This window comes from Artibeus jamaicensis, unplaced genomic scaffold (assembly GCF_021234435.1).
Source record: "Artibeus jamaicensis isolate MK-2021 breed Jamaican fruit bat unplaced genomic scaffold, CSHL_Jam_final contig_851, whole genome shotgun sequence".
Taxonomy (NCBI): domain Eukaryota; kingdom Metazoa; phylum Chordata; class Mammalia; order Chiroptera; family Phyllostomidae; genus Artibeus; species Artibeus jamaicensis.
In genome coordinates this window covers 15,268,219-15,408,231 of record NW_026521986.1, presented here as the reverse complement: position 1 = coordinate 15,408,231, position 140,013 = coordinate 15,268,219, and the positions used below count along the sequence as shown (strand labels likewise).

Here is a 140,013-nt window from a genome sequence, read left to right as displayed (position 1 = left end):
GAATCTTCCTTGAGGGAGAAGTAGCACATCTCCCGGGAAGGAGACAGCGGTGCTTCCTGGGAGCCGTGGTTAGGTTGTGGCCTGAGAATGGTTTGTGTGTGTACATGTGTGCGTGTCTGTGTGTCCACGGGCACGGGACGGCAAGAAATGAGATGAGGCTGCACAAGCAGGTGAGAGTGGTCTTGCCACGAGCCCCCGTGTTCTCTGCTGCAGAGCTTAGCTCAAGTGCAACAGAGCATGTCTGGATAACATGGAGTAACAGGGCGAGGCCTGTGTTTTGAGGACAGATTGGGGTGCTGGAGGCGGGAGCTGAAAAGCAGCTGGTCGGGGGGCCTGTGCAGGAATCTGTGCCTGAAGCGATACTGCACACTTCTCTGGGCTCCTCAGCATCAAGCGCTGTCTTCCTCTCTACAAAGAGGAGCTCGATTAATCATCATGACGTTTCTATCAAGTGGACGCTACTATTATCCCCACTCTGCAGGCCAGACAGCAGACAGCAGAGGCCAGGGGGTAAAGTAACATTTTCAAGTTCTTGTATCTAAGCAGAGAGGCCAGGACTCGGTCTGTGCTGAACGGAAAGGTCCTGGCTGCCAGGATGGTGAAGATGGCCCAGACTTGCAGGATGCCAAGGCGGAAAAATCAGGCCCACCTGGAAACTTCTTGGAGGTGGCAGGGATAAGAGAGAAGGAGAAAAGACAGATGAGGGTGAGGGAGTCCACTGGGTCAGACAGGACCCCCTCGAACTCATGTGCACCGGGAACCTGTAAAGGGACCTTCTTTGGAAATGGGGCCTGTGCAGATGTAATAAATTAAGATGAGGTCATACTAGAGCAGAGTGGGCCCTAAGTCCAAAGACCTTATAAGAAGAAGGAAATTTGGACACAGGCACAGAGAGACACGGGGGGATAGGCCATGTGACCATGGAGGCTGAGATAAATCAGTCTCCAAGGCCAAGGATTTCTGGCAAACATCAGAGGCTGGAAGAGGAAAGGAGGGACCCTTCCCTAGAGCCTCCAGTGGGAGCACGGCCCTGCCGTCACTGTGATCTCAGACTTCCTGGCTCCGAAACTGTGGAAGAATAAATGTCTGTTGTTTTCAGTTACCCGGTTTGTGGCAGTTTGCTCGGGTAGCCTTGGGAAACGATAGTCTCTTCCCATGTCACAGAAATAGACTCAGAGGGAGGATGGGAGTATTTCTAACTTGGTCAGGTGACATTCAAAACATGGGGAAAGGCAGGCCCGGCCCTGGAGGGAGCCTTGAAAGAAGACAGCCCGGGAGGCTCTTGCAAGCGCAATTCCGACTGTGCAGCCATGAAAGGTCTCGATGAGAAGGAGACGGGGAGGAGCCTGAGAGATGAAGCGCGCCGATGAGCTCAGACAGGAGAAGGACACGTTCAAAGCTGGAGGAAGGGCACAGAACCAAGGGCAAGAACACGGGAACCATGGAGACGGCCCTCGGCACCTCATGTGGGGCTGAAGCTTGTAGAAAAGACCAAGAGCAAAACAGTGTTCTGGGAGGTGCGGGGAGGAAAAGCAGGGAGTTTTAAAGTTTTGCTGGGGTGGGGGCTAAGTTAGCCTTCATAGATGGCAGATAATACTCAGATGCTATTTGTCATTGATTGTCTCTATAAAGATAATGGGCTGGGAAGCACCATCCTTTTTTAAAAAAAACAGAAAGGGTAGCATTAATATTGGTAAGAGAGCATTGAAATCCAGGATTGAGGTGATGAAATATCTATAAGGGAATGAGATCCCTGTCACAGGAGGCATTCAAGCAGAGGGTAGGAGAACCTTTCTCACCAGGGATGTTACAGAGGTGGTTCCTCTGAGTCTGTAGAGTGGGCACAACCTACCATTCATTGGTGGGTCTTCTGACCCAGGGTTCTGCTCCATCACAGTGAAGAGAAACCAGCCTCAGAAGTATTCCTGCTTTGCTTTGGTGAGGACACAGTCGGAAGACAGCCTTGTTTCGGAGCCTCAGCTCAGACTGGGTGGACCTGGCAAATCAGAGCCTTGTGATGTGGTGGTTTTCTTGCTGGGAGGGTTTTGTGACCTTAAAAGTAAAAACCTAACTTTTCAGCTTTTTAAAACTACCAAGCACTGAACGCAACACCCGGGCACCAAATCTCCTGACCTCTCCCCCATTGCACGCCCACCCACCCATCTCTGGCTTTCCCCTCCTCCCTGACCGTGACTGTCTCCCTGCGTGTTCACAGGGCCGGGTGGGGGGCTTGCTGCAGAGGATAGCAGAACAGCAAGGCCCTCTCCAGGGTGGTGGCAGCAGCGGGAAGAGCAGTCAGTCTCCCTTTCTTCTTTCTTCTCTTGCCCCTCCCTCCTCTGCCCCTCCTCTTTGTTCTCCTCTGGTCCCTCTCTCTGCCTTTACAGCTGGCAAGATTAGCAGGCTGAGGATGAGCCAGGGTGAGCCCTGGCCTCCTCTGTCGTCTGTCTGTCCATCAAATGGGGAACGTTAGCATGATCTTTCAGGCTCCTGAACCACCCCCCCCAACCCGATTCAGGGGGTTCGGATTTCCAAGGTGCCTGGCTCCACTCCTGGTGTGTTGACAGCAGGTGTGGGGAAGAAGAGAACAGTGTGCCCTTGACTGAGGACAAGAGCCCGCGTGACGTTTTCTTTGACCTTGACCATGCCCTACATCTGCTTTTCCTCTCCAAGGACACAGGGCACTGGGACTCGCCTCTTTGGCCCTGGCAGCCTGTATGTGGCTTTAGCTTTCTCAAGTCGTCTAGCAGGACTGAGTCCCAGTCCCAGTCTGAGCCCTGAGAGATGGGGGGGGAGTGGGGGGTGGGAGTGGGGGCAGGGGCGTGGGGCAAGGGGTGCCGGGGCAAGGCCTGGTGCCTGTGCGTGTCCTTGGGTCCCTCAGTACCCTTGTTGTCACCTCACTGTCCAGCAGAGGCCAGTCTCACTGCCGCCTGTCTTACCTGGGCTGACAGCCTTTGTCTCCTGCTCTGACTCAAGACCCCTGAAGCCTCTTTCACGCCAGAGTGGAGAGCCAGCTCACCTGTCTGGGCCCCGGTGCAGGACACGAGAGGCCAGGCCAGGCAGTCACGCCCCCTCATGCAGTGTGCAGGGACAGGAGCCTCTGACTGCGCTCTGGCCTCTTTTAAGTTTCCTTCCTTTCTTTTTTTTCCTCTAAAAGCAAGCAACAAACATGTTCTTTATTCTTTTTATACATTTAATGTAGAAGAAGAGAAGCAAACAGGCTGTGGTGACTGTCGCCACCTGAAAATCAATCACTATTACCACATTGGTGGATATTATTTTTCCCCTCTCCCCCCAGACACTGAGGACTCATCAGCGACAAGTCGGGCAGGGTTTCTACCCCTTAGGCGTCTCCATGTCAGTGGGAAAGACTGCACGTGATCTACACAACTACTGACAAATAGGACGGCTCCCTCTGCGTGTTCTCATGCCCCTGTCTCCATCTCTATTACCATTGATTTCCTCCCCAAGAACTCTTCTTTTTCTTTTGCACACGCACACTGTGGCAGAAAAGGGCTTTGTGTGCAACTCACAGGTGCTGGGCGTGGTTTGGGGTGGGTGGAGAAGACAGCCGCCACCTGTCAGAGGCAGGGTTTGCTTGGGTCCTTGTTCAGAGTACTCAAGGTGGCTTGTGCCCCATACCTTGTATCAGAAAAGCCACACCCCACTGTGTGAGAGGATGCGCCCTCTGGGCCCAGAGAAAAGTCTGGTGACAGGGGTTGGCCCACATGGCCATGGCCCAGCCAGGAGCCAGGACCCAATTTGCTGTAGCCACGGTGCCCGGGCCTCCCACTGGCCTTTCTTGCATCCCAACTGATGTGAAGGAGAAAGGTGGGGGGTGGTGAGCTGGTGAAGAAAGAAGGGAAAGTGAGAGGGGAGGAATGGGAGGGAAAGAGAACCAGCCTTGTTTCCATAGCAACCACACATGTGAGCCAGCTGCTGTTGCCATGGAAACAAGGAGAGCCTGCTCTGAGGCTGCACTGTCTCAGGGGAGACACAATTTAAAAAAAAAATAGAAATACCGTTTGATAAAAATAAAGAAAAAATAATGAAAGCCACCCTCTCTGGGAGTCAGGGACACTGCTGAGTGAGGTGACAAAGGAGAGAAGGGGGCTGGACCGGTGGCCAAGCGCTTCTGCCTGCTGCAGAGAAGTGCCGACTCAGTGTTTTAGGGCCCAGGGCTCCCAGATCACCCCACTCGGTGGACGAGGGAGGGAGCTCACTCCGGGTCCCAGGACAGGCGGGAGCAGCTCCCGGAAACCCAGGGGCTCTCTGGAGAAGGGACGAGTCCTATGGGGTGGCGAGTACAGCCCGTGGGGGTCCTCATGAGCCAGTGCATGGAGATGGGGAAGAAAGGGAGAGTCGAATGGCCAAGTTCAAGCCTCTTCAGCTGAATGAGGAGTGTAGCAGGTACCTTTCCCTCTTTCTTCCTCTCCTTCCACTGCCCCCCTCCCTCACTGAGCTCGGCTTCCCAGGTTTTGGCTGTCTCTCGGGAGACCAAGCCTGGATAAGTCCCGGCCAGCAGAGGTGGAAACTGGCACCAGCACCCACGAAGCAGCCTCCCAGTCTAAAGACGGGGAAGGGAAAGGGTGGGAAACGCCCAAAGGAAGCTGTGCCGGCTTCTCCAGCAAAAGCCTCGCTGGCCTCACACATCGGCATGGTGGAGGCAGGACAGCAAAGCATGTCCACGGGATGCTTGGTTCGAGACTAGGTACTTGACCAGGACATGCTCTTGATAGGGTCAAGTCCAGGGGAAATCGATCAAGAAGCGGTTCATACAGAAAGGTAAAGGCTTAAAATAACCAGGGCTGTAACCTGGGGTTTCTGAACTGCTGTGTTCCAAGCAGCATAGCTGGCCAGATAGGGGAGGCAAAGGGTGGCCTCTACGGCCTCTCCCATTTCCTCTTGAGCATCTCTGCTTTTATAGCTTTTGTGTGTTTCTTCTCTCACAAAGCACTTTCCCCAATGTCATCTCATTTGCTCTTCTCTGGCGACACTGAGAAACAGCGTAAAGACGAGGACACAGTTCTCAGAGAGGTCAAGCCCCTTGCCCAAGGTCACACAGCTGGAAGCAGCCCAGCAACAGTTCGAACTCTGGCTCGGGAACCGAGGCCGATGCGTTGCACAGAACGGCAGAGGAGATGCTGCCTCAGAGCCCAGGCAGTGGCACAGAACCCTGCAGCTCAGGGACACATCTTGGGAAAGTGATCTTGCTGCTTTTGTCCTGGAGCCCCATCCCCTCTTCTCTTGGGGACTTTGTGGGGCCTCAGCCAAGGGCCCTGGAGGTGAGGCTGAGTGGCAAGAGGGATGACAGGAGCCTGGGAGGGTGGGCCTCTGCCCTCACCTTCCGGGAGTGCCTCAGACCTCCCATCAGCTGCCCTTCACACCATTCCCCTCCTTTAGCTTCTAAGGCAGAGACCACGTGGGTGAGTTGCCATGGAAACTGCGGAGTCCTATTTGAAAGCCAGGCAGGGTGTAATCTGAGCTGGTTGGGGGAGGGGTGCTGGGGTTGGGTCTCAGAGGTGGGGCAACTCCACCTGCTTGGCACAGGACTTCCTAGCTCACCTCTTTCCGCCAGAAACTATCTTTTAAAAAAGCCTCACTACCCTTCTTTCCCAGAAATGACTTGCCTCCCTCGTCCCAGGGCCATTGCCCTCTTTTCCCGAACTTGTCTGAAATCTCAGGCGGCAGCCACGCAGGCCGTGCCCTGATTCCCCTAAGGAGGAGTGGTTATCCCCGTTACGCAACACAGGGTGGCGAGAACTGAGAGGTCATCTGTGCCACACCAGGGGTAGGACGGAATCTCGGGGGTTATCAGGGTTGCAGGCTGTGTGGGGGGCGGGGGCAGCCGTGGGACATGGTGTTTCAGAGACCGGAGCCTGGACCCCACCCCCCTTTTCCCCACTACTGAGGCAGGGCTGAGCGCTGAGGCAGGAAATGGGAAGGCTGAGTCCGTCCGGAGGGTGAGAGGTGGATTCACCTCGGCCTCGATGGGAATTTCCCCACAGTGACACCGAGGTCCTTGCTGTCCCCTGCTCAGACCTGGTGTGGGTGGCAGTCGCTCTTGCTGTGTCCCCCAGTCTTGCCCCAGCTAATGGCAGAGCAGTTAGGAATTTTGCTTCCACTTAGCTGTGTGACTTGGGGCAAATCGATTAGCCTTGCTGAGCCTCAGCTGCTTCTTCCGTGCAACAAGAATAAGAAAATAACTGCCTTGATTCGTGGAGAGAGCATTCTGATGGGTGCCAGATGGGAGGGGCGTGAGGAGGAATGGGTAAGAGGTGAAGGGATTAAGAAGCACATACAGGTAGTTACAGAATAGCCACGGGATGTACAGTACAGCACAGGAAATGGAGCAGCCAAAGAATTTATAGGCATGACCCACAGATGTGAACTTGGTGTGAGGATCGCCTGGGGGAGTGGGGGGTGCTGGGTGGAGGGGGGCAAAGTGAGAAAAACGGGAACAACTGTAACAGCATAATCAATAAAATATAATTAAAAGTAAATAAAAAACTAGCTGTTAAACTGTGAAAAAAGAAAAGTAACTGTCTCATACGGTTTGCCGGAGGATTAAACGAGACAAGTATTCTAAGTGTTTAGCACAATGCCCGGTGTCAACAAAACCAGGAGTATGATTAGTGTTATTATCCATCCCCCCAGTAAGCCGCTTCTTCTCCACAAAACCTTCCTTTCTCTGGGAGGAGGGCAATGTCTTCCCATGCGTTTTCTCGCCTTCTGCAGACAGCCCTGCGAGGGCAGCGCTCCTCTTCTCATCTCCAGCCCACAGGGGTGGGCACTGAGGTACAGCGAGCGTCTTGCTTCAGGTCACCGGCTAGTAAATAAAAAGCAGGGTCGAGATTCGAGCTCACCGGCACGGTTTCAAAGCCCTGTGCTTCTCCTTCCACAGTGTGTGCCTTGCACATGAGCAGAGCCCCCCCCCTCCCTGCCACGTTCCTCCCAGTTTAAAGCAGCTCCTTATTGCCTCTGCTTCCTTTCTTGCCTCCTCACTGGGCTCCCTCTGTGCCGAGGCAGAGACTGAGGAGATGAGCGAAACCAGGGAGGGTTGAAACTCAGTTCCAGCTCCATAAGAGCTTCTATGCAGCAGGGAGCTGGCAGTCAGGCGGGGTGTTTGTAGGAAGCAGGTGACCTGGCACAGGAATCCCCAGGTAGGGAGAGGGTTCGGGGGCTGGTGGGGGTTCTCTGGACACTGAGACGAATTCTCCCCAATATACTCTCATTTTCTGCTTAGCTCTGACCTTGGCCTCTGGATCCCAACCTCCCAAACCAGGGCTGGTGAAACCTGGGTGAATGACCTTGACCTAACTTGGTCTGTTTGGGGACTGGAAGTGACTCGAGGAGGGGAAGAGGAGACAGAGTAGACGGGGGAGAAGAGAGAGAAAGGGGAAAGGGGAGGGAAGAAGGAGGAGGGTTGGAGCTGGAGAAGGGGAGGGAAAGAGCCCGCTGGAGGAGGGGAGCTGGGGGAGGGAAAGATTGCGAAGTGTGATTCTGAGCTCCCAGGAAGAAGAAAGGATGAGAAAGCAAGAAATTGGCTTCAAGGGAAGGATGAAAGGGGGAGGGAACCGAAGCTGATGAAAGAAACGAGAGAAAGAAGAAGGGGAGAAAGTGAATGGGGGGGAGAGCGAGAGCTGGGGGAAAGGACATGAAAGGATGGGCAGAGACAGAGCAGAGAGAGGAGAACAAAGGCAGAGACCCAGCAGCCGCCGAGTCCTCCCTTCTGCCAAGGGAAGGCCTCGGAGGGCCGAGCGACTGAATGAACTGGGAGCCAGCCATGACTCAGTCTCAGGTCGCTCCTGCCTGCCTTCCTGGCTCAGGAGGCGGTTCCACAAGGGAGGGGACTCCGTCCTCCACCATCCACCCCTTTTCCAGTTGGCATCCTCTCTGAAGCTCCAAGACACCTCCCCGCTAGGTCCTTGTGGCTGGTGCCTGCCCGCAGAATTCTCCCAGGTGCACTGTTCCAGACAGCCCTTCTAGACCCTTCCAAAGGAGCAGAGACCAGTAGACCTGTGTGTTGGGGGGCAGGTACAGATGCGCATGAAGCCCAAGGAACTCCCCCTCCTCTCACTGCCTCGAGCTCCACCCTAAGAACTTAAATGTATCCAACGCAAAGTAGGAGCTAAAGAGGGGACATGTTTCTCTCTCCATCCTCACAGCCACCCTGAGGTTTGCACAGTTGTTCCCATTTCCCAGAAGGGGAAGGAGAGCTAAGGCTATTTGTGCTGCTCACATAGCTAATAGGAGAGACTGGGCATCTTTCTGGTGGGAGCAGGGGTCTTGGCCCTCCTGGGGTGTAAGCCCTGGGCAGGGGCAGAGGCTGGAGGGTACAGGGGCGGGGGCTGGCAGCTCTGTGGCGCCACGGAGAGCTAATGAACTGTGATGGTTTGCGCAGGTCTCAGAGGCCTGTGCCTCAGTTTCCCCATCTGACATCAGTGTCACTGTAGAAATGTACCTGAGGGGGAGGTGACAGTGGAGCCAGGACACAAAGTCGCTGAGGGTCCCTTTGAGGCCAGTGTCCACTTGCAGGGAGGAAGATCTGGGGGCGTGGGAAGACACCTGTGTGCATCGCGTTCCCCTCGCACTGCTCCAGCAGCATCTCCAGGGAAGGCCGGATGGAGGCAATGCCACCTGCTTCCACCGGGCTTCTGAGACCCTTTCTCCAGGGCACTTTCCCAGATGGGCACACTCACACACGCCGTTCTCATCTGCACAGCCGCCGTCCACAGCACGTTCTCCTGGCTTTACTTTAGACCACAGGTGAAGGCCAAGGTCACACTGCCTGCAGCAGGAAGAGCAGATTCCGCCTGGATACGGGGGCAGTGAGGTCAAGGTCTGCCCTCAGGCACCTTGTAGGCTCTCAGGGACATAGCAGGCACTCAGTGCCCACTCCGCACCAAGGCCTCAGCCCATCTCCCACCCTCACAACACCCAGGGGTCACCCTGAAGACCCTGAGGATGCTACTGCTCCTTGGTACCCCCTGGCAGCCTCTCCGCCCCCCTCTTCAGCCTGAGTGAGGATCTGTGCCTTGCTCCCTCCCCACTCCAGGGCCCTGGTACATTCCTTGTCACCTTCAATCGGGGTCCATGTTAGATCAAGGGTTTGGAACAGGGCTTCCCCTCCTCCCCTACCACCCCCAGATGGCAGTTCCCCTTCCCCAGGGACCAGGGATGCAGCAGCTCCAATAGCCTGCAGTTGCCATGACAACGGCTGTGCTTGGGTTTCCAAGGTTGGAGGGGGTGCATATCAGGGAGGGTGTGTGCATGTATGTTTCCGTTTTCAGCACCAAGGGAAGGGGACCCAGGGAATGGGATCCCACCTTCCCCGGATGGGTCAGCCCCTCCTTCCAGCTCGGTCCCAGCTATCCCAGCTGCACCCCAGCAGCAGGGAAGATTGCAAGATAGACAGGGACACTGGACTGCAGAAAGATGCCCCAAATGGAAAACTGGAGGGGGAGGGTGGCGATGGGCATCCACAGTGCTGTCCAAGGAAGAAGGCCCGGATGTGTGCTGGGAGCCGTAGGAAGCAGGGAGCTAGGGCGGCCAGGGCGGTGAGCGGCTGTAGTGAAGGATCCAGAGCCTCCGAAGGGGAGACCCAGGAAGGGGTGGGCCCCTTATTTCTGCCATCCTGCAGTGCGGGGTGGGGGGATGGGGGGAGGGCGGGGGCAGCCTCCCGCTGTGCTTCCCCAGCAGAGAGAAGGCCCCTCTGCTCTTCCAACATGATCTGTAATTTCCGGCAGACATTTGAGGTCCCTGACATCTGCATAATGTGGGCCAGTCTCTTAGCAACGGGGAACAGCTGTCTGGCATTTCCAAGATTAAACTGTAACTATACACGGTCCTTGCCAGGGGGAGGGGGGAGGGGGAAGGGGATAAACACTGCCTCCTGGCATTTTCAAATTCATTTAGCTTTTATTCATTTCCTGCCTCCAGTAAAGAGGCCAGGGATTCAGCCCCGGCCGGGCTGTTGCTGCCCCTGCCTCCACCGCTGCTGCTGAGGTCGCCTGTGGCTCCTCGCCCAGATCTGTGTGCTTGCAGGAGGGGAGAGGGGAGGGCGCAGCACCAGCCCTTTTGTGTTTACTGTATTTAGTGTTTGTAGGTGCCGTGACCCTGGCACACAGGGCAGGTGCAGGTGCCGCCCAGGAAGAAAGGCCGTGTGGCCCATCAGTTGAAGCCCCAGAGGTGGCTCCAACCCAGTTTAATTTCATCTAGCTCCATGGCTAATAGTTGTGTGACCTCGGGCCAAATCCCTCTACCTGTCTCTGCCTCCATCTCCCCAGCTGCAGAAGGAGAAAGCTCTCCCACCTCCGTGGGTGCCTGGGAAGAAGAAATGAACGTGCGCTAAGGCAATAGAATCATGGTTCGTAGCTGCGCCCCTCTGTTCCTCTGGCCGCCCCCTGCCCCATCCTCTGTGTTAGCAGCCTCAGGCTCTGCTACTGGGCCACAGAGTCTCAGCAGGTTTCCCTGGGAGCTCCAGGCAATGACACTTTTGCCCCATAGGACTTAAGCAGAGCTCAGCAGTCCCCAGCAGGGTTCCTTCTGCTGCCTGGCTGGCGGTGTCCTGCTCCCCTGGCCTGCTGGGGCCTGGGCAGCTCCCGTGTCCCCAACCCTCTGCTGCCAATTCCCGCCATTTGGCTGCAGCTCCCGAACTGGTGAATGTGCTGTTTTGGTTTTGCAGCAAGAAGGAAAAATGAAAGGGAGGGGTGGTGTGGGGTGGGATGGGACCGGGAGAGGGAGGAGGAAGGGAAAACCCTTTAGCCTCCTGTACTGGCCAGTTCCAGGAATGTGTTCTGGAACATCGGTGCCAAGGCAGTGACCCAGGCTGGGAGGAGGGAGAGGCCAGCTCCGGGACGAGAGAGCTCTCCTCCTCCCGCGGCTGCCTCTGCTGACTCATCTCGGCTCCAGCTGGCAGAAGCCTCTTCTGGGGATGGCTGTTGCTAAGATTCCTCAGAGATGACTGATGGTGGCTCCTTGAGCTTGCTGAAAACATGTTTGTAGACAGCACGCAAACACACACACTCCTGTGGGCTCGCACGCCTAGCCTGGTGCCTACACATGGGTGCTCGTGTGGGTGCACACGGAGCAACAGAACATGCATCCTGTTCCCATCACTTGTCGTGACACTTAGTCTCAGGGAACTAATGCGTGCACCCCTGTGAGGACCGGCACCGCCCCCACAACAGGGTGGGTGGAGACGCACCAGGTCCACGCGAGCAGCTCGGCAGCAGGGACCACCAGTGTCTGGGCCCGCTTCGGTCTGAAGGAGTCTGCAGGCTGCCCTGAAGCATTCTGGGCCTCTTCCCTGCCTCCCTCACTTTCTCCATTTCCTTCAGGTTTCTCTGTTGCCTTCATTTGGCTGTCATGATCTAAGCTTCCCTTCCCCTTCGGCCTGCCAGGGTTTTTAAGTTTGCTTATTTATTGATTGATTGAAAGAGAGAGGAAGGGAGGGAGAAAGAGGGAGAGGAACTTTGATGTGTGACAGAGACTTCAGTTGGTTGCCTTCATATGCACCCTGACCAAGGACCAAACTTGCAACCCAGGTAGCTGCTCTGACCCGGGGGAACCCAACCAGTGAGGTTTTGGTTTGCAGGACAACGCTCACCTGAGCCACATCGGCCAGGGTTGGCTGCCTTTTTGATGCCCGCTGTTGCACTCAGCTGGGAGCTAGAATGCTCTCGAACTGGAATCTTGGCCTGGATCCAATGCCCCTCAGGGGCTGGGAGAGCGCTTGGGGAGCCTCAGTGCCTCTGTTTTCCGTGGAGAGAGGGGGCTGCTGGGAGGACTTATGGATGGAAAGTGCTGGGCCGATCTCCGTCCGGGCTCTGCTGCTGCCAGGACTCTGGAAATGCCTGTTCCTGCTCTGTGAGCAGTGGGTGGGGCAGGTCTTTGGCTGGGGTGAACTTGAGTGCTCTATGCACAGCAGAGGGCCCTGGACTCCGGCCTCTGGGGCCCAGTTGCTGGTGCTGTGTGTGACCTTGCTCACATTGGGTTCTTGCTGCCTTGGTTTCCCCACCTGCTGGGCTGAAATTGGACTCCTTGCTGAGTCTGCCAGGGTTTTTAATGTGACAGGGTTTGGCAGGCGCTTGGGCACCAGGCGAGGTTGTTTGTCACGGGTTCTTGAAGGGGCGGAGGGGCAGGCGGCCCGTGCCAGCACGGCACCCACACTCCTCCTCTTACCAGCTCTTCCAGCTCAGGTTCAAGTGTGGCTGCTTAAAGGAACCACCTCGGGCCTATCCTGGGCGTGCTCAGGCTGTGATTCAGTGGTGGTCGTTAAGGAAAGCCTGGTACCTGGCCTCAAGGGAGAGGCCACTGTGGCCAGCCTGGATTCAGCAAGCTCAGCAAGGCTCACACCAGACAGAAGAAAAATACCCGTCTGTGCTCAGGGCTTTCATTCCCAAAATAAAGACAGGGCCGGCTCCCTGCTGGTTTTGACGCGCAATTGATGCATGCGGGATGGGGGTGGGAATTAAGAGAGTAAAGCAAATGAGGAAAGTAAAAACGAGCTGCACAAACAAAAAACCCGTTGTGCGAAGTCAACAGCCTCCTGTAGGCTCTGGGTGTCAGGAGCTCTGTACAGGATGTGCGTTCTGCAAAGCGCCACACAAACGGACGGTCCCAGGGCAGGAGAGCGTCCTGTGCCACACTCCAAGCACGTCAGCCACCACGCTCAGGGTCTGTCAGTCTGTTGCCCATGCACCTAGCCCACCACCCAAGCTCCCCACTCCAGCCATAGGACAAAGCTGGCACCAAACAACTTGCTGGATGTCCTATTTCCACCAGGAGGTAGCCAGAGCTTCTATATGCTGGTCAGGCTTGGGAATGACAGGGTAAATCAGTAAAAAGCCTGTGAGCTGGAAGCCCAGAGGGGTGCACTTCGGGCTTTACCCAACCCTGTCTAGTCGAGGTGGGCAGGCTGGAATGCTACTGGCCAGGAAGCCAGCAGAGAATAATCATAGTGACGCATCTGGATCCGGCTTTTCCTGCATGCCAGGGAGCTGTCTTCATTTGTCACCTGTATCCATCCATCTCGTCTTCACAGTGGCTCCTGGGTGAGGCAGTGTCCTTGTGCCCGTTTTCCAGATGTGGAAACTGAGGCCCACCGATGTTAAGAAGCATCTAGTAAGTAAATAGGGCCAGGGTTCCAGCCATAGACATTGGTTTCCAGAATCCAGCCCTCACCGCTTCCCTTCATTGTCTCCGGCTGATTGTCAGGCTCCAGTCTGCACAGCTAACACGGGGTCGCCACCTTCCCCCCCCTGTTGCCAACACTCCTTCTGCCTCTGACCCCCCCGGGAGCTCCCACACAAGCCGAGACCAGCCTCATGGCCACTGTCGCTAGCCTGTTCACTGCTGAGTGACCCAAGGCACAGGAGTCCACCCCGTGGACTTTCTCCCCTTCTGCACAGGATGAGGTCTAGGAGGCTCCTGGGTTCCTTTGGTGCTGGGACATGCAACAATTCTGAGCAACTCCTTTCTCCCAGGGCTCCCAAGCACAAACTTGCCGATGCCACTGACATACCTATGCATGCACACACATGTGTGTGCACAGACACACGCACACACATGCGGGCGCAACATCTTGAACAGGTCCCGGATGCCCTGTGGGAATTGGGCAGAGCTTCCAGTGGTCTCACAGATTTGTTTCGTTAGGAAAAATCAGGAGGTGGCTACAAGTGAACATTTGAGAGTAAAGGTCTCCCGCACTTGTACACTGTTGATGGGCTTTCACAGCCAGCATTGTGTGCAAAGCACACACACACATGTTGTTGCTCATAAGCCTGTCTTCCCTCCCCCACCTCTGAGCACAGGACGTTTTCCGGTGGTCCCTGCATTGCCTGACACAGCACAGCCTCTAGTCAGCCTCCGTTCGTGCTTGTGCCTTGATGGGTAAAAGGAAAGACACCAGGCGATTTACGCCGAGATGTCTTGTTGGATGCAGCCACCGTCCCCGGGGTAACTTCAGGGGCCATCACCCAGACCAGACACCACCATGTCCTGTCTTAGCCAGCTCCTCACTCAGCTGTCCCACCCTGCCTCCAAACACCCTGTTTTCCTACGGTCCCTGCCAATGCCCTGCCTTCTTTTCCCATCTTGCTCGCAGGGCCTTGTGCGCCCCACTGACCCACTGCCTTTCCCCTTGATGTTTCCTTCCAGTGAACCACGTTGATGGAGGCCTCTGAGTGGCTGTTGGGGAGGGAGGGCCTCGGAGCTGGGGGGCCTGAGTCCTAGGCCTGGGGGCACCCCCTCCTCACCTGAACCCTCCCTCCTCTGAGGTCCAACCAGAAGTGCCAGAACTGCACCTGGACCTCTGGGTGCTCAGGTGAGACGGGGCCTCAGGAAAGTAAAATGCTCCAAGTCCCTCCGCCACCATGTCCATGGTTTCCCATGTGTGCAGCTTCAGGGTTCAAAGGCTGGAAGAGGTGAGGACAGAAAAATGCGCTTCTCCTAGTCTACCTCCCCGGACCCAAGGAGGATGGGAGGGGCTGCCGGTTTCCGGAGGACATGCCTTCAGCCCTCGGGTTAGGCTGGAAACCACTAGTTGGAGCCTCCCAGCCCTGCCTTCCTGCCTTTGGACCGTCTGCCTGGAGGTGAGGGCCGGGGGCTCTGCTCTCCGGAGCCGATGAGAGGCAAACAGCTTCCCCAGTCACTGCGCAGCACCGTGTACACGGCTGTGTACACAGCCGGCTGCCGACCCTTCTGTGGGGCAGGCGCTGGGGCGGCATCCCCAGGAAGCTGCGCTGAGCTCCCCGGTGGGCTGTGCTGAGGGCGGACGGAGCCTCCAGCGCCACCCAGTGGCTTTCTGGGATGAGAAGGCGTGCCTCTGCGGATAGGCTGGGAACTGTTCCTCCTCCGCACACTCATTTCAGCCCCGTGCCTAGAGACCTCTGTCCCCAGGCTTGCAGACCCTGATGTGTGCCTTTGCAAGGGTTCTCCTGCTGGCCCAGAGGCTGGGGGACAGGGCCACTGCTCTGCTCTACCCGGAGTCCCGCCTTTGCTTCCCAGGGGAGTGCCAGTGCCTGAGAGAGCCTCCTGCTATCACCCTTCATCCTGCTGGTGACACAACGACACCTGGTGGGTCTCGGGCGCCATCACAAGGAGACCCCAGAGGCCCCGCGTAGGCTGAGCCCTGGTCCCAGCATTCCTCAGGACATCTGATGGGGAGGGGTCACCGCAAGCTCCTGGGCTGCTCAGTCCATTCCTTCAGGGGCCAAAACCCACCATTCTCCCCACTCCCCCTGCCCTACCTGAGCTAGAGTCCCCGGGCCCCGGGGAACACTGGGGGACCACTGGGGACCGAGGTTACTTTTGGAAAGATTCAATTCCCTGTCACACAGGGACTTTTGGTGGCTTGGCCAGGTTGGGATATTGCAGCATTTGGCCACTAGGGTTGGATGAACCTTCCAGAAAGGTCTGGGAGCGACTGGGCTTGGGGTGAGCCCTCAACTCCAACATTGGAGGTTTGGGGAGATGTCTGGGCCCAAGGCAGATTCTGCTGCCCTCCTCAGGGCAGAGGTGGAATCCCTGCCAGACCCTGACCCAGACTGCACACGGAGGAGGACCCCGGGGGTGGACGCGTTCCACACGATTCTGCTCACACCGCCCACACTGGGGGCCTGTGCCAGCGTGTTTTTAGAACCACAGAACAAACGGGATTGGTTTGAGCAGCTTTGTCATCCACCATCTTATTTTCCCGTCGTGACTCGGGCCAGGTCATGCAGCTCCTGAAGGGAACATGGGGGGCCCTGGTGACAGGCCACTTGCTCTGGACTGTGGGAGCTGGGGACCAGAGTTCATTCCGCAGTACAAGCCCGGCAGGCGTCTCAGTGCCAGCCTGCAAGGCCATGGCTTTGATTCGTTCTGATTCTCACAAGTGACCCTGACAGCCTTGTCCTTCCCTCTTTTCTCCGTTTCTCAGAGTGGAGGCGTGCTGGGTTTGGCGCTCAGTTTCACGGTGCTGCTGTGTGACTGGCTCCTCCCTTACTCTCCCTGTGCCTCAGTCGGCTCATCTGTGCAGTGGTTCCACTGCTCTCTACTTCACAGGGCCGTCATGAGGACTCAGTGAGCTAGGGCAGGGGAAGGGCTTAGAACAGTGTCCAGGATGTGTGAACCGCAGAGAACTCTGGGCTAACCAAGACTCTCCCACCCCACAGAAGGGAGCAGATGGGCCTTCCTCAGGGGTGGCGGGCAGTGGGACTTGGTCAGCTCCGGCTATCATAACACAGTGCCACGACTGGGAGGCTGAAACACAACAGACATTTATATTCTTACAGTCCTGGAGGCTGCAACTTTGAGATCAGGGTGCCGGCAGGCAGGGGCAGGTGCTGGTGAGAACTCTCCCCCTGGGGTGGACGGCCGCCTTCTGCTGTGGACTCACAGGGCCTTTCCTTGGGGCCTGCCCTGGAGAAATCTCTCTCCTTTTCTCCTCTGATACGACACCAAGCCTGTTGGATTAGGGCCCCACCCTTTTAAACCTTATTTGACCCCATTTAACCTTAACTGACTCCTGAAGGCTCATCTCCAAATGCACATTGGGGTTTAGGGCTTCAGCATGTGAGTTTCGGGAGAACACAACTCAGCCCACAGTGAAGTGAGACGCTGCTCCAAGAGCCCAGATACCGTGGGCATGCTGGGGCTGGCTTCCCACTCAGCAGCTTGAGGCAGTGGGAAGGACAGTTGCAACTTGCCAGGCATCTGCCTGGCCCGGTGGGCTATTCTTAGCCGCAGGTCCCTGTAGGCCCAGTGCCAGGGGATGCTGACCTCCCAGGACGAGGGCAAGTGTAGAGAGCACAGCCCGTGCCGATGCGTACTACATCCCTGGGGTCCCTGCTTCCCACCTCTGCAGCAAGCTTTCTGTGGGCTATGCATGACAGACCCCACTTGCCTGTTTCTTGGGGCGCTATGTGGCTGGGGACAAGGACAGTATTTTTCAAGGCTGCTATCAAATTTGAGCTTAAAAAATGCGCATGGTGGCACTGGGCCATGGGTTAGGTTAGGAGAGTGCCGCGCCACAGGCTGAAGCTAAACGACTGTCAAAGCCCATGGCAGGAGAGATGTGCCAGTGCTCTGGGGTTTGCTGGCTCAAGCTGGAGGCATAAACTGGCAGATTCTACCCCACCAAGGTCTCAGTACCCTTCTCATAGCCCTCCTGCTGTCCTACTTGTAAGTTAAAGAAACCCAAACCAAACATGCCTAAACAAAAAGGAAATCAGTAATCCACCAGATATCACCTGCAGGCACAGTTTGATCCAGGGGTTTAAACAATGCCATCAGGGCTTTATCTCCCTCTTGTCTTACTCCGTATATTGTGGCTTTATTCTGTAGATGATCTTTTTTCCTGTGTGAGGAAGATGACAGCTGGTAGCTTTAGACTCAGATCTTTCCAGACTAAATAAGTCCCTGGAAATATCGTTTCTGTCTTTCCTACCTTTGGGTCTCAGGGAAGAGGCTTACCTGGCATGCTGGGGACCAAGTCCGTTGATGAAGCCATCGACACAAGGAGGATCCTCCGACTGGGAGGCTTGGACCCCACCCCCGCATTCTTGGAAGGGGCTAGGGCCCCATGACTGGCAGCTGCATCAGGACCACCTGGAGAGGGAGAGCAGCTCTGCAGGGAGTCTAGAGGCAGGGGGAGGGCAAGTGAGTTGGGGGTGCAAAGCCACGGCTGCCACCCTCTCCTCAAAGGAGCTTGCTCAGGGGAACTTTCGTCTTTAAATCAGATGTCAGTTCAGGAATGTTAAAATGCATCAAGTCCACCCAACTCACTTGACAAGCGGGATTGCTGAGGCCAAGGTAAGTGCTTTGCTCAAAGTCATCTTCTGTTCCCCTGCAGAGGCATGACATCATTCCTGGCTCCGTCTCTAATTATTCCAGTCAAGAGCCAAGTGCAGTGGCCAAAGGGCTGTCTGAGAATCCCCTCCTCCCCCAGAGGAGCTGAGCGGAGAGCCAGGAGGTGAGGAGGCTATTGGAGGAGGCTCCTTGCTGATCAGCCCCAGGCATTTGTCTTCCCCCTTCTTAGGGTTGTAGGCCAGGACCCCCCCACCACCACCCCCCGCCCCTGCCCTGCCTGCTGAGGCCAAGGAGACTGCAATGGCTGTCAGGCCCTGAGAAGGTGTGGCTGGGAGACTGGCTAGGGAGGTGGGGAGAGTACACGACTGTGAGGTGGACCTCACGTGCGTCCGTGTGATTCATCTGAGCGTCTGAAAGTCAGGCTAACTTCCTGGCAGGGTGTGGGTGGGCTCGGAACAGCCTGCTCCACTCTGGTCAAGTGGCATCCTCAACCACAGTCACCTCAGGGGACGTCTTCCCCGGGGGTCCTTACCCGGGGCAGGATGTGGCGTCAGGAGAGGGAGCAGGAAGGGAGGCAGCTTCTCCCTCCTCTTGCCACATGATGTCAGCTTTCTCCTTGTCCCTGTGCGCTTGGCCACCGGCCCCCTTTCACGTGCCCTTGTGTGACCACCTACTTCCTGCTGTACCCATGTCGTTTACGTCTCTGTGTCTCGGAACCCCGTCCTGATTTTCTCTAGCTCTACCTGAATCTCCAGACCTGGTTCAGGTTGTGCCCTCACTAGGATCCTGCCATAATTACTCTGACTCAGTGATTCTCTACTTCAGTGTTGTCCTTCAGGGGACATTTAACAATGGCTGAGGCATTTGGGTTGTAACAGAGAGAGGGGTTGCTACAGGCATCTTGTGGGTGAGGATTATTGGCAGGGATGCTGCTAACCGTCTGACACCGCACAGGACAGCCCCACCACCAAGGGTTGTCCAGCCCATAATACGAGTGAGGCTGAGGTCAAGACGCACTGAAGGTTCGAGGGCCTGGGGCGGTGCTCCTGGGCTCTGACTCAACCCCTCAGCCTGAGCCTCCTTCCCAAGGGAACCCAGTTTGCCTGGGGTTCAAATCCCAGCTCCCTTGCTCACTAGCTGTGTGACCTTCGGCAAATGTCTCAGCCTCTCTGGGCTCCTGTTTCTCATCTGTAAGATGAGTCTAGTAAGAGTACCTACGTCATAGTGTTGTGAAGGTTAGATGACTATATATATATCGAGAGTTCAGAATGGTGCCTGGCTTGGAGAAAGCACTCACTATGTGCCAGTTATTATTCTTCTGATCGGTGGTTCTCAGGACCGACTCTGCCCTAGTGTGTGTTACAAAATATTTAAAAATAAGTTTTAAAAGCAGCAGTGGGTCTCGGGGTTGAGAACTGCAGTCCTAGGTGACTGAACTTACACCCCACTCTTGTTTTTGAGTGGGGGCATCGCATCTCCAAACTTGGCTTGAAGGTACACATTGGAGCACCTCTCACCAGCTCCCCCCCCCCCCACCCCGCCAGGCACACCCAGGATAATCCCAGTCCAGCTCTGCGCTCTCCCCAGCCCCTTACCCCCGGCTGCTTGGAGCCCCCGGCCCTGCCAGTGGAGGCCCGAAGAATGGAACTCAATCGAGTGTACATGCAGAGCCGGGCAGGGGGCACCCGCAGCCGGGGCGGGCTGGTTCCCAGCCTTGCCTGCCTGACGTGGGATCTCAGAGTCCGATGTGTTGTGAGGAAGGAAGTTGCTTCCCACCCACCCCCCAGCCTGCTGGGCCCCAGGGTCCTGCCTCTCAGAGGTGGGCCTCCACGCCGGCCCCTCCCCCGCAGAAACACAGCCTGCTCTCTCTCTGTGGGTTCGTCTTTGCTACAGAGTGAACATCGTAGGAAAAAGCAGACAAGCCACAGAAGAGAAAGCACGCCTACTTCTGTTATCTGGAGAAAGTCGCTGCTAATAGTTTGGGCTTTTTTCTTGGAAATCATACTTCTTTATTTTATTATTTTATTTTTTAACAACCCATTTGCTCATGCTGTTTTGGAACCTATACCCGCCTTACCCCACCCCACCCCACCCCTCCCCATCCCGCCCCTGCCATTATTTGTCTTGAACATCTTTTCAGGTCATTAAATGTTCTTCTTCTACCAAGCAACGTCCATGGGAGCCCAGTGTTCCGTAAATAAACCATGATTTGTTTAACCAGTCTATCGATCACTGGACATTTTGTGCTCATTCTTCACCTTGTTTGATGCCAACTCTCTACTTAATAGCTGTGTGATATCAGGAAAGTTGCCTCCTCTTTCTGAGCCTGGGTTTGCTCCTCTGCCCACTGAGTCCTCTAGTGCCTACACCTCTGGGCATTGCCTTGAAGACCCCCCAGTGGAGTGTGACGCAGTGCTTGGCACCTCCCCCACAGTGTCTTCTCCTCGTGACCTTTATCTTTTTCTCTGCTGCTCCTTCTTCCCCTTGTTTCAGGAGCTCCCAGCTCATCTTGGCCACCCTGAAAGATTGCCCCAGGGTCTTCCAGTGACCATCTGCCTCCCGGCTGGCTGGCCAGGCTCCAGTCAGTCTCCTGGTGGCAGGAATGAGAGCTTATCACGGACTCTGGACCGGAAACTAGCACCCAGTGGGGACTGGACTGAGATGCCCAGGCCAGCCGTGTCCATGGCTGTGTTTGGATCGGGTCCATCAGGCCCCCACCTGTCTGACTGTCTGTGCCTTGTGCAGGCCTCCGAGTGGGATCAGATGCTCTGATCTTCTCTTGATTGACACAATAAACCAGGTGCTCCACGGGCTGGGAGAGGTGAGGAGGGGCCATGGGAGAGATGACCCGGACGGACGGAGGGACGGGGAGGCAGGTGTGGCTTTGCAAAGGAGGTAGGTTTGCAGATGGGCCTCCAGGTCATGGGAGGACCTCACCAGACGAGGCACAAACATCCGTCCCCCGGCAAGTTCAGAATCAGTGCAGAATCAGTGTCGAAACCCTTACTATTGAATTTGACTCAAGTAGGGCGGGCCTACTGCGTGCTGGGCACTGTCCGAGGGAGCTAGAGAGAAGACATAGGCCCTGTGTCCATCCCCCACAGGGCAGCACTGTCACCCTTTGGGGGTACATTCCCCCACCCTCTCTCTGAGACAGGCTTTCTTAAGTGGCGTGGTCAGCACCACTCAGCGCCTCTCAGGGAGAACCCACCAATCTGGAGAAGGGGCAAGAGAGCGAGCCTGGGAAGCTGCGGGTCAGCCGGCAGCTCAGTGTGACTGGGGTGCACGGTCTGCCGTAAGCAGCTCACCCTGCAGGGGCGCCGGCAGATGCTGAGCTCTGTCCCTTAACTAAGGGGTCTAGGCTCTTGTCCTTTTTTTGCTTCTTGTGAGTATTTTTTAACTGTTTCCCACTGTCTGGTTGTAGCACGCTGGTTCTGCACCCGGGGTGATTTTGTCCACCAGGGACATGTGGCAACTTTAAGGACACTTTTGGTGGACATGGCGGTGGCGGGGGTGCTGCTGGCATCTGGTGGGTGGAGGGGTGCTGGGAAACACCCTGCAGTGCACAGGCCGCCAGCTCCCAGCAACAAAGGATTACCTGGCCCCAGGTGTTACGGCACTAAGGTAGAGAAACTCTCTCGTAGCATCTCAGCTCTGGCTGCTACTATTGTGGTTCCTTCAGTGGCATCTCTTCCCATTTCCACTGTGGGCCGAGGAGCTGGCTAATCAAGCTCACCAGGGCTGGTTCCCACATAAGAGAAAAGAGGCGCAGAATCAGCCCCATGGGCTACCATGAGTCAAGTGCAGGAGCTTTGTGAGCCTGACTCGGACAGGGGTGGGGCTCAGTGGCTCTAACAAAGGCAGGGAGGTGCCAGTGACAGGGGTCCTGGGCCTCCCAGAAGGCTTTGGTGCCTGAAGGGCGGCGTCCTCCCTGCTCATTGGACTCTGGCCTGCTTCTCTTCTTTGGTTTCTGCCTCCTCTCTCTGGCCCCTGGATCCTGGAATCTTTGGCTTTTGTTCCCCAATGTTCCAATGCACCGCCACCCCCAGGTCTCACTGTGCTCTGAGATTTGGCTTCTCCTGGCCCCCACCCGGCAGCCAGGCAGATGGAACAATAGGCTTCTTTTTCTCCTTCCAGGTTTTCCACAGTGTGGAAAGGCACGGGGGTCACACCGGTGACCTCGGGGTCGGCAGGGCTTCGCCATATTTGGTTTGGGAATGCACTGTGTGTGTGATGTGCCAACACTCTGCTCTTGGCTCGGGCTTGCTCATTCCAAAATTTTAAGGACTTCTTTGGTTGCGAGTGATGGAAATGAACTCTGGCTGAGCTAAGCAAAACAGGAAATCGATTTCTATTGGAAAGACCCCAGAGGTATCTCAAGAATTCCAGGACAGGCTGTCACTGGGTCCCAAGGATGCAGTGAAACCAGGGACAGGGCCCTGTGGGAGCAGAGCCCTTGCTCCCTTCTGCCCCCTGCTTCCTGCCTCTCCCTCCCCATCTGTAGCCCTGCTTTCTGGCACATACAGAACTTGGGGTAGAAAACCCAGTGAAAACAACAGCAGCTGGGTTTACATGTCCTCTGTTCAAAGGAGCAACCAGGCCCTGCTCAGCTGGTTGAAGCACTGTTCCATGCACCAAGAGATCACGGGTTTGATTCCCAGTCAGGGTACATACCTAGGTTGCGGGTTTGATCGCATGTTCAATCCCCAATTGGGGCATGTATGGGAAGCAACAGATTAATGTTTTTCTCTCTCCTCGCTCTAAAATCAATAAACACATCCTCCAGTGAGGATTAAAAAGAAAAAATTCAAAGGAGCAACCAGCTTAGGCTGAAACCTCTTGGTTCCAATTCAAATTCCTGGGAAAGGACTTTAACTGTAAATCTGCAAATAAAACACTAGGCATCCATGGTGACATTCATCTTGATGGTCAAGACAGAGCCCTGAAAGTGAGCTTGTCGAAGATGCAGAGGATGAGGAGCTGTGAAGGGCTGGGCTGGGTGGAAAGGAAAGCAGAGGGGCTCTGTAGGGAAGGTCTGTGCTGGAGACGCCTGGATAAACTCTGCTCCAACACACTTTTAGGAGAAACTCCTGTAGCTCCAGTCCCCAGGGAGCTGCCCCTCTGAGGAAGGGGTCAGACAGAAAACCACAGAACGAAGTCAGGATGTCCGGAGCGGCGGCACAGACAGACTGCCCTGTGCGTGCCACGGAGACGGCGTGGCTAACTGCCAGGTCACAGCAGTTCAGGCACAGCTAGAAGAGGGGACAGCGTTTGAACTGAGCCTTGAAGGGTGGAGGAAACCTCTGGTTGGCTGGCCCAGGGAAGGAGGCCATGCTGAGCTCATGGGGAGCCCTGGGAGCCCTGGGTAGCTGCAAGTTCAACAGCCGTGGGAGCATGTCTCCTTCCCCTTTTCTCACAGTCCCCTTTCTGCACAGCTCCTCTGGTAGTTTCCTATCACTGCTGTAACAAATTGCCAACCGAGCAGCTCCAATCAACACGAATTTATTCTTTTATTGCTCCAGAGGCCAGAAGTCCAAAACTGAAACTGGAAAAGACACTGGAGTTCAGGCTGCCTGTCACCTACCAAATCCAATAAGCAGAGACAGGGATTGAATCTTTATGGGCACTTTATTCAGATGGCTGGTGATCTGAGAAGATGGTGGGTTCATACCCTAACAGACCATCTTAAGTTCCATTTTAAAATGGCCGTTTTTATAAGGAGAACGAAGTGTAGGTAAGGGGTTTGGAATTCAGGGAAAGTTAATTGGATTCAGCATTCTCACCCTGGGCAGTGGTCTTTAGCTGTGTCCTAGGCAGTGGTCGCCTCACCCTGGAGCACAATGGGTCAGATATCATCTTGAATTGCTTGCTGTCCAGACGCACAAAGGTGGAGCTGCTTATGGTCTCCTGGAGTCAGTGTGGGTCACACCTTCAGTTCCTGGAACAAAAGCTTTGACATGCATTGATTACTAAGCTTATTAGCTATTAAACTAAAATTTTCCAACTCTTAAGCCCCCTATCAAAATGAGTCTAACATTGCTAAAATCAATGGAAGGAATCCACTGGGCCTAAGGAGCATCTGCTTCCTGGCCTCTCCAGCGTTTAGGGGCCACCTGCCTTCCTTGGCTCATGGCTCCGCCTTCCATCTTCAAAGTGCATCACCCTAATCTCTGCTTCCCTCACTTTATCTCCTCTTCTGTCTTTGACCTTCCTGTTGCCCTCTTATAAGGACCCCTGTGATTACACAGAGTCCCTGGGTCATCCGGGGTAATCTTCTTACCTCAAGATCCTTAATCACACCAGCAAAGTGTGTTTTGTCAGGTAAGGCAATAAATTCACAGGAAGTACAGTGCCCAGGGCAACGGAGCTAACCAGCCCCATTGTCCTCCATGCTGCAAAGACACAATGGAGATCTGTGTTCCACTGGGGACTACATTTCAAAAGGGACATTATAGCAGATCCTGGGAGCATTTTCCGGGAAGGGAGGAGATGAGAAACATGTCACATGATGATTAGCAATTACAGGAAGTAAGAGGAGAATTAACATTTGTTGACTATCTAAATGTTAAGGTACTTTGCATGGAGGTGCTCTAATAATTCCAGAAAAAGACATTTGTCCTCTTTAAACAAATGAACATACAGGAGCTCAAAGAGCTTAAAGATGTCTCCTGAAGTCACACAAGTAAGGAAGGAGTGGGGCTGGATGTGGGGTCTAGCTGACCCCCTCCTCCGTCCTCCCCCAAAGTCCAGGCTTCAGCCTTGCTACAATTTGGCCTCTCCATGTGAGAACTTTGGAGAAAGCTTTTAACACAACGGCTCCTTGCCTACCCAATCCCCATTCTCTCTCTCTTTTTTAAATCAATAACACCATTATTTTACTTGAGGCAGCAATGAGTCAAGATTTAAACAAATAAATAATAGATGTGATTCTCTGCAACTAGTGGAGGCCATGAACACCATTCTGGCCCGCGTAACATAAACAAAAGTCTGCTGTGTGTTCCCGGGGAAGTTTCGTTTCCTGGCAGCTTTCTTTTTTCTTCCTGCTTGGGGTGTGGATTGGAGTCTGGAGGAGGAGCAGCCACCTTGCAGCTGTGAGGCAACCGTAAGGATGAAAGCTGCCTGTTAAGGACGGTGGAGCAGGAGGATAGAAAGGAACCAGGACATTGAAGAGCTCATGGAGCTGTCACACCAGCTCTGGGCTGCCCAGCCCTGGCCTATTGTAATGTCAAGAAGATCTCCCACTGCATTTGGTTAAGTCACTGAAGTCTGGTGTCTGATTCATGCATCTGAACTCAATCTCTAGTTATAAAAAGGGGCATGACATCTTTCCTTAAAGGCCTGAAGGACCATCTTTGAAATCGGGTTTGGACTTTTCCCATGTTGCTAGGGACTGTAGCAGCTTCAGGGGAACAGAAACTAGCCCAGTCAGATGGAGGAAGAACCTTCTAGCTCTGCTGTTGGTTCTTAGCTCAGTGGAGAAGTTGACAGCGAGCCAGGGTCAGTCCTCCCCCATGAGACAGTTTAAGCAGGGACTGGATGGCCCTAAGTGGGGCTGGAGGGAGACTGTGTTTGGATCAGATAAAGGCTGAACTAGATTGTTGGGAACTGCGCTGCCTGGTTTCAGAAGCTGTAACCCTCCCCATGGCTAAGGCTGAGTTAGAGACCTTGAGACCCTAAGCCACTAGGAGGCAAAGTTTATCTCCTGGGCAGGAGCACTGCCTCTGTGTACTTTACTTCACCCTGCCTGGCCCTCAGTGCATGACTGGTTAGCCAATGATGGGTAAGATTCCTCCAGGGAGGAATGACTTAAGACAGGCACAGTCATGAGGGGGCCCTCAGGAAAGGACTTGGGGGGGGCTGTGGAAAAAGGGGGTGATGGACCTTCCCCCCTTGGCTTGTATTCTAATGTTTTGGCTGCCTTACTTCCTCTACCTGACTTAAGCCTGAAACAAAGCCTTAAGCCTGAAACAATGATGGAGGTGGGTGTGGCCCTGTTCTGGAAAGGGTGGGTTCCCTAGGGCGATCAGGCCTAAGAAAAAATGCACAAACCCTATGAAACCTATTTTGCTAATATCCTCAATTTAAATAAGGGTCCAAGCATGAAGTGAGTTTGTTTCTCCAAAGTTTTATGGCCCTTTAGCTATCTGACCCTGACTCTAAATAAGCCCTCATGGTTCTTTGAATGTTATCTATTGTTTAATCATTTCTGCCTGACAGACAATAGTGATGAGCTTTATGCATACACCCTGTATTCCTATGCAAATTAAGCCCAATAAAAGCCCATTGAGGAACAGGCTCCTGGTCCTTCTCCTTTGAGAGATCGGCCACCTTTCCTCCCCAACCTGATCATGTTTTGGTAGATTTATTCTCATCCATGGCAGTGGGGCATGGGGGTGGGGTGAGGGAACCCTGTGGGCGGAGCCCCCCACACTAGATGACATGCACTATCTGAGCACAGGTGAGGCTCAGCTGTGTCTTCATCACACAGCCTTTCCCGTTATGAGTCTGCAGGACTGTGCAACGGGCCTTTCTCCAGACGCATGTTAAGGAAATAAGCCTCCTTTGATAAAACAACTACCAGCTCTAGGCTAGCCCTGGGAAGAGAATCCCAGAGGCTGAGAGGTCCTGGCTGGATCAGATAGTCTGGCTGTCTGACTGCATCTCCCACTTCCCCCATGTTGTCTCCAAGGACGTGTGTCATTCAAAACTCTCTAAGTGGCATAAAATCCCCCAAAGGGAATTGAGTGACTCAATAAACTAAAAGTCTTAGGGGTATTGTTTTCAGGCATGGCTGGATCCAGGTGCACAGAGAATGTCATCAGGAGCCTCTTTCCTTCCATCTTTCTGTGCTGCTTTTCCCTGAGCAGGTTTCATTCTCAGGCATGTTTTCACTGAACGGTGTCCAGATGGCTATCGCAACTTTAGACTTGCATCAGAGCAGTGAGGTGGTACTTTTTCTCCAATCATTCAGCAGAAATGCCCACTTCTCATCAAACGTGGTGGTCAAGGACACACAGCACTCACACCAGCAGGGCCTGGGTCATGTGCTCCCCTGGGGATCCTGGTGTAGGGGAGCCCTGTATGAACTCCAGGAAGCCTTTAGCCTGGATAAAGGTGCTTTCGTCACCATAGTCCAAACATTTCTCGAGGCTTTTGGTTGCCTGCCACCCTCTTCCTATGTGCAGGTGGGGGCACTCAGCCCCCACCTCCAAAAGCTAGGAGTCCTGCCTCCAAGGAGGTAAGCTTCACATGTTGCTCCTGCCAACTGGCTCTTGACCCATCGCAGTTCCCTGCCCTTCATAAGCCATCACTGTCATCGTAACTCTTCAAGATGCCCCTCCTCTCCATCCCTGCTGTCTTTGCCTTGGTTTAGGCCAAGACTCCTCTTTTCTGAGGTTCTCCTATAGCTTCCTAACGGTTCTTTTGGCCTATAGGCTAACCAAGCATGTAAGGGAGCATTAAACCTTGTCTGCAAGTCACGGACACTCCTTCCAAAAGAGGGGGGCTGACTTCTCTCCCCTTGAGTGTAGGTTGGACTTACACTTCTAAGAAAGAGAATATGGTAGAAGTGACTGTGATTACATCACAAAAACATTGTGGCTTCTGTGGGGTGGCAGCTCTGGCGCAGCTGCCATAGTGCGATGGCCCTAAGGAGCAGCCCGTGTGGGGCGGAGCTGAAGCCTTCTGCCAACAGCTCTGAGTGAGCCATCTCGGAAGCAGATCGTCCAGCCCCAGTCAAGCCTTCAGACAGCTTGGCCGTGACCTCAGGAGAGTCCCGAGCCAGAACCTCTCAGCCAGGCTGCTCCCAGACTCCAGACCTGCAGAAACCAGGTCAGGTCATAAATGTCCATTGTTTTAAGCTGCTGAGTTTCGAGTAATATGTTATACAGCCATAAATAGCATACATTAATAATACCCTCCAACAACTGCCAAAGTAATCTTTCTAAAATGAAAATCCAATCAAGTAATTTTCCTTCTAAAATCCTTCTGTGGCTACTCGCAACTTTCCAGGTGGAGCCCTAACTCCTTCACTTAGCAGACAAGGCCCTCCATGTTGCATATGGTCTCTCTGCGGGATCTGAGACTTAGTTCCAGCAGTCCCCTTCACACCCCTTCATACAGAACTCCGGGCACCGCCTTCACCAGGCATGCTCCCTTTGGCTCTTGTCCAAGTTGTTCACTCGGCCTGGATGACCTCCAAAATTCCCCCTTCCTTTAACTAACTAACTAACCAACCAACCAACTAACCAACCGATTAACAAACAAGAATAGTGTAGGCTCTGGTGGATCCTGAGCCCTGCCAACGCTTGGGGTCCAGGCAGACAGACTCTAGCTGGCCTGTTGACCCTCATCTCCTGGTGCTCTAGCAAAGAGAACATGGCCAAGGGTATGGGGGAGGGTAGGCGAGGGCGCCTAGAAACGAATTCCTGCTCAGAAACCCTTTGTGACTTGTCCCAGAGATAACCGAGAGATGATGGTTGCTTTTGGCAGACTGACACATCGCTCTCGAGTTGGCTCACGTCTGTGCGTCTTTTTCCATAACACAAGCTCCATGGTGATATCTATTTATTTTACTCTTCCCTCCTCTGCCACAGCCACCCCACCCTCGCCTCTTCCAGTGGGCCCGGCGCCCAAGGCCTGCTCACCTAGTGAGTGCGGAGGGCGGGCTGAGTGAGGAGGAGGGCAGGGTGACTTGCTGATTCAGGAGGGAGAGCCACCACCTCTGCTCCCCTGCCTCTCCCACAGGGTCTTCGCCCTCCACTGCTTTAGGTCAGGTTGGCTTGAGGCAGAGTCTGAGGCGAGGATTCCTGTGCAAGTATGTTTCTGAGGGAGGCTCTCAGGCGAACTTGTAAGGAGTGAGGGAAGCAGGAGGGGACAGGGACAATGCCTGGTAAACAGGTGGGCTCAGCTGAGGTCTCTCCCAACCCGTCCCACAGAAAGCTCTGGACTGTGAATGGTACCTCCCTCCGGAAGCAAGGAGACTGGCTTGTGTGCCCCCCTGTCGTTCGGTCATTGCCTCTGTCTACGAAGAGCTGTCACCTCAGGCCAGGCAGCTCCAGTAGGCTGGGGTCATTCTCAGAAGCCGGGTTACAGCAGCTGGGGGCTAACCTGGCACAGGGGTTTCTCTCTGCCTGGCCAGAAGCTGCCTTCTGGGCCCACTGCACCCAGCATTTAAGGAACCTCTGAAGCTGGGTGTCGGGAGCCCAATCCAGGCCTCCAGCCTGCCCGTGGAGCTGTTTAGGAAGACAGGCCATGTGGCGAATAATGTCTCCCCCAAATTTATGTCCTCCTGGAACCTCAGAAAGTGACCATATGTGGGAACAGGGTCTTTGCAGATGTAATGGTAAGGATCTGGAGATATAATCATCTTGTATTTAGGGTAGGCCCCAAGTCCAGTGACTAGTGTCCTTGTAAGAAGATGAGACGATGCACAGGCACACATGGGGAGGAAAGCCACCTTGTGGCGAAGGCAGAGACTGGGGGGATGCGTCTCCAAGTCAAGGAGTGCCTGGGGCCACCAGCAACTGGAGGGGACCAGGGGAGACCTGGAGCCTTCAGAAGGAATGAGACCCTGCCATCCCTTCAATTTCGGACTTCTGGCTTGCTGAACTGGGAGAAGACATCTCTGTTGCCCTAAGTCACCCAGTTTGTGGTAATAATTAGTTATGGCAGCCCTAGGAAGCTAATGCGGGCCTCAAGGCCTGGTGCATGGAGCACACAGCACCCCAGGCTGGGCGCCCGCCTGCCACTAACCTCCTGTGAGAAGACCTGAGCGATCAGTTCCCCTCCCCGAGCCCCAGTTTCCTCACTTTAGCTAGAAAGGAGTGGATAAGCAGCCAGTTCTAAGTCTGGCAGTGTGTGCAGCTCACCTGAGATTCCCAGGCTGTGAAGTTTTCAAGAAAGACAGATTCCCAGGTACCCTCTGCTAACCCCCGGCCAGGGGTGTGGCCCCAGATCTGTCTCAGGTGACTCTAACACAGCAGGCAGGTACCTGCACTTGAGGCCCTGTTTGGGCGTCCCAGGAAGAGCAGGTTTCAGGGGAACCTTCTAGCTCTGGACCCGAGAGAAAGAAGGTTCGGAGGGCAGCAGGTGAGAACGGGCTGCAGGAGCTATGGAGAAAACAGGAAAGACTAGAGCAGAAGGGGCGGGGGGAGGGGGTGCTGTGCTCTCACTAACGTGTCAAACAGGGGCTGGGAATGCGCAGCAGCGCCCACAGATGCAGCCAACATCTTTGAAGGGAGGGTACGACTGGCTACTTCCAAAAGGGGTCCTGCCACAACCCCTTTCCACTGCTCTCTGTTGGTTTTGAATGTCTTATCTGCTACATGTATGACTTAAAAAAAATCAGTATGTTTTAACACAAACAAAAAAGCCCTGGTACTTGGAACTAACTGAATGTAGAAGAAAAGTTTCTCTGCCCTTCCCTTTCCCCGCCCTCTGCCGAGCCCCCGGGCAGTTCCACTGCTGGGTCTGCTTGCGTGTCTGCGTATCTGCCTCCTGCAGTGGCCCTGCCTGCGCTCAGCAGGGGGTGGGTGCTGAGAAGGGTGGGCGGTGGGCTCAGTGCGGGGGAGCCTCAAAGCTGAGAGTGGAGCATTTCACACACACAAGCAGTCACGGCAACAGAGGCCGAAAGCAGCCATGGAAGCCAGCCCCAGGACATGCATGTCTAATTCCATAGCACAAAGCCTTGCGCTCGGTCATTATTGCTTTTTAATTAGGTAAATGGCCAAATGAGTGGTGGAGACAGAAAGTCCTATGGGTTTCGGGGGAGGGGAGAGGGCCGTGAGCAGGAAGGGGGAGGGAGCTGACTAGGTTCAGGTGTTTGGGGGGAAGGTGGGAGGTGGGACCCTTCACACACCCCCCACCTCCGCCCCCCACCCCGTCTCCCCGAGCAGCACATGTTAATGTAATACGTTGACATAAAGGTCTCTAAGACTAAGATGAAAAGACATCTGGAGCTGAGTTTCTCCAGCTCTCTGTGGTTGAGGCCCAATTGTTTTCTTTTTAATTTCTCATCAGAGACAAGCCATTTCTTTTGTGAAATATAACACAAAAGAATGGCTGGAAAAAAATGAAACGAACAAAGAGACATAAAAAACACAAGCCAAATTTTTTTATTATTAGATTCAATGGACATAAAATGACTCTGTCGAATTTTTCCGAAAGGACCTAAATGCCTGCTGACAATCTCTGTGCTGATCTCATCTTGGAGCCCAGGGAGTTCGCAGAGGAGCCAGACCGCACTTTGAGTAGCTCCGCTCAGGGTGAACCCCAGACAGCAAGAGGGCGAGCGGTTCTGGGAAGGTGACCGAAGGCTGGGGCTTGAAAACTTGCTTCGCGGCCCCACCCCTTCCCACTTCCCGGCCCCGCCCCATCTTGGTATCTGACTGGATTCCTGCTGGGAGCAGGCCCTGGGAGGCAGGGGGACCAGGCTGGGACTTGGGGTGTACTGGAATGTTCATAGTCCAGATGCCTTCCCACGGTGCTATTTAAGTCCTTGTTCAATATTTGTTTGCAGGGGAGGCTGAGCCCTGCGTGAGGCCCACAGCAGCCTCAGTTCCTCCTTGGCAGTTAGGCTCTGCCCCAAGTCGCTGAGCTCTTTCCACCAGCGAACGCCCTGCCAGTGCCTGCCAGTGAGCACACGTCCTCCTCAGAAGGTGGTTTAGTCATCAGCTCCTGCCCTGAGCCTCCTCCTTGGCGAGGGGCTGTCCCTGCTCCCGAACAGCTCGTGGGAGTGGGTGCTCTTCCTGGGGCGGTGCTGGAGAACACGGCTTTCTCCGCCCTGCTCCGGGCCCAGCGGTGTTTTAGCGCCCGGTGTTTGAGCCTCTTCCTGGGCGAGGGTCTGGCCTGCTGCCCTGCAGGCCTCACTTAAATGGCCCTGTTGGGGAGCCCCTTGCTGACTTGTTTTCTTGCAGTGATGGAGAGACAATGGTAATAAGAGGATGAAGAACTAGCCTCTCTGGACTCTGAGGCAGGCCCTGTGCTCAGCCCTTGACACGCATTATCTTGTCTAATCTCACAGCCCTAAGAGGGACTCGTGTGCTGCTCCCCTTTTACAGACAAGCAAACTGCAGCTCACAGTTTTAAGCAACCTGTCAAGGTCACGTGGGTGGTCAGGGCAGAAGCAGGTGAAGCCAAGTCTCTGCAGCTTTAAGCTCATATTCTGGACCGGGGCGTGGAGGCCTCTGGTGAGTGAGAGCAAGAGCCCAGAGCAGGAGCTGAATGAGATTCTGGACGGGAACTGGGCCAGGACAGTGCAGAAAGCCGATGGACCCAAGGTCAAGTGGAGCGTGACCATCATCTTCTCCACCTCCTTGGAAGAGGAAGGCAGCAGCCCTCAGCCTCTCCTGTTAGAGGCTCCCATGTGGGCTCTGGGGCCCAGATCGCAGCCAGTGGTGAGTCTGACAGCTCAGCACAGGCTCCTGGGGCTGCTCAGCCCTCTCCCTGGGACTGTCAGCTGACGGCACGTACTAGCTGATGATTTAACCCTAGGACACTCCTCAGCCACTGGGCAGCAAGTTGATGAATAAAGGTATCAAGCTTGTGGCTTTTCTTTCTTTTTTTTTTTAAGTTAAATATGGAATGATATGGAAGATAACAATGTAATCAGGCAAAACTAATTATCTTTTTTTTTTGCCCCTTTTCCCACCAACCCCCAGGATGGAGATGGTCTCCAGGTCAGAGAGGAAGAAGGTTGGGGGGTGGTGGTGGGGGAGAACTATACCTTGACCTTCTCACCTCCCCACTAGCTGGGCTGAATCCTTAGTGGGGCAGACACCAGAGGCCCCAGTTATGTTTGAATAACTAAGAGCAGAGGGACCAGCGCCCTTCCTTCTGGCTGTGGCTCCTGGAGGCCAGCTGGAAGGCTTCCGTGGAGCATAGGAATGTGGCACCATGTCCCTGGAAAACTGAGGCCAGGCCTCCCCAGGAATTTCTGCACTGGGGATCCCAGCAGGCTGAGCTTTTCTGCCCATCCCAGGATGACCACCTGGGACCCCCATGGATCTCTTGAAGCAAGGGGACTTTATGAGGTGACAAGCCAAGATTCACCCCGATGGTTCCTTAAAAGGGCCGGGGATCTTTCTTGGGGAGGGAGAGCGTGCAAGACCACGGGGGACGCTGCAATACACATGTTGCTCAGCAACCCCATTGGAGAGACACCTGATGTGTTGAACACCTAGTACGTTTCATGACATTGTTAGACACGTACGAAGCTCTACACACACAAATACGCCACGTCCAGAGAAACGTTGTGAAGCCTGACAGATGACCACGTGCAGCATTTACTCCTCACCACCGCCTGCGAGGCCCGTAGGTTGCCATTTTGCAGATGACAAAACGGAGATGCAGTGAAGTCAAGGTCACGGAAGCCAGGGAGTGTCTGAGTCAGGGTTCTGACCCAGCTGATGGAGGACAAAGCCCGTGCCCTCTGTCCTTCCTTAGGTCACTCACCGAAGGTCCAAGTTTCCTGCCCATCCCTCTGTGCTCTCGTACTGAGTAGGACTGGAGACCCGCGCCCTCCCAGGTGTCTGCACTGTGCTGAATCACGGAGCCCCAGGACCTCCGGACACTGATCTGGTTCCCGCCTCACCCCAGCCTCGGTGTACCCCGCAGACCCAGCTGGGTCTCACCCCCCCCACATCCCTGTAGCCCCGCGTGAACGCCATGACTGTGTAGAGGATGAGAACACCCATGTTATCACCGTTTCCACGCTTAACACCACAGTCAATACTGCTGGCCACAGGGAAAGGCAGGCCAAGGCTCGGGTCATCCACTGTTCCGGTGGTCTGGCCAGGCGTCAGGCTGGTCCGTGTCATTTGGTTTGTACTGTCTTCTCTTGCTCCCTCCTCTACCATATTGACACAAGCTGCTTCCCATACCTTCAGGCTGCAAAATTAGGTGACCGTTGCACCAGGGCAAATGCCTGATGGTCCCCAAGCTTATGGGGTCTGGAGCCTGTGCTCTGAGCCCTCCTGTGTCCTCACCCCCCTTAACCACGGGCAATTCACAACAGCGCGGACCACAGGCCCTCTCATAGCCGGAGTTCCCTGGTACGTAGAGCTCATGGCTGGAGGTCAGGGCCAAGGGTCAGGCCTCAGGCAGGAACAGGTGAAAACAGGAGAGGGGCACAATGAGGATAAAAACTCTGCTTAGGGAAAACCGGGTCAGGTGGGCAGAGAAACAGCAGGTGGTGGCGGGGGCAGGTCATGGGAGGTTGGCTGGTCAGGAGGTAGTGGCTGGCGGAGCTGTCCTCCAGGGAACCAGAGGGGCCCCTCCAAGGCCCCGAAGATACAGAGGCCTGTCCCAGGACCTCCTTATTCTTAAACAACATCATGAACGAACATTCGTGTCCTGCCATTTTTGTAGATTTGGTAGACCTGGAGGTAGGTCAAGATACTTTTGGATTCCTTCCGAAATGGAAGGCGACTCAAACAGGGCCTTCAGAGTTCAGAGACAGTTCGCCGGGCTGGCCTCGGGCCCGAGGAACGGCAATGGAGCGCAACGCCAGCTGCACCGGGTCGGGGGCCGGGGCTCCAGCGGGGGCCCGGGAAGCCAGTCCTGGGGTGCGCCCTGGTCCCTTCTCAGCTTGATAGCACCCTGAGCCTGAGAACTGGGCTTGGAATTGCCACAGAGCAGCAGGTATGTCGGGGTACGGCTCGGGTCAGGGGTGGACAGTATCAGCTGAGTGACAACTCTGAGCCAGGCATGAAATAAGCCCTTCACAATCCCCAGTGATGTCTGCACTCAGTGACCCTGGGAGGGGACTCTTAGTTCCCCCCTTTACAGTGAGAAGCCGTGGCTGGGAGGCGTCCAGTGTTTGGCCCAAGGCCCTGTGGCCAGTGAATGGCAAGGCTGGGGTCTGGCTGCAGAACTCTGCCGCCCTCTCCAGGAAGGGCCTCTTCACAGGTGGCAGCTCTGAAGCTGGTTGTCATTGAGCTGTTGACCTTGCCTAACTTTTCTTAGCCTCGGTTTCCCTGTCTGGAGCAATGGGATGGGACAGGGAAGGGGAGCGGCAAAACAGAGGCGGCCTCGGCAAACTTTGAAACTGTGAGAGGCCTCAGAAGTGTAAGGGGGCCCAAGAAAGCCACTGTGCCCGCCTGAGCAGGGAGTGGAAGGGAGGGGAAGAAGGGGGAGGGGACACATTTCGAAACTGGGAAGTTCATCTACTTTGCCCCTTGCGCACTTCTGTCCTCCCCAACAGAAGCAAGTCTTCCCAGCCAGTCTTACTGAATCCCCTCCTTCGCCCTTTCCCCTGGGTCTTCTGCAGCTTGGCCAGCCACAAACGTCCCGCAATGTGAAGAATGAAAGCTGAAGAGATGCCCAGGTAGTGAGGCTCCCGGGAACATTTGCATTTTAGGCTGGACTAGCAGGCCCAGAGCCTAGAAGACAGATGCTCAGGATGGAGTCTGCTGTGGCCAGGTCTCAGCCTCAGGCTCGGAAGGTGGGGGTGTTGAGACACGTCCGGCCCTGGGGCTCCTGGCTCCTGCCTGGCCTGGCGGGTCTCTGCCAAGGAGGGCAGACTCTGCCAGGCCTGCTTTCAGAGAGCTGGCCAGGCACCAGGCTGGGCCCCAGGCAGACCCTCCCAAGGCTAAATTTCCCCTCTCCCCCCATCCCACCCCCACATAAGGTGAAGCCCCCCTCTCCATCCTCTTCCATGAAGCCTGGAGCCTCCCCAGCTGTGGGTCCCCTCCTGCCAGCTCCTTCGCCAGCACCGCCTGACCCTGGACCAGCTGTGGGTGAGAGGGAGGAGCAGCTGGCCTGCATCTGGGGGGTGGGGACCAGGAGTCTGCCCAGCCCCTGCAGGCTGGCTCAGGCTGGGGAGCAAGGCCAGCAGGCCCCAGCAGCATCTGGAGAAATTTCTGAATTACCTCCTGGCTAGAGACCAGAGGCCAGAGCGGGCCTGGGCTGGTGCTGCTGGAGGAGGCCCCAGAGGAGCCCTTCTCCTGGCTCTGAGGCCTCACCGCCTCCACCCTCCACTCCGTCCCCCCCTCTGCCCGCCAGCCTCATACCACGGCCTCCTCCAGTGGCCAGTTGCAGCTCCCCACCACTCCATCTGTGGAAGAGGCAGCCTGGGGCCAAGGAGAAGAGGCACGTCCTCCTCTGGCCCCTGCCTTTCTTTCCTCCTGGCTTTACCTGCAGCCTGTGGAGGTCGGGGCTGTTCTTTCTCTCTTCCGGAAACCCAGAACCCCCTTGGCTGAAGCCCAGGGAAGGCCTGTTCGCTGGCAGGGCAGTTGCTGGGGGAAGATGGAATGTTGGCGCTTCAACGCCCGTGACTCCACTTTCCAGACAGGAAGGCCCTGCAAGGACCTGTGTCCACACCCTCAGACAGGCCCAGCTGCACAACCTGCTAAAAATTGTCACGAACTTTAAGACAGTGGCAAGAGAACATGAAGCCAAGGCCCAGGCCCCTCTCTGTATGGGGCCTGTGTGACTGCACAGCTTGCGCCCACAAAACCACCCTGCTCCCCCCAGAAAACCCTGGTGCTCCTCCGCCCTACCCATCCCTCCCCTGGACCACAGAAGGTGTTCGAGACTTTGGGTGGAGGGCGGGTTTGGGCAGACCTCCACCCACTCTGCTCTCACGTCACCCTGTCCTCAGTGGCCTGTGTCTGATGACCCACCCTGACCTCCCTCCCAGAGAAACTGAGGCAGCAGGGGAGCCCGGGGTCCCTCTATCCTGTGCAGTACCACCCATCCTAGACAACCAGGGGAGGGCCAAAGGTGGCCACGGGGCCCAGGCTCCCCCCAGCTGGCCACAGTGTGCTAACCCCGGGGCTCTGGGTGGGTGGCGGCTGGTGGAGAAGTTCCTGCCCCAGCCTCTGTTCCCCATTAGTGTCATTCTCCCTAAGGGGAGGGAGAAGGGACGTTCAGGGCTGCTTTGCCAGCTCCAGACCAGGCCTGCACGCAGCCAAGTCTCATGACTTTGTTCTTTGTCTCTGCGGCCCGGCAGCTGGCTCTGCCCCCACCTGGTGCGGTGTCCAGTTTCCTGAGCCAGGGCGAGCGTTGGGGCCTGGGTCTAGGAATGATCTGGGAATTTTGCTCGACCCTGGCAGTGGCGGCTGGGCCATCAGGGCCTGTCTAGGAACCAGAAATGATCTGTCCACTTGCTGGGCGATGCCAGGCCAGAGGGAAGGTGGGTCGGACGGGGGCCAGACAGAGAGTAGCCACGGCTCTGCCCCAGCTGACCCCTCAGGCCACAGCTGGTGCAAGACACTCTTTCTGCAGCCGTAGCGTCATCCCCAGGCTCCAGGCCTGCCACCAGCTTCAGGGACGGCGATGCCCACCATCCCTCCCTCAGCAGCCCTTGGGCAGGGCCTGGCCCGCCCCGGAGCGGTCTCCGTGCAGCGTCCCATTGGTTCTCACAAAGCCAGAGGCAGTGGAGCCTGTTATTACATAATGAGACTCAGACTAACTGAGGAAAGTGGTTCCAGTCTGCGTGGCTGCCACGTTGTCCCCTGCACTGTGTCCTTCCTTCCAAGAAGTCGTTACAATGGCAACGTTAGCTTGGCTACTTGTTGACTGTGTGCCTTAGGGCTTAAGGTCATGTCTTGGAGTTGAGCTGCCCTGTGAATTCACCTCTGGCCAATTGCAATGCTCAAGGCTGTAACCCTGGTGCCACACGCAGTGCCTGGCACATAGTAGGTCCTCCATAAATGATATGGGAAGGAAGGAAGGGCAGGAGCAGAGGAAGGAGAAGGGAAAGAGGGAGGGAGGAAGGAAGGAGGCGGTTGGGTCAGGATTCCAACACAGGGCAGCCTGGTGCTGAGCCCATGGCCCTAAGCTCTGGGCCACACGGCCTCCCTTCCACCCTAGTGCTCCCGGGGCACACTGCTGCCAGACCAGTGCAGGTCCTTGTAGCAGACCCCACTGGAGCTCTGCACTCAGCTCAAGCTGGATAGGGGGCCGAACAGGCCATGGCTTCACAGAAGGAGCTCAGGGGGAGGCAAACGAGGTCCTCCCACCCTCCCCACCCCCATTCAGGGTCCCCAGCAGGGAGGCTTCATTTCAGGGAGGCCCCTCTTTCACGGAGACCCCACTGGTCCAGTTGGGCCATGGCTGACTTACTCCCTCCCCGGCTCTGTACGGCAGGGGGCCCGGAAGCTGGAAGGGTCTGTCCCTGTGTGGGTTGGGTAGCTGGAATGCATCAACAGGAGGCTTCTTCCGGAAGAAACATCTGGGTTTACAGCGTGCTTCCATTCTGGGCCATGGAGCGATTCAGCCCTCAGCCTTTCTGTGGGCACTTGGAGCGTTTGCTCTCAGAGTGTCGCTGGAACCTTAGCCCCTGGCGTCTCAGGCACCTGTGGGCGCTCACCCCAGGTGTGTCTGTGCCAGCACCGCCCAGCTGCTGGGTGGTGTGTCTGCTGGAGCGGCTCTCAGGGGACCCCACAGTGGGGTTGCTGACAGCGGGGATCCACTCACTCTGGCTCCCCTCCTTGAAGTGAATTCACCCATATCTCCAAGCCCTGCTCTGTCCCAGGTGTGCTGCTAAGCATGGAGACCCATGAACGGAAACACAGCCCCAGACTCACCGGGCTCACAGCCCAGCTGAGGAGGGCCGTGTGCCACCAGATGCACAGTGGTGCCCTGTGCGGGGAGTGCAGGGGTGGGTGGCCGCATCCGCCAGGGCACCCTGGGCTGCACAGGAAGGAGCGGCACCCTGTTGGGAGACCTGATAACTTAGTGGAGCCTCTCCGTCCCCTTCTTCCTCTGTCACCTTTGCTCTGTCTCACCTGTGTGCTGCTCTCCTCATCCTGCGCACACCTTTCGAGGGAAAGGCTTTGGGTGAGGCTTGTTTGCTTGGCCACGTTCTCAGCTGCCTTCCAGAATCTTACCTTCTGAGGATGCTTTCTCCTCCTCAATGGTCCCGCCTCCCCCGAGGTCCCCCAGGTCTCAGGCCTTGGTCCTTCCCACTCAGACCCTCAGGGGCCCCACTGGCCTCATGGCATTAAGCACCACTTATAGGTCTGGTCTACACCCAAACACACGCCCAGCCCAGACCTTGGCTCTCCAATGCCCACTCAACTCTTCTCTACAAGGTAGAATAGACGGTCCTAAATTAATTCCCGATTTTCTTCCTCTCACCCTGACACCCAGACCTGCTCCACGGGAGTCTTCCCCATCTCACGGATGGAGACTTCCTTCTTCCAGTTGTTCAGTCCCAACCTTGGGGTCATCCTTGACTCCTCTCTTTCTCGAACAGCCCGTATCCTACCTGTGGGGGAATACTGACGGTGCCACCCTCATTATACCCGGGGGCCCACCTGCACCCACTGCTTCCACCCTCAGCTCCTGCCTGGGCCGTTGCAGTAGCCTCTCAAGCGGTCTTCCTGTTCCCCCCTGAGTCCCTAACGCAGCAGCCAGAGTCCCCTTTGACAAGATGTTGGCATGTGCCATTCCTCTGCCCAGCCTCCTGTAAGGGCACCTGCCAACTAGGCCCCACATTCCATGATGGCCGTCGAGATGGAACCTGATCTGGCCCTGGGACCGCCCTCCCACCACGCTCTCCTTCCCTCACTGCTCCAGCCCCTGGCCGCTGTACTGATCCTCGGAGGCACCAGGCTCGCTCCCCTCTTCGGGCCTTGGCTCAGCCTGGAGAGCCCTTCGGCCAGAGAGCCTTACGGCTCTACCGCTGCCTTCAAGTTGATGCGCAACTATCCCTCCCCACCTGTTTGAAATGACAGCCCCACCCCCTCCCAGCAATGACCCTCCCAAGCCTCCTATCCCAGCTCCACTGTTTCCTAATAGCATTTCTCGTCTCCTAACACGCTGAACGTGTGATTTGCTTCCTGAGTGTACTTCTCTGTGGTCAGTGTCTTCCTGCCAGAACGTAAACTCTGTGTAGGGGACGGGTTTTGTCACTTTTGCCTTTTCATGTATCCCAAACACACCCATAGTAACGCTGGACACACACTGAGCCCTTAATAAATGTGTGTTGAATTTAACTGAAGTCACACTTTAGTATAAATAAATGTACATGATCTTTCTCTGTGTGTCTTTCTCTCTGACTTGCATTCTACAATTTTTTCCCACTAATCCCAAGAAGGGACTATTTCCTGATCCACAATCAAGGTACCCCTGGGGAAAGGCATTTTGGGGGCTGTGAGTTTTATAGTTTTGAAATAACATTAAGTGGATTGAGGACCCAGTGTGGAGCCAGGACGCAAGGAAGACCTGAGAACTTTCTAGAGCCCCCCCAAAGGCAGATGGGACAGAAGCAGCAGTCTCTGGCTTGACAGTGACAGAGGGACAGTGTCCCCACATGCTCGCCGTGTGGCTACGACTCCCTGCCTCAAGGACAGCAGCGAAGAGCGAGTGTGGAAAGCTGGACAAGCAGCTCCCCATGGGCAAAACCCCCCGGAGCGGAGTCCTCTCAGCTTGTTTCTGCAGCAGGACAACTGGCTCAGGAAGCCACCTGGAGTCGCACTAGGAAGGTGTGTGTTTGCTGGGGGCATGGGGTGGGGGGCGGGAAGGGAAGGGGGTGCGGCGATGCTGGTGGTGGGCTCACAAGCAGGCAGGTTCCAGCTGCAGGGACCCTCACTCAAGGACGCCCCAGGCATCTCGATTAGGTCTGAGGTTTCTGCTATTGTCAGCTTTTTAACCATTTCTTATTCTGATGGTTTCCTCATTCTAAATGAACACGACTTTCTATGGCTAACATTGTAAATTTGTATATTTTGAACAGGGGTCCCAAATTGCTTAGGCTCAGCCCCACAGAACCTGGGTCGGCCCCTGAGGAGAAAAACCTGCCCTCCAGGCCAGCTGAGATTTCTGGCCTGGAGAGTTCTCCTCGGGCGTGATCTGTGGTGCTGAAGCCATTAGCACAGTTGCCTTTTGCAGGCACCGAAGGAGAATGTAATTTTCCTGAGCCAGCCTGGGGTTCTATGTTCTTCTTTTAAGTCCCCCAACCCCGCCCTGGACAGCTGAGGCCACGCTTCGGGGGTTGGAGGACCTGTGAGGTTGGAGCGCACTCTGCTGGGAAAACAGGGGTATGGCCAGGAGCGCGCACCAGCCTGGAGTGACTGCTGCCAGGCCAGGCTGTTAGGAAGCCTGCTGCCCCCTAGCTGGGCGTGTTTGAGCGCACACACGCCATGTGTCTCTAATTTGAGTGTGAGCACGCTTTTGCACACGCGAGTTCCATTTCCACTGCGCCTGAGGTGACACCACCTGGGGTGTCCTGCAGCTCGGCTGTCACGCTAACCACCCAGAATTAGTGGCAGACTCCACAGGTGAAGGGCTCAGTCCCCCACAGACTCCGCGCCGCCCCCACCCCCTCCGGTTTCAGACGCCAGCTGCAAGTGAGGTCCTCAGGACACCTGCACTTCTGACTGGCCCACTCCAAACTAGGGGGCTCCTGTGACCCCCCTCAATGTCTCTAATTCTCTGGAATGACTCACAGAACTCACGGGAAGTGCTGTGACTGCAGGTTTATTATAAAGGATGTGATTCAGGAGCAGCCTAATGCAGAGACACGCAGGGAAGCTCTGGCAGGGAGCGCAGTTTCTCTGTGCCCCCCCCCCCATGGGGAGTTCAGGACGCTGCCTTCCCAGCACACTGAGGTGCTCACTCCCCAGGAAGCAGCTGTGTCCACAGTTTCATTGGGGTTTCCTTCCTACTGGGTGTGAACATGGGCTGTATGAGTGAACCCACTTTCCACCCCCTTCTCCTTCTGTCGGCTGAAAGTCTCGCCCTCTCCTCCTGCGGTTGATCTTTCTGGTGGCCAGCCCTGTCCTGAAGCTATCTGCCCCACCCCCACCCCGTCACTCATTAGCATAACACATACTCACCTCTCACTCAGGAAATTCCAAGGGGTTTTGAGGCTTATGCCAGGAACTGGGTGGGTGGGTGGCAGGAGCCCATTATATTCCTGATGCTCCCACAACAACCAGCGCTCCCACAGACCCAGGGCTCTGTCTCAGTCATCCGGTCGCCACCGCAGCAGCAGCCAGTTCACCAAGGCCTCCCTAAAGTGGTGGCAAAACAACTCCTTAAAAGGCACCACCGGGCCCAAGGTGCCCCCCCACCCCCGGCCAGGATGTCTGCTTCCTGAAGGAAAATTGTTTCTTTTCTCTAGTTCAAGGCCACTGCCAGCAGCCAGGGTTTGAGACACAGACTTCCCTTGCCAATCATTATTTCCTTTTGTTTTGTTTTAAACAATCCCAAGCCCCCTGCTTGACAAGGCAGCCTGAGCATGGCAGCTCCCACTGTGGCCACACAGTAGAGGCTGCAGCTTGCTCCGCTGACCCACTGACCCGCAGGCCCTGGACCTGAATGAGCCCACAGGCATTGCCACCTCCACTCCCAGCATCTCCTGCTCCCAGGCTCTGTCCCTCGATGGGGACGCAGCTGCCAGAGGGGCCTCTCCATGGGCCTTGGTTCCAAGGGCAGCCCAGAGAGCTGGAGTCTGTAGGCATGGTCCTGAGACCTGGCTGCAAGTCACTGCTGGCCTCCCAGGGCCTGTAAGGTGAGGTTCCCCAACCCAAGAGGCGGGTTCAGACCTCAGCAGCCAAGAAAAATGCCAGATGTCCAATGTGTTCCCCGCATGTCCACATAGTGCTGCCGGTCACTGGTTCTCTCACCTCTCTCCAATGCTAAGGGTTCTGGGCAAACTCTTGCTTTTATGGAATCCTTAGATCAAAGCCTGAGATTGGAACAATTCCCATTGTTTTCAAAGACCCTAATACTTGGATGTTTCAAAAGTGGCTGCTCAGTTTGGCCTTGAATGTGCCCTGCTGGACTGACAGCTCCCTGCCCCCTCCTTCTGTCATGAGATTGTGCTTACATTAAGCACTTACTGGGTGCCAGGCCTTGGGCTCAGGTTTCACCTGCATGATTTCATTAATTCGTCACAGCAACCATGTGCGGGAGGGAGTGCCGTTGTTATCTCTACTGACAGATGAGGAGATAAAGATTCAGAGAGGCTGAGGGACTTGCTCAAGTCACAAAGCTGGCGATAGGTGAAGCCTGGCAGAATTTGAACCCTGAACTGTCAAATGCCAGAATTTGCATGCTTTAACCTGTTTATGATTCTGGAACACAGAGATATTCCACACGCTTCCTTCTCTTCTCCCACTCACCTCCAGGGTACAATTTCTGAGCAATGCAGGGGCCAGGGAGGGCATATCAACCTGACCATGAGAAGTTGGCCACAACAGAGCATCACCATCTGCCTTCCCACTGGCCAGTTCAGCCTGGCCTGGAGATCATGCATGTGTATCAACCGAGTTACTCCTCATATTTTGTTTCCAAAAGCATGTAAACAGAGCAAGTGCATTTCAATCTCCCCTCATTGATACGAAGCTGTGTGAAAGCCATAGAGGGGTAGGAAGTGCAGTGCTTCAGACCTCACGGAAAAAGAACCATATTTCTAGAGTCTGAATCTCAGCCTTGCCGCTTGCTAACAGGAGACCTTGGTCAAGACGCTCCATTTCTCTGTGCCTCCACTCTCCCAGCTGTGAAATGGGGGTAACAGACTTCATGGCACAGGGTCGCTGTGAGGATGCGAAGAGTGAGTGCAGGAAGCCACCCTGAACCTGGCTCGGGAGGAGGGGCATGCTCAGGGTGCCGTTTCCCAGGGCTGCAGCCGGCTCCTTTCAGCGTGGTAAGTGAGCCAGTGCCTCCAGGCTGCCTTTGACCTGGTGGCTTCTCCTACTGCCGCGAGGCCCCTCTACAAGCACCTTGGTCGTGAGCTCCTGTTGAGGTCCTCCTGCCGGAAAGTCCTCACTTGGCAGGCTGAGTAAGTGGCGTCAGGCCATCGCCAGAGGGCGCTGCCACGGGCAGTCCACCCCACATGGTCTCCTCTGTGGCCTTGCCCCGCTCCAGGGTGGGCTGACTGGAGGAAGGGAATGTTTATGGTGCTTTAACTGGTTGCCTGAGTCTCTTCCTTACTACAAAGGTGCAACTTGATTCACACTGAGCCTTGAGGAGGTCTGCCCAGGAGTCCATCTGCTGGGCCCTTTGGGGCTTAGATTTCATGCCAGGCTCCTCAGGAGCAGAAGTTTGAGAGATCAGAGAAAATGCATGGCACAGAGGGCAAAGCTGTCTGTGAGCTCAGACCGTAGTGCTCAAGGGGACTTTTGGAGCTGACCTGACACCTAGTGGCTGCCAGTGGGAACTACTCCACCACTGGGCAGGCTCCAGGGCTGTTGCAGGCAGGTTTGGGGCCGGGTAACTCTTCACCTACTTGGGACTGGCTGTGTCAAGGGGTGACCTGAGAAGTCGGGGCCGAGGGGGCAGATTTCAGCTTCCTTGTATCTCCATATTTCCCCAATAGCTACTCGAGTGAAAAATAACATTTGATTACAAAATTGCTGCCTTTTAATTTTTGTGCGAAGGATGAATAAAAGCATCTTGAGAAAACTGCAGTTTTTATTGATCTATAAACTTCATTTCATAACAGATTTTGATACTTTCACGGTCTCCTTGTCCTCAGGGCTCCACCCAGACACCAGCAGTGATCAGATGCTCACTTACAGGCAGAAGGCTTGATGGAGAATTGTATGGATTATAATAGACTTAAAAGACGTGGTTCCTGACTTCAAGCAGATTTGATTTACTGGGGGAGCAGGGACAAAAACTTCTGTACATCCCGATGGGCATGCAGGGCATGAGCTTTGGGTCTCAAACTCCTTATCATATTTCTTTCTTTAAAAAAAAAGATTTTATTTATATTTAGATAGAGGGCAAGGGAGAGAGAACGAGAGGGAGAGAAACATCAATCTGTGGTTGCCTCCTGTGAACCCCACACCTGGGAACCTGACCCACAACTCAGGCATATGCTGTGACTGGGAATCGAACTAGCAACCCTTTGGTTCCCAGACCAGAGCTCAATCCACTGAGCCACACCAGGCAGGGCTCTTTTTTCTTTTCATCATCTTAATTTAGACTCTGAGCCTGTAGACCACCTACTCAGTGGAAATTCAGCTTCAGGCTGAGACCTTGAGTAAAGGAGGAAAAGGGGAAAATATGCTGTGGGAAGGGGGACATACCTTATTTCAGATAATGATTCTGCTACGTGTGCAGAGAAGCTGTAGCACCGCCCCCAGCCTTGGTGCAGCAGGGCGACACCAGTGGGCCGGTGACTCGGTCCCTCCTACGTGCCACCCAGCACATCGCTGGTGCTCCTGGGCGCCCAGAAACTTTCCCAGTTTTCCACCGCCCACCCACGACAATGGCCAGATGAATGTATTTGTTCATTCCATTGGTATTTATTGAGCATCTGCTATATGCCAGGCACCAAGTGGTGTTACAGTGATGTATAAGACAGTCCTGCCCTCCTTTATCCACAAAGACGGCTGCAGAGGCCAACCAAAACCCTTTCACTTATCCCACGCCCACTTCCCACACTCTCTGTATGCTGTTCTCGGCTGTTCCTGCTCTTCTTTTGCTAAGCTCCTCATGTCTCCCCAGTTTCCCAAGGAGTTTTAAAAAGAAATGCAGAATGGTAGGTCCCTACAACAGATTGGGAAGCCTTTGCTGTGGCTGTCCCACTTTCAGGTGGAACCATGAAGCTCCGGGGTCAGGTGGCCAGGTGGTGCTGGGGCCTGGAGGAGGGGCCAGGCCTCCCTGTCTCCCACCCTTGGTTCTCTCCGTGTGACCCCTTGGCATTTGCTTCTAAAGGCCCCTGTCCTCATTTTGTGAGCGTCTGTTCCCTCTGCCACTGCCTCCTGCATCTCAAAATCTCTCCCCTTGACAGAGTTTACAATTACTGTGATGACCGCTTTGTGCACTGACCTCCTCCCCACTGCTCTTTCCCTGCTTAGCAACCCCATCGCATTTCCAGTTTGTCTTCCTTGCTCTTAAAGAGGCCGCCAAGGACGCATTCCCTGGTGGTCCCTAAAACCAGAGGGTGCTCCCCTGGTGAAGGGCACACCACCAGTAGCCCAGAGGTGCTGAGACCAAGCCAGACTTTATTGGCTCTCTCGCAGTCCTGACCTTGGTGTTGGCCACTGAAGTTGCAGCCAGTTCGTTGCTTCCTCCTGGCCACCATCCGACCTGCCAGGACTTTTCCGTTGCAGAAACTTCTTTCCAGGCCAGACTCGTTGCTATGGCGTCACCATTTACAAGAAGCTGGTGTGAAAGGTAAGGGGATAATGTTGAGTGCCAGTGCAGCCTCATGGCTGACGGACGAGAATGTTTAGACGGGCTCAACTCCAAGTGAGACCGTTTGTAAACGTGTCTCTTGGCCTGGCAGAGCACTGAACGTGGGTAGGGTTTGCTGTCGGCCCGGAGAAGGAGCAGAGAGCTGATTTAGGTTGTGGTCAAGGGCTGGGCAGCAGGGTTAAGTTCAGCGTGAGCACGCACACCCTTCGGCCTGCAGTCACACTGGGGTTGCCCTGCCGAGCCCTTGTTAGAGAACCTGCGCGTGCAAGCACTGTGCACAAAAGGGTCTTGGTGGCAGTATTATTTGTAGTAGCAAAACAGAGAGAATAAACGTCCATCAAAATGAGATTAAACTGCAAGACCCCTGTACCGTGAAATACCACGTGGCAGCTAAAAAGACTGAGATGGCTCTAACCGTACTCACCTGGCAAGATGGCCAGACAAACTGCAAGGCAGAGCAAGTTCAGAGGAACGTGGCAGTGTGACTCTATTTGTGATGAAAAGTAGCGTGCGTGTCTGTGTGATACCACACTGGTAAAGCGTATGCGTGCTCTGTGATACGTGATAAAACGCATGTGCTGACATGTCAGGGAAGGCTGGGAAAGCTTTTGTAAGCATTAATTCACTCAATCCTCAATAATAACCCCTATGCCATGGGCACTACTATCAGCATCACCGTGCAGACAGGTGAACCAAGGCCCAGGGAGATTGGGGAACCAGCCTAGGAGTGGAGCTGGGATTGGACTCAGGTGGTCTGGCCCCAGAGCCCATGTCCTTAACGGTTATATCACACACACACTCACACACATACTTGGTTGCAAGTATGTGGGAGAAGTTCGGGAAATACGCACTAAAATAATCCATGAGGGCATTCTGGGAGGCTGGGTGAACCAGGGGAGGGGTGCGAAAAAGAGGGCCTGCACTTTCTTCTTACTCTACTTCTGTGGATTTAGAGTTTTTATATGTAGGTGTCCCTCGTAGCAGAGAGTGGAAATAAAAACTCATGCAGCAGTGGAGATCACAACCCTGCCCTTCAGGCAGAGCTCACAGAGCTGCAGGGTGTGACCCTGGTACTGCCTCTAGACGGCCGTGTGGCCTTGTCTGCAAAGCTGGAGGGTTTGCTGGACTTGGAACCTGGTCTCTTGACCTCCGCCTCGGGCACTCTCCACCGGCGTCCCAACGTACTAGAGGCTCCACTTCCGGGAGGGCAGGGGGAGAGGTTCAGGACGGAGGTGCGGCTGGGGGGATGGTGTGCAGGCCTGAGCCATCCTTGAGGGGCCCGCTTGCTGATGACAGCTCCTGATGTGCATTGTCCCCACTCGATCCTTACAAAACCCTCTTGGATGCGCTGGTTATCGCCCCACTCTAAAGACTTGGAGACTGAGAGCCCCGCGAATGGCCACGCCCTCCCTAAGAGCAGGGTTTGCAGGTGGGCCAGCCCGCCCTTCTTGTCTGCGCTGTGGCTCCGCCCCCCGAGGGCGATGCTGAGGCACAGGACAGAGGTTTTGGGGACGTCTTTGGGGGCAGGACCAGAGCGGGAATCCTCTGATGGAGCTCCCTAAGGACACTGCCAGACAGGAAGTGTGGGGCCTGGTGGGTGCCCCAGCCCGCAGACCCGGCGGGGTCCTGTGGCCTCAGCGAGGAGGTCTAGCATGGTGCAGCGGGTTCTGGAACCACTCGGACCTGGGTTCGATGGCCACCGCCGTCCTTCCGGAGGTGAGCACTTCACTTCAGGGCTTTCCTTCTCTAAAGCCCAAGTTCATCATTCATAGCACAGGGCTGACACCAGCACCACCACTGGGTCCGGTGAGAATCCAGCACCGGTGCCTGTTTGGTGACTGGCGGAGTCCTAGCACGTGGTAAGGATTCATGGGTGTTGGGTAGCATTGTAATTATTATTATCATAGTCCTTTCCTATCTGCCTCAAGGACATCAGCCTAAGTCACAACCCGCGTCATTCCCTAAGCAGACTTGAATGACCTGCGGTCCCCAGTGTGCTGCGCATGGCTCACACTTTAGGACTTGGTACATCCCTCTGCCCTCTGGTCTTTGTCTGTGTGACACCCCCTGCCTGAGTGACGCCTCCTCTTTGGGCTGCCATGGTGCCTTGTACATATTCCAAACCCCTTTCACCAGGCCAGGTGTGACCATGCACTCCTGTGCGTCGCTTCCTATCTGCCGCGAGCACTGCGTCCCCAGAACCTGGCCTGCACCCTGCAGCGTGCAGCGGGGGCTGGAGGCCTGGCTGAGCGAGCCAATGGAAGATGAGCAGGGGGGCAAAGAGTGGGGCCAGCCTGGGGCGGGGCAAAGGCAGCCTGCCAGGAAAGGGACATAGAATGCAGACAGGGTAGCCCCAAGAGCTTGGGCCGACCTAGCCAGGGTGCCTTATAGAGAACCGAGGGCCTGCCCGGGACAGAGGCCAGGTGGGGGCCGGCCACCGGGCCTGCGCTGACCTGAAGTCCACCATGCCTTTCTTGTTGTCCAGGCGCTTTGTCAGCTCCCTGAGCTGGAACCGGTTTAGGGGGACCTTGTTCTGCTGGAGAGGTGAATGGAACATGCGAGGTTAATGGAGGTCTCGGCCCACCTGCTCTCTGCCAACCCCCACCCCACCACTCACACACACACACGCGCACACACACACACACACACAGCGTGCCCACGGCTGCTAGAGATCAGCGCACCTGTATCATGGTTTTCCAGAATTCGCCCATCGGCATCTTCGTCGTCCCAGCAGGGTTCAAGCTCTTGAAGAAGTCCAAGATCGTGATTTTGTGCTGGTCTGCATAGCTCTGAGAGAAGCAGGAGACACCAGGAGCAAACGCTTGACAACACGTGTAACAACTTTCCCTCCTCTCCCCTCCCGTCACAGGGCGGCCTGGACCCAGACCTAGCAGGCCGAGGGTGAGTGTGACACGGTGGACCCAGGAGCTAGAGTGTGCTGGACGTTCGAGCCACTTAGAACCGAGAGTCCCACGCAGGCTGATGCTGTGAAGGTCCCCTGGCATGGAGGGAATAGGGCTGTGATGGCGCTCGCGTGTGTCACTCAGTTTTGACATTGCCTCTGCTAAGACCCCGTGGATGGTGCGCTGTGGACGGTGGGGGCGCTGTCCTTAGCTCTGAGTCCGGAAGACCAAACCGCAAACGTGTTGTGCGGTGGGTAGGACTGGCTCTCGGATTTCTCGGAATTCTTATCATTTCACACACTTAGGGAGATGTACCGTGTCAGAGTATTGTAAAAATAATATGTCACTGTCTTCATTTCAAAAATATTACCCACTCACACTGTAAGGTAATTTCAGATTAGTAGAAAAAAGGAAATGAAAAGTAATCCATAAATCCAATCCCACCATCCACAGGTAACACCTTTTTAAAAGAAAAAAATATTTATTTTTAGAGAGAGGAGAAGGGAAGGAGAAAGAGAGGGAGAGAAACATTAATGTGTGGTTGCCTCTCACGTGTCCCCTTACCCAGGACCTGGCCCATAACCCAGGCATGTGTCCTGACTGGGAATCAAACCAGTGACCCTTTGGTTCTCAGGCTGGCACTCAATCCACTAAGCCACACCAGCCAGGGCTATTTATTTATTTTTGGAGAGGGGGTTAGGGAGGGAGAAAGAGAGGGAGAAAAACATTGATCAGATGCCTCTTGTCTGTACCCCGACTGGGAACTGAATCCCCAACCCAGGTACGTGCCCTGACCAGGAATCGAACCAGTGACCTTTTGCCATGTTGGATGATACTGAGCCATGTTAGGCTGAGGGTCCCTCTTTTGCTGAAGCCACTAAAGAGTGGTCCTGTCCTGACCACAGGGGTGTCTGCTTGGCACCCTTACCAGCTATTGGAAGGAGCCCACATTCACTGGGTGCTTGTTATATGCCAGGCATCGTTCCAATCAATTCACGGCGGCGCATCTTACAGGGGAAGAGGCCGAGGCACCGAAAGCTTCAGTGCTTTGCCTTCGGTCCCACAACAGTAAGGGGTGGAGCCTGGCTGCTAGAAACTGCCCTGTTCCAAGCCCCTGCCCTGCCAGCCGGTTCTCCGTTGTTCCCTTCTTTGAGGGAGCTGAAATCCACGGGAAATATCCCACGTCTGAGCCGCTCCTTGTCAGAGAGGGCTGTGCACTTCGCGAGAGGGGAGACTCTGGGTTGCCGATGGGAGCCGAAGGGCAGCTGTCTCCAGGGGTCCCCCTGGGGTCTGAGAGGGAAGCAGGAGCTTACCTGGATCAGTTTCATGGGGTTCGTCCACAGGAAGAAGCTGCTCTTGACAGAGAGGCCTTGGACTGCCTTGTAGGTCACATCCAGCTGGGGGTGCACGGCATACACCCCGTCTAATATTTTCACAAACTGCTCAGACACCATCACGTTCTGAGGCAGGGGAAGAGGGGACTCATCATGGTGAGGGCACCGGCACTGCCATCGCTGGGCCCAGACACTGTCCCACCCAAGCCAAAACCAAGTTCGGTCTCCTGTTTGCCCTGCAGGGCTGCTCCCAGACTGGGGTGGCTTTCGGGTCTTAGAGCTCGTGGTTTAACCTGTGGGTTTCCCAGCAGATGTTCTAGCTGAGTGCCGGGGGCTTGTCACATAGTGCCACCTCAAGGTTGCTCCCTGATGGCAAGCGTAAGTGTCTGTGTTTGATAGATGAGACACGGCAGTGGGGTGGCCAGTGGCCCCGTGACATGTCCATTTCACACCAGTGCTGGACTTCAGAGCAGGGTCCCCGGAAGAAAACCTCTGGCTCTGACCGTGGGTGTGGCTCAAAATGCGCTGGGGGCTTCCTCGCGGTACTGGGTCATAGGGCGCTGGGTCATGGGGCGCTGGGCCACAGGCCACAGGAGAAGATATGTTTCTGGAAACAGCGTTTGATCAAACCTGATCTCACGGCTTTGATCAACCTGCTCCATTCCTCAGATGTGATTCTGAGTAAGGAGACTAAGTGTGAGAGCGCCATGAGAACAGAGACTGTGTTGAGTGTTGCCTATTATTTTTGGGTCTCTTGCCTTTCAAAGGATTAAACCCATTCTTAAGGGCTGAAGACTTACCCCTCACCTCTGGAGATATTCTAGAGAAAGTTCTAGAAGCACCTACAATGATGGCATTTCAGCACCTTTTAGAGTTATGGCAGCATAACTGACAAAGGCCGATGCCAACCCAGTCCTTCTGGTAGGTTGTTGAGTAGCCCTGCAACCCCCTCGCTCGGTGTGTGTGCTGTGGGGGCCCAACAGCACCGTTCCCAGCGCCCCCTGGACACACCGACCTGCCAACCAGCTCTGTGGGAGGGCAAACCAAATATCTGCAAAACCTGGACCGTGGCTGAGATCCAGAGGCAGGGCTGGGGGTGGGGGTGGGGCGAAGGGAGCCTTGTGGGTGCCAGGGCGGGACTGTAGGAGGGGGGCGGTGAGAGGCCTCTGAGGAAGAAGAAGACTCATGAGCACCAGCAGCCCGTGGTGGGGAGGAAGAGGCTGGGCGGACACAGTGAAGAGAAAGTAGGTGTTTACAATGTTCGATAACCTGTAGAAAACGCTAAGTTGAAATTTTTCTTAGGCTTCAATTCTAAGGAGATTGGGTTTAAATATTGCAAATATCATCACCGATATCGTTGCAAGGCGTTAACATCTTAGAAAAACATCACATCTGTGTGGCATTTAAGATGGGCCACTGCGCCTTTTCAGAATCACATCTGTGTGGCATTTAAGATGGGCCACTGCGCCTTTTCAGAATCACATCTGTGTGGCATTTAAGATGGGCCACTGCGCCTTTTCAGAATCACATCTGTGTGGCATTTAAGATGGGCCACTGCGCCTTTTCAGAACTCTAGAGTGGGCAGCAGACGCCCTGGGCTTGCTCCTTGCTGATCCTCACTTGCTGTGTGGTCTTTCCTGGGCAAGTAAGTGACCTAACCTCTGTTTTAGCCTCATTATATGGAAAATGGGAAAATGAGGAAAAGTTCTTCTTATGGGTTGCACTGTGTCCCCACCTGAAAAAGAGGTTGAAGTGCTAACCCCCAGTACCTGTGAATGTGACCTTATTTGGAAACAGGGTCTTTGAGTGAAGACAAGGTCTTTCGGGTGGGTCTACTTTGATATGACTGGTGTCCTTATGAAAGGGGACAGTTGCATGTGAAGACAGATAGGCACACAGGGAGAACGCCAGGTGAGCACGGAGGCAGAGGCGGGGGTTGACGTGTCACTAGGTGAGGAGGGCCGCCTTTGCCAACAACCTTTACCTGACGTTAGGGGAGAGGCAGGGAACAGACTCTCCCGCGTAACCCTCAGGAGGAGCCAACCCCGCCCACACCTTAGTCTTGGACTTCTAGTTTCCGGAACCGTGAGACAATAAATGCCGTGTTTAACCCACTCAGTTTGTGGTACATGGGTACAGCAGCCGTGGGACCTGCCTCCCAGAGTAGGATCAAATGAGCCTGCAGATGCAAAATCACTTTGGGGAGTAAAAGAGAGCGAGAGGGCAGACGAGCACAGGGGAGAGTTATTGTCAGCTACGCCCTTCAGGATGATTCAGGCGAGTACTTGGCAGCCTGAAGTCACTTCCTCAGGGCTTTTTCATCCATCAGGGGATTTTCTTTTTACCCTCACATACTGCTCTGAGTAGGGTGGGATAGGATATGAAATGAAAACACAAGTTTGTCTGTGTTTTACTACTCAGATTCAGGAAGTCCTGTGATTCCGGAACCATTCTGGGGTTCAGGGCCGTCCATCGGCAGAGCTGACTTAAACGACTCTGTCCTGGGTTCTCCTGCCTTTTTCGTGCTTTTCCCCCTCTCTGCGCTCGGGCCCTGGGTTCCCAGGGTCCAGTCAGAGATTCCACACTTTGCTGTGACTGGATGCAGGGCTACTCCTATGGAAAGGGCCCCGTAGGCAGAGTTGTGCTCAGAAAGGAGTGACCTTCTCCTGGAGCATTTGCCGGAGGGCCTCCGAGTGTGGCCATGGCAACTGCGCAAGCAGTTACTGTTCGGTTACTTACAGAAATGTCAAGCTTTTCCATCTTGGATCTGGAGTTCCTTTTGATGGACAGGATGAGGATGATAGCCCCGTCTAAGCTAATCGGGTTCAGGAACAGCTGTGGGAAGAGGGGCAAGACAGGGAGAGGCTGAGCTGGGGACCAGAGAGGCTGGGTCAGAGCACGGTTCCCATTTCTCTCCATCAGATGACAACTTCTGTCTCCCACCCAGACTTTTCGGTAAGCACCCGGCTCCCTGTCTGTCTGTTTGTCCAATCGTCCATCTGCCTGTCCACCTTACTGTTCAGCTACCCATGCACCCATCCATCCATTCACGTCCATCTCACTGCCCATCCATCCATCTACCCAACAAACCTTTCCTGGGGCCTGCCGAGTGCCAGTTGCTGGGTTAAGTGCAGAGGGAGGTGCAGGCAGAAATGAGCAGAAGGTCTCTGCCCTCAGGTAGCTTGTGTTCTAGACACAGACACTGACAAACAAGTAAATGGCATCAGAAGTACGACGATAACAGTGGCAGGGGCACACACTGGTATTTGGAGGACCAGGGGAAGGGCATCTGGTACAGAGCAGAGGACAACCGCACAAAGACTTACGGGATACGTGGGGGTTAGTGAGGTATGAGGAAGGGGTGGGAGCGAGGGCTGGGCCAGAGGGAAGAGGAGATGAAGCAGAGGAGACTGGGGTATGCAAACGCCAAGGAGCAGAGCTGTCTGGGCGGCTGCCAGTGTTCTGTGAGCAGGAGCTGAGGAAGCGAGGCTGCAGGGCTGGTCAGATCACAGAGGGCCTTGTGGGCCCAGCTAAGGACTCAGGGCATTATTACCCCAGTGGTGCCAGGAGCCACTGAGGCGTGGTGTGGAGGCTAACAGCTGGGAGCCCAGTGGCTCTGCTTACTAGCTTTCTGGCCTTGCATGAATTCCCTGACCACAGTGTACCTGTGCTCTGAGGATTCGATAAATCAATTCAAGCAAAGTGTTTAAAAGAGCACATGCAGATAGTAAGCAGCCAACGAACGTTAGTTGTTATCGAAGGCTCTCGGCTGGGTGGCTTCGTGATGAGACAGGCCGAAGCTTCCACGGAGCATCCACCACGCGTCAGCGGGTTCCCAGGCTCTGATGCCGTATTCCAGTGAGATGAGACTGGCTTGTGCCCTGCCCTCATCGGGTTTAGCATCTACCTTCCTTTGCTGCCTCACTTCCGGGGGGGATTGTTTTCCCAAGATTAGGGAAAGGAGGGCAGGGGCAGGGTGCGGAGAGTAATCATTCCAGTGCCTGAATTGATGTGTCCTCTACCTGTGATGCAACTGAGTTATAATTTAAGCTTTCTTTCTTTCTCACTTTTTAAAACATTAAAATATATTTACTATATTCGGTCATTGTAGAAAAAAAATTAAAGTAGGTCCAAAACATGTTAAATTTCCCCATATCCCCCTAACCAGGAACAGCCTTTGCTGCCCTTCTGTGGCGGCGACATTTCAGTCTTTAAAATTTGGGGTCTCTGAACTTCCCCTGGCTTCACTGGCCGTGGAGGCGGGTTTCACTGGGTCCCAGCCCTGCCAGGACAGAGCCTCCGCTCTCCTGGTCACTAAAGGGCCTGCTGGACTGGGCTGGGCTGGTCTCCAGTCGCCACATTCCCTCTCCTGGTCAGAAGCTGACCTCCTCTTGTCACCTGAGCAGCTCTAAGACAGTTGTCCTCTCTGATGGCAGCTCATCCTCACTGATTCCCAGCTGCCAGTCTTCTTACACCAGGGCCACCCCCACATCTCCCAGGAGTCGGAGTTGCTGGGGAAAAGCCAGGTCGCAGGGGCTTCCCTCTGCCCACTGTCGGCCGTGGGGCCCCAACAAATCACTGAGCCCCAGGCTTCCCTTCTGGCAAGTGGAGCTCACTTCAGAGGGTTGGGCTGTGAGGAAGGAGGCAAACCACCTGGCACAGGACCTGGCTCATGGGGGTGGGGCGGTGAAGGGGATCCTCATCTTTCATCCCTTTTCCAACTTCCCAGAGGCTTCTATGTTATAAATTCACATTTATAAGCAAATTAATTGGAAATGAAATATGCATTCCTTCACTTAATAAAATTTCACTGGGCACCTACTATATGCCCAGCACTCTACTTACTGGGTATATAGTAGGTACAAGGGGCATAATAATAGGCAACACTCAACACCGTCTCTGTTCTCATGGCACTCTCACACTAGTCAAAGACAGTCATGCACATGAGAGTGCCAAGAGAAATTCTGGCCAGTTCCCCATGCTGGGGTACATAAGGCTCTGCGGCTCCGGCAGGGGTCCCCGAGGAATTGTTGCTGGCGCTGTGCTGGGCGGCAGGGAGCAATTATGGCCAGTGTAGGGCAGCAGCCGGGGAGGGAGAGTGCCGCACATCCCGGCAGGGGCAAGCGAGTCTCTGGCAGGACAAGGGAGGTGACAGGAGGCCCTGAGGCCTTGGGTGGGAGGAAGGGGAAGCTGGGGGTAAACTGAGGTCAGAGAAGCACACAGGGCTGAGAGCACTGGAGTCGAACAGCAGGTGCTCATGGGTGGAGTGGGGGAGGGTCTGAGCTGGGGGAGAGTTAATGGGGGAAGGGGGGAGTCAGGCTGATGCTCAAGGGCCGGAAGGAGATTCCAAGAGGAGAAAGGAAGACCAGTTAGTTAGGATATGACTACTGTGTGTGCACTGGTGAGAGCAGAGGGTGGCATTGGGTTTACAGCGCAAGACAGTCGAGACTGTGTGTACAGGTAGAGCACAAGGCAGGTTTTCCCAGTGATTTCCTCTAGCAACACCCAGCACGGCCATCACCCTGCTGCCGCCATCCCGACAAACACACACACGCAATGCACACATATGGACACACACACAGACGCATGGACACATATGCACACGCAAAACAAGCAGCCCGTTCCTAGCTATGTGAAGACTTTACCTTCAGAACTTTGAGGGTCTCATTGATCTCCAGCCCCCTGCTGATCTTGGAGACCCCTTCATTGCTGATGTTATTGGCGCTGACGTCTACATAGGCCAGGGAGCCGTTGAGTCTGAGGGCCTCCCCGAGGGCTGCAGCCCCCTCGTTCCCAAAGCCATTCATGGACAGGTCCAGTGTCTTCAGGGTCACGTTAGCCTCCAGGGCGAGGGGAGAAGAACACCAGCATCAAGGTCGCATTCTCCCCACTGCTGGCATCCAGGCTGGGAGCTTGGTGGTCCCGGGGAGAGGGGTCTTTGCCAGATCTTTCTGGATCCCTCTCAGCTGGGCTCAGAGGCAAAGTATTCTTGAGACTCATTCCTTTTGGGGTCTAATCCTTCCTTACCCAATAATTAAATTTCTCTTGAAGAACCCCAAAGATGCCACATAGGACCTAGCGGGGTGAATTTTCCTAGATGAGATTTATACCAAAGGCTAACATGCATCCAGGCATTGTGAGAGCGAGACCAACTATGCAAAGAGCACTTGATGGGAGCTCAGTAAACCCCCACCAGTGGTGACCGGGAGGAAGAGGTTCAAGAGGGCGGGGTGGGACCCCTCCCTACACCCCCGCCACGGGGCTCAATGCATCCCTCCCGGGAGCGCCTTACCCGGAGACCGTTGCACAAGGCCACGGCTGCCCGGGAGCAGAAGTGATTCCAGCTCAGGTCCAGTGACACGAGGCCTACGTTGAGGGCTGGAGGAGAAGCAGGGCCGGCTGAGCCTCTGCTGCGTCCCGGGAAGCCCTGTCTCGGGGCTGGCAGAGCCCACGCCGTGGGGGCGCGGCCCGCTCAGCGATGCTCGTGAAGAGCGCAACACTGAGGGAGTGCTTTTCACAAACACAAAATCACTCACATACCAAATCATGGGATGATTTCCAGCGATGGTAACGATGGAGTAAAATAATTGTACTCGTATACTGGAGGTGGCAAGCGAATTAATACTGTTTATTTGGCAAATATCATCTGGTCACATATACCTTCCTGTTAAAATGTGTGTAACCCTATCACACAGCACTGCCACCTCTGACACTCTTCCTAAGGAGACAGGATGTGAGAAGAGCTACGTGCTTGTAGATGTTCGCTGTGGCATAGAAAAGTGAGGCCTGTGACTCACAGGGGACGGGTAAGGTACATTGTAAACAGCCATCAGGTGGAATGTTCTGCAACCATGAACGTAGATGGAGGTGGCCTGGAAACAGGGGTTGTATCGAAACAGGGAGGTGGTGATGGGAGTAGCACCTGGTGCCAGCTGATGTTGTTTCCATGGAGACCTACAGGTGCCGTGGTGGCTCCAGAACGTCTGTCCTGGAGAGCTTTAGGGACACAGTCCACTGGAAGTAGTGAGGCATCAGGCTTGTCTAGAAGCCAGGTCAGCATAGACGTTGCACTTTTAAAAAAAAATTTAAAGGTGCTTTTGTTTACCTGCTTCGTGGGGTTGACAACACATCCCACTGAAATAGGTGGCTGTTATTTTTTTTGGCGAGGGCGGGTATGCTGAGGACCCGTGGAAGCGGAGGGCCCACTACCGATGCTTTGCCGAGTGGAAGGAACTGACTTCGGGCCCCAGGCCCAGGAAGACGCCTTGTTCGATCTTGTTGTTTTTTTTCATTTTGTTTTTACGTGGACAGAGCATTGTGTGCACTGACCGGGTCTCTCTCTGTGTCGGCCAGCAGGACACTTTCGGTAAAGCACACGACACCTTTACTATTTTGAGGACAAACTCCCTCCCCTTCTCTCTCTCTCTTATCTTCTTCTTACCCTTATTTCCTCTTCTCTGCCAATTCCCTCACTTAGTTATAGCTTGCACACCTGGGTTTCTGAAATAGCCACAAAATTGACACTTTAATTCTGTTCTTACAACTCTCTCACCTTGTGACCTTAGGCTGCTTGCCCACCCTTCCCTGACGTCTGTTTTCTTACTGGTGACACGGAGGTGTCAACCTGTGCCAGGGTTGCTGTAAGGACTGGTGTGCAATGCCGAGCATGATGCCTGTCACGTGGTAATCGCTTGCTATTTGGTAACTTTAATATAAAAATTTTAGAAGCTGTGTATATAGTGTGATGAATAGCACTTAAAACAGAATGTTGTCTCTTTGATTTTGTTTTAAAAATGAGGAGTTTTAAAATGCTTGAAAGTGAGTTTTCCAGTGGAGGTGCAGACCGCCCACAATTCTTTTACACGTTGTTCCTCCCCTCCTGCACGCGACCGTGTACCTGCTCCCCTCTGCTCACACCTGCCGGCCTGAGCCCCGCTCTCAGCTGGACGTCCGGCCTCACTCTCCAGGCAGCGGTGGGATGGGAGGGCTGCGTCCTGCCGGCCTCCGCCCCCGGCCTTGCCTCGCAGGTGCCCACGCTCGGCCTCCTCGCTCCTTCGGTGGATGAAGGTCCCTACCGCTCTCTGAGGCGACCCTGCCATCTTCCTCCCGGGCGCCATTGCTTCCAGTCTTTTCAAGGACTTTGCTCCTCCTGTGTTTCCTCCTTCCCTTCCAGCCTGTCCCATCGGAGCTTCTGGAGTTACCGATGCTGCCGCTCCCCCCCTCTCTGCCTCCGTTTGCAGCTGAGCCCGCTCAGCCCACACGGTCGGGCTTCCGTACTCACGCACTTCACCAACACGCGCTGGGCCCTGCGGAGCACTCTCCCCTTCTGGCAGTGCTCCCTTATGTGGCCCCTGCTAGTCCACTGACCACGCCTTCTCAGGCTCCTCCTTCCCTTCTGCGACACCTAAAACGTGGGAGTGACCCGGAGTCAGTGCGATGGCCACCTGCTCAGCTCTGCCCACGCTGCTGCCTAGACGACCTCACCGCGCCCCCATGGTCGTAAACCCACCATGTGCCTTCGGCTCCCAGATGCGTCTGTCCAGCCCTGACCAGGCTCCAAACTCGCGCAGCAAACCACCTACCCAACATCTCCACGCGTGTGTTCCACAGGCATCACACACACGACATGGCCCAAGAGGAACTCTCGGCTCCTCAATCCTGTTCCTCTGGACCCTTGACACCCCGAGTTCTCCCCGTCTCGGTAAACACCACCACCATCCAACCAGGATCTGAAACAGGATGACCACGAGTCTCTCCTTCTCTTCTGCGTCCCCTCACTCTTCACGTGAACAGGTCCTTTTGGCTTTACAGCGGTGTCTCGGTACTCGTCATCAAGGTGTTCCGGAGCTGGTGACGAGCGCCAAAACCAGCGAGCACTGAGGAGGCGACGAGACGCGTGACCGAGCATTTTCTCTCGTGGGGCAGCGTCACGGCTTGTACAGGTCCTAGCGAGTTCAAGTCCCGAGCCAGCGCCGAGTGCTGAAACGTTTTTTTTCTCATCAAAATGTGACAAGTACAGGGTTCGGTGAGTCTGAAGCTGATGAGTACTGAGGTCTGGCTACTTCCAAAACACACTCTGAATCCACCCGCTCTGCCCCATTACCACTGCCCCTGAAGCCCAAGCTATTATTTTGCCTGGATGACAAAACCTCTTCACTGGCCTCCCTCCTTCCATTTTGTTCTCCTCAGTCGCATTCTTCAGGCAGAGGTTCTCGAACTACAGATCATAATTAGAACACTCAATAACAATAAAAACAGGAGCTGTGGCCCCAATGAGTGATGTCATTGATCAAACCGTGTCATTTCCCACCTTCACAACCTTCAACGACTCCTTGCCACATGACGAATAAAACCCAGACTTTGTGCGTGTCCGAGTCCACTTGGACGGACACGACAGGCCCCTCAATGACCTCTCCTCCTTCCACTCTCTGCCCCTGTGCACTCTGCTCCAGCCACACTGCTCCCACCTCCCTGCCGTGCTCCTCACGCCCACCAGCCTCCAGGTTTCCTGCTGCGTGCTGAGCGCCCAGACCCTGGCACGGCTGTGTCAGCAGTCACAGTGAGGTTTCGGCAGAGAGCCACCTCCCTGGGGGGCTTTCTCTCGCCACCCCACCTAAATTAGCACCCCCTCCCCACCACTGAGAATGTCCTGCCTTTGTCTACTTGTTTCCCAGACATGAACATTTAGGTTCTTTCTAGTTTTTATTCTTTTACAACAAGTTTGCAATGAACCTCTTTAGACATCTGTGTGTGTGTGTGTGTGTGTGTGTGTGTGTGTGAGAGAGAGAGAGAGAGACAGCATCTCTGAGACCTGTAGAGGTGAGTTGCCACACCCTAGACAACATACATTTTTCAATTTGACTAGATACTGTCAAATTGCACTCCAAAGTGCCTTTACCTAGCAGCTTCGGAATGTTATTTCTCCCCTGTGTTTATTGCACTGTATATTCTCTGACTCAAAAATTTTACAGTTTTGGTAGAGGACAAGGGGGAATCTTTTTGTTGTTTTAGTAATGGCATTTTTCTAATTACCAATGAGATTGGGCATTTGACTTTTGTTTTCTTCACTGTCCATATGCCTTGGCCATTGTGAGGTGGGGTTTTGTTTTTTTTTCAGTGTCATTATCTAATTGATCTGGAGGATCTTTTATCAACATTCTGAACATGGATCTTTTATATTATACAGTCGCTGCAACTATCTACCCCCAACTGTTGTTGTCTTTTAACATCATCACATAATATCTTTTATTACCCTCAGTTTTAAACCCATTGTTGTCAAATACATGAGTTGTTGCTGTTGCAGTTTATACTCATTGTGCCTATGTAATAACCATTAGCCTCCCTGAGGTCAGCAAATTATTTCATTCTGCATGTTCTCCCGATCAGTTAAAAGTTTTACTTGCCACATTTAAAATGTATTTCGGGTGTCGTTTACATCACTTTCATAATTAGAACACTCAATAACAATGAAAACAGGAGCTGTGGCCCCAATGAGTGATTGTTTGCCAAGTTCCCCTCCTCTGCCGGCCCCTCCCTCCCTCCGTGGCCACTCACCCAGCATCTGTCCCAGGAGCTCCCCTCCCTTATCCGAGAATTGGTTGTGACTGAGGTCCATCTCCCGAATTCGGTAATTGGCCTGAGAAAAAACCAGTGGGGAGAGGGGTGGTGAGGGTTTTCTGTGTGACTGCAGATGCCTCACACACCCCAGGGCAGTGTGACGGGGGGCTCCCATACACCCAAAGTCAGGACAGCTAGGGTTCTTACCCTGCAGACAAGTTCTCGCTCATTTTCAGTTACCGTTGCTGACACCTGGGAGACTTTATTGCCATTGAAACAGCCCTACTATTTGCTGTAGCTTTGGCTGGGATCAGCAGAGTCCCAACACTCACCAGCTCCCAAAACCACTCAAGGGGCCTCATTTCCTTCTAGCCGGCAGCGCCCCCAGGCCCCCTGGGTCTCCGGGGACCTCTCCCACGTGGCTAGACTGTACCCACGCCCTGCTTCTCACCGACAGGGCCAGGCATAGCAGCTCTGCCGATTCGTCCGTGAAGTTATTTCCTGTAACGAAGGAGGGCGTTAGGAATTTTCTCCAGGCCAGGGCTCCCTTGCCCTCCCATAGCCTAGCTGTGCCTGTCCCTTCCCTTTGCAGCCATTGTATGTAGAAAAGGTGACAAGTACTGAAAGCAAAAATCTGGACATGGAAGAAAACAGGAGGAAAAAGGGCCACTATTTATCAGCCCCTTTAACGTTCTCTTCTTGCTCTGTAACGGCTGTCCAGGAAGTTCCAGGAGTTGGTACCCTGGGCATCACTGGCGGCATCAGACCTCGGACCTAGTGCCTGAAGTCCGTGACTTTACAAAAGAGCCTTCGCAGTCTAAGCAGCTGAGGAGACCAGAGGGGACAAGCGCCGTGCTCACCTCTGTGTGCAAAAATCTAAGGGGCGCCGAAAAGCTCAGTAATCTCAAAGAATAATATCGTAACATTGAAAAACTAAAAATCAGTGCAAAAACATTCACGATGAACAACATTTTCAGGTTTTAAACAAGGTCAGGACCTGACCCTGCCCTGTGTAGCTCAGCCTCGCTCACATTGCCCCAATCTGTCCCTTTTGGATCGTGTTTGTAAAGTGTTGATATTTTACTCCTTGCAGAAAATTTTTGTACCAGTTTTGACTTTAAAAATATTGCATCAAGATATATTTTATTTAGTTACTGAGCTTTTGGGTGTTCCTGAAATTGTACAACTGAGGTGCATGCCTCCCTTATCTTACCTCAGCCCTGGCCCCAGTGAGCAGTTGAAAAGCTTTCTGGGAAATTCCTGACACAGGGACTTATCTCCAAAATTCTCATTTGAACCTTTAAAAACTTTTGTATCTCTAGCATAAACAGGGCCTGGCACATAGTAGGTGCTCAATAAAGGCTGAATGAATTAATATATCCACTGAAATACAAATACTTCTTTGGTTGTATTTGGTACTAGTGCAATAAAATGACATAAAAACCTAGTCAATGTATACAATTGGGTAATTTTAGAACTCAAGTAATTCAGGAAACACATCAGCTGCAATTTGTTCGAATACCGTTGCTCATTTGGTCTCTTCTCCCTCTGGAACTCTTATTAGCTACATTGAATCTTTTCATTCTCTTATATTCTTTTGTCTTTTATATTCTCTCTTTATCTTCTATACTGAAAAATTAGATAAAACATCCTTTTGCCTATCTTCCAGGTCACTAATTTTATTCACCTATATCTAATATGCTGTTGAATTTGTCCACTGAGTTTTTCATTTCAAGGGTTATATATTTTTCATTTCTCTAAGTATTAGTTGGGGAGATCTTTCTAAAAAGTTATGTTTTTATTTGTGTTTTCTTAATCTGTTAAATGTAGCTTGTAGTTGAGTGCGAGATACCTGTTTGCTTGCCGTTTGGCCTGATTAAAAGTGCTCTTGTGCTGTTTGGGGAGAAGGTATATGGTCGCTCGGTGTGGAGTGTGTATCTGATCATTTATTTCCCGAGGTCCTTGAGAGCCTGATGTTGTCACTTGAATCTGATACCTCTCACAGTGTTTTGTTTCTCGTTTTGCAACTTTGGACTGTAAGCCCATCCTTAGGACAGCTTTATAGGTGGGGACCCCAGGCAGTATGGAGCAGGGGTCAAGGGGCTGCTCCTTCAAAGGGGTGTTATCCCTTTGAAGGTATTACCAGCAAAGGAGCATCACTTTATATGCTAATTTGTTGTCTTAGGGATTCCAGGACCCTGCAGGTAGTATAAACTGAAACCACAAGCCTGAAAGAGGGCAGGTCTGTGGCTACTAGAATTCTCAACTGACTTTTTGTTTTCTGTGAGACCGATAATAAACTAACTAAAAATAGGTGTACAGCAGGGGGTCAGGTAGACATAAATGCCATTAAGGAAAACCAAGCAGGAAAACAGGATAGAGATGACATCTGAGCTGAGGCGTGTATGGAGAGTCTCTGAGTTACACAGAAATATCTGGGGGAAGAGACTTTAAAGCGCAGGAAGGGATGCTGCCACGTGAATCAAGAGTGCGTCGTAGAGGAAATCCTGGAGGCCAGGCTGGTGGTGGAGCCGGGGCAAGCATGACTGGAAGGGTTCAGCGGGTTGCAGGCGCAGCGTTCTGGTCTCTAACATCAGAAGGGCCAGATCTGGCTCAGTTCAACTTTGATTCTCTCTGCTCTTCACCTTCTTTTCTCCTTTTCATTCCTAATGTCCTCTTCCTCCTATTCCATAGGCTCACCTGAGAGCTGAAGGTTCAAGAGTGAAGAGGAATTTCTCTGGAGAAACTGTGAGATGATTCTGGCTCCCTCCAAACCAAGAGCATTGTTGGAAATATTCTAAAGGGCAAGAAAAACAGTTTTATGTGTACAAATCCCAACAAAGGGGCCTCATTAACAAATGACGCCAGGGTGTGGCTGACTTGAGACCTAAACTAAGGCAGTAGGGTCTCAATGGGGAGGAGGTCTTCGGGTGAAAGGGTGGGGAGGATTAGCGTGGTCCAGAAGGGAGAAGAATGATGGGGACGTGGCTTTCCCACAGGCTCGCTGCGGGCCCTCGGGCTGCTCCTAGTTCCCTCCAGTGATGTTTCCTCCAAACATCATTGAAGTTTCCTTCAGTGATGCCCCACTCCCCAATTTAGCTCTGCTACTTAGGTCAGCCCACTATAACTTTTCTGAAACCCAAGTCAGCTATATTTGAAGAGTTTGGCAAAAAACAATCGAAAAGTAAGTTCAGAGTATATCATCACTTGCAAATTCCATTCACTGATTCGAGAACGGAATCACTGTGCTGGGAAGGCTAGCAGGAGGGACTTTACAGAAACCAGCCATTATTATCTTACTTTATATTGTGGTAAAATAGACACAGTACAGCATTCACCATCATAATCAGTTTAAATGTGCAGTTCAGTGGTCTTTAGTATATTCATATCACATGACCATCACCATCACCTGTCTCCAGGCACATTGTATTTCATGTAACTATTTCACGTTTATTTTTAAAATTTTACTTTAAGGCAATTGCACAGAAGTAAGTTAATCTAGTTTGAGGTTTATGAGGTCCAAACAGAAGTGGTTTCTTAGGGTTCCTTGCAGACACAGGGAACATGATCCCCCTGGCCAGCCTCTGAGAAGTCAGTTCTAGAGGAGAGGGGTCCCCGGACTCATGCCAGAAAGCCTGGAGGCTGGCCCAGGCCCAGGCCAGGGCCTCTGGCTTGTCTGCAGTGGGCTCTGAGACCCCAGGTGTGGTGGCAGGAGCCAGCAGGGCAGGCACAGTACCAGCTCCTGGACGTAGTAGTTCTCTTGTAGCATCTCCACCAGGCTCAGGACGCCCTCCTCCATGATACAGTTGTCTTCCAGCTCCAGAGAGATCACGGTTGTGTTGGACTGCAGCCACAAAGTGGGGGTGGGGTGGGGGTGGGGGCGGAGAGAAAGGCAGAGGGCGTTGGTGACCTGGTCAGTTCCCTGACCTTGCCCAGAACCTGTCTCCTTTCCTGATTATCCCAGCCACGTCACCCTTGACGTGGGGGTGCAGGCTAGCAATTTTGGAGGAGTAGATGGGGACAGGAGAATGAGGAGCAGGAACTGAGCCGTCCCACGTTGGCCAGGACAATCCAGGGCGGGTAAAACTGGGTTTTGGCTGCAAGTCCACAAAACACAGAGTTTATGTTTGCATCATTATTATTTACCAATTATTGTATTATTTATTTGTAGAGTATTACAATTGTGAACCTACTTCACAGTTGAACCACTTCACAGAATGTGCCTGTGTGCTTATATTTTATATTTTATATGCATATTTTCTAGGGCAATATGCTTATTCTGGGGACCTCCCCCCCAAAGGGCTCTGCAGGGGAACTTAGGAGAGGAACATTCAAACAAAGCCCTGAAAGTAAGAGGTACGAGGGTGGGCAGAGCGTATTTTAATTATTTATTTAGCCTGAGGAGAGAGGCCTGTGACCTAGTCCAAGATTAAGGAGAACTTGACACATTTAACAAGAGTATTTAAACATAAGGCTTTAGACATAAAGCATATATGCAGGTGCACTTGCTGCACCTGCTTCCATCAGAAGCCTTTCTTCTAGTTTAGGCTTCAGGCATATCAGGTACCCTCTTTTCATTAGGAGTTGCCTCAGTTGTTTGGAAGGAGCTGGACTGAAATCTTAAATTATCTAGAGCCAAGCTAGTCTGCATTCCCACAGGGAATAAACGGCTGGCCTTGACCCCTGAGGGACTGGGGTTAGCGCTAACCAGAACTTGTGTTCTTCCCTTCCCCACCTTGTTCCCTGAGCAGAAAAGCACAGAGAACAGACACATCTTTGCATGTGAGCATTTTCAAAGCACACCACGCAGTGAGGACAGTAGCAAGCAGTAGGGAGCCCTAGCGTCGGAAAAACGGAGAATGCAATAGCATGAGTTACTGCAGTGGGGGACGGTCTGCCCAGGGCCTTCATGGAATGTGTTCTGGCCTCAGCTGTCTGGGATGGGCAAAATTCCACAGTGCTCAAAGTCAAGGGAGATAACTCAGGTGGTCTCAGTCCAGGTATTGCTGAAATGGGTTAAATCACCACTTCCAGAGTCATGCTGGGGACCAAGCACAGTGTGTGGTGCATTAGGCAGCCAGTCACAGAGTCCATCCACATGCATCTCACACGGGCGAGTACCGGTCACCCTCCGTGCTGACTGCTGGGGAAACAAGATGACCAGAGAACATCGCTGCTCTGTGGGGCCTGCACTGCACCAAGTGCAAGGGCGTGGAGATAGGCAGCTGAGGAACAGACGTGAAGACGCGTGAAATAAGATTTCTCCTTTCAGGGTGCTTCTCCTCTATGACAGGTAAATGCAACACGTGGAAAGTTAAACAGTACAAAAGATAAATAAAACTGAGTCCACCAGATGTCACAGTAGTTCATTGTCAAATGAGTGATACAGAGAATCAAGGGAGAAAAACCTGCCCCCAAACGGGAACTGCTGTCACTGAGAAACAGGAGGCCCAAGTCCTGAGAGGATTTCATTCTCATCCTTTTCATTCCACGAAACTCAGGAGGTAATGGTGCATTCCTAATGCTTCATTAATCAGTCTTTCAATGCTCAATAAACTTCAAGATGGCTTTGTTCTTTCTCTGCTCTTCCCTTCCTTCTCTCCCCCTCCCCAGAAAGCAGCACACTCTCAAATTTTATATAACTTCTTAATGGGTGTGAGCTAAATGCAAATGCTGTTACATTTCCAAAAATGAGTGAGTGCTTTTTGGTTTTTTTTAAATGGAACTTTCTCTTTCACTTAGGACTTTCTCTGTCCTAAGTGCACAAAAAGTGTAGTTCTGACATAAGATTGTTAAACTTTGTTTTTCTGGGGTAGGAATCAGTTATGTATATAATCAATTAGAATTATATAAGGCTATGATGAATTCAAGGTCAAGTCCTTGTTCACCCATGCCAAGCCAAGAGAGAACATTATTCCTATGGGAAAACATGATCTACTCTTCAGTGTGATCCTTAAGAATTATAACTTTCCAAAAGATAGACATTGAATGGAATGGCTCAGTAGTGAACCCATTTATAGCAAAGGTGAGCTTTGGAACTGTGACCCAGGCTGACATTTTGTATTTTGCTCTTGATTTAACACATAGCCCGGCCACTTTTGGGGAACCCATGGGCTGGTGCTTTTGTTTCCTGAAGAGAAAAGAGCATACACCTCCAAGGCCCAGATCTCTAACAGTCTCCGTCCTAGGACCCAGTGGGGAGTCCATGCCTATTGGGGAAACTGGCAGTCAAGCAGAAGCCTATGGCAAGATGGGCATGAAGGATGCAATATAAGGTCCCACAAGGGTCTCTCTGATTCTTGGGCCCCCACCCTGTCAACCTCCCGCTGCTGCCAGGCTTCATGTGCCTTCACTGGCATGCTCACCACCAGGGCTATAGCAATAGCCTTGGTACCATTGGGGCCCAGACCATGGTGGTTGAGGTTCAGGAAGGCCTCGTCCATGTTCCGGAGGAAGTAGGAGACCGGCACCACGCCCACCAGTTTGCAGGCCTCTGTGTACAGCTCGCTTTGTCCGGTGGTGAACAGTTTCTCAGCATCTGCAGAAAAAGATGCAAATGGATGGAGTGGAGTTTCTCTTCTGCCTTTGCCTTATCTCTCTTCTAACCCCAGTCCTGTTCACTTCTGAGGATCTGTCCCCATGGGCATGTGCTTAGAAGGCAACTCCAATTGGAAAGTGAGCCAACGGTGGGGAGGGAGAAGCAAGTCCAGAAAGCCTCCAATGGACGTTTTCCTTTGGGGGAGAGGCAAGGTCCACGGGTTTAGGCTTCAAGCTTTACTACGAGAAGGAGCCCCCCGCCCCACCATCCTTGGGGGAAGGAAGAATGTGTGAAGGCCTAGGTCTCCTGCTCACCTTGGGGCAGCTCTGAAAGACCAAACAGACAAGAGCCGGTGCTCTGTGATGGTTGAGGGAGTCTCCATTTAAGTTTTAATTTTGCTACAACTGTTAAAGTGTGAGCCATAACTAAAGCATTACTAAAGATTTAGAGAAGTTTGAAGAAGGAGAGAGTGGGCTTCTCAAGGTGGCAAATCACTGCAAACTGGAGAGGCCCCCAAATCAGCCAGAAACAAAGAAACTTTCATGTGGCTGGGCTTTCTTCTTTCCAAGACTTGCATGTCATTTTTTCTCCAAGAAGGACTGTCATCTCCACCAATGACAAATCTAGCCCCAAATCACACACAGCTGATTGACACTAAAACCAGCGACAGAATTAGGGCTTTCACTTCTTGGTTCCAACCTCTCGGAGCCTTTGTTTTGCAAGCTGTAGACCAGCCTGACTCATGGGCAGCGGGCCGAGGGCCTGCCTGGATTCCGGATGCCCCTGCAGTTGTGTCTTCATTTGGCGACGCCCATTGATGGCAAGCTTTCCCATGGCCAGCTGGGGTCCAAGCCTGCATCTGTTTTCCTTTGGGTCCTGGGGCCTTTGGCCAAGCCACCCCAAACATTTCTGAGACAGACAATGGGAGCTCTCTTGGTGATAGGACAAGAGTTTGACAAGGAAGTTAATTTTGCTGGCACAGCTACAAATTGGCCTTCTCTTTGTGGGGGTTACAAACTGACTGTATAAAGGCACTCGACAGTCGAATTTAGCAGAATACCCTCCGCTGCATCTCTACAGCCTCTGCTCACTGCCCGCACCCAGCCACCAGAACACAGGAGAGGGAGGGTCAGGAGGCTAGACTCAGCCTGGGAGGTCCGAGGCTGGCCCATCAGGTGGGGCCAGCGTTGTCCTCGCCTTGCTTCACAAGTGTTCTCTGTGGCACTTCCCTCCTTGGGGAAACTGGAAGGGAGAGGAGGGTGGGAGTGTTGTTTGCAGTATGAGAGTCTTTGCTGCAGCTCAGACAGTCCTCCTCCTGACCCCCCATACCCATGCACTTGGATTTGTCATGGGGCTCTCAAGTAGTGGAACAAGAACCCTTATGGGGGTAGAGGAAAGTCTCCGGGATGCAGGATAGGCCACAGACACTCCAGGGGCCCCTGGAACATGGAATGCAGGAGGGAGATCGGCAGAGCAAGGTGGACTTGGGATCAGCAAACATTGGTAAGCTCTTGGTGGACTTGGGCAACTCATACAATCTCTTTGAGCCTCGGTTCCCTCCTCTGTTAAGGCAGGTAATAATGCTCACCTCCTGGGACTATGGCAAAGGTGATGTAAGATGCCACATGTGGAAACACAGGGAATGCCTGTTCATTTACTGGTTCAGTTTTCAACAAGCTGATGTGACACCTCTGCTCATGAGCCAGACCACAAGCATGGGCAGTTGTCACCACTGCCACCAGCAGCCACTGCTTCCAGCCTTGAGGAGGACGTGGCACAAAATCAACCACAGGCTTTTCTACCCCCTTCCTCCCCCTTCCTGCCAGGCAGAGCCACGGCCAGCTGGGGAAGCCAGAGGTCGGCAGCTTCTGAGGAAGGAGGTGAGCTGCCCCTCACCATCCAAATGCTCGCTCTCACCTTCAATCTCAAGGTCTGTTTCTGAACTCTCCCGGGCCGGTTTCTCTTTATCGACAGGTGGGGGCGGTTCGGCCTCACAGTAGAGCATTTCTTCACTGCTCTGCGGTGCTGGCTGGGCTCCATTCTCCTCTGGAAGGAAAACACATCTCCTTGATTCTGGAAAGGAGCCCTGCCAGCCTTTCAGGTGGACCCACCACCGGCTTCCCTCCATCCCTGTTTGCCTCCTCTGTGTCCCAAGTCCTGGCAGCAGCCTTCGTCCCCCAGCTTCACGTGGCTCAGGATGCCAGGGAACTCCATTCTGCAAGCCCTCCCTCCCCCACACTGCTGCCTCCCGGCCCAGTGGTCTGCGGGGTCTTGTGCTACCCTCCCCTGTGTTCTCTGGAGACTGGCTGCCCTATTTCCGGTTTGGGGCCTGCCTTTGACATTGGTTTCTTGCTCCCTCTTTTCTTTCTTAGTGGCTTGGGTGGGGTGCAGAGTTGCTTTACTCTTTTGGGGAAAGGATGCGTGCCAATGCCTGGGCTCCCTCACTGGCAGGCATAGTCGATGCTGGAGAGGGCAGGCAGGTGGCTCATTCAAATATAAAATAAACTGGAATAGGAGCAGTCCCAGGAATCAAGACGGATAACTGGATTGCTAAGATTTTGACCTAGTTTCTCCTCCTTTTAAGCCAACATCTATTTTATGACCATAAAGAAGGAAGAGCTTGCAAAATCTCCTTGGGTTGAAATTCGATACTCTAATTAAATACATGTGTTCTGAGCTTCCCTCACTCGTTAGATGTGGCTTCTCTGCCACCGGGCCACTGATCTGGGACCAGCCGGGGGCTCCCAAAAGCCACACGCCAATGTCTAGAGCTCATCCTCCTGCATCAGCAGGAAGCAGCGGTTGAGAAAAGACAGGCTGCATTGCCAGGGGGCCCGACAGAACTCAGCCAACTTATTTCCTGGGTAGGCTGAGCATTCGTGGCAGGGGTCCCGAGTTTTGACCACCTAGGTTCTAAGACGGGGGTTCCCAATGAGACCACACAGGTCTGTGTCTTTCTTAGTCCTTGTCCATAGACCCAGGCCCCAACATTTATTTTCCAGATGGTGAAACAAGATCTGTGTGCTACGGGGTGGAAATAGCCAGCGGCCTAACAGTTAGAAGACATGCAGCAGCTTATCCAGCAACTTGAGCTATCGAGAAACAACGACTTTCTGAGTCTTATTTCTTCATTAGTCAAACAATCTCAGAATTCCATCCAACCAGTGGAATGCTGGTAATTGTTTAACTGGCTCTCCAGGAAAAAAAAAATCCTGATGTGTCCTGGTAGTTTATTCCAGTGGTGTAGATGTTCCCAACATGGGAACGTGTCAAACTACCAACAGGGCATCGACCAGATCAAAAAATGAAGTTTAAAGTCAGCTAGAACCAGTAGGGGCTGGTTCTGGCACAGCACGCATTCAACTCTCTCACTCCCTCCCTGGCAAGTCCTGCAGCCAAGTCAACGCAACACGTCATTCCAAGTCTCGAGGGCTCTGGGTCCAAGGGACCACTACGTGTTACGCTGAGGTGGCCTGGAAGGGCCTGGGTGGTGAGAGATGGGATGCCTTTTCACCTGTTGTCTCAGACTCAAGAGGTTCGTCATTGTCCATGGTGCCAGGGCCCTCTCAGGAGCTGCTGCCCGCGTCTTGCCACCTTTCCACAGCTTCTTTAAGAAGCACACCTGTCCATTCACCTGTCTCAAATTCTGTGCACTCTGCCCTCACATAGACAAATCTTGGGGTTGGAGAGGGGGTCTAATTATCCTTCTATCCCAGCAAGTCCTGGGGAGAGTGGTCTTTGGTGGGAACTGGGAGTGTATGGATCTGACCCCAAGTCTGGGAGAGGTAGTTACTTCCCGGAATCATTAGGAAGAGCGGTACAGCTCGGTTCCTAAGAGCCCTGTCAAAAGGATGCCTGCCCGCCTGCAACTTTATGACAACGGAGCCACTCTCATTTCCTCTGCAACATTCCATGACCTCATGCAGACATTGTGATCCATGTGAGCGGGCCTGGCAACAGCAAGCTTGCCACCCTTTTGGTGGCTCTGACAGTCATCTTTTTTCATATGTCCACTGTGGCCAAGCTAAGGCTTGGCTGGGATTACGCAGGTGCTGTGGGGGGCGCCTCTCAGTGGCGCTGTATTTCCCTTTGATTCAGGACCAAACCCAAGTCCCTTAACCAGGTGACTGTGAAGAGCTGCCACCATGTTCTTCCCTCAAGGTGGTTGTGCTTCAGGTACAAAACATTTCAATGATGGGTGAAGTTCGTTTTCTTCGACCCAGTTCTCCTTCCTTTTTTCTTCCCCCCTTGGGAGAGGTAGCCTCAACGTCGAAGCAGAAGATCAAAAGCAAAGCACAGCAAACATATGTTCTAGCATTATAATTTGTTGCAGCCAAACCATTGTCCAATCCAAACTACTGGGCTGCCTAACTTGAATCCACTCCACCGTCATTCCCACGCTTGGCTGTTTTCACATGTCTTGGAGGTGAAGTGCACTTGCAGTTTACTGTCAAGAGAATCTGGAGGCATGTTTGTTCCTTCTTGATAAGCTTTCAGCACATCAACGGTCAGGTCAGTGACTAGAGGGCTCGGGGACATGACAACCCCTCTTTGCCACTAAGAAGAATGATGAAGATCTAAGAATTTGTGTAGGGGAAACGTAGAACCTTAGATAAAAAATGTAAATCTGAGATGTTACTCATTTCTTCAGGCATTCATTCTGAAAAGTATTTATAGAGTATCTACTATGTATAAGGCACTAAGATAGGCACAATTGTTGGGAGGGGATGCAGATGTGACCAAGACAGGAGTCTTCCTGAGTCGGCTACAGATAACAAGATAGAAATGCACAGGGCCACCCCTACAATGCGAGGGTCCCAGGCAAATATTTTTTGACAGAGCTCCTGTTCATGTAAACAACTTGAGTCGCCCCAAATCAGCGTGGTAACACCATTCTAGTGAATCCAGTATCCTGTGGTTCCTTGAAAGAAGTTTCAAACTGGCCAAGGGAGTGATCAACTTGTCATATTTTGGTAGGCACATGTCCTGGAGACCCTCACATCATCTCATCAACCACATATTGATGCAGAGGATAAGAAATTGTCCTTAAAGGAGAGAAACAGGGACCAGAGAGTATATAGGTCTTGGTCTCAACTCTGGGTGCTCCTCCTGGTCAGGACCATGTGGTCTCAGGTACTACAGGTGAATTAGAAAACTCGGAGGAAGGTGCTCCAAACAGCCACTTGGCACAGGCACTGCTTGTCTGGGTCTAAGGTCAGTACTGGATGTTGATAAGGGTCATGAGGGAGATTCTCTGGGAGTTCAAGGGAGGGTGAGGTTTCTTTACACTGGGGAGCATTCATAGACTCTGGGAAAGTAGATGCTGGGGGAAAGACGTTTCTGGGAATGCAGAATAAAGGAAGGCAGCAGAGCCTGGGGTGGGTTTGCGGGAATAAAGGCGTGCAAGTACTAGCGGGGAAATGGAAGGCCGCGAGGACCACGGCAATTTCTGGGATAGATTCAAGTGCAATTAAAAGACAACAGGGGGCCACTGAAGATTTTTGAATAGGAGTGTGGCTTAATCAGAACTTTCCTTTACAATAATGGGCAGCAATATTTTTATTTTTCTGCATTAGTCAATGCTGGAGAAATAAAAATGTTCAAGAACCATAATTTAAATTTTTTATATGTGTTTAAAAGTCATAAAATGTAATATCTGCAACTTTTTATATATTATTATTTAAAAGTTTTTGCTGTTACTAAAGGGTAGCTTTTAAAAAATAGTTTTATTTTGAAATAATTTTAGATTACAGAACACTTGCAAAAATAGTGGAGTTCTTATATACTCTTCTCCCAGCTTCCCCTTAGAACATCTTTTTTTTTTTTTTTAATATTTTATTTATTTTTAGAGAGAGGGGAAGGGAAGGAGAAAGAGTGGGAGAGAAACATCAATGTGTGGTTGCCTCTCTTGAGTCCCCTGCTGGGAACTGGCCTGCAACCCAGGCATGTGCCCTGACTGGGAATCGAACCGCGATACTCTGGTTCACAGGCCCGCGCTCAATCCATTGAGCTACGCCAGCCAGGGCTTAGAACATCTTACATAACCACAGAAAAATGATCAAAATGAATGCTACAAATATTAACTGAACTCCAAACTGTCTTTGCTTTTTTACCAGTTTCCCCACTAATGTCCGCTCTTTGTTCCCGGATCTAGTCCAGGATCCCACACTGGATCATTAACCACGTCTCCGTTAGTCTCTTCTAATCTGTTACATTTCTTCAAAAGCATCAGCCTCGATGCTTTTGAAGGGTACTGGTCAGATATTTTGTAGAATGTCTCTCTGTCTGGGTTTGTCTGATTTTTTGGCATGATTATTGGAAAGAGCACCGGAGTTGACACACCCTTCTTGGTACATATTGGGGATACAGAATATCAATATGTTCTTCACTGATGGTTTGTTCAGGGTGGTATCTGCCAGGTTTCTCTACGGTAAAGTTACTATTTTCTCCTTTGTAATTAATCTATATTTTGGAGAAGATGCTTTAAGACTATGCAAATATCTTATTTCTGCTTAAACTTTTGCCCACTAATTTCAGCCTCTGTTTTGATGGATCTTACCTCAATATTAAATTTGAGGGTGATTCTAAATTCCTCAAAGAATTGCAAAACTCCCCACTTGCCTCGTTAGCTAGGTCTGCACCCTTGAAACTACTCAATGGTGTTGGCTTATCCCATTACAGGTGTTTATCATTGCTTCCTCTATTAGCACAGTTGGGGTGAATTGAGGGGCTCATCTGGTCTCCCCTTTTTAGACTGTTTCTGGCATCATGAGGCCACAGATGGTGCAGATCATACTTGTAATTTTCCTTTGGCTGTGAAAGCCGGAGGCTACCCTTCTGTAGGCTAACCTACTTTGGCATCTGCAGTTAAGTCTTGCTTAGCAATGTCACATTATGGTTTGAAGGGCCCTTATTTCTGCCCGGGATTGTAGAAGATAGCTGACCCTACATCATCCACAGTCAGAACTGTTCTGGGCTTAAATTTAAAAAAAAATTTAATGGTAAATACCAAGAGCATACCCTTGGCTAGGTGTGGTGAGGTAACCGAGGCTTCAAGAGGTTAGGTGAGCAGAGAAGGCCCGTGGGTAGGAAGGGGCAGAGCCGGGATCTGAACCAGGGTGATCTAACTCCAAAGCTTATGATCTTCACATCATCCCACACTTTCCAATAGAGCGGGTTACGGGCCAGGAAACAAAAAGAGGGCAGCCTCACTCAATTGGCCTCTGGAATGGCCTCCAAAAGAACATGGCGTCAGATAGCCTGACACATTTTACTCACACATGCAATGAAGAGCCCATCTGAGGCTTGGTCCTTCAGCAGAGGTTCCAAAGCTGTACCCCAGACCTGATAAATCAGAACCCCAGGAATAGGGCCTAGGCATTTTAATTTTTAAGACATTTTCCAAGTGAATAAGGAAACCCTAATTTCACAAAATGATAAAAACAGTCTCTATCTAAATACTTTCATTTAGGATCTGATTTGGAACTTGGGCCTCTGGGTAACTATTCGGACAAAATGGGAGGAAGGTACAAGGAAGGTGTATTTAAGGCACATCCAAGGAGTGGGCCTGACTCTGGGGGATCCTTAGCTAACGCTTGTGCCCTTGTTTCCAGGCGGTTTCCCTGGGGCCTCTGCTTCATCTGAGGCCAAGGTCTGAGCGCTGTTGCCGGAAGGCAGAGACTTCTCTGCAGCTAAGGGAAAACAGTGGGAAGGCCACGGGACTGACTCTTCCCTTCTTTCTGCTTTTAGCCTTTCAGGGTTATGATGTACGCAGCTGGTCCTGGATCTGGTGACTCCCCAGAGGGCTTCCCTGAACAGCCGAGGCTCCAGCCACAAATTGGAAATTACACAGCACAGGCACTGGGTATGGAAACTGGTAGTACACGTAGTCCTTCCTTCATCAGAGTGTGGTTGGGGCAGAAGATTGCTGGTGAGGAATGGGGACGGGAGACTCAAAGAGGCCTTCCTTTGGATAGCACGGAATTGCTCAAGACCTGCCCTTCATTTGTGACATATGTCTTGCTCAGTCAACATTTATTTAGTCCTGACACTGTTGCAGGCACTAGAGAATACCTCAGTGAAAACCAAACCATCAACCAAGCAGACTTGGTCCCTTTCCCCGTGGAAGTTTTGTTTCCCTCTTTTTCTTGATTCCCTTACCAGTGGGACACCCCCTTTTTTATAGATTAGGTAAAAAGAGGGCCCATCTGGAACAGGATGAGGAAGAAGACTAAGCTGTAGGCTCAATTCATGACCTAAAATCTAAGTTAAGGAAGACAAGAAAAACAGAAAAATGGAGAACTTGCTCTTTCCTCTCTCTCTGGACTGAGAAGGGTGAGATTATAGACGCCAGGACTGGGTGAGGCTTTAGGGAACGCCCAGCCCCTCACTGTACGAATGAGAAACTGAAGGGTGGAGAGATTACAGAGAAGCTGGAATAGACAGTGTCCTTTGTATTATACTATGGAGCCTCCAGCAAGGCGCTTAATTTCAAACTGCTGCGCTTCGAAGGCTTCTGGGAGCCAGTCCTCGGTCTCGCGGGTGCTACGCTCCCAATAAAGTTGTTGTTGAGGTTCAGCGGGACCACGTGAGCCGCCCGGGGGGCGGAGCTGGGGGCGGGGCGAGTCCGGGGCGGGGCCGAGCCGTGGGCGATCCGGTGGGCTGCGGCGGAGACGGGGAGCGCAGGCGCGGCCGGCCGGCCATGATCGCGTCGTGCTTGTGTTACCTGCTGCTGCCGGCCGCGCGCCTCTTCCGCGCCCTCGCAGGTACTGGCCCCGCGTCCTGACAGGCGGGAGCCAGGCCCGGGCGGGCCCCGCGGGGCTGGGGCAGCGTGCGGCGCGTCGAGACTCACCACCACCTTCCCCTGTCAGTGCCAAGGTGTGAGAGGGCGGCCCTCGACCCCCTACCAGACCCGGACTCGAGGGACTCCAGGGGGCCGGGGCCTGGCCGACCACCCTTGTGGGAGGCCCCTGCCCACGCCGGTGGCGTTGGGCCACACCTAACGCGGAGTGACCTGGGGAAGAGGCAGAAGCCGCCCCTTGCCAGCCCCAGGGGTGCAGAGAGGGTCTGATGCCCTTTGAGTCACTGCCCGGCGTGGGGGTCAGAGAGGGCTGGCAGCTCTGGGCCAAGGCGAATGCCCGAATTCTCGGCGGGGAGGCCCTGGGGTCTGTGGGCTGAAGACCTGGGCGTACCTGTCTTCACTCGGGGTGGACGCCACACTCACCTTTCCCAGCCACCTCTCCGCTCTGCCCTGTCGGTCTGTGGAGGCTTGGGTTGAAAAGTAGGCTCAGGAGGGAGAGCCATGTTTAAACCTCAGTTTTGAATCAGCCTCCCTCCCTTGCACTTAGAGGTGTAGTGGGATGGAGCAGTGCCCAGCTGCTGCGTTAGAGAAGAGTTACTCTTCCACTTCACCATCCGCCTGCCCTTTTCATTCCTGGTCTCATTCCTGAGCCTCTCAGCAGACAGGTCCTCTCAGATCCTGCAGAACTCGCTGACTTCCCCCGCATTGTAGGGGGCAGGACAGAGCCCCTTAGTAATGAGGGGTCCAGCTGTGCATTCTGTCTGTGATTTGCTTTTCTGGAACTTTTGGACACAATATGTGTGTGTGTACTTTATGCTTATATATGTGTATTTCATATGAAATGTTTGTTTCTGTTTCCAGAATGCAAGCTCCAGGAGGGCAGGGCCATGTCTGTTTTCTTACTGTGTCTCTGGTGCTGGCTCACTATTCAGAATGGAGGGGGTGCTCAGTTCAGGAGTGTGTGCACACTTCTGAGGAGTGAGGAACCCCACAGAAGTCGTTTTTGGGGAACTAAAGCATACTCCTTTAGCTGTGTTGCTCTTATGGTGTCTGGAATGGCGGCTGTTGAGATGAATACTAGTCCAGAGGTTTCTAGACTAGTAATTTTAGGGATCAGAGTAAAATTACTCTGAGTAAAATTACTCAGAGTATGGACCATCTCCTGCCCACCTCGCCCCCACATCCATTAAAGTAGTCTACTTGTATTAACTTTGTGTGTTTGATTTCTACGGATTTTTTTTTTGAATAAAAGAAATCTGCTGCTGAAAAACACATGATTGCCACCAACAGACACCTACGAAATTGGGAAACTAGTAACAGCACACATCTAAATCAAAGAACCTCTGCCATCTGATATACACAGAGAATGTTTCAACTGACAGAGAATTAGCAAGTCCCTGGACTAAAGCCAGCAGCCCAGGGCATGGGTTTAAAGCAGGGTTTTCCTATCTCAATGCAATTGACATTTGGGCCTGGATAATTTATTGTGAGACTGTCCTTTGCTCTGTAAGATGTTCAGCAGTATCCTTATCCTCTAACCACTAGATGACAATGGCATTGCCACAGCTGTGACAATCAGTATGTCCAGACAAGGCCAAATGTACCCTAAGAACAAAATCACTACTGGTTAAAAACTATTGTTAAATCCACATAGACCATAAGATAGTGTCAACATTTGAATCATTCTGACGTTTTTCTTGCCTTAAAAAAAATTGAGCTGATAAAATGAACCTGGTGACTCAGGACCAGCATCATGCATGCCACTTGTCTCGTGCCATAAGTAAGTGATTTCTTGTGTAGGGAGTGTTTGCGTGCACCAGAGTGCTGTGCATGGAGTTTGGGGGCTCTAATTGTAGAGTTTTCCCACCCGCTCTCTTGCCTGTTGTCTTGATGTAATAGAAAATGACAGCTGCCACTTGTTGTCACCTTCTGATTTATAGCCTCTGTTGTGTTATGGAATGAGCGAGCTAATAATGAAGTCTGTGGAGACTTAGGAGTAGCTTTGAGAAGAGGACCAAGGGCCTTTGTTAAGAAATAAATTGTGTAAACTTTGAGACACCTTTCTTGTCTACCTTAGGACTTTTTCCTTTGGAAAGCATTCACAGATTAGGGGACTTACAGAACTAGAAAAGCTCTTGGAGATAGTTCAGTTCAAACTTCCCCTGTCCCCATTTTACAGTCAAGGATGAGTTCACCTTTCTAGGGGCATTGTCCAAGGCCACGTAGTCTGTTAATTTCAGTGCTCTGCGGTAACCCACAGTTCTAATTCATGGTCAGTTTCTGATTCCTGTGTGGCTCTTGCCAGAAAGTTGATGTTTCATAGGAGTCCCAACCTCTAGATAAAAAGGTGTGGTTATATGTGACCACCTCTGTACTAGATTATGTGGGACAGTCGTTCTTTTATTTCCGCACAGAATATTTATCAGATCTCTACCACATAAATTAGTTAACACTTGTAAAGCCCTTAGAACTGTGCCTGCTGGTGCTCACATAGTGAGCACTTGGCTCTAATGAGAAGTTCCAGGTGCTAAAATGGGTTGGCTCAGTGATGAACAATGATGAACAAGGTGAATGTGGTTCTTACTTGTATGGGCTTCACATTCTAGGAGGGAGAAGAGTGTGGGTGGGGTGTTGCTCTCATCTTATAACATGGTATTTTGGCTTTTTTGTTAGATGCTTTCTTCACATTTCGAAAAAATGCCCTCCTGGCGAAGAGCTCGTCCTCCCAGGTAGAGGGCGATTTCGCCATGGCTCCCCAGGGCCCGGACCAGGAAGAATGTGAGGGCCTGCTGCAGCAGTGGCGAGAAGAAGGGTCGAGCCAGGTGCTTCCGACTGTGAGCGAGGGTCCCCTGTTAGATAAGGGACTAGCCCAGAGCAGCCTGGCACTCCTGATGGATAATCCTGGAGAACAGGATGCTGCTCCAGAGGACAAGTGGTCCAGCAGGCAGCTGAGTGACCTGCAGGCAGCAGAGAACGTGGAGGAGCCTTCCTTTGAGGTCCTAGGAGAGGAGCCACCGCCAGAGGTGGAGGGCCCGATGTGGGCAGCTGTCCCCATGCAGACAGACCCTCAGTATGCAGACTGTGCTGTCCTCCCAGTGGGTGCCCTGGCTGCAGAGCAATGGGAAGAGGACCCCACAGCGGTAGCCTGGAGCATAACACCTGAGCCTGTGCCCCAGGAAGAGGCTCCTCTGTGGTCCTTCGAGGGCCTGGGGCAGTTGCAGCCTCCCCCGATGGAAATTCCATATCATGGTGAGTCTGCCAACTGGCTGAGCGAGCTGGGGTGGCAGGTTGTCGTGGGTGTGGGCGGGGCCATTGCTAAAGAAGGGAGCTCTGCTGCTGCATCTCGTTTTTCTGAGACTCGTGCAGTGCTGGATCTAGAGGGGCCTTAGAAATGATCTCATCTAGCCCCATGGTCTTCAAATGAAATAACCCCCGTGCAGAGAGGTAGCGGGGCATGCCTGAGGTCACACGGCTAGGTGGTGGCAAACAGAGCAGACCCTGGTTCTGATGCTCCGTGCTGTGATTCAAGGGCCTCCTGGGAAGAGGAGTGAAGAGCCCTCGGGACCTCCACTCTGCCTCAACCAGAATAGCTCCAGTTTTATCTGTCATGCATATTGGGCTTCCACTAAATTGAAGAATGAATTTTATGGCTCCAGTGGGTTTGAAATCCAGTGTGCAGCCCCCTATTTTAAGGGACATGGGGAACATATGGTTTCTAGCCCTACAGACTTTTCCAGATTTCAAGGTTAGAAAACACCCAAGGCTGAGGTTACTCTAGAAGTCTCTTTAACCTCAGGTGACTATTAAGCACATTCATCTGAGTGATTTCCCAGAGATGAGTGGATTTGTCAGAAGTGTGAAATTGTTAGCCTGTATTTATTGAGCATGTAACTAGGTGCCAGGGACTTTGCTAGGTACTGAGCATATAGTAGTGAACAGGCTAAGAGTGTCTTTGGCTTTGTGGAGCTTATTGTCTCATCTGAGAATGTCCTTGGAGTTCTGCTCAGGTTGCCACAGAGAGGGATGGGTGACATGGACGGTGAAAAAGAACTTGGGACAACACCACTGAGTCAGGAATGGAGATGGCGGGGACCCTGGATAACATGTGCTTGTCATGGACCTCTTCTTCCCGACCCCTTTGCAGAAATCCTGTGGCGAGAGTGGGAGGACCTCTCCTCTCAGCTGGATGCTCAGGGCCTGGAGGCAGGGGATGGCCCTCAGTTCCAGTTCACCCTGATGTCCTATAACATCCTGGCCCAGGACCTGATGCAGCAGAGCTCTGAGCTCTACGTGCATTGCCACCCGGACATCCTCAGTTGGAACTATCGTTTTGCGAACCTCGTGCAGGAGTTCCAGCACTGGGACCCTGATGTGAGTGAAAGGGGCGGGGCAGGGGGGTGGTGCGGATGGGCAGTGCCAACTTGCATTTGCTTGGGACCTGGTTGTTTCCCAATGCTCGTAGAAAGTTAGTTTGTTCCCATAGTTATTGGTGTGACTGGAGTCCTTCCTGGGGCTGGAGCCTGCCTGCTGAAGTAAATGAGAGGGGGCAGATGCTGAAAAGACTCTCCCGAGGTGTGCTTCCAGCACCTTTATGCAGGGAGGGAGACTGGAAGGACTCATGGAGTGGGAAAACCTGGTGTGTGTGTGTCTGGTCTTTCCAGCTTAACTCTGGTCCTGTTCTTGCGGGGGCTGACCACCTGGGAAGAGTCAGCCCTGTGGGAAGTTTCCGTGTGACCCTGCCTGAGACCCACAGCAGCTTCCCACCTGGCCGCAGTGCCTGATGCTAGGGCGGGATCACAGTCAGCACTGTGGGCACTCGGAGTGATGGGTTTCCCTGTCAATGTCCCAGATCCTGTGTCTCCAGGAAGTCCAGGAAGACCATTACTGGGAGCAGCTGGAGCCCTCTCTGCGAATGATGGGTAATGCAGCTCCCTGGCATCTGTGCCAGGCTTTGTCCCTGCAGCCCTGTCTGCTGTCTCCTGAAGACACCGTCGTTCTCTTCTGTCTCAGTAACCCCCCCCCCCCGTCTCATCTGTGGGCTAGCTGCTCCTTTACATGGGTGAGAAAGAAAGTAGAGTTCTGCAGTTTGAAAGCGGTGGTGACATATGTTGCCATTTAATCCTTGAGGTAACCAACTGTATGAGGCTGAGAATTATTATCCCTAGTTTACGACGAAGAAACTGAATTTCTCAAAATCTCTGACTTGCTCAGGGTCGCCAAGCTACAAAGCTGATAGGCTGTAGGGCTAGGACTGCAACTTGTCTGACTGGATTCCGTGCTTTTCCAGTTGATTTATATGGCTTCATTCCCTTCTCTCCTTCCTTCCCCTAGAGCCTCTTAGTCACCCGGTTGAAACTGTAAGGGAACCACTGCAGAACCAGGGAATTGGCGTGGGCAAGGACTCCCATTATCCAGCAGCAGGGGCAAAATCTTATGCATACGCGGGAGTTACTGCCGCTGGTTAGAGGAACTAGGTTCGAGGGCTCTGATCCATCTCCTTGGCGGGGTGTTCCTTGCAGGCTTCACCTGTTTCTACAAGAGGAGGACCGGGTGCAAGACGGATGGCTGTGCTGTCTGCTACAAGCCCACGAGATTTCGGCTGCTCTGCGCCAGCCCTGTGGAGTACTTCCGGCCTGGCTTGGAGCTCCTCAATCGGGATAACGTGGGCTTAGTGTTGCTGCTGCAGCCATTGGTTCCAGAAGGCCTGGGGCACGTCTCGGTGGCCCCATTATGTGTGGCAAATACTCATGTCCTGTACAACCCACGCCGGGGTGATATCAAGCTGGCCCAAATGGCCATTCTCTTGGCTGAAGTGGACAAGGTGGCTAGGTTGTCAGATGGTAGCCACTGCCCCATCATTTTGTGTGGGGACCTGAACTCCGTCCCTGACTCCCCTCTCTACAACTTCATCAGGGATGGAGAGCTCCAGTACCACGGGATGCCAGCCTGGAAGGTGAACTGGGGCCGCTGCTGTGGGGTGGGGCCTGGCCTGGGGAGGACGGTGGGTGTTGGTGCTCAGCGCTGCTTCTGGGGCAGGGCCTCAAGTCACACCTCTTCCAGGTTCCTCCTGCTTTCTGGTACCCAAAGCCTGGGAGTTAGGTACTCTTGAGTGCCTCTCACATGTTGGGATTCTTTCAGCTTTTATCATTAATTTATTTAGTTTATAAGTAATCCAGAAGTACATCCTTGCACAGGAATTTAAATATCCAAAAGGGGCCAAAGACCCTTTTATTACCTACGTTCCCTACCTTTCCCTTTAAATTAATAACTGCTTGAAGTTTGGTGGTATTTTTCCAGATCAGTTTCTATGCATTTTTAGTGATATCAATGTCCCTGTGATAATGTAATCATCACTTGCATTTATTAAGCAATTACTATGTGCCGGGTGCTATTTTAAGCACTTTACATGTATTAACTCATTAATTTTCACGATTTCTATCATTGCCTCTGTTTTATAAATAAGGAAACTAAGGCACAGAGGAATTAGTGGTTTGCTTACTCTCCAGCTTCTGCAGGTCATTAGCGGTGGAGCCAGGATCTGCAAGTAGGTGGTTTGGCCCCAGAACTCTCACCCTCTGATACTCTGCTATGGTTGCTTCTAACAGCTGATATGTAATCTATCGTGTGTGTCTTTATAAATCTGATGTATCCCTGTATATTTCATTTCGTAGTGTGCTTTTTTTTTACTCAACAATGTATATATGAATCTCTCATTTCTTTTAACTGCTGAATGTTAATAGCATAGAAATCTCATAGTATATCATAGTTTATTTAGCTGTGCTGATGGGCATTCAGCTTGTGCTAATTTTTTATAAATCACCTAATCTCCCTGTTCCTCTGTTTTGTTTCTACTGATCCATCCAACTCACTGCTTAACCTTTGGCAAGGCACAGTGGAGAAAGGACACAAAGTGACTAAATTGTTGTTGAGCACTTTGGGCTTTTATTTTAATGAGGTTACTCAAGGGCCAGCAATGTCCTAGTTGCCATGTGTGCAGAGAAGGGCATTGTCCTGCCAGAAAGTTGCTGTAATCAAGGAGCTTAGGAAGTAGGCAGAAGAATTTACTAAGTACCGACCTTCTGAAAGGCCCCGTTAGCATAATGATTAAGAGCAACCATTTTAAAGCCAAACAGTCTTGAGTTCAAATCCCTGCTCAGCCACCTCGGGCAAGTCCTTAAGCTCCCTTTGCCTCATCTGTACACTGAGGACAAAGTGGGACCTACTTTACAGGGTTTTTGTTTGTTTGTTTAGTGGATTAAATCAAATTATGCATGTAAAGTGTTTTCCAGTTCCTCCTTCAAAGGAAGCAGTCAGTAATTTGGTAGTGGTTACTATGATCAAGATTCCTAATTCTATGTGGTATTATTATTCCATTTTATAGTGGAGGATATTGAGCCCAAGCGTTAACTAACTTGTCCAAAGTCACACAGCTGGCAGATGGCCGTGGAATTTCGGGTCTGTTTTATTTCAGATGGCATATCGGACATTTCTGTCCCCTAAGGACAGAGATCGTGCCTGTCACTGCTCTCTTCTCGGCACTTAGCTAGTGTCTTGCACACAGTGGCACTCGAATATTTGTTGTTGTGAAACGTTATTTTGTTTCACATCCCCTTTATTTAGGGGATGTTGCTGTATGTGTTGGAGACATGCGGCTGACTGATGTTACCAAATGTTTCCCCTACTACGTTCTGTCTGTTCCCAGGCTGCTTGTCGCCTTTGACCGAGGATGGTGACGTAGATGCGTACGGTAAAGTGCTTTGACGCATTTCCCATTGCTTCCACCCTGCGGTTTCCCGATAATAGGCTTCAGATGCTAGACCTTGCTCCAGAAGATCCAAAAATTAGGACAGACCTTTCCCAATGCACACCAAAGCCCCTGAGAGCTGATATTCTCTGTGGACAATTGTGAAGATTTGTCTGAGGGGAAAGTTAGGGGGTCAAATGTTCATACAGTTCTGTTCTCTTTGACTCACATACCTCACTCTCTTACCCTTCATTCCTGTCTCGTGGGCATTTCAGTGCTTCTGGTAAAAAAAAAAATGGTCTTAATTAGCTTGTTTTTAACCTTCCCCTAAGACTTACGTGTCTTCCTTCTATTATGTGTACAGTATATGGTAGTATGTGTGTATGTTTGCCTGCATGACCTCCAAAATGGGCTCTTTCCTTTTTCCGCCTTGGTTTTCTCAGTCGCATCTGCTCTTGCCTTGTAGGTGTCTGGTCAGGAAGACTTCTCCCATCAGCTCTACCAGAAGAAGCTGCAGGCCCCGCTGTGGCCCAGCACCCTGGGCATCACTGATTGCTGTCAGTATGTCACCTGTCGTCCCAAGAGATCAGGTGAGTGTGTGTCAGGTTCTGGGTTGCCTGTGCCTCCAAGCCCATTTTGGGAGAAAGCTGGCGCTTCAATGCTGGGAAAGTACAACCCCCTCAACTCCCTGAGCAAGTTCCTTTGTTCTTCTCACCGTTCACACGGGTGCCTGGTGGTACGGAAAACTTTAAATCATAGCTGTCGGAGAAGCTCCTTGTCCTCTGAGCCAGACTTCCGCTATGTCCCTGCGCTGGAGACCTCTTGATATTAAGGAGGTCTTAGCATGTGTCTCTTCTTCCTTCCTCTCACTGTATGGCCTTTGCTGGTTCACAGAGAGACGCAGGTACAGCCGAGACTTCCTGCTACATTTCCGCTTCTGCAGCGTGGCCTGTCAGCGACCAGCAGGACTGGTTCTTATGGAAGGAGTGACGGATGGCGAGCCAGGTAATGGGGCCTGAGCTTGTTTTCTGGGTCTTTTTTCCTGTTTAGCCCGATATTTGTCAGTTCATTTGATTCCTTAGTCTCTCCTGGGTGTGAGTCTTAGAGGTCACCAGCTGGTAATGAGTGTGCTTAGAAGGGTCAGTGGCCGTATACATGCATGGATGTGCAGTGTCATGAGAACGTGGACCAGAAATTGAGACCTGGGTTCCAACAGCTCTGAGACCTTGAATAAGCCATTTAACCTTTTTAGGTTTAAGTTGCTACTAACTAGCATGTGGACAGCATGTAAGGGAGAGAAGTTACACATGATAGGACTTTGAAACTCCAAAGGTGACAGTGGGCCTGGTTGTAATAAAAAAAGTCCCGCTGAGAACTTCCAGATCGAGTGCGGCAGAGTATACTTGACATTGTACCCTTCTTGTCTCTGAAACCACTCCAAAGCAGCAAGAAAATGGAAAAGGGCAATATAAACTTCATTTTGGAGAAAACAAGGAGTGTAAAGATCTCTGAAACCATAAACCACAGCACAAGTGGAGTGGCTGTGAGAGACACCGGAGATCACGCTGGCAGAGCCCTGAGGCCGTGCAGATCCGCAGAAGAACCAGCAGGGTCTGTTCCTCCACGGTGAGGCACAGAAGTGAAAACCTCCTTTCATCAATAAGAAAAGGATGCACAGGTTGTGATAGGACATTGTCTCAACCTGCTTTAGTCCTAGAGGCAGCGGATGAAAGACTGAGCAAGGAATCAAGGTGTATTTGTGTTAAGCATTCTAAGTGGCCGGGAGCAGCATATAGAGAGCAGCGTGTCGTTTGGCTGCGAGAAGCAGAGACTGAAAGGGCTCATGCAGACCCTGTGTCATAAGGAAAATTTCTGTTACTTGGAATGCGTATTTAATTCTTCTCTTGCATAAACTTTGTACAAATAACTGGTAGAGAAACCTCAACTAATTCGAAGCTGAGGTACCCAAAAGAAACCGGCAGGAGGTCTGCACTAAAATACTGCAAGAAAAGAAGGGGGAGGAACAGGAGAAATAAAAGGCAGATAAAGAACACTTACTTCAAAGATAAAAATTCTTGCATATGAAAATCACAGTGGTTTTTCCATGAATAAAAAAATGAAGCAATTGCCTTTGTAAAGTAAGAGCACAAAAATAAAGTCATCGCTTTTTAAAAGTAAGTTCAGGCACATGGCAAGACATCAGAAGATGGAATGTAAGCTGCGGAGCTGAGGCAAGAAATGGAGTAAAAACTTAAAAAAACCCACAAAATGAAGACAAAATTGGATACAGCACAAGAAGAATAGATATTGCTGAAAACACGAGACAAACCAAGGAGGGAAAAGAGCAAAATGGAAAAGAAGTAAAAGGATAAAAGGGCGAGAGAGAAAATGACAGAAGGCGATCCAGCATGTAACTGGAGCCCACAGAAGAGAAAACCGCTCCAGGGGCACAAAAGACATATTTAAAGGGCTGTTTCAGGGACGATGTCCCGAAGATGGAGAGATCGGAATCTGCAGGTGCAGAGGCTGTGCCACGTCTCAGTAAAAACAGTGCCGGAGGAGCGACACTCAGACGTCCTGGGGAAGTAGGAGAAGTCAGAGGGAAAAGGATCCTTTGGGCAGCTGAACCCAAAAGATCAGGCTACTCTTAAGGGTAAACACCTGATTAGGCTGGATCAGCCCTCTGCACATTCACGTTCCACTCTAGAAGACGTGGGAGCACGGCTTTAAGGAAAGAACGTATGGCTCAAGGATTTTACACTCAACCAAAAGCCTTTCACGAAGAGATGCTGGAAGACTAACTTAAGACAACTAAGCAATGACTGGAAGAAACTATAGAAAAAGAACTGGTTGTGAGCACGAGTTTGTTTTTTTCTTGTAGGAATATAATTTAAATTGGCATTTTGGACAAAGCAGCGAACATTTCAATGGCTTGGGTTTTTTTAATTGTAAAGGTAGATGTATTATTATAACTGTGGCAATAATAATAATAATAATAATAATAATAATAATAATAATAGTGGTGGTGGCCACCATGCATTGAGCAACTAGCATGGGCCTGCACCTGGGGTGGTGCTTTTATCAGTTGGGCTCAGGCAGAGAAGCAGTGGCTCGGTGTTTTAAGATTAGAAAACCCCAAAGTTAAACACTAGTGAGATCCCACAGAGGTAATTTCATGTTAAGAATAGGCTATTTTCTGAATTTTTATTTTTTAAATTCTATTTACTGTGTGCTCTTCTTTTTTTTTTTTAAAGATTTTATTTATTTTAGAGAGATGGGGACAGGAGGGAGAAAGACAGGGAGTGAAATATCAATGTGTGGTTGCCTCTAGCACACCCCCTACTGGGGACCTGGCCTGCAACCCAGGCATGTGCCCTGACTGGGAATCAAACTGGCGATGCTTTGGTTCACAGGCTTGTGCTCAATCCACTGAGCTACACCAGCCAGGAAGAATAGGTTATTTTTTTAAAAAATCAGTGCTACACTTGAAACATAAAATAAGCATTTCAGTTTAATAACAAAATTAAGCCCAAGAACCTTTAAAATACACACCGACAGTTACTTTGTAAGTAGAATGATTATATTGGGGAAAGTATCCTGTTCACTAACAATGCAAAATAACAGCAGTATTTTCAAAATGGAAATCAGACTTGAGTAAACACACCCATTCACTACATACTGTGAACATGCCCTTCCATTTGTTCAGTGCCCCCCACCTAGGGCTGAACAGGCTCTCGATGAATCAACTGTAAAGACTCAAAATTTAAAATGCTATCATCACTTTGAGACTGCGAGCAGAAAGACTTGCGTGCAGTGTGATGAGATCACAGTGTGGGACCTTTTTTCTGGAGGGTCTGTTTAGGTGTGCTACCAAATAGCATTTCCAGTCCTGTACCAGACTCAGCCAACCCACTGTGCACACTGAAACTTGTCACCTTGGCCCTGGCCGGGTGAGTCGGTCGGTTGGAGCATCATCTCATGTGTCAAAATGTTGTGTGTTTGATCCCCGGTCAGGGCACGTACCCGGGTTGCAGATTCTATCCCCTGTTGGGGCGTGTACAGTGGGCAGCCAATCAGTGATTGACATTTCTCTCATCAGTGTGTTTATTTCTCTGTCTCAAATCAGTAATAAGCACAACCTTGGGTAAGGATTAAGAAAATAATAAAAATAAAAACTCATCAACTTGACTGTGACGCTGACTGAACGCGGAGCCTGAGTCACACCGGGACGGCAGTGCTAGGAAGAGTGAGCGGCACTGCGGGGCTCTGTGTCACAGGCTGATGTCACCAAGCATCGTGGCTCCCCCCTCCCCGCTCCCTTCCGAGGGGGGAACTAATGAGAAGGAACTCCAAATTTTAAGTCCCCCTTGTGTGTTTTTTCAGTTATTATTTATCTTTCCGGCGTGGTTCATACAGACACCGAGAGGGGTTGCTATGCTTTCTTTCTCACGAGTGCTTGCACATTGATCCAAACTCTGGAGCTTTGAACTTACATTGAACTCTTTGGCTCTTTTAACACTTAACCACAAACTATAGGCCCAATTAAGTACGTTACAGGAAAAAACAATTGTTAATAGATGATTTTTATAAACCGCTGTTTACAAACCAACCAGATGTCCGTGAACAAAGGTTGTCCGATCAGTTTTCTCATCCCGAATCTAGCTTCTCCTCTAGCCCATGCACGACACCACTTATTACCCTCTTCTCTTGCACTTGCAGAAGAACTGAACTTGCTTGGCTTCCACTTGCTCACTTGGGTGCTGGGTGGGCCCAGAGGGGTTGCTGCTCAGACAGAGGCTGCTGTGGCCCGTGTACCAGTGCTGTCTGTATGCAGTGGCGTCTGTGCGCAGCGGGCACGGGCAGAGCCTGGGAGTGAGGGAAGCCATTTTTAATGTCCTGCTGGTGGGCACTGTGCTTTTCTGGCATATAATAATGGTAAAGGATGTAACTCAAAACGTAGATATTAGCATTATGAATATTATGCTCCAAATAACATTACATCAACCATCATGAAGTAAAACTTCAGGATTTAACAAGGAACGATAGTCAGAAAATAACTAATGGTAGAAGGTTTTAATTCATCTTTCTTACTCTGCAATAGATCAAGCAGATGAAAGATAACTAGGAATATAGAAGACTTAAGTAACATAAGGTAAACCTATTGATACGTATGAAACTCTGAACACCAAAAGCAGAACAAAGACATCTTAAGTGTCCATAGGAGATACTTAAGAATTAACTAGATATCAGACCGCCTAAAAAACCTCAATACATTTAAAACAGTAGAAGTAATATTGTCACCTTTCTCTGATCACACATACAATAAGCTAGCAATTAAAAACAAAATACCACCCTGGCCAGCGTGGCTCAGTTGGTTTGAGCATCGTCCCATAACTGCAAGGTTGCTGGTTTGATTCCCCATCAGGACACATGCCCAGCTCGATCCCCGACTCGGGCATGTGCAGGAGGAGGCAGCGGACCAGTGTTTTGGTCTCACATTGGTGTGTTTCTCATGCTCCCTCTTTTTCCCTCCCTCTAGAATTAGAATAAAATAACCCTTAAAACAAACAGACATAAAAGTCCCCCAATTAAAATATCCTCACTTGGACATTTAAAAAATTTCAAACAACTTCTGGGTCAAAGGTGAAATTTAAACAAACTGCAGAAGATCTAAAACATAACAATAAAGAAAATACCATATATTAGTGGTATAAAAGGTAAAACAGTACTCAGTGGAAAAAATCAGCATTGTGTAGAATATTTAGAATCATAGAATTGTATTAATAAAAAAGATGAAAGTAAGTACATTAGGCATCCAAATGAAGTTACAGAAAAAACAAACTGAAAGAGCAGAAGGAAAGAAGATGAAAACAATTTAGAAAACAGAAATAACAGTAGAACTAATCAACTCTAATAAGAGTCGGTGGTTTCAGTGAAAAAGCAGCTGTCAATCAGAAAAGCCCATTCACTAACCTGTTTAAGGAGTAAGCAAAAGTATTCAGATGCACAAGAATGTGCAAAGAAATTGAAAACTTAGTTGCATATATTAATTTTAGAAAATGTAATTTACTAAAAATGATTGCAGAAGAAAGAGGTAATCTAAAGAGACTACCACAGGGGAAATTTTTTTAAGTTCTCAGAGATGCAGCCCCAGATAAACACCAGGCTCAGACTGATGGGCGGTTGTCTTCAAACCTTTCAGAGAACTTCTGTAATGCCCGACTGTTCAGATTGTTCCAGAGCACGGAGGAGGGATGGGGCCAAGTCCTTTTTATGCAGCAAGTGTTTTGACACCAACAGCTGACACAGAAAAAGAAGGCTACAGACTCCCATTCTCCCTTATGATATTAATGCAAAAACATTTAAATAGAAGGTTAGGAAACAGAACGTAGCAGCACATTGAAGAGCAATATACCGTGATTAAATGGAGTTGATCGGAAACATATAGTTTGGTATTGCAAAATCTGTGAACATAACTTGTCATGCCAATATATATATGAAGTGTATTTAAATATATGAGAAGTGTCCTATAGATGTCAGCATCTATCCTTGGGTCCTTCGAATACATTTCTCTTCGCCAGAACACACAGGTGGGTGGCAGTGCACCCTGGGGCAAGGGTCTGAGGCTGCTCGGAGAGAGAGGAGGGCGTGGGTCTGCAAAAAAGTTCATCTCAGCTCCAAAAATCAAGGTCTTGCTTAAAGAAGACGCTTGAGTAGCAAAGTCAGCAACAAGACAGGGATGATCACTATCATTATTCAACTGAGTTCAGGGGCTGCCGGCCAACATGATTAGAAGTAGAAATATAGGTAGGAAAGTAGAAGTGAAAAATGGAAAGGAGGGGTAGATTATTACTTGCTGTTAATGTTGTTATGCAACTGGTGATCCGAGAGACTGAACTAACAGCTATCATAAGTGCTGAGATAAATCTGGAACGTAGCTGGGTACCATTACTATGCAGAAAGCCATAGGACTCACATATAAAAATAATGACACACTCATTAAGAGATATAATGAGCCCTAGACAGTGTGGCTCAGTTGGTTGGGTGTCATCCCATGCTTGGAAAGGTGAGCAGTTTGATTCCCGGTTGGAGCACATGCCTGGGTTGCGGGCTCCGTCCTCCGTCCCCAGCCGGGGCGCTCGCAGAAGGCAACCAGTTGATGTTTCTCTCTCACATCGATGTTTCGCTCCCTCTCTTTCTCCCTCCCTTCTCTCTCTAAAGTAAGCATTTAAAAAATGAGATATAATGAAAAAACTCTAACAGCAACAAAAATAAGACAAATAAATAGGGAAAATGTATATAAAGGAATATTTCATTTCACCTAAATTATCAAATTTATTGGCATGAAGTTACAGAATTCCCTTACCCTTTTTTAAAAAAAAGCTATATTGACCTGGCTGGTGTAGCTCAGTGGATTGAGCACAGGCCTGCGAACCATACGATCGTGGTTCAATTCCCAGTCAGGGCACATGCCTGGGTTGCAGGCCGGTTCCCTGCAGGCCAGTTCCCAGCAGGGGATGCACGAAAGGCAACCATACATTGATGTTTCTCTCCCTCTCTCCTTCCCCCTTTCCCCTCTAAAGATAATATATCTTTTTTTTTTTAAGATTTCTTATTTATTTGAGATGAAGTTCACATGCTGTGAAATTCACCCACTTAAAGTGGGCAAGTCGGTCACTTGTAGTGTATTAAAGTTGTGTGACTGTCACCAAAATCATCGCCCCCAAAAGGAACCCCATATCCAGCAGCAGTCATTTCCCACTCACCCCTTCTGTCATGAAAAGTCAGTTGGCCATAGATGTCGGTTCAGGCTGTCCATCATGTTTCAGTCACCTGTATGTCTGTCCTTAGACCGGCACCACACTGTCTGGGTTACTTCAGCTTTGTGTAAGTTCGAAGTGGGGAAGTGTAAGAGCTGTAACTTAGTTGCCGTTTTTACAATTAAGTATGACGTGTGTTCTCGAATCCCTTTCACAGGGCATCCATTCCATTCATGAGGCTCCATCCTCATGACCTGATGACCTCCCGAAGGCACCCCCCAATTCCATCCCATCCGTAGGTTAGGTTTCGACCTAATTTGGAGACAAACATGCAGTCTCTAACACCATTGACGTCAGTGGCATCTGTAATGGCATCCCCTCTCTCCTAATATCAGTGATGATGTGCTTTTTCTTTGCACGTGTGTGTATGTGTACATGCGTGCATGAGTATGTATGTGTGTGCGCACACACAAACAGAATGGTGTGTGACGGGAAATCTCAGGAGGAATACATACCAGAAATCTGCTACCCTCTGGAGTTGCCTCTGGAATTGTGTAGCAAGGGACCTGGAGTGGGAGGGAGACTTCTCACTGATACTTTTCTCTACGGTTTGATTTTTGTACCATGTGACTATAAATAAATTTAGGTTTTTATGGAAGGTGCTGAGTCAAGGAAGAGCATGTCTATGTTAGAGATCTCTGTCTATCCGCCTTCCCGAGGTTCTTGACTTTGGTCCCTCGTTTTCTTCCTCCCCTCCCTTTTCTTTTTCCTCCTTCCCACCTGGAGCAACCTGCGGGTCTGAGGAGGATTCGGGCGCCTGGTGCTGGGCCTCCTTCCCCGTCTGCGAAAGGTAAAGCGTCTCTCTCCCCGTCTTCTGCAGAGCGACCTGCGGGCTGGGCCGAGTCCGTTCTCCAGGAAGATGCGTCTGAGCCGGAGCCTGTTGTCCCCAGGTAACTGTCCTTCCAGTTCCCTTCAGCTTGCCTTCCAGCCTGTCTAGGCATATGAGATTCCTGAGGCTAATTTGGGGGAACGGGTTTTGCTGAGCTCTCCCACCCCCCAAACCTGCTGAGCTCCTGGAGGGGCACACGGGTGTGCAGAGGCCAGAGGCGGCCCAGCCAGGTTCCTGCAGAGGAAGAGCCCACGCGCTGTTCCTCGTGGGAGTAAGGCCTCGCAGGAGAGCTTGCCGGCCCGCGGACAGGGGTCTGTTAGGTGTGCTTTGTCAGCTGGTGGAGGAGGGTGGGGGCGAGGAGCACCAGGGGACCGAGTATAAATGTGTCCGTCTCTGGGCTAACTTTAAGCCTCTTATTGGCATGGGGAGGAATTTTTGTTGAGCCTGAGTTATTTGGGCTCATTCATGAGAAATACTTCAAAAACCCACAGGGAAAGTAACCCTGAGACAAGTTCGGTGGTGTTTGCTGACCGAAGTCACCCCCTCCGTCCCTGCAGGGCCGCAGGTGCCATCCAGCACAGCCTCCACCTGACCTCGGTGTACACTCATTTCCTGCCCCAGCATGGCTGTCCAGAAGTCACCACGATGCCTTTGGGTCTTGGGACGACGGTGGATTACATCTTCTTCTCGTCTGAGTCCGGTCCGAGTGGGGACAGGACTGGTAAGCCTGATGGGTCCTGGGTTCCTAGAAGCCACCCCACGAGTCCCTAACAGCTGCGGGTAGTCAGCCATCTGGCGGCAGGGCCTGGGCTGCTGGGACTTGACCAGCACAAGAGCATCTTTCCTGCCTACTTAGCAGTGGTCATTCTCGTCGTACTTCCCTCAGGCCCCCATTCACCTTCTCTTTTTACCCTTGTAGCGTCAGAGAGAACTGGGCAGAGCAATGCCTCTCTGCCCTATTTGGAAGGTGAAATAGAGCATTCGAGGTTATTGGGTTTGTTCAGCAACGGCTGGTTAGTGCGGAGCTTGATGAGGTTAGAGACCCCGCTGCCCCCCCTCCATCTTCCACCTTTACTGGTGTTCGCAGTGTAGCAGTCTATCAGCCCCTGTCTGTGTGTTTAAAGCAAGTCTTTTAAAATGTTTAAGTTGATTGCCTATGTTTAAAACTCAAGTTTTTTATAGAAAATCTGGATTTCCAGTTTCTCTTGGGAAAAGTCAGCAGATCTTGTAATGTTGGGCCTGGGCACACACTCTCCTCTTTGCCACAATCTCCTGAACCCAGCCTGCCTCATTCACTGATTGAGAGTCTCTGTCCTGGAGTCTCTGGGGAAGTGAGGCTTCACCTAAGAGCAGTGGGAGGAGCTGAGGAGGGGGGCAGCCAAGCGGTGCCGCCTCCAGAAGGCACAGCTCCCACAGGCCCCACCCACCCCTGCAGCGGGGTGACCGCTTTACCGCTTTGTGCTCCAGGCCGCAGGCATCAGGATGGAACGCTGACGCTCCTGGGCCGTCTCTCCCTCCTCTCCGAAGAGATTCTCTGGGCTGCCAACGGCTTGCCCAACCCCTTCTGCTCCTCAGACCACCTCTGCCTGCTGGCCAGCTTCGGGATGGAAGCCACTGCCCCATGACAGGGCTCCCAGGGGAAGAGAGCGTCGCTTCCAGAAGAGCTCACAGGACCAGAGACTGTGGAAACTGAGATCCAACTAACTTACACCCCCTCCGCTCCCCTCCTCGTTCCCTCCTTCCCGTGGTTAGATTTTCTCTGGGCCTGTCCCGGTTCTCTGCCTATGGCCCCTTCCCTGCCCCAGCCTCTTCCTAACCCTGGGCCACGTACTTGGTGGCCCTGGGAGAGCTGGATGAGTGGTTCCCCTTCCTGCCATGTACCCAGCGCTCCCCCTTGATTTTTGATTACCAGGGTTGTGGGAGCTATTGATCTCAATGGTTATTTGCTTTCAGGCTATTTCCTGGTGGTGCCTTCTGATCCGACCTTCTCCCTGCCTTCACAACTTCCGGGCACAGACCTCTTGCCAGGCACACACGTGTGAGATATGTATAGTTTGTGCGTGTCCTGTCAGGGTGGTGTTGCTCTGTGTGGCTACACCTGTGCCTGCTTTCTACCCTGTGGCTGTCGGCTGAGGGGCAGGCTGAGAGCATGACCTGAATCTAGGCTGCCAGGCAGCCGCAGGGGCACGGACCCTCCTCCTTTTATCCTCTGTGTTTCATTAGGCCTTCATTGTGCCAGCCAGGGCACACGCACCCTCTGAGCTCTGGAAGCGAATGGGCTCCACGGCCTGGAGTGGCAAGTGGGGAGGTACAAGCTGAGCCTCTGACCCAGACTCCCCGCAGGCCCAGTGTGCTCTGTCTGGGCTGGTCCCCTTCCCCAGGCTGCCCCAGGAGAGCAAAAGTTTGTGTGGGGTCAGTGGGCTGGGAGAGTAGTTTGCGGTTTAAAACTCTATGAGGGTGAGGAGAGAGAACCTTCAGGAAACAGTTGTCTCACTGGGCTCTGCAGCCCGCAAAACTGGGGTGAGGGGGGGTAGCCCCAGTAGGGGAAAGAGCAGGCAGGCTCTGCAGCTGCCTCAGCTGGGACTCGGGACCTCAGGGATTATTGGTTCTCTTTTCCCCACCACTTTTCACTGTTTGCTGCCTCCCTCCTTCCCTTCCATTTTCTCCCTAGGAAATCCTGCTATTTGGCTCAGGCCAAACCTTCTCAGCACAAAGGTGACCTTGGGCAAAAGTGGCTGAGGAGCTGCTCAGACCAGCAGGCCTTGGCTGCTGGGCGCCTCTGCTTCCCTCCCCTAGCGCAGGGGCTTCCGTGCCCACACGCTGTCACCTGCATGCCTTAGTCCTCTGCTGCTGGTGTGGCCTCAGGTGTTCCTGGGCCAGCTGCTCCTTGGACCCCGTACTTGGAGTACCTGCTGGCCCTGCCTGATTTGACTTGCTGTTGCCCCTCTCGGCCTCCATCCCAGAGCTGGGGGAGGAGCTGAGAGGCTGGAGAAACAGCCTGCGGTTAATGGTCTCCCCCTGTATCTATTTGAAAGCCAAAGACCCAGTTGAACTCCTCTGCGTTCGTTCGTGGTTATAGACTTTCCACACCTAGGTTCTGGGGAATTGATCTATGTGTGTATGTTTTTAAACATTGTTTCCTGGGTACTGGGTGTGCCTGGCTGAGCCCCAGGCCTGTCCGTACCCCACCGCTCATTCTGGTTACCTCTCTCTGGGCACCTCCTGAGATGAACGCAAGACAGCGCCCGACTGTTTTCTAAGACTGTGGCCCATCACTGTTCTCCTTTGCCAGGAAATGCATTAAAAAATGGCTGAAGGTGGCAGAGGGCAGGTAGCCTGGTAATCTTTTTGTTTTTGTTATTTGTTTCTGTTTTGAAAATGAAATGGGGGTTTTAAGTGGTCATTTAAATTCCCTCTTCCAAATAAAGGTTTACCTTTCCCCCCTACTGCTGGTCATTTTATTAGGATTCTGAAGGGCCTGGGGAGAGGCGGCCGGGAGAATGAAGTGGGCATAGAGGAAGGGGCTGGCCCGGTGCTGGGGCTTCAAGTCCTAACCCTAGACCAGAGAAAAGTGTTGGGACCTCCCTCTGATCATGAGGCAGATTCCCACTGTTCTGCGGCCTGGGGGAGTAGGGCTTGGGCGAGGCCTCCTGCCCCGACTTTTGCTGGGGGGCAGCTCTCTTTTCTGTCCTCCCCAAGCTAGAGGAGAACAGCTCTCTCAGCTGCTTTTGTTCTTGCTCCATCTGCCGCCCCTCCCCCCAGCTCACACTGCATTTCAGGAGGGTCTGTGTGGAGAGTGGGATGTGACGTGTCCTTCTGGTCAAAGCTTGCATGAGGCAATGGCGTGTGCAGCAGATGCCTCTTGCTGAGCGTCTATTTCTGATCATCTCGTTTGCGTTCTGGAGCCAGTGCTGAGCTGTGAGCCATCTGTTGCTGGAAAGGTTTCTCTTCTTCCCAGGCCTCACTCTGCTGGTACTTTTGTCTTCTTCCTTAAGCAGCAAGTCCCCCAAGCCCACCCGGGCCACGGGAAGTCCTGAAACTGGGGGTGGCAATTCTGTCTTAACCCAACAGAACCCCAAGCCCCACACCGTTCGGGTCGGTCTCTGAGACCTAGCTGCACGAAGCCCCCTGGGTGCTTCTGTTGCCCCTCCTGGGTTGGAATTCAGTGGAAAGAGAAGGGCCGGGACTAGGACCACCATCTGTCACCTTGGCCTAGACACGTGGCGACGGTGGGTGGGTTAACCCTGTGTTTCATTTCACATAGCTCAGTGAAGTGGAAATTAAAGTAATAATCTTTTCCATTTGTGAGGGATTTTCGGATCCGAAATTGTACTGTGTGAGCTCGGGCAAGCACGGGATGCTAAGAATTCCAGAGTGTTGGTGGGAGTCGAGGGCGGGTAGTTCTCCCCAGCCCAGCTGGACGACTGGCCCATGGGCTGGGAATCATTTTGTAGCTCCCGAGCTTTGGGGTATATGCCCGGAGACCCCCTTCCCAGCCTGGAGGGTTACCTACTAGTCACCTGAGTCACATAACGTTTGTACAGCACTTCATCAGGTTTACACAGTGTCCGCTGCCACTACGAGTAGATAATAGCCCTGTGGTGGGCAGTTCAGCTGTTCATGTATTACCTTTACCTCTGAGGAAACAGAAATTCCAAAGAGGCGAACTGAGAATCTCCTCTGTTTTGCTTCTTGCCGCCCCACACTCTACAGAGCACAGCCCTCCGAGGGGGACGGGTCCCAGGGGGACAGGTCCCAGGGGGACGGGTCCCAGGGGGACAGGCAGGCTGGCTCACGGGGCAGCACACTGTCTGGGGGAAGGAAGACTGCTGGCCCGGCTGCTGCTGGGTTTTCTTTTCAAACTTTTGTGTTCTCTCCAGTTCTTGCCCCAGGGTAGCTACTAGGGGATTGTTTTTTGACTGGTTACATAATGCCCCCCAGGTACAGGTGGGACCCACCTCTTCTAGGTTCCACCAGGGGCAGAGCTGACCTGCTCGTCTAGACTCATCCTGGTGTACCTCCTCTCTGTTTCCCCTCCTGAGCGAATGTCAGAACAAATTGTTCCAGGCAAGGGCCAGCCATGTGAGAGCTTGGGGTGCAGGCCTCGCCTGGGGTGGGAGAATGTAAACCTGATGCGTCTCGAAGGGAACTCTGCCTTCCGCCCCGTCTGTAACCAGTTCCTGGGCTCCGAAGGCCGTGGAGAGGAGTGGTGTCTCCGTAGTTACATTCTTGGTCTTTCCCGGGACCAAGTCCTTTCTGGCTGCAGGTGCCAGAGGGCACATTCCCAAGTGGGCTGGCCTGGGAGGGCTGCCCCTGCCGCTGACCTGAGGTGGCCCAACTCTGCCACCGGCCAGGCTTCAGCAGCACGTCCCCTCACCCCCTTGGCAAACACTCAGGATCACCAGGCCACCTGCATCCAGGCCAGACTTTGGTGTGACCACCACTGCCTGTCATCACTGCCGTTGACACAGCGGTCGAGACGTCCAATCTTGGCAGGTAGGTTGGCAGGGCTTCCACCTCCTTGTATTCCGGGCTCTGAAAAGTGCTACCTGCACCCAAAGGTCCAACCCAAATTAGTCTCGTGCCTGTCACATGCGGTGAGCCCGAAAAGGCCAGGGCAGCAGGAGATGAGGCGACCCCCAGCGAGTCGGGCTCCAGTCCTCCCGAAGTCCACTGTGACATACACCTCTGCATCTGGTTGGAGAAAGTGGTCACGCGTGTCCACGGTGGCCTGCTGGACTCCTGACCGGTTCTCGCCCCAGCTCTCACCCAGCTTCTGTTTGCAGAGGGCAGCCCAGGGGCCCACTGAGTCCACCTCACTGAAGCCCACCCACAAGGCCTTTTACTTGGTATTTTAGCTGGGTTTGAATGTGTAAATTGTAACAATACCTTTGTGGAAAGGTATATAATCCCAGTTAGTCCCATATTCTGGTTACCTCTGTTGAAAGGCCCTTTTTGGTATTAACTTGGATTTAAATGAGTCTGTAAGCAACAAAACTGCCTCTGTTGGACGGTGTGGAGTCTGAGACATCATGGGTTCAGTGCACTGCCTCTCCTCTCCCGGCTGCCATGCCTTACCACGCACGGAAGCGAGGGAGTCCTGCGTGCTGAACTGCACTTCCAGTTAGGATGCCGTGGGGATGGGCTGGGCGAGAAGTAGGGAGTCTCCTACCTCCTCTTACAAGGCTAGGTTTTACTCTCAAGCTGAGCGGACGGACAGCAGGAAGAGGGGAGGAGGGGCTAAAGGTAAGAAATGCTTTGGGGTCTGAAAGTTATTTCTGTGCAAGCTGCAGCCAACTGTTTGGGCGGATCCTCACGCCTGGGAAGAGGTCCAGAGCTGGAGGAATGAAGCAGACGGGCAGGTGACAGATGGACCCAGACGTGGTTTCCTGAGCTGTGGCTTTACCTACCCTAGATCCTGCATGGGCGACTGTGGAGCGAAGGGACTTCAGATCCCTGTTGCTATGGTTTCCTGAAATCATCTCCTCCCCCAAGAGAACACTCACCCTTCCTCCCCCATTTCGGAGGGACTGCTGGGGATTAGGGTAGCAAAAGCAGGGCTCTGGAATGTTTCATATCCTGGGAGCAGACTCCGGCCTCCCTGTGGGGCCCAGCTGGCTGTGAGGGTGCAGGGGTTCAGTTACAGTCAGCAGGAAAGATCTCCCAGATTCACAAGAGCCGTTTGGCTGCAGCAGGCTGAGGGTGGCAGACTGGGGACCCAGGAGTTTCATCACGACTGCAGGGGCTGTGGGGTTCCCTGCGGACTGGTGTGGGGCCCCCTCGCCTCTGGTAAGGCTCTTCCTGGAGGCGCTGCCGAAGACACTGAGGCTGACAGTGGTGGCCAGGGCGGGCTCCAGCCCCAGCTCCCAGAGGAAAGGAGACAAGGCGGTGTGTCATGGTTTCCGCCCAGCCCATACAACCAGAGCTGGGGAGACTTTATTCATTTTGGCAGGGGGGTGGGGTGAGAACAGGAATGAGACGAAGTGTAAAAGTGGAAGTGGGGGCGCAATACTGTATGAAAAGAGGAAGAACAAAATCTAGTAGAACACGCAGCCCAGCACAAACTCCAGGAGCGGGGCAGCCACCATCGCCAGGCCTGGGGCCAAGCACACCCCGTCTCTTCTATTGTCAGATTTGAAGAAAAAGGGAAACCTGGGAGTCGGAGCACGGAGACGGAGCAAGGGGTTGACACTGCCGGGCACTGCCGCAGCCCTGCCTGGCCTGGGGTGGACCTCCCCGCACCCACTGCCCACCCCCCACTCATCTGGAGGACCTCCCTGCGCTTCCCTCGGGCTTCTCCCTGGGAAGGGAAGGAGGGAAGTGGAATGTCACCGTGGGGCAGCTCTGACACAGACTGCAGTCGGCAGGGACCCAGCTCTCACCGCCCTGTGCTCCGAGGCTAGAGGTGGGCCTGGGGGGCGGGGTGGGGGATGCTCCTGCAGCGAAGCCTGACAGTCGCCCAGACAGGAGGCCAGCGCGCGCACACAGGCCGTGCCTGGGCCTCCTGTCTGGGCTGCTGGCCGGAATCAGACCCATCCCAGAGACCCAGAGACGGGAAGTCAAGCCCCAGCTGGAAGGTGTGGGGTGCGAGATGGCAGGGCTGGAGCCAGACACGGCCCTCTGGGCTCTGCTCCTCAGAACCCTGGCCCCAGGCTTCCCCGTCAGACCCAGGGGCTACCCCTCTCCTCATTTGACCAGGTCCAGGAAGGGTGGGGTGGCTGGTGGGATGGGTGAAGGTGACTGTTGAGGCCAGGGGAGGGAGAGGACTGTCAGTGAGGTGGGTGGGGGTTGGCTATCTCAGCCCAGTTTCCTCGCACGAAGCACAAGGAGCCCGGCTCTGGGGAGCAATCGCCCAGCCCCACCCGATCCATCCACCTTCATCTGGCAGCTTTCTCCGACCTCACCTCGACCCCCCCCCTCAGCCAGCCGCCCGCTCTCTGGGGGGCAGCGGAGCCCAGGCTGAGGGCCAAAAGGCAGTCCTGAGTCAGGAGGAGGAGCCAGGCTCCTTGCTCCTCACAGGAAGTGCGATGAGGTGACACTGAGGACGGTGACTAAGGCCCCGAAGTCCCTGCCTCTGCCTCCCCAGAACTCTGCAGCCAGGCTGCCCCCAGGGAGCAGAGCCTGTGTAAACACGCCCGGAGGGGCAGCGGGGTTGCTACATATGAGAAACAGTTAAACTAAATTAAAAAGCACCACTGTATCCTATGGTGGTCTCAGCCGGAAAGGGGGAGTGCTCAGGGGTTACCAGCAGGGGCTGGTCAGCCCCCTGCTCCCCAGAGGCTGCAGGTCGGAGCATCCTTCTAGGCTCCTGTGCCAGGAGTAGCTCCCCGGGTGCCCCTCACCCAAGCTCCCAGCTCCCTCCTACCTCCCCTGCCCTCAGGCCCTGTGGTCCAACGGGGCCCCCAGGGCCACGTCCTCTGATGAGCGGCCTGCACAGGCACTCGGACACAGGCCCAGGAGCAGCCTCTTGTTGGCCTCATGCCTCCCCAAAGTGAGCCACGTCTGCCTCAGATGAACGTGGCAATACTGGGACTGCCACCCCACTCCCTGATGGCAAAACTGGGATGGATGGTGGGTCAGTGGTCACAATGGCTGCAGTGCAGCCCAAGGGGGCAGGTTAAATACCTCTCTGGGGATCCATGAAGAACCCAAGGGACTGGCCAGCTGGCCCCCTGGCTGAGCCGGGCTCAGGGCTAGCAGCTGCTGGTTTGCAGAGCTGCTGGCCCCTGGTGCCTTCCCTGACGGCATTCACATCAGCAAAGGAAATCTGTGTCCCTCCCTCCTCTCCTTGCTTCCAGGGCACCGTCCATGCCCTGGGCAGACCGAGAGGTGCATTCTCTCCACTCTACCTGCTCTGGTGACAGGGCAGCCGTGAGGTCTCTGGTGTGTCTCTGGTCTGCAGGGAGTGACATGAATGGACGCGGGAGCCTCAACAGCAAGGCCCTGCCCTGGCCCAGCAGCCCTGGCAAGCCTGGAACTTTCATACTTATTCCCCAGCACAACTCTCTCTCTACGGCACAGATTACAGACCCACATGTTCTTTCCCATTTTTCAAATTTCCTGAACTGATTGCCGACATTCAAAAATCAGGATTATCTCATAAAAATTCAGAGTTCTGGCCTCTAAAAAATCAGAAAATCTGGCAATGCAGGGCCTGCACTCTGAGAAAAACTGAGCAGCAGCCGCTGCTTTAATGAGGTTAACGCCCTCTTTAGTTTGCCACAGTCCCCACCCAGCCCTGCAGTCCTCCTTTTGATCACCTGCCTGGCCCTGTAAGGCATTTGAGTTTCTAACTGTAGTTCTGATCTTCCCCTTCCCAGGCTCCCAGCCCCTCTGCAGCCTTACTGATGGCTGCCCCTGGCTGAATCATAGCCTCTCAGTAAAAAGGAACCATCCAGCTACCCTTCCACAACCCGAGTCCTCTCAACAGCTTCCTGACAAGTAGCCATCTAGTAGTTGCTTGAATACCTCCAGCAACAGGAACTCACCACTTTCCAAGGCAGCCAACTCCGAAATCCCCCACATCCTTTCATCACTTACCCCTCCCAGCTCTCAGGCTCCGACCCTCCTCGGGGGCCGCACTGTCCCCTCCGCCTACTCCTCCTCATTCCCCCTTCAAGCACTTTCCACAGCCTCTCCCCTGCCTGCCAGTTCCCTCATGCCAGACAGGAAGGCTGTACAGACGCTGGCTGTTCAGGTCCGTCCCTGACAACAGGCCTGATGGTCACTGGGACGCCCAAACCTAAACGGGCTGCTAACTGAGGGGAGCTGGGCCCAGGCCAAAAGCATTCCGATCTGGTTGTCATTCACCCAGCAAGGGCTGAGGCAATAGAAAGCAGGGAGGCAGGGCCCACCCCCTGGGGACAGACCCAGGAGCACACCACCCTGTCTCTGGCCACCGTTCCTGGAGCCACCTGCTTTGCTCAGTCCCCACAATCACACTGAGCCCATTGCAAGGCAGAGCCCTCAGCAAAGCGTAGCGCCTCTGCAGGGATCTCCAGGTTCAGCAGCAGGTATAGCTGACCTGAGCAAAAGGGGCTGGGGGCCTGGAACTCTGCCCGCTGTGCTTCTCTCCTGGGCACTCCCACAGCGCCCAGCACGGGGTGTGCCAGTAGGCAGTGTCTACACAGCGGTGCCATCTGTCCACGGGGCTCCTGGGCCACGGCCTTCCACACTCGGGGGAGGCGTCACCTGTGCCACCCCACATAGGGCGTCCCACCACGCAGCGGGCCGGGAGAGCTCCCGCACAGGGATAGGCCCAAATCCCAGACAGTCGCCAGGGGCAGGGGGACCCTGGGAGCCAACGGCCCTCCTCGCCCAGCCCTGAGGCAGTGAGATCTCCTAAGCACTGGCCTGCCAGACATTGGCAGATCTATTCCATTTTTAGTTTTCTCCAAAAACCGTAAACTTTAGTTGTCAAGTTAAAAACTCTAAATAAAATACTAACTGCTTCTCGATCCAAAGCGATGAGGCTTGGCCCAGTGGGAGGGGCAGCCGCTCGAGTACCTGAGCTGGAGCACACTCTTCCTGCAGCCTCCCACCAGCCCCGGCACTGGCCCCGTCACCAGCCCATCGTTCACGGGCCAGGCTGGTTCTGGCAGGTGATCCTGGCCCCAAGAAGTGGGTGAGGCTGGGGTGCTGCCACCGTCTCACACCCGGATCTGGTACCCATTGAGGTCTGGCATGGCTTTGGGCTCGGAAGGCTTCTTCTCACCTGAAGGCCTGCAGGGAGGAGAGAGCAGAAGAGGGGAGAAGGGTGAGCGGCCCCTCGGGGTGGTGGCTGCCCCTGGTATCTGCCCGGCCTCCATCCTCCAAGGGGCAGCAGAGTGTACGAGGAAGTGCCCGCCTGCCTGCGCCGTCCCGAGGGTGGTCGAGCTCTTACAGGCTCCTGCTCTTTGCCAGGGGTCAGCTAATCGGGGCGCAGTTGGCTGTAAGGGGAACCTGTTCTCTACAAAGTTCTCCTAGACCAGTGACTGACGCTGGGTATCGGAGACCTGCTTGGAGTCCCTGAATCATACCACACAGGTGGCTGCTGAATGACAACGACACTGAAAGCAAGAACCAGACCGACAGGTGGAAGACAAATCAGAAGACAAAACAAATGGCTTGGCATCATAACGGGATGTGTCTGTCATCTAGGTAGAGGCGAAAACCACAGACTTGCAGGGGTGAAAGGTGTATTTAAAGCCATCTACCAGCTGCCATGTGATATTCACATCTTTCCCAACAATATTCCTGGGAGAACACACCCTCTGGCAGAGGCCCACCCTCTGCTTCTCCCTCCTACACACGCTGGCCTCAGACCTCTTTCATGCCCAGCACCCTGGGAGGAGGGGTGGAAGGGGTGGGGGGGGTGTAACTGGTGGGCCATGAGTGTTGCCTTCTCTGGGGAAATGGGACCACCTTGCTGCTGGAAGGTGCAAACACACAAACTCATCATCTCAAACCACCTCTCTCCAGTAGGGGAGAAAGAGAACAGTGGGAATGAGAACGGTAGGGTGAAAAAAAAAGCAGCAATCTAGAAGACAAGAAGGAAAGGAAAGAGCCTTTTCCCAGCCTCCCAGGTGGGACCCATCACTCACCGCCTTTCGCTGCGGCTGTTCCTGCGGTGGGGGCTAGACTGGCCCCGCTGTGGGGAGGACACATCCTTCTTCCGGTCCTTGGTTGGGGAGGGAGGGCCAGTCCCTTTGCCGATCTTGGTGGGGGGGAAGAGACAAAGACAGACTTGCTGCAGGGCTGCCCCAGGGCCCGGTCCTGCTGCAGGCCCCTGAGGCTGCACCGGGCAAGACCCAGGAAGCTCAAGCAGCTGCTCCGCCCTGTCTCCAGGTCTCCCCAAGCCTGTGTTCTAGGCACCGAAGCTGCCAGGGTTCCTCAGCAGGCTGCTCTATCCCAGTCGGCCCTACAACAGTGCGGATGTGGGCAAGTCCCTGAACTTTCGCCACCCTTTAAGAGGTCCTTGAAAAAAGGGCCATTTATCCCCGCCAGACAAACGTGCCCGCTGGGGAGGCAGCCTGCCCATTTGTGGGGGGCGGGCTGGGTGCTCCCAGCCCCACAGATGACACTGGGCATCTCTAGCCACTTAGAAGCTCAGACTGGCAGCTATTAAGAAACAGTTGGGAAAAAACCTGAACTACCCTTTATGCAGCACAGTAAGTGTGATCGGAATTTTTAACACATGGGGTCCACTGTGGGGATGCTGAAGAGTGGCAAATAATGTGGGGAGTCCTTAGCGCCAAACAGATTGGGAATCACACAGCACTAAAGGAAGACTAGGCATCCACTGGTCCCAACTCAAGGTCCGAACTGCTCCCTTGAAGATGCAAAATGCTCCAGGAGCAGGAGCCAGGGAGCTGGCCAACCAGAGCTACAGGGGGAGGGTCAGCTCAGGGCGGAGAAGGGCAGCCCCTGAAAATGGCCGGTGGGCTGCAGCTGGATTCTGCCCCGGGGGAAGGTGCTATCACCCCATAGAGTCATGGCCTAAGGGCCGGCAGGGCAGAGCCTCCGGGGCCGGGCCGTGGGGAGCCTCAGTGGATGTGAAGGCTCCAGGGTCTGGTTTCAGCACCGGGCTGTCAGGAAGGGCAGAGTCACTGCACAGCAGCGACTGAGAAATGGGGAGGGGCCCCAAGGGGGGCATCCTCAGTCCAGGGGGACCGGGGAGAGGCTGCGATTCTGCACACTGTGAAGGAGGAGGGGAAACCCCTCGACGGCTCAGCCCACCTGCTCAGGAGAGGGCAGCCCCTCCCCTCCTGCTCTTTGGGGCGGGAAAGCAGGAGAAGGAACTAGTATCCCCTTGTCTTCTTCCCATGGCCTCCTTCCTGCCTCCCTTCCTTTTTCTGACGTCCTCCTAGTCTTTCCTTGGAGTGGGGTGGTGATCAGAGGTCAGGGGTCAGGATACACAGAGCGAGGCGGAGGCTACCTCTACCCAAGCCTACCATTCCCTGCAGACGCGGGACTTCCCACCGATGGATCTCTACTCACAGACCTTTACCCTTCACCCGGACTGCGGGGGCCCCCCCGCCCCGCCCTTCCAGACATTCCGGGCCTGCCCACTCCCCAAGCCCAGCTCACTTGCTGTCTCCTTCCGGAGCCCTCCCCGTCCCGCCCATCTGAGGGGGCTCTTTCAACACAGTGACCTCTGAGTGAAGACACTGTTGAAATTTCCCACCCACTGTCTCCCGTGGAGTAGCAGTGGGGGTGGGCGGAGGGGGTGATGGCGTTCCCCCTAGAAAGCGACAGCGCGTCTCATTCCACCCCGCGGCACGGAACCTTCTGCGCATGGGCAGGGCCGACGCTGACAAAGACCTTGAGCCGCATGTCGCGGGCGTGCCGCTCCAGCTCCTTGCGTAAGTCCTCGCGGCCCAGCTTGTCCACATCCAGGACAGAGTGCTTCCACTCGATCTGCTCCACGCTGTGCGGGTCGTGGGACACGCACTGGCCCAGCTTCACCTTCTTCAGCACGTGCCAGCAGCGGCCGTAGGCGGCCTCGTAGTCCAGCACCAGCTCGCTGAGCGTGCGGAAGGCTGGCGGCTTGTACATCAGGTCCTCGCGCCTGCTCATGCCCAGCGCCCCGTAGCGGCCCCCGAAGTTCACCCCCAGCACAATGTGGCGGAAGTAGTTCCCTGAGAAGTGGGTCTTGAAGCTGATGGGGAAGCGTTCCAGGGTTGGCATGCTGTTGGTGAGGTAACTGGCATTGGCAGCCCAGCTAAGGAACCAACCAGGGAGAGGCGCCAGACTGGCATGCAGGGGCAGGACTGGGACCCCACGACCCCTTCCCCAGGGCACAGCCCATGTGAGTGGCCCCTGGCTCCTGGCACCATGCCTTGCTCACCTCCATACCCTGTTGTCTAGCCTTGAGCCTGGCATACAGTAGGTGCTCAATGCACTGAGTCTCTAGGGAACAGGGTCTCAGTGGTTAGTGGCTGCCGCTATGCCATCACGCACAGCTCACAAAATAACAGCTAACAGCGAGTCCCTCACTCCAAGCCTCGGGCTCTCCGAAGTCCCTGCTGGCTGCCCCCCTGCCCCCCTCTCTCCTGTCAGGCACACACACACCTCTCATCCCCATGTCCTCTCTCAGACACGTTCTCACATTCGTTCCCTCTCACGCACCCGTGCGCTCACAGATGCAGACAATTCTGTTCTCTTCCACCCCTCCCCCTCCCCACACACATTATTACTGCGCACTGCCCTGCAAACAAAGCCTGGCCCACGCTCACTCCAACTACTTCCCTCACTCGCAGCCCTCCTGGATTTCCCCCTGGGACCTTCTGCGCCAGCTTTTCCCAGAAGGCTGCCCCCACCTCCGCCAGCCTTTGACTGCTCCTCCTCATGCTGAAGGTTTGGCCATCACCACTGACCGCCCCTTCTAAATCAGCTCTGCTCCAATCTTCATTTTCCCTATGCACACTCGCCACAATCTGTAATAACTTCTTTGTTTACTTTCGGTCACCCCGGCTGCAATATAAACTTGGGAATGGGGGCCTTGTCTGTCACATCCTTTGCTGTATCTCTGAGGCCCAGCCTGGAGGCAGGGACATAACAGTTACTCGATAAAAACTCCCCTTGAACGGTTGGGTAGAAGATGAACGAGATAAAGGCTCAGAAGAGATTTTGTGTACAGACACTGTGGCGCGTGTCCTGTATGTACCCGCTTACTCCACTGTCCTGGCAACCTGTGCGACAGGCACTACCACCATCCCCTTTTGCAGAGGATGCTGCCGAGGCTCAGAGATGTTAAGGAACTTGCTAGGGGTCACAGTCAACAGGTGGCAGAACTAGGACTCAGGGCCCCAAAGTCTATGCCCTCAGTCATTACAACCCTTACTGAGCCTGACTCCTGGAAAGTGACTTGAGGACACGGAGGTGAGGAAGGTGCAGTCTCAGGGTGCAGAGGATGAGGCACAGGGACAGACTCAGCATGGTGGCCAGCATGTGTACAGCGGGGGCCCTGGGAGGTCCTCCCTCCAGATGGGGGCTGTCCTGTTTTCTTCCCACCCAAGAGACACCGGGTAGCCCCAGAAAGGCCTCTGAGATGATGTGATCCTGCGTGATCCTTCTGTGTGTCAGGGGAGGGGAGCAGCCTTCCTCCTCCCATGTGCGGGAGCCCCACGTTAGTGTGTGACCCCTGAAGGAGAAGCAATGTGGGGTCATGGAGGGGGTGCTGGCAGTGGCCCCAAGTGCTCAGGCTGGCCTCATGCTTGACCCGTAAACTCTCAGACAGGGCAATGCTTGTCAGGCTCTTGGAAATGGGAAACAATGGCCACCAAAGACTGAGCTCCCGGGACCTCCAGGGAAGGGGCACCAGCCCATCCCATCTCCACACTCTCCACAGGTATAATTTAAGGTGGCACTGCCTACAGGGCAGGGGGGCGGCCCCCATGGATCAGATGGCAGTCCTCCCGGGACTGCCTCCCTCTCCTGGCTCCCTCTCCCCGATCTGTTCTAGCAGGGACTCCTTGTGCTGTAAGGCACCCTCCCCTTGTCCTCTCTGCATGGAGCCTGGCGCCTGCACCGGAGGTGGCAGACAGAATATTTAAAAGCCTGTGGCACTAGGGGAAAGGGGGAGATGGGAGGGATACACAGAGATGAATCAACATTGGCCTTGAATGGGTAAAACTGAGTGCGGGGCACATGGAATTTATCATATTGGTCTATGTTCATACAAGCTTAAAATTTTCTCTAGTAAAACAAAACAAAAAAGGGCAAGGCTCTGCACGAGCCAATTAGGTCGGAGAGCCGGCCATATACACCTTCCTCCCTACCCTGCCCCAGCTGGGGGCTCGTCTGCCCACCCCGACGCCCAGCTGGAGGTTTCAGTTCTGCCTTTTGGGTGGGAGTGACTGAGAAACCCCGTTTGCTTTTTTCTTTTAAGGCAAGCAGTTGTTTCCAATATTCCATCCAACAGCTCCACAAATCAACATGTTCTGGAATTGCCAACATCTGGGCACCGAACCTGCTTTCCCCAGACTGTTTGGTTCTTGGAAATGGCGCAATGGCCTTTGTGGGATGATGTGCCCTGATTTGGGGTTCAGAGAACAGGGTCACTGTGTCCACATGACTCAAAGAGGAGCTTGCCAGTGAGCCCAGGAAGTTAGCATCTGAGGCGTGGGAGACTGAGACCCCCTGAAGCCCCTTCACTTTGGAGCCAAGTTCATGACTTCTGGGAGACAGTGCTGGGATAGCCCTGGAGCCCATCAGTCCTCCCCTTCCAGAGGAGGAAGCTGGGGCCCAGGGTGCTAAGCACATGCCTGCCCCCTCCCAGGCTTCCTGGGGCTAAGGAAGGATACATTCCCAAGATCACAGCTTCCAGGCATTTGATTGGCAGAGCCTCTTTGGTCATTTCCTTGGCCAGGTCCATCAGCCTGAGGGGCAGGAAGGCAGAGACATGAGTACAGAGCCCCTAGCACTTTCCAATGAGGGAGCAGGAAGACTAGAAATGCCAGAACAGAAACCCCAGGTCCCTTCTAAGCTGCCTCAGCGTAGGCCCAGCACCTCCCTCCCCTCCCCCATGTCCATCCTGAGCCAGAGAGGGTGGATGAAGAGGCAGTCACTGAAGATAAGGAAGGAGGCCCCTTCCCTTCCCTCCTTTCACTTCCTCCCTGACAGTCCAGGCTCCTGATCCTAAGACCTCTGGGGGCGGGGAGTGTGAACGGAGGGCATGCAGTCACAGGCAGCTCTTGGACAGCCCTGGGCCAGGGGCCTTCCGCAGTGGTGGTGTGGGCTGCGGGAAAGCAAGCCACAGATGCTGGGAACCTCGGCATTGATGTCGTCCCTTCTGGAGCACAGTGGTTCCCCTGATTCAACCGTGGCATTTCCAAAGAGCTTGTAATTGATTGCTGCCATTCCCCCACAGCTGGCCAGCTGCCCAGGTCCAGGACAGGGCATCTCAGGCAGTTAGCCAGGTGACTCCCCAGCCTGAGCCTGAACTTGGAATTCAGGCCACTTGAAGACAGCCTATTCCTGAGGTGTCCTTTCTCCCTCCTCACTGACTACTGCCTCCAGGTCTAGGAATGCAGCCTGGCCCCTGGCTTCGCCCAGGAGGGTGCTGGACCGCTCCACACCATGCAGGGTGGAGCTGGGCCCTGGCGCACAACAGCCAGAGGTCAAGAGCAAAGCTTTTGGGATGCAGGAGGCTGGATTCCACCAAGGGGCTTGAAGGGAACAGGGGTAATTAAGTTGTATAGCTATAAACCACCTCAGGAATTTTTTTGTGAGAAAGCAAACATGGACAGATTATGTGGAGCAAGACGTAAACTTCACGTCAATTTCTAAAACATGGGGTTTTGAGCCTGTGGATGGCTTTGGGCTGAGCCCCCAGGCCCAGTGAGGAAGTGGCAGTCACTCCTCACTCTCCTCTGCCCTCAGGGCTTCTGCGGGGTGAACCCAGCCAGGGGCCTACATGTTGGATGGTGGATTAGGAAGTGAGAGCTGTACCCAGGTCCCTGTTGCTCAGACACTGGGCCTTGTATTAAATGACCAGAAGGGAGGCCAGTAAGGCAACTGGGGTGACACAGGTTCCCTGCAATGGGCAGCACTCTCTGTTGCTAGGCCCATATCTCATTAAAATAATAATAATAATAATAATAATAATAATAAGGCTTATATACAGACATCTACCTGGGACCACCCTCTGTCATTGCCAAGGCAAGCTGGGGGCTGCCTGTCACCCTCCCAGCTCAGCATGGATGTTGAAGCTCCCTTTTCGTCGGGGGAGCCCTTTTGTGCACCTCGGCCACAGTTCCTGCTTTCCAGCATCCTTAGGGCCCCTGGGGTGTGCAGAGGAGGAGACAGGCAGTGAGATGGGCAGTACAGCGGGACGCTTGCCCCTGCTGGCACGCTCCCTTGGGAGAGGCCCTGCCTGCCCCACGAGCGCCCACCCAAAGGCCCCCCAAATGGCTCCAACCTGTCGAGGGGCAGTGTCAGCCTTGGTGTAGGGGGACCCAGCATGCCCACACTTACCCTGTGAGGGGCCTGCTCTTCTTAATTTCAAAGAACTGGGTCCCTGTGTGATTGTATCTGCAGTGCTGGTTAAGGGCTTCCTGGCTTGGTGTGGAAGAGGTGTGTCCCACTCACTGAATCTGTCCCCCAGACCCAGGGGCCCAGCACTCCTGGGGGTGCAGCCTCCTAGAGGCACCCGGGAGGATGCTTGTCGAGACCTGATGTGTCAAGGGGAGAGCAGGGCACAGCCTGTGTGCTTCTCCTTCTGCACACGGTCCCTCTGTCTCTCCAACCCTCTCTGGCTTCCAACCTTGCTCTCCCCTGGCCTCCCCCTCAGGACGGGGCCGTGGAGCAGGCAGCCAGGCCAGCCAGTGCTGGGGGAGTGGCAGAGCTCTAGACAGCTCGGAGAGGCCACATGAACTCGGAGAAGGCAGAGTGGGGAGGGTGTCCAGCCTGGCTAAATTGCTGGGTGCTGCTCCTGAACCAAACCCCTCCCCTCTCCAGGCTAAAATGTCCCCACTGATAAAGGAAGGGCTGGATCCAACTTTCAATCATCAGCCTGGCTTTTCTCTGGCTCAGGACCTGATCCTTCCATTGCTGCCTCCCCTGCAGCTGGAAGGCTGAGGGAGAGACCTGAGGACGTACAGGGTGGAGAACAGAGGGTGGAGGAGCCCAGAACAAGGACACCATGGTGTCCAGGGCTCGGGGGGGTCCAGCTTTTTCCATGCTGGGCAGCTGGCCCCCTGACAGGTAAGAAAGGCAAAAAACTGGGAGAACATTCCAAGATGGGAAGTTACCTCCCAGAGCACAAAATCATTGTCCTCTCCCACCTGCACCCCACCCCCAACCCCCCAGGGCCTTTCAAACTACGAGTTTTTAAACACCCCCATGGGAGCCTCCCCTCTCCTTCTGCTGGACTAGATGGACGGCAGATGAGGTCCGGGCTGATGGCCACCCACCAGCAGGCCACTCAGGAGACATCTGCTCATCACACCGAGGGGAGGAAGTGGTGGCAGACAGTGGGTCTGGCACTCATCAAAGTCGCCCCCACACCTACACGCACCCGCTGCTGGGCTGGCGCAGCTCCGGGGTGCAGAGGCTCCCTGTGTACGGCGGCCCTGGGGCTGTGGTGTGAGGCCACTCTGCTGCCCCCTCTCCAGCCCAGTCTGAAAACCAGCCCCACTCAGCCTTTGGACCAGCACGCCAGCCAGCCAGTGGCCGTGACCCTGGGCCCGAGAGGATACTGCAGCTCCCTGATGTAGCGCTGCACGGCTTCCAGGCGCTCAGGGATGGGTGTGGAGGGCTGGAACGTAGGCACAGTCGGTATGGGAATCTAGGGACAGAGAAAGAGCCCAGTCAATTATCCCACAGAGAAGCCACGTGCGAGGGGGTGTCCCCACGTCCCTCCTACCCCGAGCCCCTCTCCCTGCGACCTTTAGGGAGGCTCTAGTCACACCCCCCCCCACGGCCAGTCCTCCCCTGCCCAGCCCTTGACAGCATTCCTAGTTTGGAGCTTATGCTGATGTTCCAATTTGCGTTTCTTAGGTAATGTTAGAAAAACACAGGTCGACTCCCTGTCTTGAATTTCAAATATTCATTAACTTTAAAGGCTTAACAAGAATGTCAATATTGAGGTTAAGTTCATTTGGATGTGGGCTCCTTCCGGTTCAAGTGCTAGGTCAGACTGGTTTACCTGGGGTCAGTGCCCTGGGGGAGCCCTCCAGGAGGGATGGACACACCCTTGGCAGAAGGTGTCACCCAGCCCCGCACAGCACACTGACCAGGCCTTCCTGCTCCAACCCAAACTGGAGTGAGGTAGTGGTGGTGCGCCGGACGGGCCTGTTTTGGGACGGGTCTTGCCGTGGCCCTGCCTGCCGTGGTCTGGCCACTCAGGAGGGGTTTCTCAGAGGCCCAGGAGCCCTGGCTCCCCTTCAAAACCCCCCTTCCCTGCCCGCTCTACACCTGTAAGCAACACAGGTAACCAGGTCACCAGGCTGTCTTTCCCACCTGAAAAGACTCTGCAGTGCCCTGCCCAGGGAGGAGAGAGACGGGGGTGTCAGGCAAGCACCCCCTGGCGGCTGCGATGACAGGCGTGGCCTGCCAGGAGATGGGTCAGGAGCTGCAGCTCCCTGAGGCTGTCCCCTCAACAACCAGGCAGTCTCCAGAGAAAGGGGCCACCATGCGGAGTGGGTCGTGGGTCCCAGGCCCACCTTGGGCCAAGAAAGCCTGGATCCTAGAAAGGCTGCAACAAGTCAGTGAGCCCGAGTTCCCCGGGGCTACAGAACAGACTTCTCTGGGCAGAAGAACCAGATTTCCAGGAACAAGTCTCACTCCTCTGGGCTCCCCCTTGACTTCCAGCACCGCCAGCTGTCAAGTGGCCTTAAGTCCCTCACAGGGAGAGGTCCCGCCCTTTGGTCTGGCTCCCCCTCCCACGGAGCCCACCTAGCAGGCTGGGGCTGTAGAGGGTCAGAGTCTGGTGGGTAGGGCGGGTGTGCAGGGAAGGGGTGAAGCGGGAGCCCCGTGGGAGCTCGGGGGAGGCCTGGGGTGGGACAGGCCCTCCCCGTAGTGAGATGCTGTGCCGCAGGCACGGCCTTTTAAATAACACGGCTGCAGTGGCTGGGGCTCTGACACACGGGGGTGACACACAGTGACCACTGCACACTCCTGTCTGGGGCGCTGCTGATGGCCAGGGGCTCGGGACAGCCTGTGAGAGACACCTACTCCCTCCAAGGGCCCAGATGCAGGAGGGAAGGCCCAGAAGTGACAGCTTTGCAGGCACTTCCTCTCCCCCACCCCCCTCCCTGTCCTGTCCTCCCCCTCCGGGCAGCCCCCCAGGGCAGACACCTCTGTCTGTAAGGAGCTGTTTCCCCTTTCACACCATCCACAGCTGCCCAGACTGGTGCTACCACTTAGTCACCAGGAGATAAAAGTCCCAGGAAAAAAAAAAAAGTCCCAGGATAACAGGGAAGTTCCCTCTTCCTGCCTGACCACCTGCGCCAAATGGGCACCAGAACTCTCCAAGGGCCTGGCTTGACCTCCCCCGTGTGAGGATGTGGGGTGGGGGGAGGGACAGGAATTACTTGCACTTTACTATGAACAGCGTGACATGTGACCTCTTCCGGAGGAAGGACCCTGAGAGACCATCCTCCACTTCTCCAGTGAGGAGAAGGTATCCAGTGGTTTCCAGGAGCTTTGGCCACAGACTAAGGCTGCCCTCCCCTGAGACCCTCCAAACAAGGAGGGAGCTGCAGTGCATGGGTTCTCTGCCTGAGCTCACCCAGCCCTGGGCCAGGGCCGGGCAGCACCCATGAAGGCGTCCCCTGCCATCCAGACGGAGGACCCAGGCACTGGCTGCTCTGGGAAGAGGGAATGACTCCAAAAGAGTTAAAATAATAATAAATAAACAAATAAAGACCTGGGAGCAGAGTCTCAGAGGCCACATCACTGAGGCCTGGCTGGAAGGAGCCTTCTGGCCAGCTCCAGGACTCAGGCTAACTCCTGTAGCAGACAGCATGGACAGTGTTCTTCCGAATGTTCGTGCAAGCATACACTCACTCGCTCAGAAACAAGTGCCCTTCTGTACATCCAAGTGCCCAGGCCCACTTTAGGATTGGTAGCCTGGATTTGCCCTGACTACCCCCCTCCCCAAACCAGGAGCCAGGAAATACTTCCTCACTGTTGAGGGTCAGAGTACAGTGGGTGAATGATATTGGCTTCCCAGATCTCTTTAGGGACAAATTCTTCTCCACTGTCAAGGCCAAGGGTTACCCTTGCTGCAGGAATTGCGGAAGTCCTGAGTTCTGTTCGGTCATTCTACCTGGTGAAGTCCGTCTCAGTCCAGCACGACAGGGAGCGTTGGGGAAGGCAGGACTGTCCACAGCTGAGTGTGTGGGCGAGAAGCACACAGCCCAGAGGTGGAGGCTCCAGAGCCAGGCCATCAGTGTCCAAATCCCAGCCCTGCCATTCACTGTCTGCATCAAGATCCCTCATATCTCTGTGACTCAGAGGCCTCCTTTGTAAAAGGAGTATCTTGACAGAACCGCCCTCACTGTATAAACGAGGCAGGGCCAGGCAAAGCTCAGCTCCTGCTCACTGTCACTGTTACTCCGGTGCCTGCCAAAGCTACTGGTCAGCATGCGCGGACCCGAGATCTGAATTCATATTCTGTAGGAGCCTTGTGGCCAGGGCCACAGCTGGGAGATCTTCAGCAGCTGGATCTGGGATGAGCGGCCCCTGAGCTTTTAAAGGTGGCAGAAGCTTGGAACGTCAAGGTGAGATTCTTATGAAGGACCACAAACTCTTCCTGGGCCTAAGATCCTTTTAGAATTAGCTGTCCTTTAACATACTGGCACCTGACTTTTGAAGGACGTTTCCCCAGAGCACCCATGGAGTGGCTGCAGCCTCAGTTCTTGCTCTGTTTGTTGGGTATGAATTACATGCCCATCTGTTTCACATGCTTTTACTTTAGCAATTCCTCCCAACATCTTCAGAAATGGATATTGCTGTTATCCCCATTTTACAGTTGTGAAAACTGAGGCACAAGGAGCCTGCAGAAGTCATCACATAAGACATCACGGGAGAACCAGGGTTTTAACCTGGCGGGTCTGACTGCAGACCTCGCGTTATATCTCACAGCACAGTAGGGGTCCCAGACTCAACCAGCTGCAGGACCACTCAGGGTCCCGAATGGGGAAGGCAGGCTGGAGTGAGAGTGGTGACGCAACCAGCTCGGGGAGGGTGCCGCTCCTCAGGTCCAGCTGCCGCTGCTGCGTGACAGGGGGGGACTCTTGAGCTCAGATCTTCTCATGTTTCGAAAAGGTGCCAAAACCCTGGATTTTCACGTGAAATCTCCCAATTTAAAATTTGCACGTAGTCTTCTTAAACATTGTGCTGTCCCAATAATACATCTCTTGGGCCCACCTTGGTGTGACCCCTGCAGAGAATGCCTCCGTCCCAGCTCCAAGGGCACGGCCACTCAGGGAGGGTCCGGTCCAGGGGCCAGTCCACTCTGCTGCTGGCACTCCGGGAACCAATCATGGATGTCTCTGGGGCTGCTTTCTACCCTGGGCCAAGATCAAGGAGAAACCCCACACAAACTTGGGTGCATTTTCTCTCTGTCCTGTGGTTTGAAGCGGGGAGGTTCCAAATTTCCCCAATCCCCTCACAGAATTCCTTCGACACTACCACACTCCCCCGGCAACAGCTTCAACCCTTCATGGGTGTCTTTCCTATACACGAAGGTTGAGGATTGCAAGATGACATGGTAGACCAGCTGCTAATAAACTCACTGACTTTTTTTTTTTTTAAGTTTCCAGGAGAACCATTCACATCCTCCCATAGCCTCATTTAGACGTAAGCACGATGGCGGGAGAGCTGTCTGCTATACACCAGCTTGGTCACGTGGGAGAAGCTACGGAGAGGCGTGTGGCTCCGGCCTGACTGGCTCGCGTGCTGAGTGTGATCTAGCCCCCCTTCCCGACAGAGGGCGTGAAAAAGGAAAGGACACCCAATAACTAGCCTCGGCTTGAGGCTTCAGTTTATCAAATGTTCTAACACATACCCTCCTCATGTAATCTTTTCCATAGTCAACCCTGCATAGGGGAAAACTATGGCTCAAACAGGTTTGCGGGACCTGCTTGAGGTCAGATGGGTAAGCGAGCCGTCTGGACCCCATGGTCACATTCTTTGACTCAATACTTTCTCCTCTAAGAATTTATCCCAAGGAAATAACTGGAGACGGATCCCAATATTAACATTTTAAAATGTTCTCATAGTGTTAATTTTTAAGAATATATTACTGAAAAAAATGTCCAGCCATAGTGACACGCTAAATAAATTCTAAATTAGTAGAGAGGGCAAATGTGTAGCCTTCAAAATCAGTCCATTTTTGCTCTGGCCAATGTGGCTCAGTTGGTTGGAGCGTTGTCCCATAAACTGAAAGGTTGTGGGTTCAATTCCTGGTCCCAGTACATACCTAGGTTGCTGGTTCGGCCTCTGGTTAGAGCAAGTACAAGAGGTAACCAACTGATGTTTCCCTCCCTTCCCCTCTCTCTAAAGTCAATAAGCATGTCTTCCGGTGAGAATAAAAAAATATATACACCAAAATCAACCCACATTTTATTTCCTCTGGAAACGTTAGGCAGTTGCTCAAATTTCAACCTCCAAATTCCCTTTTCCCAGAAGATGGCTTCTTGTGGCTATTTTACAAAGAACTTGGTAAAAGCAAAACAGAACACTCTTCTCCAATCCACTTGAGCTGCCGCTCTTTCCAGCTCCCTTCCTTCTCGCCTGAGCAGTGAGGACTAAGCACTGGGATCCCGACCTCTCTCTGAAGGGCTTTTCTCTCTGGGGATGGCAGGCCTCTGTCTTTGGCTTAACCGTAAGTGAACTAACTGCATCAGTTTACCCACACATGTTAGAGCTGAAAATCAGGCACGTATTTCCATTGTGCAGCACAGAACGTCTCAAGCACTTTCACTGAGAAAACACAGGAGGCCTTGGAAAGACAGCAATGAATGAGACATGACTGGAGAGAGCCGTCATGGAGGGGTTCCAGCTGTGCCCAGAAAACTCATCTGGCTTCGCCCCTCTTCACAGGCCCTCTTCTAACTGTCCTGATCCGGCATCCAGCACAGGAGATGACCTGGGTCCCGAAGACTCTGGATTGGGTCCCAGCTCCACCACTTATTGGCTATTTGACCCTGAGTATTGGCTTGAGTTGTCCTACTTCCCATTTGGAAAAGGGCTCCTCAAACTGTGTTTACTTCCCAAGGCTGTTGGGGAATGCAGTGAGATAACACCTGAAAAAAATTTCTCAATACGTGAAGCCCCTGTAGCCCCCTTAGTCATACATAATCTCTGCCCACAGTTCTCTGGCTTAGCAAATGAGATGTCAAACCACATTAGTGTGCTTGTTAATCTGCTGCCCTGCTCACGAAGCGTGGGTATTTTAAAAGAGATGAAAGAGGGCCTCTTGGAAAAAAGGCATGTGGACTTAATAGAACCACCTCAGTTGTAGTTGGGAGAAAGTTCTTCTGGACAGGTTCACAAGAACTTTTAAAAAAATCTCACTAAGACAGTGGTACCCTACCCTACCAATGAAAGCACTCTTCCAACGTCAAGATCATAAAAACCCTAGATTCTCCCCGCCCCCCAGATCCCAACTCCCACCAACTACTCACCTTGGGCAGGTCCGTGGCTCCACGGATCCGCTGGGCCACCTTTTCTCCATCGGGGTGGATCTTGGCCACATGCTTCCACATCCTTTCCCAGGTGGCCTCGTCCACAGGCAGCCCACCTCGGTTAACAAAGAAGGGGACACCTCCATCTCGCAGGTCCTCTTCCCCTTCCTCCTCTGGCTCCTCATCTCTCTGGGCTGAAGCTCCTTCGTTGGTCTCCAAATGCCTGACCCCAGAGGAGGCTGCAGCGGCAGTAGTGGGGGCAGCAGCGCCCCCAACCACCTTCTTCCCTCCTGGCATCCCCGAATCTTTGACGGGAGGCAGAAGGAAGTATGGGGAGGCAGGAAAAAAAATAGGTGGCTCACAGGAGGCCTCCCACACACCGGCTGCAGAGATAACACATGGCCAAACAGAGTGCAAGGCGCCTTTAAGAAACCAGGGCGTGGCTCCGGTACAATAAAATACTATTCGGTAAGAAAAAAATCAGTGCCTCAATGGGAAGTGGAGAGACAGAGTGGGTTGGTGGTCTGGGGTCAGCCTTGGAGGCCTTGCATCGTTTGAAAAACAAGATAAAGAGAACACACTCCAACTTGGCAGCCTTCAGAAAGCACCCCCATTTGACAGCGAGAACAATAACGGGCAGCAATCAGTCTGGGTTTGCAAAGAGGAGAAAAGTCGGGGTGGGGTGCGGTGGGCGGGTGCAACTGAGGCCAGACAGCTCAGAACCGAGGCCACAGAGAGGGTCAAGGCACGGGTGCCTACTCTGGGAGGCCCAGGTCCTAGTTTTGGAGAGAACCAATTCCTCCACAAAATACCGCACGCTCACACCTGCGCGCTTAGGAGGGGAGGGAGTACCGAGGGGGCTTCAGGCTGCATCAGCTCTGAGTCTGGACCACCCAGACCCGGGGCAGCGAGGGGACGCGATTTCTTCACCGCGGCCAGTCCCGAAGCCAGGACTCGCAGCTGGCTGGGTGCGGGGAGGGGGCACGCGCCGACGCGCACATTCCACGCCCGCAGCCAACTCCCCGCACAAAGTGGGCTTTGTCTCTGCCCCCTGGCCCCTCGCTGCCCGGAAGCTGCAGCAGAGCCCCCAGAAGGGGGAAGGGTGCGGCGTGGGAAGCCTAGGCTCCGCCGGTCCCCTGCCGGGCGCGTCTCAGCGGGCAGAAAGCCGGCACCCAGCGCGGCGCTGCGTCAGCCGAGCCATCGCGGGGCGCGGGTCCCTCTCTGGGGCCCGGGGCTCAGCGGGGTCGCCCCGGGCGGCGAGCAAGGGCCAGTCTGAGGTCAACAAGCGGCTGGCTCCGGCCGCGGGGTCGCCGCCCCGGACTAGCTGTAGCATGGGCGGTGGCGCGGCCGAAGCGGGCGAAGGATGCTTCTCGGCTGTCCGCTCGGGCTCCAGCGGCCGGAGCTAAGAGGGTGGAGGAGGGATCGGCGGGGAGGGGAAGTCCGGGGGCTCGCGCAGCCCCGGCCCCGCGGACGAAGCTGGATGCGAGTGATAAAGCCTCGGCGAGCGCGAGCTGCGCTAGTCCCCGGAGAGCAGCCCGCAGAGCGCAGGGAGCACACGCAGGTCGCGGCTCCGCGACTAGGCAAAGCTGGGGCCGCCGCCGCCCCAGTCACCCCCGGGCCCAGCAGCCGCCGGCCGCGTCCCTCGCCCTCCCGCCGCCCACCCGGCTGGGCTCAGCCCCGCGCGCGCATGCGCTCTGTCCCCCCCTTAAAGGGCCAGTGCGTTCCCGGCGGGTCCTCCGCCGCCTACTGCAGCCCCTCAACTCCAAGTTACTTCTAGAATGAGGGTGGGCGTTCTCTCCCCTCTTACCCCTCTCTCCTGGCCCCGTGAAGCTGGTGCGGAGCCGCGGAAGAAGTTTACAGGATGCCAAACTGTGCGCAAACTCCGGGGAGATTCCGGGCTCAGAGGACACACGGTCGGGAGTTTCCTAAGGGGACCCTCTGGGTGTAGAAGCGAGAACATGGCCTGAAAGGCCGGGGTTCTAGACGGATTCAGCGTCTATTTTCCTGTGGGCCATCGAACAGGTCACTTCCCTCCGTGGGCCTCAGTTTGCCAGCCAATCATCCGAGGTCGTCACCCTGGGTGCGTGTCGAGCCCTCCCGGGCTCGCTCCTTCCCAAAAGGCGGATATCTGGGAGTTATGGTAACTATCTCTGGAAGCGGAAGGGTTAAAAACCATTCTGTTCCACTCCAAGACCTACAGCAGTAGGAGCGGGGTGCACAGGGTTCGACCTTAGTCCGTCTGGACATCGCTCTGCCCGCCCCCCCCCCCCCCCCCCCGCGTCCTGGCAGGGAGCAAGTTGCGCCCCAGAGTCTTGGGTTGAAAGGCAGAAGAGGGTGACAACACCGTCCATTGTAGTGAGTGAGCCAGGGACAGTAGAGACCCAGGGCCACCTCCCCCTCCTCAAAACTGTAAGGCAGAAAAGGCTGGAACAGGGAGTGTAAATGAGGAACTCCTCTAAATTGACAGACAGCCCGAGGGCTTTAAAACTCCTCCCCTTTCTCACGCCAGTAGTTAGTGTAACAGTCTCGTGGGGTACATGTGGATTCTGGGTCCCCCGCGGGCAGATTCAGCTTCCTTAGGTCAGTGATGGGGGTGTTTCTCACCATCCACTTCTCTAACAAGCTGAGATTAAGACCTTGGGCTGGGACAGGGAAAGCCTTGGAGAATCTGAAGTCCTCAGTGGTTCGCTGTTTCTTAAATTGTTCCTGGTGTCCCAGCTCTGAGCTTCAATAGCAACCTCTTGCTCCTCCAGGGTCAGAAACCAAGGGTGATCATTGAGGGGAAGGGTCACAGGACTTTAAGAAAGCTAGATACGAGGGGGTCCTCTTAAGCTCACTGAGGCAAGAAGACTCCAAGCGTGTGAAAACCACCGGAGACCCACGACTGCAACGTGTTCATGGTGTAGGTGGGGAACCCCAGCCTCAGGGAGTGATTTCCCCTAGATCACGCGGTTAATTGTTTGAACTGGAGTCTTAACCTCTTTGCGCACTTAGCTATCACCCTCACCTTACCTCTTGTGCTAGCAAAGTGGTTGCGGTGGTTCGAAATTCTTTGCAATTCTTTCCACTTCTCCTTTCAAAAGATGGAGTTCTAATTCTCCTCCCCTTGAATGTGGGCTGGACTTAGCCACTGGCTTCTAACAAGTAGAATGTGGTGGGAGTGATGTATTGTTGTACCCTGCAAGCCTGAGTCATAAAAAGTAGACATTCCTCCTGTCACATTCTTACTTCCTCAGGACACCCACCCTGGGAGCCCGCCCGCCATGCTGTGAGGAAGCCCAAGCCACACGGAGAGGTGACATGAGGTGTCCTGTCTGGCCTCTCAGCAGATGGCCAGCATCAATCACCAGATGGTGGGGCCGGGGGACCTGAGAGGAGTCAGCCCCAGCCTTTGAGTCTTTCAGCTGAGGATCCTCACGTGGAGCAGAGGTGAGCCCAGTGCTCTGCCTGAATTTCTCTCCCATGAAAATTAAGAGATAAGAATGTCATTTTAAGTCAGTAAGTTTGGGGGTACTTTGTTATATACAGCATTAGGTAACTAATACTAGGGGTTTCCTGAAATGACAAATAATAAAGTAGATTAGGGATAGTCATTGCAACAGTAAGTTCTTCTTGAGCACCTTGGGTACGTTTGACATGCCTGGCTCTATACTAGCACTGGGGGTGCAGCTGCGAACATGAAGGATGTGCTCTTTGTCCCACTAGGGCTTACGTCCGCCAGTGCAGGAGATGGCTAAACAGCATTTCAATATGGTGCTTTGCCAGAGGCTTGGTTCACGGGGCTGTGGGAGTATTTGCCCAGGGAAACTCTCTAGTCAGGCAGCCTGCTGGGGAAAGAAGGAATGAGTGGTGTACGATGCCAGCACGGTCTAGACTGGAGAGTTTTCTGGGAGGAGGCTACCTCTGTGGAGTTCAGCTGAAAGACTCAAAGGTGGGGCTGACTAGGCCCGGCCCGGAGAGTGGAGAACTGTCAAACAAGGCGGGCCCGGCATGCAAATAGATTAGAGAATGGTGAACCTGGAAAGGAGTGTGTCTAACTCCGAAAGCCCAGAGAAGACTAGTGTCTTGCTTGGTGTCACACACCTTGGTGTCACACAGATGTGGGGTCCTGTGCCACATTCTCCCATGATTCCACCATCATTCCACCCCCCACCCCGTACTCAGAGAACAACACTTCTAACAGAGACTTGGATAAGTTCTTGTTGTCTCACAGCTCTTGTGACCATTACCTGTCTTCACAAAAACTCTGGAAAAAGTTAGGATAAGTTATTTCCCATTTTACAGATGAAGAAATGATGCACAAGAAGCGAGGCAGCATAAACACCTAATTCAGGAGCTGGCACATCAGAGCTGCGAGGTACAAGTCACTTGGACGACCACAGCGATGACGATGGCAGTGATGCCTAGTGACATCACCTGTCACTGCCACTGTCCTCATGCGCTGCCCTGGCGATCTGGAAATACGCACGGTACCTCAGGGCATCGACACTGGTATTGATCTGCTCCGACTCGCTTTCTGTTCTCATGACACTGAAACTGGAGTCTTCTCCCGGAGAGGAGAGGCTGGTTCATTTGGCTTGGGTCTTTTGCTGGAGAAGGGAAAGGCAATTTTATTAGTTTTCCCCAAAGACTATGGGCAGTTGGGACAAGGGGCTTTCTTAGATGAAAATGGGTGCTGTTAGTAAAAGAGGTACATGGGGGTGCATGGGTATAGATGCATTAATGAAAGGGAGATGCTATGTCTGTGCTGCTCAGTCCAATATGGCAGCCAGAGCCATATGTGGCTATTCAACTTTAATTAACATTAAATAAAATTAAAAATTCAGTTCCTCAATCACACTAGCTACATTTCAAGTACTCAAGAGTTACATATGCCTTATGGCTACAGCACAGATTATATGTATTGAACAGTGACGGGTGCACCAGCCCCCAGTGTCTGCGGCGTTATGGATGAGATACGAGATAAATTCACATGGACTATGGAGTCCTGTGGAGGAAAAGGGATGGCACATGGCTACTCCCTCAAGGGGAGAGTGCCCTGAACCTTGCCCGGACAGGCTTTTATTGGGTTCAGTTAGCACAGGAATACAGGTAAAGTTCATTAAGCATTGTCAGGCAGTAAGGATCAAACAATAGATAGCATACAAAGAACTACAAGGGCCTATTCTGAGTCAGGGTCTGTTAGTTAAAGGGCTACAAAACTTTGGGAAACAAACTCATTTCCTGCTAGAACCCTTATTATTTAATTGAGAGTATTCTTAACAAAGTTTCACAGGATTTTACGTATTCTTTCTTAGACTCAGTCACCTGGTCACCTGGGTAACTCATTCTTTCCAGCACAGGGCTGCACCCCCTCTGTCACTGTTTCAGGCTTAAGTCAGGCAGGGGAAGTATGGCAGCCAAGAGATTAGGAGACTTCTTGCAGACAGAATGAGGACTCAGGCTACGTCAAAGCCCAGGGGCCAGGGGCCATCACTCCCTTTTGCTGTAGCCCTAGGTCCTTCCCTGGGGCCTCCATGTGATTGTGCCTGTCTTAGGTCATTTCCCCCTTGGGGAATCTTACCTGTCATTGGCTAACCAATCAAGCACTGGGGGCCAGTTATGGATGAAGCAAAAGGAGAAGAAGCAGTGCTCCTGCCAGGGAGATAAGCTTTTTCTCCTTAGTGGCTTATTGTCCAAAGGTCGCTCACTCAGCCTTAGGCATGGGGGCGTTACAGCTTCTGAAACCAGGCAGGGTGGTCCCCAACAGAACAGCATAAGTTATAGAACATTTCCATTGTTGCAGAAATTTCTATTGGACAGCGCTACTGTGGGATTCTTACTTAGAATTTAACTTTGACTTTCCTTCTCTTACCCTGTACTTGTGAATGTGGAAATAGCAAACGAGTTGAGTCAGAATCTTTATTCATTTATTTAACACACATAGAAGTGTCTGCTCTGAATCATACATTGTTGTAAGCACCAGGATGCCTAGGAGGGATCTTGGAGAACTATTCAGTGCATCTCACATTGTAATCATCTAGGGAGCTCTTAAAAGTACTGGTACCCAGGCTCCACCCAACAAAGATTCTGGTGAAATTGGTTTATGGTTGGGCTTGTACACCCATGGCTTGGAAAAGCTCCCAGTTGATGCTGACATACAGCCGGGGTTGAAAACCTCTGCAGTCTGGGCTGACAGTGAAGTGATCTGCCTCAGATAACCTGAAAACCTGAATCTGCATGGGTCTAACCTCTAATCTGGAGTTCTTATCACAAAATCAGAGTTCTCCATGGAGTCGGCACCAGTGCGAATATGGTACAGAATTCTTAGAGGAGAACACATCTACTCCTTAATCCAAAGGGGGTCCAATTCACTAAGAATAAAGTGCCAGAAGAACTTCTGGTTTAGAACTGTGCCTTTCTCAAGCTGTTCATGTGCTTCATGCCTGGAACTTCATTATTCAGCCAAGTGGGCGAAATGCCTGTAAAAACAGTACCTTTTTCTGAGCACCTAGTGTAGGTCAGACACCTCCCGTACAGTTTGATTTCACCCTAATGACACTCTTACAAGATGAGTTTTGCTGACACTAGTTTACAGATGCACAAACTGAGGTACAGAGCAGTTAAGGATTCTAAACTTGTCCAGGTGGGCACCTCCTGGGTTCCAACTGCAGAGCCTGTGTTCTTTCCTTTTCACCACCTGGTGCCTACCCCTTAGCGGAGAGTGCGGGACAGCCGGCAGGCAGCTGCGTTGCGCTCTTGATCTCACAGGAGAGAAAGCTCTGTGAAGGTAAGTGCCAGGGGAAACCCCAGAGCTGATGTGACCTGGACACTCTGCTCAGTGATAGTGCTGGGGGACTAGGGGGAAGGGGGTATTACACAGATGAGGGGACTGGGGGTGGAGTTCTTTTAGTTCATGGTGGCACCTGGATTCCTTTTGTTAAGGGATTTGGAGGAAGCAGCCGAGAGCAATGTTGTGCCTGGAGCAGTTAGCTCTTAGACACCTAGCAATTATGGTGTGTGCTCGGTATAAGCATTATCTATTCTTGGCCTGGATTCCCGTGGGCTGGCAGAGTGTCTGTGTTGCCATGTATCTCTGCAATCTGAGTCCCCACCTGATACTTCCTGGGCAGCCTGGCCTGGCCTCGGCAGGCTGAGAAGGGGCAGGACTCTTTGTGTTCATCCCAAAGAACTTTAACCGTCAGGGAGGTATCTGTCCGCTGCCATTCTCTGGGGGCCACTTCGAACCGTAACAGGAGATCCAGGCCTTGGAGAGCATAAGGGCTGGACTTGGAGTGGATCAGGGCTTGTCTGTGTGACATTCAGCAGGTCCTTGTGGGAGCGAAGCCACAACTGGCCATAAAGGGACACAGACTATCACAGCCTGAGGTATCCTTCTTGTCCAGGTTTCATTTCACAGATGGGATACTAAGGCTTGGAGAGGTGATAGGACTTTCTTGAAATTGCTCAGCCAGTTAGAGGCAGGCATCATCACCCTTGCACACAGGTCCCCTGCTGGCCCAGTGTGCCTTCTCTGACACCTTCTCTGGTGGGAAGTGGGTAGCAGACAAGCCCCTGAGGGCTTTGCAGGGTTAGTTTCAGGAACTGGCCAAGCTGTGTGTCGGTGGGTGGGTGTGGATGGGTGTGTATTTAGGAAGGTTTCATTCCACCTGGAGGACTGGGTGATGTCCCCTCTCATTTTCCAGGTGAATCATACTTATGAAGCCTTGCATCCCTCCTCTTAGGAAACTGGCATTTCCATTGCCTTTTTTTCTCCATGCACAGTGGCAGGTGTTTGGCTAGTGGGGGATTGTCAAGTCGGTCAGCCAGGAATGGCCTGGGCTGCAATAGATATTCTTAAGCAGTGGCCAAGACTCTGGCAAGCCCAGAAATAACCAAAAGGCCAATCTCAGTCTCCCTGCTCCTGGAAGGGCCCTAGACTTGGAGGCAGGGAGAAGAAGAGGCTGTGCTGAGGTTGGTTTATCCTGAAAACCAGATCAAAACCACTTAAAGTTGTAGGACTGCAGGTCCGTGAAGTGGCTGGATTTATTCCTTAAGCCTTGGCTTCCCAGAAGGACTTCACTTGAGTTCAACAGCAGCTTCTGAGTGCCTCCCGTGTGCATGGAATAGCCTAAAATGCTGCAGCTGGTGCAAAGGTATGAAGACATTACTGCGGACTTCTGGGCTGTATCTGGTAACACCTGTCCCTGTAACTTCCTGAGTACGTACCAAGGCCAGGTGCTCTGCACAGGTGTTTGATGCAATCCTTACCATAATCTTGTAAACGGGGAATCTAGTTTCCATTTTTCAGATGAGGAAAAGATCTTAGAGAAGCTAAGTGACTGTTGCTGGGTCCTAGCTTTCCCGGGTCGTTTAGCTTTCCTAGTCCTGGCTGAGCCGGGATTCAGCCTGTGCCTGTGCTGCTGCCCCAGGCGGCCACCAGCTGACGACAGCACTGGGCAGAGGCAGGCCGACGCCCCAGCACCGGCTCAGATGAGGTGTCCGAAGAGCGTACGGGAGGGAGGTTTGTTGTAACCCAAGCAGCGATGTTTGGCCTTTGGCACTGTCGATATTTGGGGTCACACAGTTCTTCGTCGATGGGGTCTGTCCTCTGCACTGTAGGCTGTTTAGCAGCATCTAGGCCTCTACCCACTGGATACTCGCAGTTAAGTGCCCCATTCTGACAATCACTCCCAAATGGGAGACACCGATTTCAGGTAAGAAGTAGTTCAGGAACTTACAGACTAGACAAGGATTTTGGTAGTTGAAGAAAGGAGGAAAAATTCATTTGTTTAGTGTTTTTCCACTTGACAAAGAGCCTTCACTTAGATTCTCCAGGCTGGTCTTTCCACTGGCCCTGTGGCTTTTGTCCCCCTACAAGGCCAATGACAGCCACACGGAGTTGCCACAGGCCTGTGGTGCCTGCATGGGGCTTCTCATTGATTATGAGGTTCCCCTGTAACCCACTCCTTCCTGGCCTCTTAGTTCAGCCTGCACTTGATAGCTATTTTCATCCTTTGGCCCTTATTCTTTTTCCAGGGGGCTTTTAGGGAATTTATTTCATCATCAACCATCACCAAGTACAAATGCCCAGTACTTCCTGGGGGAGTGGCTCTCTGTGAAGGGCTGTGGTTATAACCATGAACTCATTTAGTCCTCACAGCTCCCCTAGAGGTGCTGTCATGCCCATTCTGCGGGGAAGAGGGGGCTAAAAGAAGGGAGGCAGCACACCCAAGCCCACTCCCCTGCTAAGCGGTAGAGTGCTGAGTCTCCTCTCAATCATTGTGCTCTCTGGTCTCCCCAGGGTGCCCCACCCTCATTGTGCTGCCCACTGGGCTTCATATACCCCTGAGATGAGTTCCCGGGAAAGTGATGTGCAGCAAGTCAGCTTGGCAGGGGTGCGGGTAGGGTGGGGGTTGTTAGGCTGTGGGAGCGAGGAGCAGCTGGAATGCCCTGCCCATCCTATCAGTTGTGTGGAAGGAGGGAAGGCAGTATTTCTGGTGGATCCTCCCTGGTGAAGGGCAGTTGTTAGGCTTGTATGGTGTTTGGCTATCAGGGAGGGCTTCCTGCAAACGGGGAAGAGTGCCCAGTCAGGCTGCAAGACAAATGGGTGACATATGTGCTCCAGATCAGTGCACAATGGGCTTGTTATTTTGCATCTGCCAGCAATGAAATAACACTCTATTATTGCAGGAGGCAGAGGATAAATAAACACCACATGTGGGGCTGGGTGCTGAGATCATTTTTTTCTCTGTCCTCACTTCTCTGGGGTCGTGGCCCCTTTGGGACCATTGGTTCGGAGGCTTGGGGTTTTAGTTGCCATGGAGTCAGACTAGCAGGTGCAATGGGCCCTAGATGAACCCCCTCAAGGATATCTTGACATTCATGTTCTGTCCTGCTCACAAAGGACCCTTGTTCCATCCCTTCACTCTGCACAGAGAGACAGAGAGTGGGTGATGGGACAGCTGAGGCGTCTCTGGAGATGAGAGGGAAGGGTGGCCTGGGCTGTCTCATCCATCACAGACAGACCACATGGATGGTCGGGTTCCAAGGTTTCAACGAAAGTCAGGAATAGAGCAGCATCCTGACAGCATTTGATGGATGGGCTAAAGCAGTGCTTCTCAAACCTGACCGTGCATGAGAACCTGGGGGCTGCTTACAGCAGGAAGGGCTGGGCCCGGCCCCAGAGCTTCTGATTCTGCAGGTCCGGGTGAGGTCCGAGAACCTGCCTCTCTGGCAAGTTCCCAGATGATGCTGCAGCTGGTGGAGGACTTCAGTGTGAGAACCATGTTAGGGTATACTTTTCAAAGGGGTAAAATTATGGCTTGCATATGTATTATATAAAGTGAATTTGTATTAACGATTGCATTTATTCAGCATCTTAATTACCGAGGGAACCAGGAAGTTGTTAAAACCAGTTATGGGGACAATTGGAACAGACATATATAACAGTAACACTGGAATGAATTTGCCAGTGGATATGAAGCTGGTTAATACCCTGTAGGGCAATGAACTGAAGAGGGGTTACCTTTTCTAAAAGATCAATGCATCTCTCCTGGAAAAATTCACTTGTATTTCTACAGACAAGAAAAATTTGCATTATCTTCAGTTCTTCTACAACTAAACTTCTATCCTTACAGGGATGTAAAATAGCCTGTAGTCCACGGAAGGATAACCACGGCGTACCAGCCTGTGGCGTCAGATGATCCCCAGCGAAGGCTTGGAAACCACAGGTTCCTGGGTCCTACCCTCAGAGTTTCTGCCAAGGTTGAGGGGGGAGGACTCCAATTTCTTAAATGGACTTTCAGACAGTCTTCCTGTGCTTTGTCCCACCTTTACCCTCCCTTCCAAAGGTGCCTGGTGCTGGCTAATGTTTGGAGTAAGTTTCATTGCTTCCAGGCTGGCCCCAGAATTGTTTTAGTATTTCACTTTCTCTTTTGCCTACAACACTTGTTCATTGGCCACCTCTGTGCTGGTGTCCAACACTTTGTTGCTCTCGTTTCCTCTCCTGTTGCTTTGTCATCACGAGTGTACGCCCCTCCTTTGAAAACCCACTTTGGGAGGCGCGGCACCCGCTCTATCCATTATCTGGCCGTGGAGCCCAGGGCAGCACCCGAGGCATGTTGTGGCCTGATTGTCGTTGTGCCTGCTTTATTAGTAAGGAAACAGACTCAGAAAATTAACATGATGACCAAGAATTTACTCTTTCAGATCGCATTTCATTTTCCAGGCTCCTTCCACAAGTACATCGTTCTAGCGTGTTCCGGTGTTCTGAAACACTTTCACGCGTATCTCTCACTGACTCCTCCTCATTCTCCAATGAGGTTGGTGTCTGTTTCATGACTATGAAGACAGAGATGGGGAGGGGAAGGGACTCTCCCAAGTCACACAGCCTGGTGAACTTAGCACCCACTATTTCTGAGCCCAAGGTCAAGGCTCTGTCCCCTGCTGTCTCTGGAATAGCTTTACAGACATCTTCAAGTGATCAAACATCCAATCAATCAACAAATATTGTGTGCTTGCTATGTACCTGACACCCACTAGGTGCTGGGCATGTGACAGAGAACAAGGTGATAGTGACTACCAGATGCCGCCGGTGCCACCTGCATTTCCATAATCCATCCCAGAAGTCACCTGCTCCGGTGTACTACCCCTTTCCACCTAAGGTGCCAGGGAGTGAAGACCCTGCCAGTGACCCTCTACTGTGAGGGATGGGAGCTGGGGGGGAAACCCCTGGGCTTCCTTGCCCTTCGGTGGGATACTCTTGAGGCACATTATGTAGTCTTTTGAGGGTCCCCCAAGATCTGAGCCTTAGTTCCCCACAGGGGTAATCCTCATTAATGAACTGTTGCTGACTTTTCTCCTTCCCTGTCACTTCCCCTCTTGCTCACCTCTGTCCTGTGACCACTTTCTCAATAAGCAACTGACTCAAATTCTCCTAGTGTCTGCTTTTGGAGGAACTCAAACTAAGACCCTGGGCTTCTAAAATCCTTTTGATTTACAACTGATGGTCCTGTTCCCTGCCCCTTTCTGCCTTCCCTGGGGACATGCTCACCTCTCCTGCCAACAATGTCAGCTATGGGAAGAAAGGGATTTTTATTGTGCTGTTCTTTGGGTATCTCAGGTGCTTAAAGTATTTGTTGATTCACAGTAAGTGCTCAGCAAGTATTTCTTTTCTTTTCAAGCTTTATTTTTTAAAATATACTTTATTGATTATGCTATTGCGGTTGTCCCATTTCCCCCCTTCACTCCCCTCCACCCTACACACCCCCTCCCACCCACATTCCCCCCCTTTAGTTCATGTCCATGTGTCATACTTATAAGTCCCTTAGTTTCTACATTTCCCATACTGTTCTTACCCTCCCCCTGTCTACTTTCTACCTACCATGTATGCTACTTATTCTCTCTTCCCCCTCTCTCTACCTCCCTCTCCCCTGTTGCTAACCCTCCACGTTAGCATTTCTGTGGTTCTGTTCCTGTTCTAGTTGTTTGCTTTTGTTTTTGTTTTAGGTGTGGTTGTTAATAATTGTGAGTTTGCTGTCATTTTACTGTACATGTTTTTTATCTTCTTTTTCTTAGATAAGTCCCTTTAACATTTCATATAATAAGGGCTTGGTGATGATGAACTCCTTGAACTTGACCTTATCTGAGAAGCACTTTACCTGCCCTTCCATTCTAAATGAAAGCTTTGCTGGATAGAGCAATCTTGGATGTAGGTCCTTGCCTTTCATGACTTGGAATACTTCTTTCCAGCCCCTTCTTGCCTGCAAGGTTTCTTTGGAGAAATCAGCTGACAGTCTGATGGAAACTCCTTTGTAGGTGACTGTCTCCTTATCTCTTGCTGCTTCTAGGATTCTCTTCTTCATTTTTATCTTAGCTAATGTAATTATGATGTGCCTTGGTGTGTTCCTCCTTGGGTCCACCTTCTTTGGGACTCTCTGAGCTTCCTGGACTTCCTGGAAGTCTATTTCCTTTGCCAGAATGGGGAAGTTCTCCTTTATTATTTGTTCAAATAAGTTTTTCACTTGTTGCTGTTCCTCCTCCCCTTCTGGTACCCCAATAATTCAGATGTTGGAACATTTAAAGATGTCCTGAAGGTTCCTAAGCCTCTCCTCATTTTTTTGAATTCTTGTTTCTTCATCGATTTCTGTTTGGTTGTTTCTTTCTTCCTTCTGGTCCACTCCATTGATTTGAGTCCCAGTTTCCTCCCCATCACTATTGGTTCCCTGTACATTTTCCTTTATTTCACTGAGCATAGCCTTCATTTTTTCATGTAATTTGTGACCAAAATCAACCAGTTCTGTGAGCATCCTGATCACCAGTGTTTTGAATTGTGCATCTGATAGGTTGGCTATCTCTTCATCACTTAGTTGTATTTATTCTGGAGTTTTAATCTGTTCTTTCGTTTGGGCCATTTTTTTTTTCCGTCTTGACCTGTCTGTTATGTATGGGGGTGGAGCCTTAGATGTTCACCAGGGCGGGTCAACCCAAGTTGCTGGGTTGTGATGCTGTATGTGGGGGTGGGGTCTGAGAGGGAACAATGGTGCTGCTCCACTCTCTGCTGGATTTCAGTCACTTCCCATGCTTCCCATAAGCAAAGTGGGCCCTTCTAGTGCTGGTTCCCGGGTGGGTAGATTTATGTACATTCTAGGACCCTGTGGGTCTCTCCAACGAACTCTCCTGTGAAGTTGGGAGTCTCTCCCGGCACCTCAACCCCCACAGGTGTTTTCAATCAGTGTTTTGAGGCTTTATTTCTCAGCGCTGGGGCCCTGGGTTGTGTGGTCTGTCTCGCTCCCCAGTTTTGTCTAGTTTATCTGCCCGTGAATGTGGAACCACCTTGTGTGCTGTGTCCCTCCCCTCCACAATCCACCACCTCACCATCCGTCTGCTGCCGCCTTGTGTGCATGGGGTCCACCAGCCACCACTTTGCTGTGACCCCTCTCTGCCCAGCCTCTGACTCCACTCCTCCTACTGGTCTGGATGAATGTGTCTACTTTAACTCATTGGCTGTCGGGCTTCTGTACAGTTCAATTTTCTGTCAGTACTTTTTTGTTGTTGTTGTTTGTTTCTAAATTGTTGTTGTCCTTCTTTTGGTTGTGTGAGGAGGCATAGTGTGTCTGCCTATGCCTCCATCTTGGCCAGAAGTCCCAGCAAATATTTCTTGATTTGATGAACAATGGTTATTACTGCATTGACCGAGAGACTGGAACGGAGTCATGTGGGGTACAGTAGTCTTTCTCCTTATTTGGTGTGTGTTTTATAAGTAATCTTAGTGTCCCAAAGGCTTCGTCCTTGGCCATTTTCTTATCGAGACTGGTGAAAAGAGGAAGGAGGTGGGAAGCAGAGCTGTGCCTATGGCTGGCAGGGCTTGGCAGGTGGAGGAGGCTGCCTGGAGGGTGGGCTCTGAAAAGGCGGTGTGAGTCACGGGTTCAGACTCAGAGGCAGCTGTGAGCGAGAGCATCAGTACAGCCAGGGACTGTTCCCAAGAAGATGCCAGATCTGGCCTGAGTCTGTTGTGCAGATGAGAATCCCGTGGAGACTGGGAGAGAGCAGAGAAGCTGAAGTGGAGCCGCAGCTCCCACTGAGGTCGGGCTAATTTTCATCAACACTTTCAGGAATTCAAGGATTAAATGAGAACTTGTATCAAGTTCATCAAGCCCCTGAGTTTTGATCCAGTGATGTGCTGTTTGAGATCTTTTTTCCCCCTTGAGGCCATCTGGTGGCTGTTGGGTAAAATTCAAACTAGCGTGAGAACTTGTTTTTTTCTTCGAGTTTATTTGAGGCCAGTAATTCTCCTCTTGACCTCTGATGTCACTGTTTTGGCTGTCCTGGTTGTGTAGCTTCAGCATCTCGGTTAATTAATAGCTACAGGGAAAGATGCCTTAAGAATGTGCAGACTGGCCTTCTGAAATGACGTGTTCAGTGGTGTGGGTGAGAAAGAAGATCTCAAATTTGTGTCAAGTTTTACATGTTATAAAATACTTTCCCAAGGTGCCACTTCGTTGAATTAATATCTTTAGTATTTGCCTGTTATAATGACCTAAAACATCACATATCTAGGAATAAATTTAACAAAACATGGGCAAGACCTCTTCACTGACAACAGCCAATCAGTATTGAAAGAAAACCTAAGTAGATGGACAACTAGCTCATATTCATAGATTTGAAACTTCAGTACTGCAAAAGGCGTCGTTTTCCCTCAAATTAATATTTAGATTCGGTATAATGCATGTCAAAATACTAGCAGATTTTACTTTGTGGAAATTGACAAGCGGTTTCTAAAAGTCCTATGGAAATTCAAAAAGCTGGGAAGAGTAAAGATCATCTGGAAGAAGAAGAAGAAAGCCAGGAGATGCGTGCCTGCAGGAACAGGACGTATTCTACACCTGTAGAGCTGAGGACAGACAGTATTGCTCCTTCGGCCCCTTTTTACATAATTTTACTTGTTCGTGTTGTTCTGAAGGCTGGGTTGGAGAGTCTAGGAAGCAGGGAGATCCCAGTGCACACCTCGGCTTTCTTACAGTTGTCCAAGACAGTAAGATTTGTCACAGGGTTTATGCTACACACCTGCCATCCCCAGTGACTCAGGGCCACTACTGGAGTGTCAGGCCATCCAGTCTTCACACAGGAGCGAGGCTTAAAACTCTGCGATGGCTTCCCACTGGAGCAGGGGCAGTAGTCCCAGCGCCTTAGCTGGACTTGCAGCCTTTCCACATTCTGGCTCCTCTCTGCTTTTCCAGCCCGACCTTCTGCCACACTCACCAGCCTTTTGGGATGCCTTCAGTTCTTAGCAACTCACAGACTCTAGTCATAAATTCTGCATGTTAGTATATTCTTCTACCTCATGCATTATTTAAATTTTTTTAATGTATTGACTTTAGAGAGAGGGGGAGAGAGAGAGAGATTGAAGAGAGAAACAGCGATCCATTGCTTTACCCATTCATACATTCATTGGTTGACTCTTGTATGTACCCTGACTGGGGACTGAACCTGCAACCTTGGTATATATCAGGATGACACTCTAACCAACTGGGCTGTCTGGCTAGGGCTCCCTGGTGCATTCTTCTTCCTCCCGATTCTCCCCCTTCACTTCATGGCCTACTCCCACTTACGTTCCCTGTCTGGGTTTAAACTTTCATTCCTTGGGGAGACCGGACCCTTGACTTCTTAGACTGTGCCGTCTCCTCGCCACACACACTCAATGCTCCCGTCGCTTTCCCATTTTTAATGCACTCTGTGCCTTGTTCAGTGTCTCTCATTGCAGCACCATAGAAACAAGGACTGCCTTCTTTATTACTGTGTTTCCTGCTCTTAGTGCCTGGCACAGAGTAGATACTTAATCAATATTTATTAAACACACCAGTAGATAAGTGAGTGTATACATTAAAAATCCATACCTGAAAGGCTGACTTTGTAAAGTCAAACCTGTTAAGTCTTGACAAACTTCACAGCTTGGCAAAGACTACCTATTTATGATGCGTTGGTGCCACGGTTGAGACTCTGGAAGGGCTGGTGAGTTCCTTTCCATCGTTATTAGTGCCTCCCCTTCCTGTCTGAACACTCATTAGACTGGGCCAGAGAGTGTCTGGAGCTCCTCCTTCCTTGGGGAAGTAAGCCCAATGTGGGTCGGCGGTGTACATCTCTGTGTGTGCAGGACGGGGCATGGACCCATTCTCCTCAGGAAGCCTGACAGCTCCTTGGCTCCGAAAGCCAGAGGTTTTGTTGGTTGGTTAAAGCAAGAAGGCATCTGATGGGCTTGACCAGCAGCACCATATGGATGCCAAGCTGTAGCCCCATGGGGATGCTTTCAAGTCCCTGGAGGGCATCGCCTCCAGAGACTGCATGTGCCCTCAGTTTTGTGTGTTGGCATTGCATAAAATCAGTCATTAATGTATGTTTACCAGTGTCTTTGTTCAAACAGTTTTCCATTATGATAAGTGAATAAATCCTCAGGACTGAAAATTTAGAAAATGCAGATCGGCAAAAAGAAGGAAATAAAAGTCATATAATCTCATTACCCCAAAACCTAATAGGCCCAGAAGGCCCAGAGCCTAGGTCTCACAAATGTTTTAGTTTTAATTTCTCTTAAAATAAGAAGGAAAAGTGACTATAATAGTAACGAACATATAACATTGAATCTAGCCTGCCAGTGTCATCATAAAATACAATTTTCAACTTTTTTTTAAGGGGGAAGGGACTATAAATGCAAAAGTGCCTGTTGCCCATAAAAGTTGTAATTCGACCCTAGCAGAAATAAGCACTTTTAATATTTTGTGGTATATCCTTCCATTTCCCCTGTATCCTGGGAACACGACACACATGTTTATACCATTCTTATAAAAATACGTGTGTCTATGTATATTGTTTTTATAAAAATGTTTGGATTTGCTCAGAGTTTTATAATTTTTAATGATATATTGTTTATGCCTTTCCATGTTATTGAATGCTCTTCTATTTCTCCGTAATGTTTTCTTTTTGATTATAAAAGTAATATGTACAGCCTCATTCTTTTTTTTAAAGATTTTTAAAATTTATTTTTAGAGAGAGGGGAAGGGAGGGAGAAAGGGAGAGAGAGAAACATTAATTGGTTGCCTCTTGAGCACATCCCAACTAGGACTGAACCCGCAACCCAGGCATGTGCCCTGACTGAGAATCGAACTGGTGGCCTTTTGGTTTGTGGGACAATACCCAACCAATTGAGCCACACTGGTCAGGGCAGCAGCCTCATTCTTAATGCCTGCATTGTGTTCCAGTGAGTGGCTAGATTGTGGTATATTTAACTAACCTATTTTTGCTGTTTCCAGGGTTTTGCTATTAAGAATGATAGTAAAGTGAACATTCTTCCAGCAAAATTGTTGCATTTATCCATGGAATGAATTTCTGGATGTAAAATTTTCAAACTTGATCCATCGTATGTAATTTAACAGTGAAGCGTTTGAGTGCAACATAAGTCATGTACAATGACAGCTGCGAGGTGTCCTGGGGCCCTGTCTCTCCGTCGGCCACTCTGCAGCAGCCTCTCCTTGGTTTAGGACGGACTTCTCTGAGTGTGTGACCACTGGGAGCCTGGGGAACCCGTGTCCTCAGGGCCTGTCTCCGTGTACGGCTCAGGACGGAAGCCCAGCAACCAGTTCTCAAATGGACACATGGACGCATGTGCAGCCAGTGTGAATGTTAGTCCACAAACTCAGATGTTCAAGAATATTAACATTTCTTTGATTTTTTTTAAGTTACCTTGGGTTTATCCCACCTGCTGAATTGGTGGGAAGTTACATTTCAGCGGTTATTAGGTCTCCCAATATCACCCCGCTTTCTAAAGCACTGAAACCTCCTCTGAAATACTCTGCCATTCTGAGTCCCAGTGGCCACTCTGAGACCCCCCGTGTCTCAGTTGCTTGTTCCCATCAGGCCCCTGCTGCTTCTGTGCCGCGTTTGGGGCCAGGGGCCCTTGGGAAGACTCGACGCCTGGGACTCAGCAGCGCCATCAGTCCCTTCGGATCTTTCCAGAAAGAGTTGCATGGCTCCCCGCTGCAGATGGGGGTTCTCTCTTCTTCCTTTTGCTCCTCTTGCTCCTCTTTGAGGACGTCTCTTCACTAGTTTTTTCTGTCCCCAACCCCCACCCAACAAAAAGCAAAGGAGGCACTGGCTTGAAGGCCTTTTGCTTTCTACTCTGCAAAATCCAGAAGGGGAGCAATTCAGAAGGGCCTGGGTACCTGCTTGAAATCGCGGGAAGGACGACTATAGCAGAGAGTAGACCCAAACTGGAATCTCAAATGATCCTGCTGTAGATGGAATCATGAAATGTTAACGTTAGCGGTGATACCTGAAGAAAAGGAGGGTCCCCATCCAGTAATCAAGCTCCCTTTGGGACACACTCAGGCCACATCAGAGCAGTGGGGTCAGCCATCATTTAAATAATTTCTGCTCGTTGGTTATAGTACACATGCCACAGATGCATGCTTAAGCAAACAGGTGTTTTTCCTTGTTCAATTTTTTTCTCTTTCTCTTCGGCTGAACTTGGGATTGATACTCTCTAAAGCAAAGCAGATCAAACCACTTATGCATACCTGCAGATTTCACTTGGCTTGACTTATGTGGGAATGAGATGCTTGGAGCAGGGTATGAGTTTGAGAGGAAGCCAGTGTTTTCTGAAACTTTTGTTTTGGGTGTGCCTTAACTGCACCTGCATTTCTTGCAGTTTCTTACAAAGAAACTTCCTTTTGAGAGTGCAAATGTTTCAGCTAAAGTTATTTTCAACCAGAGGGAAGTGTTTGAAAGCTCAGCCCTGAGAACATTGTTCCATTGCCAGTGACCGAAAGAGGAATTTCCTTCGGGAGCCTTTGCCATTGAAACAAACTTTGATTCTGGAAGCAAATGTTTTGACCTTAAAGATGGCATCCCACCGTTCTTAATAGCTCCCCAGCCATTTACTGTCCTGCTATGAGAGTGAGGTTCTTTGGGTGTGGACAAGAAAACCTGCCCTGGCTGCTGTGGCTAGTATTTGGGGGCAGCACGTTCAGCAGTGAGGAGCAGATGCCTTGCAGCCAGGGTTTGCCGTCCTCACTCCGCCACTTGCAAGCTGGAACCTTTGACCTGAGTCTCGGTTTCTCCACTAGTAAAACACTCATAAAACTTTACTTCCTTAATCGTAATACTTACTAAAAGAATTAGTGTGATAAAAAGCACTTGGAGAAATCCAGTAAGAGTCCTTAATAGTATGGCATTCATGTAAAATTTCTGGTTTGATCATCGTAGTGTAGAGTAGTATCACTGAAGAAAGCTGGGCAAAGGGTACATGGGAATTCTGTAGTATTTCTATGTGCGTGTGAAGTTATTTCAAATTAAGAAGTTAAGAAAAAGCATTTAGAGGAACTCTTTGTGTGATTGTTTGAATCAGGCTTGTTTTTGACATGAGACTGTTTCCCTTCTAGCCCTTAGCACATGCTTGGCACCTAGTAGGCCTTCCATAAATATTTGTTGACTAAATGAATAAAAAAGTTGAGATGCTGAAGGCACTGGCCAGCAGGTGCTTAAGCAACAAAAGAGAGACAAAGCAGCTTCTGCATTTGGGGTCGGGAGGAAGGAGGTGAGAGGACTGTGCACTGATGTTCAGTGGAGCCTTCAACGCACACACACACGCATGCATGCACATGAGCACACTTGGCCCTGTGCAAACTGGGGAGTCATTTGAGTCCAGTGCCTGGGTCCACGGGATGGAGAACAGTGGCTGCCTGAGGGGGCGGCCAGAGGATTCCTGAACTTAAACAATTCCATGAAAGCAGCTCAGAACTGGAAGTGACCGTGAGAATGTGCGATGGCTAAATACTGTCCAGATCTTGGGTGGTTTAGTAGGTCCAGCCAATAATTTTAGTAAATTAATGTAGATCCTTTTAGGGTCTCTGGGAAGGCAGATTAACAGGAGAAAAGCCTATGGATTTTTACATGTATTCGGGAGCTGCCATAGGAAAATGAAGACCCCAAAGCAGACAGGCCCAAGTGCCCCTATACTAGGTTGAACAAAGCGTTGCAACTGTGGACACGTAATTAAGATACATGGAGAGGCTACAGGGAGTAAGAGTTATCTTAACAAGGCCTGTTTGTACAGGTTTCTCTCGGCCTCAACTCCTTGACTTTGGCAACAATAATGTTTCTCTCCTCCTGGGGTAGGGAGGGCGTCTTTCACGTGGGAATGTTAACTTCTGCTTTCAGGAAATACAGTGGAGGTCAGCATGACATTCTTGCTTCTGCTTCTTCAAGTGTTTTTAGCACAAAATAGTCCTTGTGCCAGGGACATATTTTGGTGTGACGCATTCAGCACCCCCCCACCCCCACTGTCTTCTTCTGTACTGAAATGCTAATGTTATCACAGCTGTCTGCGTTTTAGGAATGTCACTTGGATAGACTGGGAGGACGGGGAAAGAGGCCCGAACTCAGGAACAAAGTAAGCTGTGCTGCTGTCAGCCTCAGAGACACACCAAGCAAGTGATAAGCCTAACAGAATACACAGTTTTAGCTGATGACACTATGGTTTGGAAGTATTCTAAACATCGAGAGATCCTTTGGGGTATTTATGTCTCTGAGAAATGCAAAGGGTGTTGGTACAAAGTAGGTGTCTACATTACACTCAGGGTGTCGAGTCAGACTTCTTAAACAATTCTCAGGCAACACTTAAAAAGCCTGAAAGCATTTCCTGGAAGCTATTCACAATGCCTGAATTACATGTACTTTGTTTATACAATACAAAAAGTTTTGTTCAGAATTTTTCCATAAAGCCAGGTGCTTACAATTTAATGTTTTGCTTCAATGTACAGCACATCACTGGGGATGTGGGACACGTCACAGACATTCTGCAGCTCCTGGCACCAGATGGAACCCCCCTGTCTGCGTCTTAGCTCCCCAAGCGGGCACTTGGTTCTTTGAAGCCATGGACCGTGTATTTATTTTTGGTATTTTCTACCCCTTGCCCCCACATATGCCGTGTTGTTCTGCGAATGATAGATTTTTCTTTAGAAAATCTATTGCTCTGTTAGCATATATAGTCTTACTAATCAATTGTATCTCTAAACATTTGTAATGGGACTATTATAAAAATGTATGTGGTAATCACAACAAATGCAAAAGTACAGAAAAGTGTAGAGAAAATAAAAATCAATTGTAATTCCACCATAGTACAATAATCAGCAGCTTACATTTAACCTAGACTCAGAGATGTACACTTATATAATACACAGTTAATAACCTATTTTTTCCTGATTATTGTCTGAAGAATTCCCATCATTAAGCCTGGATCAACATCATCTTTAGTGACTTACAATATCTATGTATGGGCTGTAATTTCAACCCCTATTATTGACGTTTGGGTATGTCTACATTTTCTCCTTTATATGTTACAATTCAGTGGCTATCTTTAAACACACTTCTGGGGGAAATTCATAGGAGTGGAACTGCTGTTTCTTTTAGTTTGAAACAATTACATTCTGAGTTAATTTTGAAGGACATTGAACAATTGAACATATGTCTAGGTTCCCCACATTGACTATAAACTTCTAGACCAGAAGGAGAAGGCGAGGCCTGGATGTCTGTGTGTCCTTCACAAACCCTACCACAGCCCTAGGTATTAGATATACCTTTGGCTGCAAGTTTTAGAACACCTGCACAAGAGTAGCTTAAATCAAGAAGCCACTCAATTACCTCATGTAATTAAGGAGTCCAGGTATAGAGAGCCCGGAGTTGGGGCCACAGCACAGCAATGTCACTCGCTGAGGACCCAGGTCCCTTCTCTCATTCCGTCTGCAGCGTGCTTCTGGTCCTTGGGCCATCTCTCAGTGTGGAGGGGGGATCACTGCCTCCCTACCATACATGTTATCTTCCCGCCTCCTCCCCTCATCCAGAAAGGAAAATATTTCCTAGAAGTCACTCAGGAGAATTTTTCTTCTTTCTTGGTGGGCAGAACTGGCTTTCAAGGCTACTTCTAGCTGCAAGGAAGGCTGGGAAAAG

At 52.4% G+C, this 140,013-nt stretch overlaps 3 protein-coding genes across 5 annotated transcripts; 1 reads left to right on the top strand and 2 right to left on the bottom strand.

Moving 5' to 3' along the window:
* Positions 1-43,512: 43,512 nt before the first annotated feature.
* On the bottom strand, positions 43,513-70,777 carry LRRC74A (leucine rich repeat containing 74A). Its single transcript, XM_037145277.2, has 14 exons — positions 70,741-70,777; positions 69,144-69,272; positions 67,054-67,226; positions 64,425-64,532; positions 63,389-63,485; positions 61,140-61,189; positions 60,686-60,767; positions 56,424-56,509; positions 55,777-55,971; positions 52,871-52,966; positions 50,111-50,257; positions 48,576-48,683; positions 48,348-48,430; positions 43,513-43,624 (listed from the first exon to the last, which is right to left on the bottom strand). Exons 1-14 carry the CDS (start codon positions 70,775-70,777, stop codon positions 43,513-43,515), a joined length of 1,503 nt encoding a protein of 500 aa, XP_037001172.2.
* A 5,094-nt stretch (positions 70,778-75,871) lies between these two features.
* Positions 75,872-95,865, top strand: ANGEL1 (angel homolog 1). Of its 2 annotated transcripts, none has more exons than XM_037145240.2 (10): positions 75,872-75,991; positions 78,700-79,275; positions 80,171-80,397; positions 80,876-80,945; positions 81,546-81,979; positions 84,237-84,360; positions 84,665-84,775; positions 92,411-92,480; positions 92,977-93,140; positions 93,887-95,865. In XM_037145240.2, the coding sequence occupies exons 1-10, from the start codon at positions 75,928-75,930 to the stop codon at positions 94,042-94,044; spliced, it is 1,998 nt and encodes a 665-aa protein (XP_037001135.2). In that variant the 5' UTR covers positions 75,872-75,927; the 3' UTR covers positions 94,045-95,865. The 2 variants fall into 2 exon arrangements, with proteins under 2 accessions (XP_037001135.2, XP_053529331.1); XM_053673356.1 differs by lacking the exon at positions 75,872-75,991 and adding an exon at positions 77,224-77,806.
* Positions 95,866-99,312: 3,447 nt separating this feature from the next.
* Positions 99,313-119,768, bottom strand: VASH1 (vasohibin 1). 2 transcript variants are annotated; one of them, XM_037145238.2, is made up of 8 exons: positions 119,345-119,768; positions 117,538-117,842; positions 111,601-111,689; positions 110,378-110,434; positions 108,706-108,780; positions 105,722-106,103; positions 104,002-104,114; positions 99,313-103,141 (listed from the first exon to the last, which is right to left on the bottom strand). In XM_037145238.2, the coding sequence occupies exons 2-8, from the start codon at positions 117,832-117,834 to the stop codon at positions 103,069-103,071; spliced, it is 1,086 nt and encodes a 361-aa protein (XP_037001133.2). In that variant the 5' UTR covers positions 117,835-117,842; positions 119,345-119,768; the 3' UTR covers positions 99,313-103,068. The 2 variants fall into 2 exon arrangements, with proteins under 2 accessions (XP_037001133.2, XP_037001132.2); XM_037145237.2 differs by having other exon boundaries at positions 117,538-118,939; positions 119,345-119,767.
* Between the last annotated feature and the right edge of the window lie 20,245 nt (positions 119,769-140,013).

Coding starts and splice junctions, on each gene's coding strand:
- VASH1 (XM_037145238.2), bottom strand. CDS start 117,834: ATGCCAGGAGGGAAGAAGGTGGTTGGGGGCGCTGCTGCCCCCACTACT. Junction 110,435..111,600: donor CGCTACATCAGGGAGCTGCA/GTATCCTCTCGG, acceptor CCAGCACTGCAG/ATACAATCACACAGGGACCC. Junction 103,142..104,001: donor AACAGCCGCAGCGAAAGGCG/GTGAGTGATGGG, acceptor TCCTCCCTGCAG/GCCTTCAGGTGAGAAGAAGC.
- LRRC74A (XM_037145277.2), bottom strand. CDS start 70,777: ATGGACAATGACGAACCTCTTGAGTCTGAGACAACAG. Junction 61,190..63,388: donor CTTGAACCTTCAGCTCTCAG/GTGAGCCTATGG, acceptor CCTTCGTTACAG/GAAATAACTTCACGGACGAA. Junction 50,258..52,870: donor TGGAAAAGCTTGACATTTCT/GTAAGTAACCGA, acceptor CCCCTGCCTCAG/AACGTGATGGTGTCTGAGCA.
- ANGEL1 (XM_037145240.2), top strand. CDS start 75,928: ATGATCGCGTCGTGCTTGTGTTACCTGCTGCTGCCGGCCGCGCGCCTC. Junction 80,398..80,875: donor TCCAGCACTGGGACCCTGAT/GTGAGTGAAAGG, acceptor TCAATGTCCCAG/ATCCTGTGTCTCCAGGAAGT. Junction 92,481..92,976: donor CCGGAGCCTGTTGTCCCCAG/GTAACTGTCCTT, acceptor CCGTCCCTGCAG/GGCCGCAGGTGCCATCCAGC.